Source organism: Delphinapterus leucas, chromosome 20 (genome assembly GCF_059928025.1).
Source record: "Delphinapterus leucas isolate spDelLeu-1000000601 "Yukka" chromosome 20, BTC_Dleu_Yukka2, whole genome shotgun sequence".
Lineage (NCBI taxonomy): Eukaryota > Metazoa > Chordata > Mammalia > Artiodactyla > Monodontidae > Delphinapterus > Delphinapterus leucas.
In genome coordinates, this window is record NC_143148.1 from 47,717,684 (window position 1) to 47,836,210 (window position 118,527).

Consider the following 118,527-nt stretch of genomic DNA (forward strand, 5'->3'; position numbering starts at 1 on the left):
CTGACTAAACTTTTAAAAGCCGTTTTATAAATTATAAATTAGGAGTTTGGGATCAACATATACACACTACTGTACATAAAATAGGTAAACAACAAGGACCTACTATGTAACACAGGGAACTATACTCAATATCTTGTAATAACCTATAATGGAAAAGAATCTGAAAAAGAATACATATATATCCATAACAGAATCACTTTGCTGTACAGTTGAAACTAACACAACACAGAACTGTGTACCTTGCTCTGGATCACACAGGCCATTAGGGTGGGAGCTGCCAAATGGGTCAAACAGAAAGCCAGGCAGGGAGGGAGCCAGCTCCACTTTGCACCTTGCTACTTAGTAGCTGTCTGCCTCCAAAGCCCGGTGCTCACACCCACCATGTTCACTTCCTGTTCCACTGCTTTCCTTGCTCTGGATGCTCACCAGCAAAGGTAGGCTTTTAAGAGAATGAGGCAAATTCAAGTGCTACCCGAGGGGTGATGTTCACCGGTGGCTGTGCGGCTGAGGCAGTTGGGAAGAACCTTGTGGAAGAAGGAAAACTCAAGGTAGACTTTGGAGAGTCAGGCAGAATTTGGATGGGTGGAGAGGATAGGAAAACACAACCGGCAAGGGAAAATGGGTAAAAACCGATATGACATCTAACTGGGAGGTAGTCAGGGTGATGATGGGGCTTCCTGTTGGAGTTGAGGGATAGAGAGGGTCTGTCTGTCTTGCCCATGAAAGGACATCTTAATTCTGCCTGGGTAATCTGCTAACAGAGCTTTGGGAGATGGATGTAAATTCAAAAAGGCTAATTACCTTCTGCCTGTGAGGGAATGTTGCCATTGCATGTGACTCCGGTACAGAGGCAAAGCCCTTACAGGAAGGGCCTGGCAGCTGGTTTTAGGGGCAGAGCATGGGGTTGCATGTGGATTACTTAGCCCCTCTACGGTCTGTGACGGGGAGACACACACACACACACACACACACACACACAGACACCAAAAAAAAAACAACAGAAAAGCATTCAAGGGTCAACATTAGTTAGGGCCCAATGCCTCTGGTGGCCTCTTGGCTACTTGCCCAAGGACCTAGCAATAACTTGCCCTTTGGCCCTTGGTGGATGGGAGGAAGGCTAGAGCCTGGGGCCCAAGAACTCATAGTGCATACCCACTTTGTCAAAGATAAACAAAGCCAGGTACTAGTTAAAGTAGTAAGGACAGATTTTAATCAATATACTATCGCAATAGTATATTGCAACTTCAATTTGCACAGAGGTGACTGGGCCTTTTAAAGGGAGAATGAGGGAGTATGGAGGGAGGCGAGCAGGGGCTCCGTTGAGTCAGGGTTGGTCAGTGTAAACGCTGATTAGGCCAGCTGCATTTGTTAGCTGGCAATAATTGAAGTCAGGACTCCACCCACCCACAGAGCCTGGGAGACAGAGGCCCTATCCGTCCCAATGATTACATTTCAAGGGAATGGCTTTCAGGTCCTTGAGAAAGACACATAATACATATACATCTGATATACACCTCAAAGGGACAGGAAGAAGTCACAGTTGTAAGCCCTTTTTAGTATAGGCTCTAAGAAAGGGGTGGTGGTGGGGAGCTTATTACAGGTGTTGTCTAGAACAAACAGTAAATTCTGGAGCTTTCTCTGGCAGGCAGTTTAAAGGGGGTTAGGGTCATCCTAGGGATGTGGCCTCGAGGTGTTAGAAACTATGTTATTGGGTTTAAGTCTTTTAATGTGGGCGGAGGAGGGTGGATAAAATTATTTGTGTTGAGAGTGTAGGTTTTGTTTGTGGGTTGTTTTTTGTTTGTTTTTTTTTTTGGCCGCCCCTCGCTTTATGCAGGATCTTATTTCCCCAACAGGGATTTAACCCATGCCCCCTGCAGTAGAAGCTCGGAGTCTTAACCACTGGACCACCAGGGAAGTACCAAGAGTGTAGTTTTTATAGGCCAAGGTTAAGACCTATTGGAGAAGAGGGCCCAGAGGAGCCTGGCTAGAGTTTGGTGGAGCAGAGAACATTTGTCATCTCACAGCTGAAAGAATCTGAGATCGTGCCTGAGGGTGAAGGTCACCAAGTTCCCCCTTCTGAGGTTTGTAGCTCCCAGAAAATCATGTGGTAAGTAGGGTCTACCTGGGTAGGTGTGAGAGTCACTCTCTGCTACCTGACAAGTCAGGAATCCACCTCCCCACCTCTCAATCCTCCAGCCTGTTATAGCTCATCATACACCCAGAAGCAAAGGATACCACTGAGCTGACCCTATCCTATAGGTTTGAGATTTCAACCCCTGGCTTGCACCCAGAGCTTGGGGAGTAGCACCAGGTATACCCCACCTGTCCCTCTTTGAAACAGAAAACTTTCCCAGCTTTGGAGAGAATGCTAAGGGCTAAGGTCTGGAACACCTTTCAGGCCCATGTAGTATTTTCCTTTTACTGCATGAACTGATTTACTTATTTAAATTAAAAAGAGCATTTCTGTGGTAAACTAGCCTGAGACCCCGCTTTCTATAGCCTGGTTCTTCAGAGGCTAATATTATTCCACAGCCGGCCCATCCTTGAAGGACAATGCCAGAACTCTAGCCAACAAACGCCAATAGCAGCAGTTCTCAAAGTGGTTCCCCAAACCAGCATCGCCTGGGAACTTTTTAGAAACGCAAACTCTCAGGTCCACCCTGGAGTTAAAGAAACAGCAACTGAGGGTATGGGTCAGCTGTGTTTGAACAAACTCTCCAGGAGAATCTGATAGACGCCAGTGAGAGAAACACTGGTTTACAGGCCTCCCCTCTGCCAGAGGGGATGAAACTTGGAGGGCAACCTGGAGCTTCACTAAGATTGAGGTAGGAGGGCTTCCCTGGTGGCGCAGTGGTTGAGAGTCCGCCTGCCGATGCAGGGGACACAGGTTCATGACCCGGTCCGGGAAGATCCCACATGCCGCGGAGTGGCTGGGCCCGTGAGCCATGGCCACTGAGCCTGTGCGTCCGGAGCCTGTGCTCCGCAACGGGAGAGGCCACAACAGTGAGAGGCCCGCGTATGGCAAAAAAAAAAAAAAGAAAAAGAAAAAAGATTGAGGTAGGTTTGGAAATTGGGGGAAGCTAAGAGAAGACATGGAAAAACGTGCTAAGAGAAGACATGGAAAAATATTTAAAATGTGTGCGCTTTGCCCTAAACAGTTGGGAGATAAGGGCCCCAACCAGAGAGTGAGACTGGAATGAGAAGGTGCCCCAGGGGGTGAGCGCTCCAGGAAACCCACAGACACTCGGCCCCTTTTTCCCAAGTCAGGAAAACCACACGCCCACGTGGCTCCTGGTGTTCTCTCTTCTCCCGCCTGTGTGCAGCGGCCCGACCGCAGCTGCAGCTTGCGAAGCCCGGGCACGAAGCCAAGCTAGCCTCAGGTCAAGGCTCTTTGCGAGCGCAAATGGAAACGGTACCCGGGGCGCGGTTCTCAGGTCGGAGGCTTCCCCTTTAGTCCCGCTCGGCTGCAGCTGACCACAGCCGTGTCTGAGGGGCATCCTCGGCTACTTTGCATCTCCCTTGAGATCCAGGTATTCAACCCGGGTCCGGGGCATCGCAGACGCCGCATCCTATTTCCACCATCGCGAGCCCGGCCTTCTGGGAGTGGAGATCTCCCATCCCCCTCTCCCCTCTTGCTCGGTAGAATCCCTGAGCCTTGGCGAAACTACAAAGCCCAGAAGCCCTAAGGCTCACGCGCTATCTTCTGGGAGTAGTAGTTCTGGATGCCGGACACTCCTAGCGGCCTGGCGCAGGCTGGACTCCATATCCCAGCATGCCCAGGGGCGTGAAGGAGGAGGTGGGAGGGGACAGACCAGGAGGATGTGAATGGGGAGGGGGCAGTTGCCCCCCTGCCCCCACCCTTCCCTTCCAGCCGGCCTGGGGTGGGGGGAGGGGCCGGGCTGAGGCGGCGGCGGCTCGGCTGCTCGCTTGGGGAGGGCACGGCGGGCAAGGGCGGGACTGGCCCGCTGCGGGAGGACTGGGGAGCCGCGGAGATAACGGGTCCAGACGCTGGCGGCGGCGGCGGCTTTCTCTGCACTGGCGGAGGCGGCAGCAGGAGCGGCGAGTATGGCCCGCGCGGCGCTCGGCGCTGAGTGAGGTGCGCGGGCGGGATGAGGGCGGGCGGGATGTGGGGCGCCCCGGGCCCCTCTCTGCCCTGAACCCCCTCTGCGCGGGCAGCTGGCTCTGCCAGCGGCCCACACCCGCCCGGTCCACCCCGGCAACTTCCCCTGGGTCGGGGCGCTGGGCTCCCCCGTGGGGGGCGGGGGTCCGCTTACATTGGCCTCAATCCCCTTTCCCCGCCTTCTGCTTCTGCACCTCCAGCCGCTCCCACGCGTGGCTGTTCCACTCCTTGGTGGCAGCCTCCAGCCCCAGCCCCAGCCCTGGGAAGCGCTCCGTGCCCCAGTCCCGACTTCAGTCCACTGCCTAGTTCGCGCCGCCAACCCCCGCGCGCGCTCCTGGCCTGTGCACTACAGAGAGACCCCTGCCCCGCTTCTGTTGGCCGAAGGATGCCTCTGCACCATCAGCACCTCTCTCCTCTTTCCCCTACCTGGCACTGCCCCCAAGCCACCCACAGTGGCCCAGTTCTCTCTGATGAGACCTAACTGCTTGACCTCCTTCCCACTTTGGAGAAACTGAGGCTTGGCATAAACCAGGAACTTGGCCAAGTCCATGCCCCAGTCCTGTGGGGCTGGTCTGAGCCCATGTCTTGGCATGGAAGAGTCATTTCCTCCCTCTAGTCGTTCCTAGGTGACGTGACCAAACTTTCCAGCTCCCTGCTGCAGCTCTGGGCTGAGCTCACTTTAGTCTCTCCTTTGGCTTTCTCCCACTTCTGTTTCCCCCTCCTCCTTCCTGTATTTCACTTCTGGCCTACTCTGCCTGTAGGGTCACCCACCTATTGCTCGTTTACTCAAGTTAGCCTTTTGATTTTTATTTGCCAACTGCATCCATCTCCCATTTATAAAGCACTGCAGAACAGAGTCTAAGGTGGTGTTGGGGGGAAAGGGGAGAGAGAGGGGCTTGGTGGTGGAAAGGGAGTGGCAGCCTCTTTCAACCAAAGCTGCCGAGGGGTGTTCAGGACACTCTGGGGTCCCTGGGTGAGTCAATCCTAGCCAGTAACGCACACTCCCATCTCGTCTTTGGGATAGTTGTCTGGAAGCTGGTTGGTCATCCCTTCCTCTTATTAGGCCTGATGGACTCCAGCGCCCCCCTGAGATGGAGGGAACCTCCTACATTGGTGGAGATGGCCGTGTAAGAGGAGTCTGGGAGACCACACCCCTCAGCCTCATCTTGCTTCTGCTGCTAACTTTGGAGGGGCTTGCCGGTTCAGGGAAGGATGCCTGATAGGTGCCCTGAGCTCTTTGTGGAAGAAGATGCAGTGACTGTAGGTGGTGATCTCAAGTTTAGTCGTGGTGTTCAGGATTTGAAAGAAAGAGGAAGCCAGGGATCAGAGAGGTGGCACAGACTTGCGTGTATAATTCAGTATTTTGTCTTCCTTCGGCAGATTTGCCTGTGGGTCACCCCTTCCTAGCCCAGTCTTCAGTTTCCCAGTGGGGAGTTGGGGGAGGGAGGGAAATCTATGAGCCATCAGGAAGGCAGGCTCTGGGAGTTCCGCTGAGATCCTGAATGAGCAATCTTGATCTGAACCAGATGGTTCTCTGCTTCAGCACCCCTCTCTCATCCCTCCCCCTTGGCTGTGAATAGGACGCCTTTAACCTTGTAACTTGAGAATGGAGGAAGGGAGGCCAGGGGGCCAACTGTCTGTGTGCGTGTTTATGTCTGCATCTGCGCTCACGTGCGAGCTTGCCAGGGACCTGAGGGAGTGACCCTGCATGGGAATGCGGTGTTGTGATGTGCTGTGGCATGCTCACAGCTCTCTAGGAACTTTCTGAGCCCAAACCCTAGGTAGTGCCAATTTCCAAGTTGCTAAGAACCACTGGGTATGGCCTCATGGGCTATTTCCCCATGAGCCAAACCTCTGGACCTGAAACATGCCTCAGGGTGAGGATCACTCTTCTTCAAAAAACTAACTGCAATTATGAGGAGTCCGAAGTAGAAGCATGGGGGGACCGGTTTCCCAGAACTGGAGTTATCTTTTTCCTCTGGCCATGGCAAGAGAAGATCTGAGGGGTGGAGTCTGGCGAGAGGGATGGGAAGCTGATTCCGTTGCTTTGTTCTATACCCCATCCTGCCTTGTGTATTTGTGTACTTGATTTTGACCACCATTAAACTACGGAAGTTCTTCAGACGTGTCCTCATTTATGAAATATCACCACCGGCTTGGTCCTTGGCGCATAGTAGGTGTTCAGTAATTTGAGTTAAAGTGGAGAGTCTTGCAGTTAAAGGGCAGGATCTCTCATACTTGATCAGACATCAGAATCCCCCTGGAGAGCTGTTTAAAGCACAGCTGGCTGGGCCCCACTCCCAGAGTTTTCTGGTTCAGGCAGTCTGGGTGGGGGCTAGGATTTGATTTGATTTCTGCCCAGTTTCTTGGCCATAACACTTGAGAACCACTGGTTTGGGGCCATGACGGTTGCTTGGGTGATTAATCCAGGCAGATGTAAAGTCTTTTTTTTTTCCTTTTTTAAAATTTATTTATTTATTTATTTGGCTGCGTTGGGTCTTCGTTGCTGCATGCGGGCTTTCTCTAGTTGAGGCGAGCAGGGGCAACTCTTCGTTGCAGTGCGCGGGCTTCTCATTGCGGTGGCTTCTCTTGTTGCAGAGCACGGGGTCTAGGCGCACCGGCTTCAGTAGTTGTGGTGCACGGGCTTCAGTAGTTGTGGCTCGCAGGCTCTAGAGCGCAGGCTCAGTAGTTGTGGTGCACGGGCTTAGTTGCCCCGCGGCATGTGGGATCTTCCCGGACCAGGGCTTGCACCCATGTCCCTTGCACTGGCAGGCGGGTTCTTAACCACTGTGCCACGAGGGAAGTCCCCAGATGTAAAGTCTTAAGAGAAATTTCCTCCTACCTTGCTTCCCCACTCAGGCTTGTCCTGGCAGCTGCCCTGGATTAGCCTTTTCCTTCCATTCTCATGCTGCCCAGTGTTGGCTAGGTTGATGGTAGGGGTGACTTGCGGGGCCTGAGCTCCCAGTCCCCCTGTAACTACATAGCAGACACTGCCCTATGGCTATTTGAAAGGAGGCCCCACAAAAGCAGGACATTTAGGCCCCAGGGCTTTGGAAAAGAGGTGGCTGCGTGGACATGGATAAGCAGACGCCAAACCCGGCACTCATCTGCCCTGTCCCTCAGAACGAGCAGGCTGGGGTGCTGGCCATGCTGCACACTTGACAGGATGCCTGGGAATCTGTGAAATTTAGAAAAACAGGAGGAACCCCTTGCATTGTGCTTTTACTTTGCCAAGCATTTTCCACCTGTTGTTCTTTAGGAAGTTGATAAGGCAGATGTAGACGCAGGCGGGGTTACTGAGAAACAGAGAGATGCACTGTGGGTCACACAGCAGGCCCAGGGCTCCTGATTCCAACCCTCTGATGGAGCATCTGCTAAACCAGTCGCTATGAATAGCTGGAATAACGACTGCTGTTCCCTGAGTGCTTATTCCTCACCAGTCACCGGGTTAGATGCTCTCACATGTCAGCTTGTTAGATCCTCACAGCAGTGTTGTGGAGTCGGCATTATTGTCACTCTTTCATAGATGAAGCACTGAGCCTTGCAGAACTTATGAGACTTGCCCAAGCTCAGACAGCTGGTAAGTGGAGGATACGGAAGTCAGACTCAGGCCTTACTGACAGCACACCCTGGTGCTTTCTGTCACTCACTGCCTGTCTTGCCCGGAAAACCTGTAATTGTCGTCCGGGTTGTCTGCCCCCAGAGCCTGGTGAATTTTACTGAGCCTGGAACTATGCTGGGTGTTGTGGAGGAGAGAATGACCAAGTCACTGTCCGCTGGGAGAGGGATAAGACAAGTACACTAGTGTCCACAGTGGAAGGCAGAAGGGGCAGCCAGTGGCTTGTGGGTTTAAAGGAGGCGGAAGTCATCCACGTAGAGGGTTCAGAAGAGGCCTTTGGGTTGGGCCCTGAAGGGGCAGGTAGAGTTGCAGCAGTGCCTACAGGCTGGAGAGTGTGCAGGCCAACAGGTGCAGAGAGAGGCCATCATGGCACTTATAGGGAGTTTTCCCTTTTGGTTGGAGCATAGGAGAGGTATTTCAAAAAGCAGTGAGAAGATCCTGTTTGGTTACAAGCAACAGCTTGCCTGATTTTGGCAGGAAAGGACTTCATTGGGGGGCTATGGGAACTCCTAGAATCTGAGGGATGACTCAGGACCCAAGTCCCCTCCAGGGTCTTGGAGTGGGTAAGTCAGGAGCCAAAGTCCAGCCTCTTCAGGGTACCACTGTCGCCAGGATAAATCTGTTCCAGCTGTGCTCTGTAATTTTGTCACCACAGCTTGGGAGTCATATCCCAGGGAGGATATGTCTCTTTGGCCCAGGCTGGGTCATGCTTCTTCCCTGGCCAGGGGAGGGCTGGTGGCATGGTAGGCAGTCCCCCCAGACTGTATCCAAAAGCTGAAGTCCCCAGAAGAAGTGGCAGTGGACACTGCAAGAGATCGGTCCAGCAAGGTGCGCAACGAGCACTCGAATCGGCAGACAGCAAAGGGAGGGCTTGGTTCTGAAAGGTTTCTGAGCAGGCAGAGGGCAGGCTGGCAGCAGGGTATAGCTGGGTCATAAGGGGACAAGAAAAGAAGGGAGGGAGGAAACGGAAAACTAGATAGGGTCCAGGTGAGATGTAATGAAGGCTGGAACTTGGCAGTAGAAATGGAAAAGAAGGGACTGATTCTAGAGTTGTGAAAGTAGATTTTTTCTGGAACAGACACTTGATTGGCTAGGGTTTGACACTTCATTGTTTGGGTGATGAGGTTGGTTCCTTTAGCTGAAGTGGGGCAGTCAGGAGGAGAAAGAGTTTGCAGGAGATGATGTGCCTTTGCTTTGGAGGAGCTGTACGCAGGGTGCTCACAGCACACACGGAACCCTGGTGAGCTCGTTACTCCTGACTCCATGCTGCCTGAGGTTTGGGGCCTCAGCCCTGAGGAGGTGGGGCCCCAAAGCTTCAGGGGCCCAGTACATCCTGAAAGCAGCTGGGGCTTTGTTGTCCACGCTCAACATGCCTACATCTCTTCTGTCTCCGCACTTCCACCTGCGTGGCCTTCTTCCTCCTCCTTCCCCTTCCCCACTCTCAGTTCCCATGCCCCAAATTCCCCCACCACATGTTCCCAATACCTGAGCCCTTACCAACTAAAGGACCTGGCCCAGCTCTCTGGGGACTTAGGTTTTAGATTTTCCTCCCTCTGTGCTCAGAATGGTTGTTAACAAGTCCTCACTAACTATTAGGGCAAACATCTCCAAATGACATTTTGCAGGGAGAGGGTCTGAACTTTGCCTGCCTGGGGACAACAGGCTTTTCCTCCAGTTAGGCCGGGCTCACCAGGGGCGCCTGTGTGTTTCCTTAAGCAGCCATTCTAGAGCACTTCTTGGTGCTTATTCATAAATCATTATACAGCATATTGTCAATCACGCTTTCATGTTGCCATTGCAGATCTCTCCTAAGGCCCCAGGGCATAGGCTGGGCTTTGGGCCACCCCAACTTTCTAGCTGAGAACTGGGCAAGTTTCCTCCTACAGGAACGGGAGGGAGGGGACAGGGTCCTCTCTGGGGTGGGGCAGGAGTGGCAGTGCTGAAGAGTACTTATCTCCACAGATTCTCAGAGAGAAGGTCATCTTCCTGGGTGAAGAGGACTGTTCCCCTCAGAGCTGTTAGCATTCAAATATATGTGATATTTTGTCACCTATGAATGCAGTGCATTCCACCATGGACAGTAAGGTGAACCAGGGGCAAGAGAAATCTAGAGAAAAATGTAACTTTTCTTTATTTTGATGTCTGTGCTAAATTTGTATTTGTGAAATAATAACATTTGTATTTGTGAATAATAATAACATTAAAATGAAACAAACAGCTCTGCTATCAGTTGTTGAAAAACATCCTCAAATGGCTTCTTCCTTCAAGGGGATGTGACTCTGCAAATGAGGAAGTCCAGAGAGGGAAAGAGGTTGACTGACATCACCCCACCGGCTGCTGACGTGGGAGGGGAGCCGGCAGCGCAGGGATCTCCTCCCTGGAGGGGCATTGTTCTCTGTCCTGTAGGCCTCTGTTTCTCATCTCTTGCTAGTTTATCACCTTTGCCCATTAGCATCCTTTTTCCTTTTTTCTCCTTCTCTTCCTCTCTAGGATCAGGGAGGGAAACATACCAGAGGGACACAGAAAGCAGCCCTGCTTCTGTGCAGTTGAGGCATGAGGCCCATCCTGTGCTCGAGGGAGGGCAGGAGACCCTGAGGTGTTGGGGCATGACCCAGGGACCCCAGAGAGCAGCCCTCACCCTTTCTCTCCACCCTTCCGCTGTAAAGTCCTAGCACAGCAGGCAGGCAACAGCCTCCCAGCTTGAGCAGGTCTGAAGCCTTCTGAGGAAGAAAATCGGCAACAAATGCGAATAGCTAATTGGTCTAGAGGGAACTGTTCTGGTGAGGAAGAATCAGCAAGTTGTTAGTGTGGCTGAAGGGAATTCAGAGGGGCTGGAGTGGGTAGTGAGAGGGGAGGTTGAGAGGTGGATTGTAGGAAGAGGTACAAGTGAGGGAACTGAGGGCGGGAGTGGGGATTGCCCCTCCCCACTCATGTCACCTCCCACAGCTCCACCCTGCTTCACTCCCACTCCTTCCTTTTTTTTTTTAATTGAAATGTAATTGACATATAACCTTATGTCAGTTTCCAGTATACAACATAACGATTCCATATTTGTATACACTGAAATGTCTACAAATTAGTTAACATCTGTCACCATGCATAGTTACCACCTCCTTCCTTCCTGGTGGGGAGGGTCCCTTTGGGTTTGCAAGGGACTCTCCCCTGACCTGTCAGTGGAGTGCTCTGCAACCCTCATTCTCTCCCAAGTTCAGTTGAAAACAAAATACCTCATTTGATACTGATGGTAAACTGGAACCAGAGTCAGGAGGAAACAAAAGTCTCTGGCCCGGTGCTGAGTCCTCTGGCCGAGCAAGTGGAACAGACAGCAGCCGGCGGGACTGAGGCTGTGCGGGAAGGCAGGGGAGGGGCGAGAGCCCCTGAGCTCCCAGTTCCTGTCTCTTGGGTTTTCTAGGGAACCATCTGAGTCCGAGGCAGCCACAAGGGAGTTTCCAGGGTTTGGCCTTCTCTCTGTTCCATCCTGTCCCAGAGGGCTTTGTATTTCCCTGAACCCACACCTCTGTAGCTTCTGGCTGATCCCTGGGGCCTCCATCATGGCTCAGGAGGAGACCCCAGGTACCACAGGTAGAGGGAGATGGGAAAGCCCGAAGGGGGTTTGGAGAGGCATGGGAACCCCGTTCAGGCTCTTCCAGTGTAGGGGAGCCAGTGCTGGCACTTCCTTAGAGAGGAAGGTGCTATGCAATGGGAGCAGGGTAAGCAGCTTATGTCAGGGAGGTCCAGCCCAAGGCCACAGTGGTAGCTGATGAATGAAGGGATTCCCTCAGTGCCTGAAAAGCAACTCACGCTGGACCCTAAAGCAGCAGTGGATAAATGTGAGCTCAGATCTCTCAAGTGGCGTTTCCTGGGATTAACACAGAAGATACTTCACCCCTCTTTACACCTGGTTGAGATATTTCACAAGGTGTCTTCTTCCACCTATGCTGCCCACCCACTATCCCAGCAGTTCCTGCCCATCCTGGATCTGTGGGCCTACCCTGCCATTCATCCCGTGCAAAACAGGAAGAGGAGCCAGCAGACCCTCTGTTGTCTGCCACTGTGGCCAGGGTGGGGCCTGGCCTGAATGAGAGCCTCAGGGCAGGGCTATTTGGCTCTTCCAAAGAGGAAGCAGTTTGTTTGGTCAGGGGGCCCCCGGTGATTTTCATAGTCCAGGGCCCAGTCTGGCCGGGTGTATACAGGATTCTCACTGTCTTACTTACCTGCAGGGGTTTGGTGCTGTGTGACCCAGGGCAAGTCTCTGCCTCTCTCTGGGCCCCAGAGTCCTCATCTGTAAATAAAGAATTTAAAGACCTGTTCAGGGATTTGCTCTCAAATCGTCTGGTAGACCTGACAGAGGAATGCCATATCCTGAGTGAGGAGATAGGAATCGTCCATGGGAATCGGTTTGACCTTTCTGCTAACCCGCTTGGATGTACTGAACAGCAGCCAGCCTGCTCCGGCATCTCTCTGGAGAACCTGGGCTCCTGCAGCCAAGGGAGCTGTCCCCGTGCCTCTCGTTGTCCTCATCCCCACCTCCCAACCCTCGCTCTGCCTCTGTCCTGGGTTCAGGCAGAAAAACCCAACTGGTCTCTCATTGCATTCTTCCCTTCCTATACTGGCCTATACTGGTTAGCCTTTGGGGTGACTGTTTATAGGCTTCCTGTTTCTTTCTGCTCCCAGTCCCCTCACCTCCTTATACCCTAACTCTGCTCTAGCAAGATTTTTTCCCCAAAGCCAGCATGGGAGGTTGGATGACAGGCTGATCATGGGAGACGCCAGTTCGGCAGCACAGACTCCTGGCGGGTCTGCAAGGAGTTGAGAACATGCCTGGAAGGGGGCTGGGTAGAGTTTCTTAGTAGAGGAGAGAAGGAAGATGGTGAGGCAAAGGCCACACATAACATGATGCAAAGACCTGAAATGAATGGGCAGGGACCACTGGCCCCGAGGAGACCAGTTTGAGCAGAGCATAACATTTCATTGCTCAAGAAGGAGAAGCAGGATGGAGAGGTCTGGCCAAGAGATGGGCCCCAAGAACCACCCTGGCAGGGGGGAAGGCCTGGGTTTTCCCAGGGCTGGGCTGGTTGTACAGGATTGTGCTGGAAGTATGGGATGGGTTGTTAATGACTGTTTGTTCTCCACAGGCTGTGAGGCTGCCAAGGGTCAGTCTGATAAGAGGGAAGAGATAGACTTCTTGAGTTTTATCCTCCCGACAGCTGCCTTCTCTCAGCCTGCGCCACAGATACTGACAGGCTATTGTGGCCCTGCTCTATCTTCTCTCCTTTCTGATATACACAGCCCCTGGCTTCAGCCCAGCTGGGCTTCCCCTGCTTGGCCTCTAGCTCCCGTTCCCATCTGTGGTTAGATGAAGTCTGTACTGGGGGAGGGTCAGTCCTGGCAAGACTGAGCTGTTCTGAGCCTGACCTGGGAGTGGGATGTACTCCAGAGTGCGGCCAGGGTTCTGGGCTGAGCAATGACTCCCAGACCTGCCTGGTCCATTTTGGTCTCAGGGTTAACCTGCCACTCAGCCAGCCAGACCTGGGACCATGGGGTCTTAAGGGAGTCCCACCTTTGCCCCAGAGCTTTGGGAGGGCTGGGTGTTTTGCTGGGAGGAGTGGAAGTGGGGATCTGATGGAACTTGCATTTGGAAAGATAACTTTGGCCTTTCTCTGGAGAGTGAATTAGAGGGGGGTCCGTTGAGTAGATCTGGGGCTTTAGCAGTTAAGGGGCTACTATTGGTGGAGGGTGACAGTTCCTGGGATAGAGTGATGGTGGCAGATGTGGAGGAAGGTAGAAAGCTGAGAGATTTAGGTGGTAAACAAGTGGACTTGATAAGAGGTTGGCTGCAGGAGGTTGAAGGAAGGAAGGGACATAGATGACTCCCAGGTTTCAGGGTTGGCTGGATGATGTCCCTTTCCAGATACTGGGAATACAGAAGGGAGTCCAGTTTGGGGGGCTTAGAGAGTGCGTGAGTTTGATTTGGAGCAGGGTGAGTCTGAGGTAATTTTGGGTGCCTCTAAGGTATGTCATCAAAGGGGCGGCTTCCAGAAATGAGTGGGATAGATGTGTCTGGAGTTCAGGGGAGTGTCTGACATCATTTGAAAAGCCAGACATGACTCTTAACAGGCTGAGAAACCGGTTTGGAAAGGGTTCCTCCCAGAATCCATTGCCAGATAAGGAATGGAACCTAGGGTCCTGACTTCCTGTTGCGTTCCATGTCCAGGGTCATCTTCTCTTTCCCTGACCACTTCAGCCGGTTCAGGGCCCAGCCAGGGCCCTCCAGTCTTGCTTGTGGCGAGGGGACTCTGGCTATGGGCATTCCTGACCCCACCCAGGCCACCCAGAAAGGCCATGCATGTCAGTGGCTCTCTCACCATCTGTACATCTGGGCAGTGTCCGCAGCTGGAGAAGGGTGTGGGTCCTGGCCAGGAATGAGTCACTGATGGGAATCCCAGAATCACTTCTGTTCCTGTGGGCCCATGGGCCTCTGAGTTGGGTTGACCTATCAAGGACAGGGTTTTAGGGCCAGGTTCAGGGCAACCCTTCTGCACCAGATGGCAAGCGATACTGTAGTGGCTTTTTTAAATTCCTTTAAATGGAATGGAAAATGGTTGTACATGTGTGCAAGATTGTATCAGTTGGACTTCTTCAATTACAACAGCCAAGAATCCAACTCAAAGTGCTTTGATAAAAGGGAATCCGTTGACTCATACCTGAGGGAATGGCTGGCCACATACAGGGAAGATGAGGGACTCAAACAACTCCATCTCACCCCACCCTTCTCCATAGTGACAGCATTCTCAGTTCCCATGTGGTAGAAGGTGCCTGTCAGCAGTGCAGGCTGACTGTACCTGTCAGCAGTCCTGGGTTCACTTGGAATCAGGGTCCTTGCCCAACCTTGGATCAAGTACATGGCTGGCTGCATTTGGTGCTCTGATTGGCCAGGCACAGGGATGGAAATTTGGGGAGAGATGACTTCCCAAAGGAAAATGGGGTTGTCATGCATTCTAAAGACTTTGTGTATTGAGGCAGTAAGCAGAGCTAGGTGTGCATGTCAGAATCACCACTGTAGACAAACTTATAAGGATTTATTGCCATGTATTCATTTACCTTGTTAAAAACTGAATGCTAGCATGTAGAATGGGACTTAGAATCATTGAGTCATTCCATTTACATATCAGGAAGTGGGGTTGAGAAATATGCCTGATCTCCTCAAACCAGTAGGTAGAAGAACTGAGTCCAGAACCCAGGTCATCTGACTTGCAGGCTGAGGCTCTTTCCAGTAGTAAGTGGTGTCTTTTAGGGAGGAGCCCCCGTACCCCGGTTGCCCATCGACAAAGTCATTGATCCCCTGGACTGCAAGACAAAGAATAGACACAGGCAGGTTATGGAAAATAGCCCCTTCCTCGTGGTGGCCCGGGGCCATCTGTCTGAGATGAGGGAGACATTCACTCAGTGTGCGTTCAACCAGGTCCCAGTAAACAGAGGAGGCATTGGCCCAAGTCTGCCCGCTTCTGCCCTGGTGCTGCTTCCATCCCCTCCCCGTCTCCCCTGTCATCTCAACTTCCTAGATGCTCACCCTCCTCTGTGCAGCTTCCTGCTGGGGCCTAGATAAGAATGTAGCTCTAGGGCTGCTGTGCTTTCTGGATTACGTTGTATTTCCTGCTGGGGAGGGTTGTGCCCCTGTGTCTTCTCCCTTGGAAGAGAATGCCCAGGATGGTGGTGCCAGTTTCAGGTACAGAGAGATGAATAGCACAATTTTGGCCTCAGTTCGCGCATCACCTCCAATTTGTAAAGGGTACAGATGTTTGACTCAGCTTGGCAGAGCCAAGAATGGGGTGTTGTAGAAAGAGCTCTGAGGGAATTTCCTGGCGGTCCAGTGGTTAGGGCTCCGCGCTTTCACTGCCAAGGGCCTGGGTTCAGTCCCTGGTCGGGGAACTAAGATCCTGCAAGCTGGGCGGTGCAGCAAAAAAAAAAAAAAAAAAAGTGCTTGGGGCTTCGAGCCTCACCTTAGCAGGAGGAGACCTCAAGTTCAGTTTGACACAGGTGTCTTGCCCAGAGTGGGTCACTCCCCTGGGGCCCCTGGTCAGAAAGGGAAGGCTGCCCCCTGAGTGTGACATGTATGTTAATAAGATGCTGGAGGTCCTGGGAGCTTGGGGGTGCTTCTCCCCAGCCCCAAGGTGCTCAGTGAGCAAGGCGGGGCTCTTCTGAGTTTGGGACTGAATTCCTTTTTCATTCTGACCATCTCCTCATGCATCTTTCCTCCTGCCCTTCATATGCGTGTTGACAACCAGTCTTCTCTCCTGAACTGTTTGCCAACCCAGACTGACCAGAGCGCTGTGTCTGCCCTGCATGCTTGGCTCCCGCAGGCTCCCTGGTCCACCTGTTTCTGTCTGGGTTCATGTTCCCAGAGATTGGCCAGCTTGGGTCCGGCCTCCTGTTCCCTCAGGCTTAGCCACAGTGCCTACTCTTGTCCCCGACTCCCTCTTCTCGGTGAGGCTGAAATTCACTGGTACCTCGGGTACATAGTGCCTTGAAGCTTATAGTCATTACTTATTTCATCTTGATGGGGACTGTGAGGTAAGCAGGGCAGCAGGCATCATCATGCCCATTTTACAGATGGAGGACCTGAGGCCCAGAGCGGTAAGATTTGCCCAGACATGCAGCTGTCGAATAGCAAAGCCAGTCCTGGAATTGAGGTCATCTGGGTTTAGTCCAGAGTTCACTGTAAAATGTTAACTCATAGACACGTGTTGAGGTGGGGCTGCCCCAGTCTCACCAGGCAAGGGGCTTGAAAGGAGGCCCTGGGCCCCACCTCTTGGTGGCCCCCAGGTCACCCTGTACAGCCCAAGCCCCAAATAAGCACCATTATGTTGGCCATCCCCTTGTAACCCCAGGATACATAATAAAGTTAGCCAAAAGATACCGCTCCCTGGGGACCATGGTGATGGACCCCAGTTGGTGTATTCCTCCCCTCCATGTTCCCCCAAAGTTGACAACAGTAATAGATGTCATGACAGATATTATCTTAGCAGGGAACATATAATGTAGGCCAGGTCCAGGAGGATGAATCGCTCTTTGAGGATGGGACTGGGGAGGGCTCCCTGCTGCCCCCCCGGCTCCGCTCACCCAGGGGCGAGGGGCAGAGGCAGGGCAAGGGGGAGGCTGCCTTTGCTCTACGCATAGCAGCTGATATTGCCACTTTCCTGAAGGGAAGCGGATGACCGGCCTAGCAACCTTGGGGATGTTCTTTCCTCCCAGGGGTCCTGCCTGAGTCAGTCACAGCATGTTATCAGCTCCTCGGTGACGAGGAAGACGGCTTAGCCAGAGCAAGGGATGAATGAAAGCAGGTGTGCACTGGCCTCTACAGTTTACCAGCCACCTGCTCTCTGCCTCCTGGAGCTGAATATTAGTGACACAGGGATTCGCGGGGGCACAGGGCAGGGGTGCTTCCTGTGGGATTGGTGCTGGCAGTTGCCCTGTGGCACCAGGCTGGGCACTAGCTCAGGGCCTCTAACTGCAATTCCCAAGGTTTCTGTGGGAAAGATGACTCCAGAGGACACAGGCTGAGCAAAGGGCCCACCTCTGGGCTTCTCTCCACCTCCACTCCCGAGGGAGAGAGGGGACATTGCTCCCTTTAATCTCCTGGTCCAGGCATGGATGCAAACACCTCCTTTGTGTTTTCATTAGCATAGCTGCCACAGTCTGACCTTTCCCAAAGACAAAAGACGTTACTAAGTATAAAAGGAGAACAAAGGAAAGCTAAAGATAGGGTGTATGAAGAGTAAAAACAGTCTGGCTCACAGAGGACAGGTTACTGGTTTGTTTCCAGGGTTTTCGGGGTACTCTCCCCACTGGAGATACCCACCCCTAGGGCCAGCGCACCTCTGTATGCCTTTCTGCCAGAGTCTCTGGTCTCCTAGCGCTGACCTGTCTCCCTAAGGACCCCTGGGACCCATCCTGTCATGAGTCCTCTTTAGGGCAGGTGGGCCACCTCCTCTCTACTCAGGGCTGATTGGCTGTGAGGGAATGTAGCTCCTTCCCGAGGTCCCCCAGGGAATTGGCACCTACATGACTGTACCTATAACAGTGTCACCTTATTTATTATAAGTAAGCCTTGTAACAGGGCCCCATCTCTTTTTTTTTTGCGGTACGCAGGCCTCTCACTGTTGTGGTCTCTCCCGTTGTGGAGCACGGGCACCGGATGCGCAGGCTCAGCGGCCATGGCTCACGGGCCCAGCCACTCCGTGGCATGTGAGATCTTCCCAGACTGCGGCACGAACCCATGTCCCCTGCATCGGCAGGCGGACTCTCAACCACTGCACCACCAGGGAAGCCCGCCCCATCTCTTGACACAGCACTCAGGCCCCAGCTTAGCCCACAAGTTGCCGTAAAGGGTTGGTGGTTCTCCAGCAACTGATCTTGGCAGGAATTATACAAGTCTCACCACCAGCCTCCCTCTTCCCACTGGGCCACAAGAATAGAAACTGATAAGTTGGCCTGGTTGATGGAAGTTTTCGGGTGGGTTGGGGGGAAAGAGTGTTCTGGTTTAAAAAAAAAAAAAGTAAAAAGAACACTTTGAAGTCATCTAATCTTGATGAAAGAAGGAGATAAGCGCCTGACCACAAAGTGGAGTTTCCAGCCTGCAGCCCCAATTCTGCATCCTGCCTGGCATGTAAGTGGTGCCCAGGACGGTGTCCACGCCCCAAACGGCTGCCTGCTGGCACGCAAGGTGCTCCCATTTCATAACCAGTGTTCAGATGAAGCAGCAAAAAAATCAGAAGAACCGCCGCCTGATAAGGAAATGTGGGGGCAGGGTGGATAGAGTAAGGGAGGTTGTCTGCCGACAGTTACAGCCCACTGTTGCTACCCTGCCGAGGTTGGAGCCCTTTAGAGAAATTCGCCCCAGACAAAGTAGGCCTCCGTGCCTGCAGCCTGGACTGTCACCTTCATGATATTGCCTGGTCCCAGAGGCTCTGGCAGACTTCCCACCTGGGTGGCTTGGCTGGGCCATGAGGATTGAAGAGTTCCAGCCATAGGTTATACCAGCCCAGGGGAAGAGGTTTGCACAGTCCTGGCACTGAGGACACACAACCCTGTTCTCACTTGCACCTTCAAGTGTGACGCTGGCCCTAGTGGAGTGAGTGTGCGCCCCTGACTTCCGCCGTGGGCTGGGGGACGGAAGAACCCCAGAACGGGGGCTGCTGTGCTCCCAGAAGCACTGTTTCTGGACCTTCACATCCCAGGAGCTCTGCCAGCCTTGTCAGGGGCCAGAGCTTGCCCTGTGTATCAGAGCTTTGGGCCAGGTCCATCCCAGTATGCCCCCCAGGAAGGGCTGGTGTCTGCCCCCTGGTTGCTGAGGGCCTGGAGTCCTACCGGGTCGTGCACATACAATGACTACACAGACACGGGTCCTGCAGCCTTCCTTTCCAGCGAAGCATCAGTCACCCTGCTTCCCGGGCCCCTTTCCTGCAGGGTCACAGTGCTGGCCACTTAGGTTATGACCTCTTCCCCGGCATTCTCTGCCCCACCCCCCCATCCCACAGAGGATATGGGGATAGATGCCAGAGTTTTAAGTTGAATCCTTCAACTCTGGGCCTGGGCCAAGGCCTGGCTGGAGTTGTGAGCCACAGAGACTGTGGCCTGGAAGATTCTAGAAGCACAGCTTCTCCCTTCCCTAGGTGTGTCCTGGCAGGACTTGTATAGACCCTAGCTCAGCCCTTCCCCATCAGCTTTCTTCAGGTGGCCAACCTTCCAGTGCTTACAGTATAGGGAGGAGGACCCTGTCCAGAGCCCCGTGCCACAGTGCAGTGCAGGCTTGGGAAGGGGCGAGCCAGGGCAGTGGTGGAAAACAGAAGCACCAGTCCTGCCGCTTCCCCAGTGGTGAGGGCGAGAGTTATCAGATTCAGGATTTCTTGGGGTTGCTGTCTAAGAGGGCTGGTTGGGAGTTAGAAAGGGAATGCCCTGCCTCTCTCTGCCATGTGTATGAATCTGCTCTTTTAGGAGAACATTTGCCCTTTGCCCTCAGCCCCTGGAGCTTCCTTCTCAGTCTGCATACCCTTGCCTGGGAGTATTCCAGGAAGCTGTCTGGGTGTATGGAACAGGTTTTCACAGGCTTGTCCCCTGCCACGTGGGTGTGTGGGTTGGGGAGAAGGGGGTTGAAGGTTACCCGGAGAAACCATTTACTCCTTTCTTTTCACCCATTTCTGGCAGGGACAATGGAATGCAGTGAGACTCTCTTTTAAACCTTCTATCTATCAAACCTACACTAGTCCTCCCACCCCAGGGTAGAGTGTGTGTGCATTTGGGGGAGCCAACATTGTGGAGGATTGGAGTAACCCGTGTTTCTGAGGAAGGAGGACTCCCATTGATAAGCGTGAGTTGGACAGGAAGCATGATCCTTCTCCCCAAGGGGTCTGTAAGTTGAGGATTGACTCACCTTGTCCTTCTTGAAGCCCTCGGCTCTGCCCTCCACCCGTGTTCTAGCTGGTGGGTATTGCTCTGGTTATGCCCCTCTGAAGGCCTCTGGGATATGCTGTCACCAGCTCCCTCCTCTTTAGAGGGAGAGGCTGACAGCTGGGACCTGGGTTGCTGGTCTCTGGAGTCAGCTGCCCTTGGCATACCCCTGGAAGGGCAGCTCTCCTAGGGGAAGCCTGGCCGGCAAAACCAAGGAGCCCTGGGTGGCGGACAGACTAGAGGGGCTGGTGGGGCGTCCTCAAAACAGAGGAGTCCCATTGCTCTGCTCCTCAACAGAGCAGGAACTGCAAGGCTGGAGAGAGAAGAGCTTTGCTAAGGGGTCAGTGATGCGGCTGTACAAGGAGGGAGAGGCCTGGGGCTCTTCCCATGCTGTCTGCCACTCCCCTGTGCAATAAATATTTGCTGAATGAACACATCCTTTGCTTTTCTCTTTGCTTTTCTCTTAAGATTCGAAGCATCCCCTAGGCATCCTGACAAGGTGCAGAAGGAAAAGGAGGGCCCAGCAGCTTTTCTGTGGTTCTTCATTACATCTCTGTTGTGACTGAGATCTGAATCTTAAACCATGAAGAATAGCCAAGCCTCCCACGCTTTGAACCTTATCTTTAGAGGAAATCAGAGCAGACTGTAAGCATCATGGTCTCCTGACCCTGGGTGTGGGTGGGCTAGTCAAGTTTAATTGCTTTGGAAGGGAGAGTTGGGCAATAAGGTCTAGACCTCAGCTTCTCCAGACTCCTCTCTGACTTGCCCTAGGCCACCATTTAATTCATCCTGCTCCCTGCTTCCTCCAGAAGTCCTCAAAGAAGCTTAGATTTCTTTCCCAGTCTCCGGCCTCTCTCTCTCTCTCTCTCTCTTTTTTTTTGGGCTCGAGCTCGGAATCTTAAGCCCTGGACTGCCAGAGAGGTCCATCTCCTGCTTCTCTTAATGTCAGAGGCTTTCAGCCCTGTAGAGGAACCCCCTTATAAACTTTGTCTCTTCTAGAATCTTTTTTTTTTTCAGGACCAAGAACAGGTTTATTCAGATCCATGGTCGGTTACAAGTTTGGTCTGATTACTGGTCACAGGCCCCAAATGCCACTATTCTGAGTTTTCATCAAAATACAAAGCCCAATACTTAGAGTTTGAAAACTTAAAAAAAGACACCAAAGACTAAGGCTTTTAAAAATCTCGGTTGAAAAGTTCTCCCGGGTGCGTTATCTGTAGAATGAAATGCGTGTGAGATGCTGTGTGTCTCTTCTAGAATCTTGCTGCCAACTTGTGTCTAGAGAGCCACAGAGGTGGCCAAGTATGGGATGGACCTCAGTGAGCTGTTTAGAACCAGCTCAGGGCAGGCCTCTGTTCTGTGTAGTGTGATGAAGCCAGGGAACACGTGAGACAGGCTCCGTGACCCACAAGCTCTGCCACAGGATGGACACAGCATTGCTCGCTGTGCAGCCTGGGGGTGGGGGTCATTGGGGCAGAGCTGGCTCTGAGACTTCAGGTCTACGCTGCCCACTCCACCTCCCTGGAAGCTGCCACAGTGGGGGGTCGATGGGGTGGGCAGGCAGTGCCTGTGGTTAGGCAGGGAAGGAAGCTCTGGAGCAAGACCCTGGCGGTGCTGGCCTGGGGAATCCGGAGCTGGAGTGGGGCTGAGGGTGCTGAGGAACCTGTGTTGCCTATTCGGGGTCACAGACCTGCAGCCCAGAAAGCTGGCCAGGCTGGGTCTTGGACTAACCAAACCGTGGCCCTCCACCTGCCCACCCCAGGAGCACAGGCACTGAGGCTGGGAGCTTTCTGGCTCTTGTCCTTCCAGAAACCCTCCAAAGTAGATGGTACTCCCATTTTACAGATCAGGGGGGCTAAATGGTTGATAGCTGACAAGCGGCAAAGCCAAAATGTGAAGCCAAGTGTTTCTAGGTGCCTTCTTCATTTTGGGAGGCTTGACTGGAAAGGGACTTTGAGCTGTGGTGGATGGTTGTGAGATCTGACAAGTCCTAGCTAAGGAGGACTTAGCCAGCAGCCTGCGGTGCTTAGGGGAGCCACCAGAGAGAGTACTGTCCCTAGCAGCCCTGGTGTGTCTCTGCTGACAGAAGCTTAAGAGCAGTCCAACTGTTCCCACCGTCCCGGCAGCTTCTCTAGCTTTTACACACTCACTCTTCTCATTGCCTCCGATTTGTGAAACCTGGTTTGTACCTGAGGCCTCGTGTGTCTTGGTGGTCCACGAGAAGTTAGAGAAAGCTTTCACTTCTAGAACGTCAAAGCTGAAAGAGTGGGGGCTGGTTATAATGATCACTTCCATCTGCATATTTATACAGTGATTTATGAAAGTGGCTTCAAAACATTTTTTCATTACCATTTATTTCTTCTGCTTATTTTTTATTATTGTTTACTTTTTAAAATTTATATGTATTTTTTATTCTGGCCATGCCGTGCGGCTTGAGGGATCTCAGTTCCCCAACCAGGGATTGAGCCCGGGCCACGGCAGTGAAAGCTCCGAATCCTAACCAGTGGACCACCAGGGAACTCCCCTCTTCTGCTTCTTATAACCCTGGGGTTATGTAGAGAGGTGATATTCAGTTGGACAAAATTTTTTTAAATTTTTATTTTATATTGGAATGTAGTTGATTTACAGTGCTGTGTTAGTTTCAGGTATAGAGCAAAGTGATTCAGTTATACATATACATGTATCTATTCTTTTTCAGATTCTTTTCCCATATTATCACGTAGTATTGAGTAGAGTTCCCTGTGCTATACAGTAGGTCCTTGTTGATTATCTGTTTTATATATAGTAGTGTGTATATGTTAATCCCAACCTCCTAAATTATCCCTCCCCGCCATGGACAAATATTTTTTGATGCCTACTATATGAAGGCCAGTGCTAGATAGTGAATTAAATAACATGGTGTCTGTACACTTAGAGCTTAAGTGAAGGAGATAAACATGTCTGTGTCTTTTTAGGTTTCGTGTAGGATATTAATAAATATGGGCCAGATTTGGCCTGTGGTCCAAATTAGCTCATAACCCCTGGAGGGTAGGACACGGTGAGAGATGAGGCTTTGGAGGGTGGCCTGGTTTGGGGATCTCTGGATGCTGTGTGAAGGAGCCTGACCTTGGCCCCAGGACTGAGAGAGCTGCATCTCCATCTCGTAAGCTTTTGAACGCAGGAAGGTGATGAGTTTGTTAAGTCCGAAATGCCACATGGCTAAAGAGGCAATGGAGAATATAATCTAGAATCTAGGGTAGAAGGGCAGGCTCTTGATTTGGAGGGGGATGGGGCACCATAGAGAGGCAAAGGAGAAAAAGGGCTGAGGGCCAAACCTTCAGAATCCATTAGCAGCTGAAAGAAACAAGCAAGGAAGGGTCTGAGCCAAGAAAGCTGATTGCGATGGCTTGGAAGTCAAAGTGGTGGTCAGCAGGAACAAGCAGGAGATAATCAGAGAGGAAGAGGCTGGAGGTGGGGTAGCCTTCCTCTGATGGTCCAAGAACCTTGGCCTGGAAAGAAAAAGTGGCTAGCTGCCTGGTGGTAGCCTGGACTCGAATGTGGCTCCTGAGTTCACTGCTGTTCTGATGTAATTGAAACTAAAGGCTGGGCCTGCTGCAGGTGGGCTGGGGACTTGAAGAGAGTCAGATGGACCTTTTATCAAGAGTGTCCATGTGGCCAGTATGCATGTTTCCCCAGCCAGGTGCAACACTGGGAAATGCTCAAGTGGTGTGGAAGAGGGGCTGAAGGCAGGGCTGGCCTTCCTCAGCGAAGGCCTGGTCAGACCACATCTGAAAGATCCTATTTGCATGTCTGCCTGCCCCTGCCTCCATCCCATGGTGGACTGGAATGAAGATGGGGTGGGGATGGGAGAGCAGTTTTAATTGGAACTTTTGATCAGCTTACCCCAGGCTCAGTCGGCTTCGCTCAGTGTATTGGCTGGAGTTCTGTGAATCTCGTTAGAGATGGTTTGATATACCTTCTCAGGAGACTGGTATTGGCAGTGATTCCCAGTTCCTTGGTATAAATAGTTTAATCCAACTCATCCAGTCAAGATGGCACTGTAAATTTATACTCTAAACACATGGCAGTAATACATAAAAAGACAAAATGGGGCTTCCCTGGTGGCACAGTGGTTGGGAATCTGCCTGCTAATGCAAGGGACACGGGTTCGAGCCCTGGTCTGGGAGGACCCCACATTGCCACGGAGCAAATAGGCCCGTGAGCCACAACTACTGAGGCTGCGCGTCTGGAGCCTGTGCTCCGCAACAAGAGAGGCCGTGATAGTGAGAGGCCCGCGCACTGCGATGAAGAGTGGCCCCCGCTTGCCCCAACGTCTAAAAAATAAATAAATAAATAAAAGAAAAAATGCTGAAAACATAGCCATGTACTCCCCCTCCCTCCCCACACAAAATGATAAACATCCCTGTGATGAGAAATAGAGCAAGAACACACAGGGGAGAGCAGGGCAGAAGCTGCAGGCCTGCTGGTCTCTGAGACTGGATGCAAGAAGAAGTGGCTAGAAATCTGGGGTAACAGAGCTATGGAGTGCTCAACACAAAGCATGGAATTAGAGCTGGTCTACTGCTCGAACCCAGGGGCTGGGAAAACAGTTGCTGTCACCCATTCCCTGGGGCTATGGCTTATCATGAAGATGCTTACCTAGGGGGACAGAACATTAGAGCCTGGACCTAAGCTGAGCTGGTACTACAAGATATAATTCTAGACCAGGAGACCCAAAGGACCTGGGGAGGCAAAGGTGAAAACCCCCAGATAGGGGAGGGATGAGCTTACATATTCAGAAACATGTGAGGAAAACTAATACGAAGAAAGAACAAAAGCAAAGAAAAAGTTACCCCAGAAGAAATGAAAATAACAGAGTAATCAGAAAATATCTTTAGTAGAAATAGGTTAAGGATCCTGAAAGAGATTAGGGAAACAGGAGATTCGTTAAAGAAAAGAAAGGGAAGTTGTAAAAGAAACAAGAATATGTGAATATGAAAATTTTAAATTAAAAATTCTAGCAGCAAAAAATAGTGTAATTAGAATTTGAAACAATGGATAGCTGTAGCCTGGACATATAGAACTCATGAACTGGAAGCTAATGCTGAGGAATTAATCTAGAATGCAGCACAGACATGGAGGACATGTGACAGGCTTTAGCACAAGTCTAGTAGGAATTCCAGATATGAGTCAAGGAAATGGCAAAAAAATATTTGAAGTGATAATGGCTGAGAATTCCAGAATTGAAGAAACAGCACGAATACCAAACAAAATAAGTAACTAGATATAGTGAAACTGCAGATAAGAATAAAGGGAAAATATGGGACTTCCCTGGTGGTCCAGTGGTTAGGACTCTGTGCTTCCACTAGAGGGGGCACGGGTTTGATCCCTGGTCAGGGAACTAAGATCCTATATGCCACGTGGCGCAGCCAAAAGAAAAGAAAAGAATAAAGGGAAAATATTTAAAACTACCAGAGAAATAACAGAATTCAGAGAAACAACAATGAGACCGACAGACAACATTTCATCAACATTAGATGCCAGAGATGATAGAGGACTGTCTTAGGGAAACTAGAATTCTATATCCAGTTATCATTCAAGAATGAGGTGAAATAAAGATATTTTTGGATATGCTAAGACAGTTTTATCTATAGATCCTGGCTGAAAGAACTACTAAAGGTATGCTTCAGTAAGAAGAAATCTCGGGGGAAGGAGGAGGTTGCTAGCACCAGCATTGAGTGCAGAAATTGAAATAGTATGTTGGTAAGTTTAACTATAGACAGTATATCTGGATGCTTAAGTCACTCAAAGTGACTTAAACTCTAGAAAATATTTAATTAGCTTATAATGAGAAGTGTGGAGGTAGGGAGTGCCAGGGTTGGGGCAGTGGTCTAATATTGACATGAAGAACCCTGGATCATTCCATTGTTCTGCTGTGCCATCTTAAGGGTATAAGATCTTTCTTCTCATGGTTGTGAGATGGCTGCTGCTGCTCTAGGTAACATATCATCACCCTATAGCTTCCCAAGCAGGAAGGCAGGGAGATGCTAAGAGAAAGGAAGCTTTCTAATGTGCCTCTTTTTTGGGAAGGAGAATCTGTCCAAGAAGCCCCCAGCAGACATCTCCTTATGTCTCATTGGCCCGAGCTGGTTCGTTCTTACACCAATTCCTGGTAAAAGGGAACAGGCTTACTGTGGTTGGCTTTGACCAGGCTTGCCTCATCTCCTGGGACTGGGTTCTTTGCTACCTGAGCAAAATCAGGATTCTGTTGGCAGGAAAGAAGGGGGAGTGGCTGCTGGTAGGCAACCAACAGTGTCTGCCACAGATAGCAAAACACACAAACAGAAATCCAGTGTCTAGTTTGTTTTTTAATTTTACAAAAGGAAAACTAAAATTGTTCACCACATTATCAAGGAAGAATAAGGTAAAGTAAGGAAGGGAATTTCATTGTTAAATCACGTCAAGTTTCTGCCTTGTTAAACAGAATAGTACTGCTGAAAACGGTAGACCTCATTAGGACAATGTATATATGCTAACAATTTAAGATAACCACTAAAAGAAGAGGAATATAATTTCCAAGCCAGGAGGAAAAAAAGTGGTGGGAGTAGGGGTAGTGTGTCAGTCCAACAAGTCAGGAAAAGAAAAAAGAACTAAAGGAAAACTAGTGAAGAGAAAACAAAGGTAGTAACATGAGTCCAAATACCTAAGGGTAAAGGGTTATACTCATGTGTTAAAGAGAAAAAAAACTACCAGACTGGATAAAATGCAAATAAGAAGTGGTCTGGAGCCTGGAGAGAATGGTCAGTGGACACAGGGGCTTAACAGGAACCGCCCTGGCCTTCATCATACAGGTGGTTCTGTTCTTTTTTCTTTTTTTTTTCTTTTTTTGCGGTACGCGGGCCTCTCACAGCCGTGGCCTGTCCCGCTGAGGAGCACAGGCTCCGGACGCGCAGGCTCAGCGGCCACGGCCCACGAGCCCAGCCGCTCTGCGGCATGCGGGACCCTCCCGGACCAGGGCACGAACCCGTGTCCCCCGCATCGGCAGGCGGACTCCCAACCACCGTGCCGCCAGGGAAGCCCGGTTCTGTTCTTTAAATAACTTTCTATTTATTCCTCGCCCCATCTCCCTGCCTCTTCTCAACAGTTTCTGTCTGGCTTTGCCTTGCTACTGAGACGGTCGGTATTGTTTTCTGGATCGCTCCCTGCCTACTGTAGATATGTATAACAAATTCCTGGACTCCTCCCCTGCGCCCAACACCAACAAATCACACTGGGACTCCTTTAAGGGGCAGGTGTGGTGCAGAGCTGGGACCCCACATCCCAGCTGTCCCCCTGCCCCACCCTCTCCCCGTGCCTTAGAGCCCAGCATTCCTCCCCTTAGAGCCTGTTTCTTAGGGTGCAACATCGATCCGCTTGCGATGAAGACTGATGGTTTATTTCGCTGGGACTTATTTGAAAGTTAGCCAGAGTGATGATCATAGGCTGGAAGAAATGTTAGTTCTTGCTTTCTGGTTTCCTGGCTGCCAACTCAGGACAGCGTCAGAAGTTCTGGAGCTGAGATTTCGGACTCGACATCAAGGCAAAGTGAGGTGTCCTGCAGGAAGACACTGCCAGAGGGGTTGTAACTGGGGAGCGAGGAGGCCTGAGTCAGTAGGATAACTGAGGGGTGTGTGCCGGAGGGTGGTGCCAGCATTTTGCAATGTGATGACTTCAGTCAGCCAAGCATGCAGAGGTGAAGCAACCAGTTCTCAGACACATCAAGGATGTGCCTCTCTGGGCTTCAGTTGAGTGTGAGGGAGGGGTTGTCAGGTCTCTTCTTCCAGATAATGACTGACACCCCAGGGCGTCTTCTGGTGTCAGCTGTTGCCACACCAGCAAGCAGGGAGTTTGCTGGGTTACTAGGTTGGCAAGGTTCTGGGACACAGGGAACCCTTTGATGGTTGTGCCCCAGTTAGTGGGAAAAGCCTCTCTGGAAGGCAGTGGGAGCTTTTGGAAGGAGCACTGGCCTTGGAGCCATCAGACCTGGAATGATATTAAAGCTCTGTCACTTATCGCCTGGCTGACCTGTTTCAGCTGTCTTGGGACTTTTGTGAATACCAGATGAGAGGCTATGCCTGCAAATGCTTAGAAACTCATAAAACACCATGCAGTGTGAGTACTAATCTGTGGTTTGATGCCTTTACATTGAGGCTCTGGGACACGTCCTTAGGCTTTGTGTCAGTGGGAGGAAAGAGGGTGCTTATCAGCGTCTTGGGCTGGGATTTTTTTCTTTCTCTCCACCCCCTCCAGATTCAAGCAGTCTCCCTCCCCCCATCCTCTGCTCTTTATTTTGACGTTTCTTTTCTCTGCCTGCCAAGAAGACTGTGTTCAGCTGCGCTGGTCTGAGGCTGTGCTATGTCCTGTGCTTCATTAGGTTAAGTTGATGGGTTGTCTCCTGGGAACTGACCAGAGACTGGTTCTAAAACCATGCTAGCCTCCAAAACCCGGTTCCGTCCATTCTCCTTTGGGGCAAGCTTTGCTGCTCAATCCCATACGCCTGCTTTTCCTTTCTTCCACCTGCAGGCTGGCCAGGGCCTCCTTCGGTTTCCCTTGTTTCCTTGTATTAGCATAGTTGTTCAAGCATGCATCCCCTGATTGGTAGAAGGCTCTAGGGAAGACCATCTGTTCTCCAAGGCTGCCCCTGACCTTCTGGATTCTGCTCTCCAGTTCCTCTGTTCAGCCTCAGCATTTTGAGCTCGGCCAGCCATTCAGGGGGTATTTATCGTTAAGTGGTCTCACCAAATTTGCTAAATTTGTAACCACAAACCTCTCAGAAGACACTAGTATTGCCTTGCCTCCCACTAAATTTACCTCGTTACTCTCCTTCTCTCTTAGAGGACTGTTTCACATCTGATCTCTGTAAATCTCCAACCCCAGCAATAAAGATGCATCCCTCCCTGTGCCTGTGCCCATTCTCTGCTTCACCTCCTGCTAGGCAGGTCTACCCTTTCCATTAGGGCACTGGCTCCCCCCACCCTCTGCCCTGTTCTTGCTGCTCAGGAACTCTGCTGCTGTTTCTTTTTTATTTATCTATTTATTTATTTTGGCTGCGTTGGGTCTTTGTTGCTGTGCTTTCTCTAGTTGTGGCTTTCTATAGTTGCGGCGAGCGGGGGCTGCTTTTCCTTGCGATGCACAGGCTGCTCATTGTGGTGGCTTCTCTTGTTGCAGAGCATGGGCTCTAGGCTCGTGGGCTTCAGTAGTTGCGGCACACGGGCTCAGTAGTTGTGGCTCGCGGGCTCTAGAGCGCAGGCTCAGTAGCTGTGGCGCACGGGCTTAGCTGCTCCACGGCATGTGGGATCCTCCCGGACCAGGGCTTGAACCCGTGTCCCCTGCATTGGCAGGTGGATTCTTAACCACTGCGCCACCAGGGAAGTCCCAAGGACTCTGCTTCTTAATTATCCTTTCACCTGCAGCGTTAACTTCTCCCTCTACTGAACCATCCCCACCAGTATACAAACATTCTGTAATATCTCCCATTCTATTTTATCTCATTCCCTTTATTTAGTAACACTTTTATTGAGATATAACTCACATACCATACGGTTCAGCCACTTCAAGTGTACAAGTGAGTTGGTTTTAGTCTAGTCACATGGTTATGCAATTAGACCACAAACAATTTTAGAACATTTCATCATCCCAGAAGGAAACGCCATACCCATTCTCAGTCGCTCCCCATCTCCTCCAACCCCCAGCCCTAGGCAATCACTAACCTACTTTATGGATTTGCCTATTCTGGATATTTCATATAAATGGAATCACATCATATGTAGTCTTTTGTGTCTGGCTTCTTTCACTTAGCACCATGTTTTCAAGGTTCATCCATGTAGCACGTATCAGTGCTTCCTTTTTATGGCTGAATAAGATTCCATTGTATGGATATTTGACATTTTGTTTATTTATCAGTTGATGGAACTTTGAGTCCTTTCCACTTTGGAGCTGATATGAATAATGCTCCTATAATCGTTTGTGTACGTGTTTTTATGTGGATATATATTTTCCTTTCTCTTGGGTATAGACCTAGGATTAGAATTGCTGAGTCATACGGTAACTCTTTGTTTAACCTTTTAACTGCCAGACTGTTTTCCAAAGTAGCTGCACCATTTCACATTCTCACCAGCAATGTATGAGAGTTACAGTTTCTCCATATCTTCACTAATAATTGTTATTATCTGTCTTTTTGATTATAGCCATCCTAGTGAGCAGGATGTGGTGTCTGATTGTGGTTTTGATATGTATTTCCCTGATAACTCACGGTCCTGAGCACCTTTTCACCTGCCTGTTGGCCACTTCTCATCCAGTCAGGTGTTCACCCCCTCCAAACCTCTGGATCAGCCATTGTGAAGGTTACTGCTGACAGCCTTCTCTTATCTATGCCAGGCCCTCCGTCAATAATTTCTTCTGGTCCTGTAGTTTTAAGAATGAACTGTGCTCTGATGACTCTGAGATGTACCCCTCCAGCTCTGACCTCATCCATGAGCTTCAGACATCTGTGTCCTGCTGCCTATTGCCATTTCCACCTGGACATTTAAAGGGCATCTCAAATTTAACATGTTGTAAACAGAACTCTTGTTTTTTTTTTTCTTACCCAAACCCATTTCTTTCCTGACTTTTCTGTATGAAAGAATGGCACCCCACACACACACACCACAAGGCCCTGTGCCCCGGGTTCAGTCTTCCTCTCCTACCCACCACCCTCCATCTCACCCATCAGTTAAACCCTTCAGAATACATGCAGCTGCTTCTCACCACCTCCACTGCCTGCGATATTGAAGTAGCTTCTCTGTGGTCCCCTGCTAGTGTTACACAGCAGCCAGAGTAGTCCCTTAGCAAAAAATGTTTTAACCTAAAAAAAAAAAATTAGAATTTATAATGAAATGCATCACACATTCAGAATAGTATATATCATATAAATTCCTTAAAGACTGGGCTTCCCTGGTGGCGTAGTGGTTGAGAGTCCACCTGCCGATGCAGGGGACACGGGTTTGTGCCCCGGTCCGGGAAGATCCCACATGCTGCAGAGCGGCTGGGCCCGTGAGCCATGGCCACTGAGCCTGCGCGTCCGGAGCCTGTGCTCCGCAATGGAGAGGCCACAACAGTGAGAGGCCTGCGTACTGCAAAAAAAAAAAAAAATTCCTTAAAGAATAAAAATTTTAAATACTCTGTTTCTACTATCTGGATTAAGGAGTAATACATTCCCCAGTACTTCTGAAGCTCCTATAGACCCTTCTTCTTGTCTCATCTACCTTCTTCCCATCCAGGGGAATTTCCTGGATTTTACAGTGTTTCCCTGATTTTATCTGTTGTTTTATCATCTATGTGTATAGAGGCCTTAAAACAATTTCTTGCTTAGCTTTGCATACTTTTGAACTTTTCATGAACTCATACTGTAAGTATTCACCCCTGACTTATTCTTTTTCTTCAACATATAGTTTTTTGGTCATATTCATCCCTGTTTATGTCTGAAACTGGAGTTCATTCATTTTTACTGTATTACGTGAATGGACCACAATTTATCCATCCTATTCTGATGGACATTTGAGTTGTTTGCAGTTTTCAGCTATTACCCGGTGCTGCCTTGAGCATTCTCATATGTCTTTTGGTACACGTGTTCACATGTATCTGCTTGTAGAAATACTAGAGTTTACTACATACCCACCAGGATGCCTAAAATTAAAAAGATAGCAGATATCCAGGACATGGAACAAATGGCACTCTCCTATGTTACTGGTGGAAACATAAAATGCTACAGGCACTTTGGACAACTATTGGGTAATTTCTGGTAAAGTTAAACATACTGGTGTATGTACCCTATGGTCCTGTAATTCCACTCCCAGGTATCTACCCCAGAGAAATGAGAGTATGTGTCCACAAGGTGAGTTGTACAGAAAGGTCAGGGCAGTTTTACTCATAACAACCAAAAACTAAAAACAACTCAACTGTCCAAACGTGGAAAAGAATAAACTACTGATACACACAACATGGACGAATCTCCAAAACATTGTGCTGAGCAAAAGAAGCCAGCCAGGCAGGAGTGTTTATATGAAGTTCAAGAACAAGTAAACCTAATCTATGGTGACCGGACTCAGCAAAGTAGTATAGCAGTGAACGATGACCGGGAAGGAGCACAAGGGAACTTCTGGGGTTGTGGGGTGGTGGTGGAAATGCTCTGTATTTTATACTGGGTGCTTACACACGTGGGTAAACATGCATCACGCTCTACATTGAAAGACTTTTGCATCCTATTATATGTGAATTAAACCTCAATGAGAAAAACAGATTGTCCCAAGTAGCAGCACGATTTTGGGGGAAAATGAAACAGTGTATTCAACTAGTTGTCAGGGTTCAACTTAAGCTTTAAATCTGCTTAATAGGAGAAGCAGGCTGAACTCACCAGCTTTATAATTCATTGATTCTAAATATTCAACCTTTGGGTGAGAAACCATTCATTCCTACCCAAACTAGGAGGACTACATTTTCTGAGGATGTCTTCTCACATGGGACATCACAAAATAAATTAGCTCAGGACAAATGGGGGAACTTTCTAATCTCTCATTGTGTCCCCAGTGTTCCATCTTTTTCTGTGAGAAAGATGTTTTTTTAATTTTTCTTTAAAAAGAAATACTGCTGGGATATACTTATGTCCATATTTTTTAAGTAATGCCAAATTAGCCTCCCAAGCATTGTACCAATTTATTTTCTCACCAATGGTGAGTGAGTGTTCTTGATACTCTGCATCCTCTCTAAACTCTTAGTACTGTTAGTTTTAAAAAATTTGCTCCAAGGGTCCATTTTAAAATATAAATCAGGTCATGACACATCCCCCCCCCAAAACCCTCCCATCAGATTAATAATAAATCCTAATCCCTTCAAAGGCCTCTGTGTCCGGGCCCCTTGTACCTACCTCTCCGACACCCTCCCCAGTTTTGCTGGCCTTCTTGCCATGCTTTTTTTTTTTTTTTTTTTTTTAATTTATTTATTTATTTTGGCTGCGTTGGGTCTTCGTTGCTGCGTGCGGGCTTTCTCTAGTTGCAGCGAGCGGGAGCTACTCTTTGTTGCGGCGCGCAGGCTTCTCATTGCAGTGGCTTCTCTTGTTGCGGAGCATGGGCTCTAAGCGCGCAGGCTTCAGTAGTTGTGGCTCGCGGGCTCTAGAACACAGGCTCAGTAGTTGCGGCTCACGGGCTTAATTGCTTCGCAGCATGTGTGATCTTCCCGGACCAGGGCTCGAACCCGTGTCCCCTGCATGGGCAGGCGGATTCTTAACCACTGCACCACCAGGGAAGCCCCTCTTGCCATGTTTTTCACAGGTCAGGCTGTTTCCTCCTTGTGTACTCTGTTCCCTCTCACAGCACCCTGTAACTTCCCTGTCATGGCACTTTGTAATCCCCTGTGCCTTGCCTTTGTATTTGCCACTAGACCAGAAGCTCCATTAGGACAGGACGCGTGTTTACTGTCCCACACTAGCACCCCCAGCCCTCGCCGGCCCATTAAGTATCTGTCGAATGAATAAATAAGCCAGCACCAGCCAGGTGGCCCTGGAAGACTGGCCTGCTTCCCTCTGTGGGCACCAGAGGTGGGAGCTGATGCCCAAATGTGTGCCCTTCCCCCGACTCTTTTACATTGGGGTTTGCATGGGCTTAAAGTGAAAGATCAGAGCAGCTGTGAAAGGGAGAAATGAGAATTAGGCATTGGCAACTGGAGGGCACGGGGAGTACCCCAGAGCAAATGACGTGCATAAAAGCTCTTAACCAGGTGACTTCTGGGATTCGGGGTGCATGTCTGGGGCCTCTGACCGTTCTTGCTGCGTTCTGCCCTGTGCCCTCAGTTGCCCTCAGCAAACGTTCCCAGAAGCAGCCCAGCCTTGGGATTTCCAGAGCAAAGGCTTTTGCCGGTGACCCTTGTTTGGGAAGACCCTCTCTGCTCTTCCCAAACACAGTGACGAAACTGGGGCTTTTCCTCCCCTGACAAGGCAGCCGGTTACGTCAGATGCCCCCTTTGTTGAGACTGCAAGGAGTTACAGTCTTCCCCAACGTGAGAGATGTTTCCTTCAGAGCCTCCTGTGCCGGTTTCTGCCCAAGTCCGCCTTCGGGGGCCACAGTGGGCCACGCACCAGAAACCAGGTCTCCCCAGCCAGGCTCCTTGCAGCATCCCTTGCTCAGCCTGGAAGGTCACCACCTCCTGGGCCGCTTGCCTCATGGCTGGCTCTCCTCAGGTCACAGGATGCTGGGAGCAAGACCCTGCAAAACGGAGTTCTTTTCCTTAGATGTTGGTCATGGATATGAGCAAAGGGAGGCCTAGAAGAGACAGTGACCTGGCTTCTACTTACAGACAGTGCCACCAAAGGCTGTGCATGGAGTCCGGCATGCCAAAGGGTGCAGTAGAACCTTTGGAAGGAGCACACTGGACCAGTGCCACTGGGTCTGTGGGTTAGAGCTGGGAGCCCCGGTGAGGCCTGTGGACGAAGCTTCACTCTTGACCCTGGGAAGCCGGCTTCTGTGTCTCTTTGCCTCTTACCCTGGAGCCTCTGGGTAGTTGAAGGAGCCCATGGGCTTCTTTCTACGCCCTGGCCAGTCACAGGCTTTGGAACTGGATAGACCTGGACTCAAATCTCAGCTACACTCAGGAGGTTTTGACTAGGCAAGTTCCTTCACGTCTGTGAGCATTGTTTCCCCACCCAGAATAATGTCTCCTTATTGGAACGTGTTAGTTCTGTTCCCTGATGGCTTTGTGGTTTGGCTTGGCCCCAGAAATTGGAGCTGCCATAAATGGAGGGGGCGGCAGAGGTTCTTGAACATAGAGCCTGAGATGCCTACTGTGCAGCTGGTGGCAGCAGCCAGAGTTGCTGGAGGAGCTGGCTGGAGCTGGAGCTTTCCGAGCGCAGCTGTGAGGCCCAGGGGCTGGGTCAGAGCCAGGGCTGGCTGGACTTGGAGAGGAGCTGGTGGGGACACGCAGGCCTCTAGGATTAAGTGCTCCCCATGACATGGAGCCAGGGCCCGGGGGCTCCACTCTCAGCTTTGTCCCTGACTCTCACCCTGGCTCCCTAGCACATGGCATGGATTCAGGCTCCTTTCCTTAGGGTAGATCCCCACAGCACCCTGCTGCCTCTTCTCCCTGCTCTTGCCCAGGGCAGCACAGGGGCTCAGGCTGTCAGTAGCCCATGGCATTTATTTGGTAATCTGCAGAGGAAGGCAACTGTCCAGAGGGCTGAGTGGTGGTGGTGCTGAGCGTCCTGACACGGTCAGGTTCTCTCCCTGACACCAGAGCTGGAAGGATTGTTAATGAATCACGCAGCTAACCCAGGAATGCTTCATCTGTAGCCCACACTACAGAGGGGAGAGGGCAAATCCCAGGGCTCAGGTTAACCGCCCCCCTCACTTTGGGGGGGCTTCTCTACCTCTTCTCAGGGGTAGAGAACGCCCGGGCAGGGGCTCATATCTGCAGCCCCCTACGATCTTTTCTCTGGGCCATTTTCTCTTAAGTTTCCTGAAATTAACCTCATATCGCTGGAATAGGAACTTCCTAAACCTGGCTTTTCCAGTGACTTGCCCTGTGGCTCTAGGGAAATCACTTTCTGTCCTTGTTTACCTTCTGGCTAATGAGTGAGGGTGGCCAGCTAATCTGGTCTTTAGAGGCCCGAGTTAAGGAGAGCAGAGTGATACTCTCTGCAGTTAGAGGGAAGAGCCCTTTCTCTTGTCCACCCTTCAGTTAAGTGGGCATCTCCTCTACTGCCAGCTCTGTCCCCTCTGGGACTTGGGGGCAGGGCTGGGGGAGAGCACGTGTGCATGTGCGATCTGTCTGCACATTATTTTTCCTTTCTGCAATTTCAGAGTCATGCTGCGGCAGCCTGGCGCCTGACGAGTGAGGGGAACCTGCCAGGGGATTACTGCTAGCTCAAGGCAGGACAGAGGTCTCAGGGGAGCGGAGATGGGCAGAGCAGCCTCCAAGCCTGGGCCAGCAGCACCAAGACGGAGGCCTGGGCCCTGGCCTAGAGCTCGGCTCACACTTGCTCAGCTGACCCTGATGGCGTTCGAAGCAACACCCTGCTGAGAAGCGGCTGTTCCCAGGCCCCAGAGGACCTCAGAGCAGGAGCTGGAGTTTGACCACCCCTACACAACTGCAGTTGGGGCTGCGACCGTCGGGGGAAGGGGCTGGCGCCTCGGATGGGAAGTAGAAGGGCAGAACCTAACGCCAGGAGGATCTTGGTCTCTGAAGAGTTTTCTGGAACCCACGGAGCTTCCTGGGTTTCTTCTCTTTGGATTGGGGCTTGGTTCCCTCTCCTCCCCTGGCAGAGGGGTTGGGCCCTGAGGGCCAACTGAGAGAGGGAAGACTCTTAAATGAAATTCAGGCTGCCTGAAGCCCACGTGCTCTCTGCTATGATTGGGGTTCAAGGGCTTCCCTGCTGCAGGGGACGAGGGGCCACCTCGGCATCTGCTCATGAGCCACAAGGACCCCGAATGCTCCAGACTGGATCGTTTCAAGCCGCCAAAGAGGGGGACCCCCACAGCTGGCAGCCAGCAACCCCAAGGGACTAGAGGGCTGGGATGGACTGACCTCCCCCTTGCCAGGGCTCTGGGAGAAGCAGAGCCTCTGTGGCCCAGCTAGTGACGGAGAGACCCAATGAAGCCATAAGCAGGGCCAGGCGGCTCAGGGACAGGGGAGCCACTGTTGCCGACGTGCTTTCTCCTGACGCTGAGGGAGGGCGTGGTGTGGGACCTCTGCCCCTGTCCCCTCCCTGGCACTTGCCCATATGCCCTTTGCGTGTGGTGCCAGAGCAAGCAGGCTACGCTGGCCCATCAGCGGGCTGGGAAAGGAGTGGCCACGGTGACACCTGCCTGACTGCCGGGCTGAGGCCCCAGCTCCCCGGGGCACCGAACCATGAAGTGCTCACTGCGGGTGTGGTTCCTCTCCGTGGCCTTCCTGCTGGTGTTCATCATGTCACTGCTGTTCACCTACTCCCACCACAGCATGGCCACCCTGCCCTACCTGGACTCGGGCACCCTAGACGGGACCCACCGGGTGAAGCTGGTGCCTGGCTACACCGGCCTTCAGCGCCTCAGCAAGGAGGAGCCTGCCGGCAAGAGCTGTGCCTGTCGCCGCTGCATGGGCGACGCCGGCGCCTCTGAGTGGTTTGATAGCCACTTCAACAGCAACATTTCCCCGGTCTGGACCCGAGAGAACATGGACCTGCCCCCAGAGGTCCAGCGGTGGTGGATGGTGAGAAAGCTGTGGCCCTTCCTGCCTCCCCTTTGCTGCCTCCTCTCCGGGGATCTGTCCCCCCATTTGGGAGTCACCCTTAGAGCCCCCTCTTGGATTGGGGGTGTCTGTCTTCTGGCCCCCAGAGCCTTGACAAAGTGTGAGGTTCACTGGACCAGAGCCAGCTCCTAGGATCACAGATTGTGAAGGGGGAGCGAGCTTTGGCCTGGAAAGAAAGAGAACTAATATTTTCTAGTGCCTGTAGAGGCCAAACATAGACCAGAGATGCCTTGCTGGGCCAGGGAGGTGAAATAGACAGGAGAAACAGGTTCCCCAGGGAGAAGATGGTGAGAAGTGAGCATGGTAACAGGAAGAAGGCCTGCCCTTTATAAAGGAGGCAGCGGCTCAGCTCCAGTGATTGTTGCTATGCAGGCAGTATCCTAATTTGTAAATGTTTGCTCAAAATAATTTGAAACACCATGCCACTCACTTGGTTCCTTCCAATTGCTGGAAAAGCCTTTCTTCTGGGTTGGGATAGGAAAGCATCAGCAACTCCTCTGGGGGCTAAGGGAGGTGAAGGGGAGGGGATGGGGGGACAGGTGTACCCAAGCCTCCCCATTCTTCCGGATCCTGTCACCTTGCTGCTGCTTTAGCTCCCTTCACCTTGTCCCTGTCATCTCTGGAGCGTCACTCCCTAGGCTTTGCCAGGGCCATCTGGTTGCCACACATGTCAGAGGTGGAGCAGCGTCAGTACTTGACCCGGGGGGGGCCTGCAGGCTGCAGGCATTTCCTGCTGGGGGACTTGGGAGGCAGCTCATGGTCCCTGGTTTCCCCAGCTGGCAAATGGGGAGGGTGATGACTCTCCCTTTTTCTCACAGTTAGGACAGCTGTGAGGATGAGCTCCTGCAATCAGGCTTATCAGAGCAGCTCAGAGATCCTGCTTCCCAGCCCGGACTCTCAGAGTCCCTAAGGATGGGGAGTCTACAGAGCAGGAGTCACCAGGAGCCACACATGCCCTTCGCATGACAGCCTGGAGCCCTTGAAGGGTCCTGCCCGTTGCTCATAGTCACACCCTTCATTTTACAGGGAAGATAGAGGTTCAGAGAGTGCCCTGAGCTTGCCTTGGTCATAGGTCTCAGTGGTGGCCACGAAGAGCCAGAACAGGCCTCTGGACAGGGGTGGACCGAGAGGCAGGCCAGGCCCCCCGCTCACGGGGGTGGAACTCAGGGCTGTTTAAGCCCCGGAAGCCACCTCTCTGCTGCTCCCCACAGCCACCCTCTTTTGCTGTGAACTTAGAAATTCTTGTCTCAGGGCTAAGCTGCTTCTCCACACTGAGTTCATGTTCTTGTGCTCAGGGGCCCTTCCTGTGCTCAGAGAAGAGGCAGAGAAGCAGGCCCACCCATCCCCTCCATGCATTCTGTCCCCTGAGCAGCTCCTGCTTAGCCGCAAACCTGCAGCATTGCCGCTAGGATCATAGAGCATTTTAAAGCCCTTACAGATGGTGGCCCAGGGGCCGAATCCAGCTCACTCAGTGTTCTTAAACTATTTGCATGAGTTACCATCATTTAGGACCTCTGTTTTTTCAGCTTCTCTTGAGAAACCAGAAAATCTGGTCCTTCTGGGCTGACAATCCCACAAGGCGACAATTGGTTGGAGCCACCCCTTTTCGATGGGAGCTCCTGTTGGCTGTAGGCCCCACCTGCCTCTTCACTCCTGCACGTTACCTGCCTGGCACTATAGGCGTTTAAGTGCTGCCCTGGCCTCATTTCATGGTCTCTTGCATCACTGGTGGTGGGAGGTGCAGGGGACCGGTTTCATTCCAGCTGTTCTGACTTTGAAAGAATATCTATGCCTCTTTGCCTTTTCCCCAGGGCTCAGGGCTCCGGATATCCTGTGGATCTTGCCTGGAGTTTCAGGCTGAGTCCCAGGGGCGCCCCCTGCAGGCTGCTTGGGAATAAGCCCCTGAAGCTCCCCGGGGCTTTCCACATTAACTGCACCTCAAAATGACTATGAGACTAAGAGCTGCCCCGAGAGGACAGCAGAGCAGGGGCCTCTCTGCTTCGCGGCACAGGCCTGCAGACCCCTGGAGAAGGTGTTGAATAGCACCTTGACCCCCCGAGCCCAACCAGTACTGCAGAGCTACTCCCGAAAGCAGGGCCCTCCCTGGTCTGGTCTCAGTAGGGAGACTTCGCTATTGTTGAACAAGGTCCTTACTGCTCAGGGAGGATTTCCGCCCCCTGACAGCCCGGGGAGGAGGCCTGCGCCGGTTGGACACTGGAGGGTGAGGGCAGGGAGAGAGCAGGCGGGAGTCCCCTCCCCATCACACCCCTCCTGCTTTCTCCCCTCCGCTCCCCTCCCCTCCCCAGATGTTGCAGCCTCAGTTCAAGTCACACAACACCAACGAGGTGCTGGAGAAGCTGTTCCAGATAGTACCAGGCGAGAACCCCTACCGTTTCCGGGACCCCCGCCGGTGCCGGCGCTGTGCTGTGGTGGGGAACTCGGGCAACCTGCGGGGCTCTGGCTACGGGCCGGATGTGGACGGGCACAACTTCATCATGAGGTAAGTCCCAGGGATCTCAAAGCTGGACCCAGGACCGGCCTCCAGGAGGGGGCCCTGGCCTCCTTGGCCTTGTGCGGCCGCGTAGGAGCGGCCAGCTGCGGGGGGTGCTGTGACGGAGGCTCAAGTCTCTCGCTTGTGTTTGTCGGGGTGGATGAGGAGGCAGAACTGTCACTCTGAACTTTGCTTGAGGCCCGCGCTCAGCTTCCAACTCTGAATGCCTCTGCAAAGAGCTGAAACTAGGCTCCTGGCTGATGTCTTGTGAAAACTCCCCCCAGAGGCCCTTTCACCTACCTGCCTGGTCCCTTTTAGCAGTTGGGCCAGGAGTGTGGGCCCCAAAATAGTGTCTTGCTTAATAGCCACAGGTGATGCCTCTGGCAGACTCGCAGAGGAGGGACATCCTGGGCAGAAAAAGGAGCTGTCGGTGCCTGCTTTGGGCTCCCATCCCTTAACCTTTACCTCATAGCATTTCGATTGTGCAGGGGCTCATTCATTCTACAGACGTCTGTGCCCAGCGTTGAGGAACAGAGAAGGGCTGGGAGGGCACTCATTCCAGACGAAGACAGGAGCAGGGAGCCCGAGCGTGAGCAGGGACTAGAGGTAGATTTGTGACCCGGACATGGGCTGCTCATTCTGCTTCTGAACTTCCGTGTTTTCAGACTTATCTCCCTAGACTTGCAGCAGGAAATGCCACAGTAGGGATCCTTCCATCCCACTCCTTGGTGGAGGAAGAGCCCTAAGAGTAAAGATACTGAAAATGCCCAGTTTTCACTAAGCATCTCTTAGGATGAGCACTGCAGAAAGACCAGGTTTCCCAGGAGGCTGGGGGAAGGGCTTTGTCTTAGAAACTGTTGCTGTCTCCATAGCAACACCAAGGCAGCAATATGTCTCTGAGGCTTTTAACATTCCTTGCAGAACCTTTCTCATGTTGAGAATGGTTGGGGGGTGGGGGGAGAGGGGGATGCTAGGCCAAATCCAGGCATCCACAGCCACCAGCTGAGAAACACCATCCCCATTAAGGCTTCCTCTCCAACTGCTCTGTTCCTGCTCTGTTCCTCACAGACCCCAGGGCTGTCATGGCAGAGGCAGATCCAGACTGTGGCTTTGATGACAATAGGACCAATACTGTGTGTGGAGCTGTAGCAGTCCCAGCAAACTGTTATTAATGAATGGGAAAAATACTTCTCATCCCCTCTAGGAGACAGTATTTCTGAACCCTAAAGACCAAGACATCAGAGGGGTACCCAGATGGTAGGCAGACTGGCAGTTCTAAAGAAATGGATTTGGGAGAAGAGAGGCAGGATCTTAATCCCTGTGCCAGAGCACAGTTGGTGCTGTAGGAAAGATTCTAGGCTTCAGACTGGAACTGAAGTGGCTGAGAACACAGACTCACTCTCTAGTTCCAAATCAGGCCACTCCTGGTTTCCCAGCCCAAAGTACCCTCCAGTCCCTCAAGGGAAGGGAACCAGAGAGGCATGAGGTACAGCACAGCGACCAGTGGGGGGGGAGGGGGGAGGGGCAGGCATCCTGGACACACTGTCACCACATCATGCCATCAATGGGAGAGGGGCAGGAGGGAGCCAGTAGGGGAACCCCTGTGACACAGGGCCCAGCTAGGGGGTGCTGGCCACTCTATGGACAGGGAACGTTCGAACGGGTGTAAAAAAGCTGGGAGCATGTGGAGGAGACTTTGCTCCCTCTCTCCCAGATCCCTGTGTCCCCAGTGGAGGCCCAGGTTACAGTCACACACCTAGGTGGTATGATTCTGAATTGTGATCCACACAAGATAGGAATATTCTCACAATGCATCACAACGGAAAAGGCCAACAGTTTTGTGTTTAAAGCTGGATCACTTGTTTTTAAGATGCTCACCAAAAAAAGGGAGCTTTGATCCTGTGTTTTGCACCACTTGAAAGGAGTTAGAAGTTGTGTGTCACAGCCTGGGGGATGGGCAGGGGGGAGATTGCTCTGGGGTTCCAGGTTCTTCTAAGACAGCAGAGGAGAGACAGCCCCACATTGCACGTCAGCCCGGGACAGCTGAGGGTGGGCTCTGTCAGAACGCGGGCATCCCTCTTGGCCTTGGAGTGGAAAGGGAGACAAGAACTTAAAGTGCAGGGACAGGGTGGCTGGGACGGGCAGAATTGAGCCATCTGCCCAGGGGCCGAAGGGGTGCTTCAGCTTCTTGTCTTGGTTCCATGTCTTCTAGGAAAGAGGACAGAACAGCCAGGTGAGCTGTAAGCTGTGAAAGGCTGTCTTTTCTTTTTAAAAAAAAAAAAAATTATAAAAGTAATATGTGGGGCTTCCCTGGTGGCGCAGTGGTTGAGAGTCCACCTGCCGATGCAGGGGACACAGGTTCGTGCCCCGGTCCGGGAAGATCCCACATGCTGCGGAACAGCTGGGCCCGTGAGCCATGGCCACTGAGCCTGCGTGTCCGGAGCGTGTGGTCCGCAACGGGAGAGGCCACAACAGTGAGAGACCCGCGTACCGCAAAAAAAAAAAGTAATATGTGCTTGTTATTGGGAAAAAAAACCCCAGAAATGTACACACTAAAAAGTGAATTATCCAGGACTTCCCTGGTGGCACAGTTGTTAAGAATCCGCCTGCCCATGCAGGGGACACGGGTTCGAGCCCTAGTCTGGGAAGATCCCACATGCCACGGAGCAACTAAGCCCGTGAGCCACAACTACTGAGCCCACATGCCACAACTACTGAAGCCCGCGCACCTAGAGCACATGCTCCACAACAAGAGAAGCCACCGCAGTGAGAAGCCAGCGCACCGCAGCAAAGAGTAGCCCCCGCTCACCACAACTAGAGAAAGCCTGCACGCAGCAACAAAGACCCAATGCAGCTAAAAATAAAACATATTTAAAAAAAAAAGTGAATTATCCCATTCCCTAAGAGTAACCATTGTTAAAATTTTAATACTCTTCCAGATTTTTTTCTATTCTTATACAAAAGTTAGTTTTTATTCTTCCTCCCTTCCCTCCTTACTTCATTGCTTCCTTTCTTCCTTCCCTTCTCTCTCTCTCTCCCCCCTCCTTCTATCCTTTTTTTTTTTTCTTTCACAAAAAATGGAATCACACTATCTAATTTTCAGTTTTCCTTTTCTGTGTTGTAATTTCCTCTGACTGCACAGGTATTCAAAAGATATGTGTTAAAAGGAAAGAAGTGAGATTCCTCACGCCACTTGGTTTTTTAAACTCAGTAGCTCTTGGACGTATTTCTTACCAGCACATGTAAATCTACTTTGTTCATTCTGATGACTACATGCTATCCTGTTACATGAATGTACCAAAATGTATTAACCAGTTCTCTATTGTTTGATTGGTTTTCCTTTTCATTATTGTAAATAATACTGCAGTGGATATCCTTTGCACACTTATGCAACCATTTTTATAGGATAAATTTTAAGCATGGAATTGCTGGATAAGTGCACACCTATTTACGTGTTTGATGGCCAGCAACAAACTGTCCTCTAAAACTCTTGTATCAGTTTCCACAGTGGTGTCTTCTCACGCCACCCTCTTGTCCCTGCAGGATGAATCAGGCGCCAACCGTGGGCTTTGAGCAGGATGTTGGCAGCCGAACCACCCACCATTTCATGTACCCCGAGAGTGCCAAGAACCTGCCCGCCAACGTCAGCTTCGTGCTGGTGCCCTTCAAAGCCCTGGACCTGCTGTGGATCGCCAGCGCCCTGTCCACGGGGCAGATCCGATTGTGAGCTCCTCTGCTGGCTGGAAGTGGGATATGGGTGACAGGCCCACCTTGGGAGGAGTTGTCCAGGGAACGGATCTTAGAATTCCTTTAATTGAATATTTTGGCCAAGAGGGGCAGGTGAGGAGAGAAGCAGTGGTAGGGAGGGCCCAAAACGGTGGTTAGCTGAGGCCACAGCTTGTTTTGGGTCACTCCCTGCATGGTGGCAGCCAGCACACTGGTGGTAGAAAGGTGGAGAAGGACACTTTTCCAGGTCTCCTGTCTAGGAGGTAGCTCCTACTGTGGGAGCTCTGCCTTCTGAGAACTTTCTTTGGAGGCAGTTGCCCAATCACAGCTGGGAACCTCAGGAAATTCAATTCACCAAGTAGTTTTTTTTTAACAGCTTTATTGAGATATAATTCACATACCATACAATTCACACATTGAAAATGTACAGTTCAGGGGCTTTTAGTATGTCTACAGAGTTGTGTAACCATCACCACAATTAATTTTAGAATACATGCATGTTCTAAAGATGAAGATAACCTGAAGATACTCCTATACCCCTTGGCCATCTCCCCCACTCCCTCCACCCCTCCTCCCCCCCAGCCCTAGGCAACCACTAATGTACTCTCTGTCTCACCAAGGTTTGTGTGTGTGTGTAAAAATGTATGCGTGTAACAAAATATACTATTTTAACCACACAGTTCATTAGCATTAAGTATATTCACATGGCTGCGCAAACTTTACCACAGCCCATCTCCAGAACTTTTTCATCATCTCAAATGAAAACTCTGTACCCACTAAACAGTAACTCCCCATTCCCCCCTCCTGCCAGCCTCTGATAACCACTATTCTTTCTGTTTCTATGATTTGACTATTCTAGGTACTTCATACAAGTGGAATCATATAGTGTTTGTCCTTTTGCGTCTGGCTTATTTCAGTAGCATAATGTTTTCAGGGTTCATTCACGTTGTCGCCTGTGTCAGGATTTCATCCCTTTTAAAGGCTGCATAGTATTCTAGTGTATGGATATACCAGATTTGTTTATCCATTCATCTGTCGATGGACAATTGGATTGTTGCCACCTTTTGCCTGTTGTCACCACGTATTTTTTAAACACGGAAGTATAAGTTACAGTTTTCTGACTTTATCTTACGTTTGGGAGTCATAAGGGCTAAAATAAGTGCTGTAGAGTTTAAGTCCCATGAATACTCAGAAATGGGAGTGTAGGTTACAGGCACCATGGCTGACTAATAGGGAAGGAGGGATTTGTGCCAAATATGAGGAGAGTAGCAAGAGGGCTATTGTGGGCAGAGGTAAGAGCACAAACATGGTGGGTGTGAGATGATCACAGCAGAGCCTTGTGGGAAGAAAAGTTGGGGCTGGGTTATGGAAGGCCCCAGTGCTTGTCTAAAACATCCTTATTTCATCTTGAAGGACATAGGGAGCCACTGAAGGTTTCTGTGCAAGGAACTGCAGTGATGTGCTATGGGACAGCAGTCTGGAAGCAGGGGAGCCTGTCGTGAGGCTGGCATCACTTGGGCCTCAGTGGGAGACAAGGCATCCCTGGGTCCATGGAGCCACCTCAGTGTTATTTTTCTTTCTGCTTTCAGCACCTATGCCCCAGTGAAGTCCTTCCTTCGAGTGGACAAAGAAAAGGTAAGTTTCCTCCTCCCCCTTCTTCATCCCCACCCCAGAGGAAACAGTGCAGACCTGACTTGTGCTGTGCCTGGTCTTGTGGTTCAGATACCCCCCAGACCCTTCTAGAAGCTTCAGAGTGCCCATCTGCTGGTATGCCTGACCCCACACAGAGGCTGCAGGAACCAGAGAACCCTGATGAACAGGTCCACTGGCAAGCATGGAGGAACTGGCAGAAGCTGCTCAGAGCCTGGCCTGAGCCTCCAGGCCCCCAGAAGCCCTCACGTGCTCATTACACCTTCTCCTCCCAGGTCCAGATCTACAACCCAGCCTTCTTCAAGTACATCCACGACAGGTGGACAGAGCATCATGGGCGGTACCCTTCCACGGGGATGCTGGTACTCTTCTTTGCTCTGCATGTGTGTGATGAGGTGGGTAGTTGATAAAATAGCGGGACCCATAGACGAGAGGGAGTCCACCCTTGTTGGGACTTAGCAGTGCCTCAAGAGGAATGTGTTTTTACAGGAAGAAACAAAGTGGCTTTCATTCCCCCAATTTCTAGGTTGTAAGGTATAGATCTGCATTTCCCAGACTTAACTACTTTCATGATTTTACCAAATCTGAAATCATTTCATTGAAACGTTAAATTTATTTAAAAAGGAAATTGAATACTACTACCATAATTGATATTACTTGCCATAAACAATAAGCATAAACGTAAATGGAATGGAAATGACGTAGTTAAGTAGTTAAGTTTCAGCAGGATGGTGTCTCCCACAGCTGTGGGCCCCAGGCCTACTCTGTGTTAAAAATGGAGGTTAGTCATTCAAGGAGCCCATCTCTCTAGCAGGGGGAGCTACTGTGCCATACACGGTAGTGCTCATGCCCAGCACGCCCACTTTTGCCAGTAAACTCTTCAGTGTATGGTACTGGGTACTTGACCAGCTTTCAATAAAAGTACTCCATTAAAAAAAAAATTTAGCAAGGGTTGGAGAGCTGTCACAGAATAGCTCCAAACTGAGGTGTTCTTGATGTAATCAGAGGGTGGTTGGAAGGAGAACCGGAAGGGAGCAGAAGTCTCCCTCTGGGACTGTGTCCTTAGCGTCAGGGCTGGGTGTCCCCGGTCTAACTGCGCGCTGTAAATTGATGAGCTGCCGCCGGCCTCTGGCTGGGGTCGGCTCGTCGCGGCTCCCCTCTCCTTCCGCACCACGACCCGAGGCTCTTCCGCGCCCTCTGCTCCCTGGTCCCCGACTTGGGGTGACCCGCGCCGCCCTCCCCCGCAGGTGAACGTGTACGGGTTCGGGGCCGACAGCCGGGGCAACTGGCACCACTACTGGGAGAATAACCGGTACGCGGGCGAGTTCCGGAAGACGGGCGTGCATGACGCCGACTTCGAGGCCCACATCATCGACATGCTGGCCAAGGCCAGCAAGATCGAGGTCTACCGAGGGAACTGAGCCCGACTCAGCCGTGACTCTTTCGGCCCTACCGCGAAGCGCCGGCAAGCGCTCCAGCCGGGACTCAGGGTCAGCCCGGGGGTGGTGGCCTAAGCGCGGGCGCGGCACTCTATTGGGCGTCAGCAGGCAATCGGGAGCGACGCCGCCGCAGTCTGGACCAATCATGCTTCAGTCTAGCGAGCGCCGGCTATCCTCCGCCAATCACGAGACTCTGGGCGGTGGCTGGGCCTAGCATCAATCAGCGCTGCCGACGGCCGGAGCCTCTGTTTCTCACAGCCAATCATGCGACTCAAGGAGAACTTCCGGCGCTGGGGCCCGTCTCCTCCAATCAATGGCCTTCGGAGGCGGGCCGGCGGCCGATCAATCCCCACTCCCGTATGCTTTTGGGTAGGATTTTATCGATATTTCACGCTTTCAAAGGAGCAGAAGTTTGTTCCGGCCCCGAGAAGTACTTTCCTCAGGCTCGGGCGGAGGCGGCTTAGTCGCCGGCCGGCCTGACCCCGCAGGGGGCGCGGAGGAGGAAACGGTGGGAAAGTGCGGAACAGTAGCGGCCCGGTCTCCCCTTCCCGGTGGTCCCTCGTGGCGGAGGGGCGTTCGCGGAGGCTTTCGGGAGGTCGGCGGGTGGTCAGGTGGTTTCCAAGGAGCGCGTTTTTCCCCAGGGGAAAAGTTAGAGCCTTCCCAAACCGCTCTGGACCTCCGAGAGAACTAGACCTCACATTTCCTTTTTCGGTCAGGCGCAGATGGGTGAGTGCAAACCACCAAAGAAATGCGGTGAGAATCCAGAGGGTACGGGGGTCCCCTCCTCCTGCCTCCTCCCCTCCCGCCTTTGGCCACCCTATGGAATGGCCTTTCTGACCATGGCATTTAGTGTCTCACCAGAAAACTAGAATTGTTTTCACGTCTTGCTGGGGGCGGAATTCACCTAGGGCTTAACTGGAACACAGGTGAAAGAATAGGGCAGGAAACAAGGAAGCCCCGTCACATCAGATGTAAGGTACACTCACGTGTACCCCCTGCCCCTGTTGTTCGCCCACAACCTTTTTTAAGTGTCTCTCCCTAGGTCCTGGGCCTCCTCCCCAGCCTACTTGTTGCTCTGGGAAAAAAAAAAATCAAAACTTGCCCTGTGATTGGGGCACTGCTGCTCCCCGCCCTTCCCCCTTTGGCTCTAGGGAAAGGGAGCAACACGTAGGAAAGAAGGCTGGAGATGCTTTGGGCTCATGATTTAGCTAACCTGAAGTTACTAGGGGTGGCTGACCAACAGATTCTTTGCAAATAGTAAGCTGGCCATGCAAATAGCTGGGGAGGAGTAGACTTGCCCCCTGCATGCCTCCTCCCCTGCCCACACATCCCTTCCCCCTTGCTCACCTGCTGCCCTTTCCCTCTAACCCACTATCCATTTCCAGCTCTAGAAGGGCTGCGAAGCTAACAACCAGAGGTTACAGCTGGACGCTACTTGCATGACTGAACCCAGCTTAAGTCCCTAGAGGAAGCTGCTGAGGGTGTTCTCACCGTTCAAGGTTGGGGAAGTGTAAGAGGCGTGAAAGGGCTTCTGTGAAGCTTCCAAACCACTAAAAGGATCCCCCTTCCCAACAGTGACGAACACAAAAACCACCCTTTTTTCTTGGTGAGTTGATACCACCCGGCAGCCTCCTGGCCATTGGTGTAGTTCCTGCAGCTGGCTGGGGGAACAGTAGCCAGCAGGGGAGTGTATTAGAGGGTTAGGGCAGGGCAGTGGGCACCCCTAAAAGTTAATATATTGAGAACTTAGGTTGAGTCTGTCCCTTCCCAGTTCCAGAAGTAGGAGGAGTAAAGAATGTGGGTGGGTTAGGGGAGCCTTTAGTGGAACGCCTCTCTCGCCACCTCCTGTTGTCATTTTAGAGAGTCAAGGTACCAGTTATTCTTGCCAGTCTCATCTCAGTGCTTCCTGAAGCGGCTCTTTTGAGTGTTTAAAAGATGAAAAAACAATGCAATATGCCAAACAGTATTGAGCAGAATAATTTATTTCTTTTCTGTTCCTTTTTCTTCTTTTGTTTGGATTTTGTTTTGTTTAAAACATTAATAAATCCCCATTCTGGAAGAGGTAGGTCCCAGCATCCGGCCCAGATCTTTTCTACAACAATTATTTAAACAAATGTTGTTTTATTTTCTTCCCTTTTTCTCTGAATTAAAAAGAGCAAAGAAACTATATAGTCGTTTGTTTGTTCTGAAATGTGTTTGCTGGTGAAAAGAAGGTGTATCTGTCAGTGGGAAGTTGTGACCACGTAATGGCTAAGACTGTTGTGGGTGGATGTGAAGAGGGGAGGGCACGACTCCCACCCTTTCCTTATACGTGAGGCTTCCCAACCCCCAACTGCCAGCTATGCCTTCTGGGAGGGTGGCCTTCACCACTGTCCTTCAGGGCAGACACTGTCCACTGCAAGGCGCCAGCACAGCATGCAGATCCAGCAGGCACCAGGATGGGGCTTTTCCCCCCTCCTTTTCCAGGTTCTGTGGAACTTTCCATGATGCCATAGGTGTGGGTTGGCAGGGAATTGGCACAATGGTAGGAGCTGGTGCCACAGGGGTCTGCGGTAACTGCCTGTGCTGTTAACTGGGCTGTCTGGACCCACTCAAGCCTACCTCCATCATGCAATGGAATACCACTGAATGTACAATTTTATAGTCTGGTGGATCAGATAATGTGAGCCTCAACGATGGAACTGTCTTAGAGTCTGTAGTCACTTGGTGTCCTGCAATCCAGTTTCTGTCAATGCTCAAGAGCAAGCCTAGAGTTGCTTTTCAAATGGAGAATACTTTTTGGTGGAGGAGGGCATTGGTCTTTTTCTAAAACCCTAGGACTCTGGGCTGTAATTCTCTTATTTGGAGTTGCCATAGGTTCAATATGACATCTCTCTTTGCCACAGACACTCTCCAATAGCATTTGGTTGGCTGAGTGATAAGGTCCAGCGTCCGGATGACGTACACATAGCCTGGGCTTCCAAGAATTGTTTCTTATCTGGGCCCCAGTCGTATGGGTTGTGGGTCACCACACTTTGTGGGACCAGCACTCCAGATGTTGTACCTGTTACCTCCAGAATCAGGAGTCTCACCAAATCATGTGTCTTTTTTTTTTTTTTAATGTTGGCCAAGGACTGTGTTGTTTTGATTCAGCAAAGATATCACATCTGGAACCACAGGTTAGCATTGCCACTTGTTTACCTTTGCAATAAACTACTATCATTCTCCATGATTCAGATGGTGAGTGAATGAAACGAGGAAGAAGTCACCCACCCTTCCATAACTCAATTTGGATGGCAGCACCAGTCTCTGCAAATCCTGCTGGAATGTGGTATTGAGTTTGACTTACCATGTTGGAGATAGTTCCAGGGACTTCTATTAGGCCTATCCCATCATAATCACCTTCCCTCCACGGGTCTGGTTGCCAATATGGTGATTTTGCCAGGTAGTAAATATCTCTCTTTCCTTTTGGAACTAAGGAAATTACCTTAAAATGGGTCTGTGGTCTCATTGGACCCACCATTAAATGGACTTGGACCAGAGCTCCATCTATCATTAGCCATAGTAAGCTCCAACTCTCATAATAAGGTGGACTGCATTGGCATTTGGGTCTCAGAGCCAGTGTCTGATGACTCCTGATGGTCTGGGTATTTCCCTTTCCCCAGTGCACTGTCACTCCAGGAAATAGGTTCCTCGGGAAAAGCTTGGTGGAAGAGCCACACTACATACCTGCTACATCAGAGAATAGTTCCTCAAAGGACCCTGAGATCGCCTTGAAAAAGTCTCCAGGCGTGTGACCTGATTAGGTCTGGGAACTGGGTAAGAAGCCAAAAATTCCCATCATTGTGACTCAGGTTTCTTCTCGGCACTCCTAGAATGTTCCTTCCCATACACATCAAGCAGTACCTTAGAGGGCTGCCCAGCATCTGTTTTACTTCTGGGGACCTTAATGGTCGATTAACTGTTGTCCCAAATGCTTATAGGTCAGAACTCTAATTGACAAATGGGGTTGTTGTAAATGTGCCTCCCTGTGTCACGTAGGGAGGCACGGCTTGCTCATCTTTGTCAGGCTGAGATCCATTCTTTTCTGACCCTCACATAACAGCCACCAGAATTCTTTAAAGATGGTGCCCCAATCACTACTACATTAAAAAAAATTTTTATTGAAGTATAGTTGATTTACAATATTGTGTTAATTTCTGCTATACAGCAAAGTGATTCAGTTATACATATATATTCTTTTTTTAATTAAATTTTTTTTTTTGGCTGCTTTTGGGTCTTTGTTGCTGTGCGTGGGCTTTCTCTAGTTGCAGTGAGCGAGGGCTACTCTTCATTGCGGTGTGCGGGCTTCTTGTTGCGGAGCGTGGGCTCTAGGCATGTGGGCTCAGTAGTTGTGGCATACGGGATTAGTTGCTCCGCGGCATGTGGGATCTTCCCAGACCAGGGCTCGAACCTGTGTCCCCTGTATTGGCAGGTGGATTCTCAACCACTACGCCACCAGGGAAGCCCTACATATATATTCTTGTTCGTATTCTTTTCCATTACGATTTATCACAGGATATTGAATATGGTCCCTGTACTATACAGTAGGACCTTGTTGTTTATCCATTCTATACATATAATAGTTTGTATCCGCTAATCCCAAACTCCCAATCCGTCCTTTCTCCCACCCCACCTCCTCCTTGGCAACCACAAGTCTGTTCTCTACGTCTATGAGTCTGTTTCTGTTTCGTAGATATGTTCATTTGTGTCACATTGTAGATTCCACATATAAGTGATATCATACAGTATATGTCTTGCTCTTTCTGATTTACTTCACTTACTATGATAATCTCTAGTTGCATCCATGTTGCTGCAAATGACATTATTTCATTCTTTTGCATGGCTAAGTAATATTCCACTGTATATATGTACCACATCTTCTTTATCCATTCATCTGTCGATGGATATTTAGGTTGTTTCCAGGTCTTGGCTATTGTAAATAGTGCTGCTCTGAAGCATAGGGGTACATGACTAATACATTTTTTTTTTTTTAAAGACATTGTTTTGAAATGATGGATTTTTTTAATTTTTGTTTTTTGGCTGCATTGGGTCTTCGTTGCTGCGCGTGGGTTTTCTCTAGTTGTGGCAAGTGGGCGCTACTCTTCGTTGCAGTGCACAACCTTCTCATTGCAGTGGCTTCTTGTTGCAGAGCATGGGCTCTAGAGCGTGTGGGCTTCAGTAGGTGCGACATGTGGGCTCAGTAGTTGCAGCATGCGGGCTCTAGAGTGCAGGCTCAGTAGTTGTGGCTCACGGGCTGTAGAGCACAGGCTTAGTAGTTGTGACGCACGGGCTTAGTTGGTCCACCACATGTGGGATCTTCCCGGACCAGGGATCAAACCCGTGTACCCTGCATTGGCAGGTGGATTCTTAACCACTGAGCCACCAGGGAAGTCCCGACTAATACATTTTTTTAATATAAATTTATTTATTTATTTTTGGCTGTGTTGGGTCTTCGCTGCTGCGCATGGTTTCTCTCTAGTTGCTGTGAGTGGGGGCAACTCTTCGTTGCAGTGCGTGGGCTTCTCATTGCGGTGGCTTCTCATTGCGGAGCATGGGCTTTTGGCGTGCGGGCTTTGCACGCGGGCTCAGTAGTTGTGGCTCACGGGCTCTAGAGCACAGGCTCAGTAGTTGTAGCGCACGGGCTTAGTTGCTCCGCGGCATGTGGGATCTTCCCGGACCAGGTATTGAACCTGTGTCCCCTGCACTGGCAGGTGGATTCTCAACCACTGCGCCACCAGGGAAGCCCCCCAACTAATACATTTTTAAATTAATTTTTTAAAACTATTTTTGTTGTGGGATATAATGCATAAACAGAAAAGAGCATAAGAATAAATGTACAAAAATATATAGCTTCATGAATTATTATTTTTTAAAAGCTCCATAATGGACATTTATTTCATAAAGCAAAGATGGAATACTATATAATACAGATAGATTATAGATTATAAATAGAATTATATAATTCCTGTGGTAAAGGAAAAGCAATTTCCACTGCCATTTGGATATCAAAATGGACTGAAGAAAAAAGAGGTAATTGAACATGTTATATGGAAGAACTGGAAAAGCTAGAATTTTATTTTTCCAGCTTTATTGAGATACAATTGACATAGAAAGTTATATATGTATGTAAGGTATAGTGATTTTATGTGTGTGTATATTGCAAAATGATTACCACAATAAGATTAGTTAACACATCACATCATATAGTTAAAATATTTGTGTGTGTGATGAGAACTTTCAAAATCTACTTTCTTAGCAACTTTCAAACATACAGTAAAATATTGTTAACTATAATTACCACGCTGTACATTACATCCCCAGAGCTTATTTATCTTGTAACTAGAAGTTTATACCTTTGGACCACCTTAACCCATTCCCCCACCCTGGCAAGCACCAATCTGCTCTCCGTTTCTGTGAATTTAGTTTTTTTAGGTTCCATGTAAAAGTGAGACCATACAGTATTTGTCTTTCTCCATCTGACTTATTTCAGTTAGCATAATGCCCTCAATGTCCATCCATGTTGTTGCAAAAGGCAGGATTTCCTTTTTTATGGCTGAATAATATTCCATTGTGTATATATGCACAACATTTTCTTTATTCATTCATCTGTTGATGGACATTTAGATTATTTCCATGTCTTGGCTATTGTAAATAATGCTGCAGTGAACATGGGGTGCAGATGTCTCTTCAAGACAGTGATTTTATTCTTTTGGATGTGTACCCAGAAGTGGAATTGTTGGATCATATGGTAGTTCTGTATGCACATGCAAAAGAATGAAACTGGACCCCTATCTCACACCACTCAAAAAAATTAACTCCAAATGGATTAGACTTAAATGTAAAACCTGAAACCAAAATATATAAAGAGCTCACATAACTCAATAGCAAAAAACCCAATCTGATTAAAAAATGGGCAGATATGAATAGACATTTCTCCAATGAAGACATACAGATGGTCAGCAGGTACATGAAAAGATATGCAACATCATTAATCATCAGGGAAATGCAAATCAAAGCCATAATGAGATATCACCACACTCCTGTTAGAGCACCTGTTATCAGAACGACAAGAGATAACAAGCGCTGGTGAAGATGTGGAACAAAGGGAACCCTTGTGCCCTGTTGGGGGAAATTGAAATTGATGCAGCCACTATGAAAAACAGTATGGCGGTTCCTTAATGAATTATTTTAAGATGAACACTCATGTAGCCACCACTCGGGTTGTGCAAGCACCCCAGAGGCCTCCCTGTTCCATCTTCCTTGCCAAGCACAGCCCCCTTCCTTCCCCTGAAGGTGACCACCGCCCTGACATTCCATATTCACTTGAGTATTTCTGGATACTCAATTCTCTTTCATTAGTCTGATTACCTAGACCCAAGTCCACATGGAAATTTGGTTTATAATAGAGATGGCCTCTCAAATCACTTAGGAAAAGATGGATATTTAAATAAATTTTATTGGGATAACTAGATAACCATCTGGAAAAAGATAAAATTAGATCCATAGCCTAAACCATTCACCAAAATGCCAAGTGAATCAGAGCTAAATGTTAAAAATAAAACCCTAAAAGTAGTAGTTCTTTGATATATTCAAACAGAATATTATCAGCTTTGTAGCTGGTTTTTGGATTGGAATTTTTTTCATGCTCTATATAGTTCCCTGTATTACTAAAAATTGGAGCTTTTTCATTCATTTTTCTGTGTGTTCCAAACATTTTGTTAAATTCCCTCTTCCAATGTAACTGCTTCCATTTTATTTGTCCATGTGAGTTTATACCTTTTTCTTTCCTTCCCGATAAATTCAGTGAGCTCTTGGAAAGGAAAATTAGGTAAGTGTGGTGTTTAATCACATACTAGCAGACACCTTTTTCTTCGTCTGTTTTCCTCTGTCTCCACAGAGCTGATTTCTTGTGGTTGTTTATTTAACCCCTCTCTGTCATGATGGAGGCTTTTTAAATAATTGGGAATTGGAAATTTTTCTCTCCTCTGTATTAAGTGGATCAAGAAGCTGCTTGGGAATTTTGTGTACCTAGATGGAGCATATCTATGATCTGGATTGACCTTAGGGTGACTGGACAGGGAACTAGCCGTTCCAAGGCAGGGAGGGTGGTCAGGATAAGCTAGGTTGTGCTACAGTAACAAACACCCTTCAAACTCGCAGTGGCTTAAAACAACAAAGTTTGTTTCTCACTCAAGCCACTTTTCCATCACGGGCTGTGCTCATCACGGTCACTCAGGGACCCAGACAGAAAGGAGTGCCGTCTGTGGTGGATCTGTTGTTTCAGGGCCAGGAAACGAGTGTCTGGTGAGCCACAGGCTGGCTCTGAATGCTTCTGTCAAGAAGTTCACATTTCCTTGATGTCAAAGAAGTCCCATGCCCATGCCTCAGTCTAGCAGGGATGTGTGTTCCTCTGGGAGAGGCACCATGTTTGAGTGAGCAGTAATACAGTCTGAACACAGAGGGCTCTTTGGAGAGAAACATTACGATTTATGGCCTGACAAGGGGTGGTGGATACACACTTGGCTGGCACTCTGGCTGGATGCTAGAGGAAGGGCAGGAAGCGATTAAATATTTTACCCATCAGAGGAGTGAACGGCTGAGGGCTGCCATTCAGCAGGCGAGGAACTGCTGCCTGTTACATATTTGGCAAAGTAGGAAAACATTCCTGGCTTGGTGAGGGGAAGGGTGAAATCCTGAAACCCTTTAAAAAATCAAATTATTCCTTTCTGAGTGAATTAGGAATCAATGCTCCTTCTCACTACCCTTCCAGAAAAATCACAGCTTCTGCGGTGAGTTTGTCTGTGTGACAACTAACGCACAAAAATGCAAGATGGCCCCTCCCCTTACACTTGCCGAACTGTGGGTATCAGGACCAGCCTGCTCCCCGAGAATATAGAAACAACACCTTTCATCTAACAACTGTTTCTGCTGAGAATAATACAGGCTCTTTCTGGCAACATGGCTTCTCTCCAGGGAGAAGGCTTGGTGAAGTAGAAAGAACATATGGTGTCTGCATTCAGAAGGATCTGAGTTCAATCCTTCTTTTGCTATGAGGTAACTTTGCCTTTTCTTTCTATACACTTAAAACTGTTCTAAAAAAATCAATTCTATTAAAAAAAAAAACAACAACCCACTCTTTTCAATGGAAAGAGTCAGGGGAAAGTGTCCAGAAGAGCCAACCAATCAGGAACATCCAGTTTAGAGCTTATGGGAGCAAGAAATAGTTTTATTGTAAATGTAATCATTTCGCTTTCTCTTTCTCTACTGAAATTCGGTTGTGTTATTTTTGTCCTTAAAATGAGAGTATAATTAGGATTTAAAATCTAGGATTCCCATTTATTGAGTTTATTTCAATGACTTTCTCATTACTAAAATTTCTAATCTACCAATGGTATGCTGGTAAACTGCCTCTGAAAACAAACTAAAACCCCTGATTTATAGTGTTGCTGATTTCTGTGGTATAAATATTCCCAGCACAGCCAGTTTCAATCTGCCAGTGATTTACCAGCCAGCTTGTGTGAGTTTCAGCACACCACTGCTCTTGTCCAAATTTACTTCATAGTTTCTTGCTCTTTTCAGTGAAATGTAATCATTTCACTTTCTCTTTGAGCATCCAAACATACTGTAAGCCTTTTATGAGGCCATTCCATAAAATAAATTTTATCTGGGGTGAATTTGGTACCTTTTTTTTTGAAGTATAGTTGATTTACAATATTAGTTTCAGGTGTACAACACAGTGATTCAATGTTTTTATAGATCATGCTCCATTTAAAGTTATTAAAAAATAATGGCTGTATTTCCCTGTGCTGTACGATATATCCTGGCTGCTTATTTATGTTATACTTAGTAGTTTGTATCTCTTAATCCCATACCCCATCTTGCCCCTCCCCACCTTCCCTCTATTGTTTGCGTCTTTCTTTGCATTCAATTTCTTCTCTCCCCACAATCCACAGGTGGGTTTGCTTTTTAAAAATTTTTTTTAAATTTATTTTTGGCTGCATTGGGTCTTCGTTGCTGCGTGCGGGCTTTCTCTAGTTGCAGCGAGGGGGGTGCTACTCTTGGTTGCGGTGAGCAGGTTTCTCATTGCAGTGGCTTCTCTTGTTGCAGAACACGGGCTCTAGGCGCGCAGGCTCAGTAGTTGTGGCTCGCGGGCTCTAGACCACAGGCTCGGTCACGGGCTTAGTTGCTCCGCGGTATGTGGGATCCTCCCGGACAAGGGCTCGAACCCGTGTACCCTGCATTGGCAGGCGGATTCTTAACCACCGCGCCACCAGGGAAGCCCCACAGGTGGATTTAGCAATTGGCTCCATCCAGCTCCCCGCCCCTCTCGCCCTTATTCTAGAGCCAGGTGCGCTGATTCAGTGAGATCAGAGGATATCAGACCAGGCAGGCAGTTGACAGGATGGTGTGGCTTACCGGTTGCAGCGGGGATCCGCATCCTTCTGTCTCCTTTCTGGGCCTGCGTCTTGATGAAAGTCTCTGTCCAGCTGGCGTGCAGGCGAAGCTCCAATCCAGCGCCCTCCAAGCGGCGAGGTTGCCTTGAGTTCTGGTCTTGTGTGCAGCGCTTCGCTTCCCGGCCCCTGTGCTGAGCGGGACCTAACAGCCTGCAGCTGCTCGGTCCCCGGACGGGAGCCCAGCAAGCTTTGGCTTCAGCCCTGCTCGCAGCTTTGCATGTTTCCCCATTACTGGTCCATAGAAGTATTCATCTCGTTTTTCGGGTCAGGCGGTGTTTTGTTTTCTAGTTTTACCTTTTCTGTATCACTGTTGTGTTTTGGGGTCAAAGCGGGTGTCACTTATCTGGAATGCTGGCGCTGCACACGACCTCCTCTCCCTCTTTGCCTGTCTCCCTTCTGAGCACCCTGAGCACTGCTTCCTCTCTACCCCACCTCGCCTTGTCCCCGGCCTTTCTGGAAACTTGCTCCACTTCTCGCTCCCACTTTTCTTCTCAGAACCCCTTCCCGCACCAGTGGCTTGCATGCGCCCCTGACACACCTGCAGTCACCGTAGCTGCTGCATCCCCAGGACACTCAGTCTCACTTTCTCTCACACGTGATCCCAGCTGGACCCTGTCGCTCAGTCTCAGCTCCAGCCCACACACCCACTCACCTGGAGGTAACTGCCCGTAATCGCTCACAGCAAATCAGGCAGGCAAAACTACACTTCAAAACCTACAAAAACATGAGTAAATAATTTATAATACTGGGCTTCCCTGGTGGCGCAGTGGTTGAGAGTCCGCCTGCCAATGCAGGGAATACGGGTTCGTGCCCCGGTCTAGGAAGATCCCACATACCGCGGAGCGGCTGGGCCCATGAGTCATGGCTGCTGGGCCTGCGCGTCCGGAGCCTGTGCTCCGCGGCGGGAGAGGCCACAGCAGTGAGAGGCCCGCGTACCGCAAAAAAATATATAAATAAATAAAAATAAAAAGTAATAATAATAATAATTTATAATACTGAGATGAGGAAAGGTTTTCTAGCCATGACATGAAATCCAGATTTCTTAATAATGAAGTCTGAGCAATATTAAATTTTTTGTTTTTGTTTAACATCTTTATTGGAGTCTAATTGCTTTACAATGGTTAGTTTCTGCTGTATAACAAAGTGAATCAGCTATACATATGCATATATCCCCATATCTCCTCCCTCTTGCGTCTCCCTCCCACCCTCCCTATCCCACTCCTATAGGTGGTCACATAGCATCGAGCTGATCTCCCTGAGCTATGCGGCTGCTTCCCACTAGCTGTTTTACATTTGGTAATGTATGTATGTCCATGCCACTCTCTCATTTCGTCCCAGCTTACCGTTCTCCCTCCCCGTGTCCTCAAGTCCATTCTCTACGTCTGCGTCTTTATTCCTGTCCTGCCGCTAGGTTCTTCAGAATCAATTTTTTTTTGTTTAGATTCCATATATATGTTAGCATATGGTATTTGTTTTTCTCTTTCTGACTTCACTCAGTATGACAGACTCTAGGTCCATCCACCTCACTGCAAATAACTCAATTTCGTTTCTTTTTATGGCTGAGTAATATTCCATTGTATATATGTGCCACATCTTCTTTATCCATTCATCTGTCGATGGACACTTAGGTTGCTTTCGTGTCCTGCCTATTGTAAATAGTGCTGCAGTGAACATTGTGGTACATGACTCTTTGAATTATGGTTTTCTCCGGGCATATGCCCAATAATGCGATTGCTGGGTCGTATGGTAGTTCTTTTTTTTAGTTTTTTTAAGGAACCTCCATACTGTTCTCCATAGTGGCTGTATCAGTTTACATTCCCACCAACAGTGCAAGAGGGTTCCCTTTTCTCCACACCCTCTCCAGCATTTATTGTTTTTTGGGTTTTTTTTCGGTACGCGGGCCTCTCACTGCTGTGGCCTCTCCCGTTGCGGACCACAGGCTCCAGACACACAGGCTCAGCAGCCATGGCTCACGGGCCCAGCCGCTCCACGGCATGTGGGATCTTCCCAGACAGGGGCACGAACCCGTGTCCCCTGCATCAGCAGGCGGACTCTCAACCACTGTGTCAGCAGGGAAGCCCTAACATTTATTGTTTATAGACTTTTTAATGATGGCCATTCTGACTAATATTAAACTTTTGTGCAGTATTAAGAAAAAATGATTTTGTAAAGACAAAAAGGAAAACGTCCACCACTCAAGACAGTCTAATTTCCCTAAAATAGAAAGGTGGCTAAAATTCAATGAAGACTAACAAGCCAGTAGCAAAATGGTGAGATAGGAATGGGCAACACACCAAAACAGAAAAGTCAAATACCAATAAACTGAAAATTTGCCAAACATCACTAAATTTAAAAAAATGAAGCAGTTATATAATCTATTTTTACTACTCAGACTGGCAGTTTTAAAAATTGATAATAGAGGGAGTTGGTAAGCACATAATAGGTATCTTTGTTATCACTGCAATAACATAAATTGGTAAAAACTTTTCAGCAGGCTATATTAACAATGTGTTAAAATGTTAAGGGTCCCCACTCTGACCCAACAACTCTACTTCCAGGTATACATCCTGAGTGAGTCTCAGCTGGGCTCAGAGAGGAGCGGGACTGGTATTTTCACCGTGGGCAGCAACACAGTGGAAGCCCCCATGTGCCTATCACTAGGAGCCATGATGTAATGCTGGGGCAGCTACACGCTGGAATGATGCTTGTTGAGAGTGAGGCACATCCCTGTCACATGTCCAAGATACACGGGTAAGTGAAAAGGCAGGTTGCACAAAAGCGTGAGTAGAATGTTCACATTTTTGTAAGAGAAAAGTGGGTTGATATATGCAAACAGAAGGCAATATACTGAATGTTCACCAAGCTGCTAGCAATGGTGATCCCAGAGAGGTGGGGATGAGCACTTATACTTTATATATATATACACACACACATTTTTTAATGAGCATATATTAGTCTAATAAGCAGAAAAATACAAGTAAAAACAAATCGTGATTAGTAAAGCATTTCATAATTATTTTTAAATTTCTTAACATAATGAATGATGGGTATAGCTCTAATTTATCCATCCTTATTCATACAGACAATGTATGAATTAAAGTTCATCTACGTTACGGATGAACAGCATAATCAGAGTTTTCACTTGGTCATAACTTCCTTTCCAAACTCTGCTGCTCGACTCCAGGCACAGTGTGACATCCATGGGTGAGAATCAACTCACTTGGCCAGGCATGTGTCAGAAAACCACCCGGTGTCCCCTGGCTGCTGTGACACCAGGTACCTGAGCAGACAGAACTGCGGGAGGAGAAGGCAGCCCTAGATCATCCACTCTTGCCAGAGCATTCCCTCTGAAGATTCACTGACTTCCGTGGTTCTCCCTAAATCTGAGGTTTACAAAGTAGCCAAGATGCTCACACAGGGAGAGAGAAGGATACACTCTACACAGAAAACAGAGGTAAAAGGGATCAGCTGGGACATCTCTGGATTTGAGGAGAAGGAAGGTGGCCAAGGGCAAGAGACATTCATGACAAGTCCCAGTCAGGGATGGGGGTGCTGCTCTCAGGCCTCTCTGCTGCTGCCCGCACGCTCCACCCACGCACAGGAGCTCACACGGCTGAGTTGCCCAGGCCTTTCCTGTCCTCTGCCTATACCTCTATCATTTCTTCAGCGGCTAGAGGCTGGTCTCAACACCCCTAGCCAGAAAACAGGCAGGGGATCCTGGGGCCAGCGATTACCAATAGTGAGCACGTTATTATAAAGATGGAGGAAACCGTGGCTTTGAAAAGGGATGGGAGGAAAAGGACTAAATTTTCCAAAATGCAAATTTTTTCTTCTACCTTCCCCCATCATTTGCACAATTTTTGTCAAGTCCAAACGTAATTTAAAATGAGGTAGGTAGTTTCTCTCTACTCGTGCCTTCATCTTTGTGTTGACTGTTGAGGCCTGTGCCATGAAAGCACTAGTGTCCCGTGCAGGGGGAGCACCAAGGGTGGCACCAGTGACTGCAGCAGCTTCTCAGTTGGCTATTTTCTCAATCTCGTCCAAGTCATCTGTGTCCAGTCTTTCTATTTTCTTATCTGGGGGAAAGAAAAGAGAATTCAAAGAGAGACAAACATGGGGTTACAGAGACACACACTCAGGCAAGGGACAGCACAGCAGGGAGGGAGGAAGCACAGGTCTCTGCTACCTAGGAACGTGCTGTGCCTCTGGCCACAGAGATCCTTCACTGAACCCCAAAGGCTTTCAGTGACTGAGCAAGGGACACGGACAGCACAGCCAGAGCCCCAGGCCCCTCAGCCTGGCCGGGGGGACTGTCATTCAAGTCCCTGAGCCCTGAGTTCTCCAGGTGTGCTCTTTGAGACCTTCCACATTGTAGGGAAGGAGGGGAATGGGACAGAGACAAAGGCCTCTCTCGGGGCCACAGGAAAACCTACCCGTCACCCTCCCCTCCCGCCCTGGACTTGCCCCTGTAAGGTAAGGGCCCAGCAGGGGACACTCCCAGGGACTCACTGAAATGCTCCTGGATTCTGTTCAGGATGTTCATGCTGTGCTTGCTGTCCACCATGTTCACGGCCAGGCCCCTCTTGCCAAAGCGGCCGGTGCGCCCGATCCGGTGCAGGTAGGTCTCGTTGTCCGGGTTCCCATCCTTGTCCACGGGAAGGTCAAAGTTGATGACGACAGACACCTGTTCCACATCGATACCTGCATGAAGGAGAGTTGGAGAGGAGTAAGGGTGGGAGACAGAAATCACTGTCGTCCACAGTCAGGCCTACACACACCTCAGGTGGAAGGAACAGTCTGGGATGGGCCAGCTCTGGGATTCAGACAAAGGGGCAGGTAGCAGAACCCAGAGGGAGAAAACAGAACTGTGGCAGGTGCTGACTAAATTATGCAATCAGCCATCAGGCTCCAGAGAGCCTCTGCTGGATACCAGTATCTGGAGAAGCAGCTAAAGCCTCACTGGGGGCCCCAAGAAGAGCAGGTGCCGTTCTAAGCCACCAAGTCAGGACTCCTGGCTTCTGTGAAAGTTCTCCTCTGCTGAGGGAATACAAACAGGCTCTTCTAGAAAACAGGATCTCCCGCAAACCACCGGAGTGTCCCGCAGACGAGGATCTCTCCCGCTACCCCGAGCCTGCAGACCAGGACACAATCTCTGCTCACCGCGGGCACACACGTTGGTGGTGACCAGAACCTTCTCTTTGCCCTCTCGGAAGCGCTCAATCACTGCAGCCCTCTGCTCCACCACCATTTCACCACTCAGCAGAGCCACCTGGTGGCCTTCTTTTGAAAGCTCTGCTGCCAGCCAACTAGCTGTTTTGCGGGTCTGGAAGGAAGAAAACATCTCAGAAATATAAGTACCTTAAGAGAATATTTTTGATCTGGAAGACTACTAAAACTTAGCAGTTAAGCATTTTGTGCCTTAAAATTGTTAACGTGCTGTGGTATAAAGAAGTAACCATGTCACCTGGGTGCTAATCTTAGAAAAATATTTAACCTTAATATAATCACAAGGAGGGGGGAAATCAGAGACATTCTGAAGACTACTTACTAGTCTGAACTCTTTTTTTAAAATTTTTTTATTTTTAAGATTTTTTGATGTGGACCATTTCCAAAGTCTCGATTGAACCCGTTACAACATTGCTTCTGTTCCATGCCCTGGCCCCTTGGACCCAAGGCATGTCGGATCCCAGCTCCCTGACCAGGGATCGAACCGGCACCCCCTACACTGGAAGGCAAAGTCTCAACCACTGGACTGCCAGGGAAGTCCCTAGCCTGGACTCTTCAAGATGTCCATGTCATGAAAGGTAGAGAAACTGTTATAGATTAAGGGAGTCTCAAGACTTGAGACTAAATGCAACAGACATTCTCTGATTGGCTCTTAGGTTTAACAGCAGCAGCCAAAAGCAATAAAGGCCATTTTGGTACACATGGGGAAAGTGGCATATGATGGACTACAGAGAGGACACTCGCTGCATCGCTGTGAAAGGTGTGACAATGGTCCTGTGCTCGTGCAGGAGCACATCTCATCCTTAGGAAGCATTTAGGTGGGAAATGTCCTGATATCTACAACTGACTTTAAAATGATTCAGCAAGGGACTTCCCTGGTGGCGCAGTGGTTAAGAATCCACCTGCCAGAAACTAACACACCATTGTAAAGCAATTATACTCCAATAAAGATGTTGAAAAAATAATAATAATAAAATGAGCAAAAACCCTTACCCTAGAAAGGGACACAACAAATTTAAAATAATTACATTAGGCAAGATTTGTTTATATTGAATTTCTAATTCTTACTGTTTAAAACTGTCAGGTGCTTTATTAATTGATACTTTCACAAAATGAGAAATAAGTAATTTCTTTGATGGAAAATCATTAGTGCTATATGGTGCAAATCACCTGATAATTTAATTAAGGTGGCATGGCTTCTATCAAGTTACATTTCAGTAGAGGAATAACATGTTTACAAAAGGTTTTTTTTTATAATAAGTATTTATATACACACGTACTTTCTAAATATACTGAGTTACATTATGTCTGGAATAAAACAGTGAATCAAAAGGATCTATACTGCAGTTTTCTACCATATATGGCATTAGATATATATCCCAAAGCAAAATGACTGAAAGTATTTTATTAAATAAAAAAAAAGAATCTGCCTGCCAATGCAGGGGACATGGGTTCGAGCCCTGGTCCAGGAAGATCCCACATGCTGCAGAGCAACTAAGCCCGTGTGCCACAACTACTGAGCCTGCGCTCTAAAGCCCACGTGCCACAACTACTGAGCCCACGTGCCGCAACTACTGAGCCCATGCACCGAGAGCCTGTGCTCTGCAACAAGAGAAGCCACTGCAATAAGAAGCCTGCGCACCAAAATGAAGAGTACCCCCACTTGCCACAACTAGAGAAAGCCAGCGTGCAGCAACGAAGACCCAACGCAGCCAAAAAAAAAAAAAAAAAAAAATTTAGGGAAAAGTACAGATATCCCCCACACAAAAGCTTATGGATAAAGCAAATGTTGACAATAGGTGAAGGGCATGAAAGTGCTCATTTTGTATTTTTTTTCATCTTTTCTGTAGGTTTGAAAGTTTCAATTTGAGTTTGGGAAAACAATGCCACTGTAAAAAAAAATTTTTTTTAATCTACAAGTATTCCACTAATAGAGTAAGAGTTCTCTTATTCTTACATCACTTAACAGAATTTTGATGTTTTCTTCAGTGATCTTAACTATTCCTGAAAAATTATTTTGGCTATTATAAATGGGGTCTGGGCTTCCCTGGTGGCGCAGTGGTTGAGAGTCCGCCTGCCGATGCAGGGGACATGGGTTCGTGCCCCGGTCCGGGAAGATCCCACATGCCGCGGAGCGGCTGGGCCCGTGAGCCATGGCCGCTGAGCCTGCGCGTCCGGAGCCTGTGCTCCGCAACGGGAGAGGCCACAACAGTGAGAGGCCCGCGTACCGCAAAAATAAATAAATAAATAAATATATATATATATATAAAAATAAATAAATAATAAATGGGGTCTACCTTCCATTTTCTGGGGTCTATCCTTCCATTTTCTAAGTGTTTGTGTTTGACACTGGTAAACTACTTATTTTCTAGTAATTTTCTAACCAACCGTCCTGTTTAGTTTCTTATTTTTCTTCCAAATATCGTTGATTTACTTGGGTTTTCTAATGTATCACCTACAAATGATATAAAGTTCAGGAGACTCTATGCTTAGACTATATATATGCCTCAGGATACTAAGAAGAAATTGTTTTTTACATCTTCACAAACCACTTCCTTTCCAGCCACAGGGAAGGAACCTGGTCCCCCAGCACGAAGTGGAGCTGGCTGAGAGGGAGGGCGCAGGGCCACACCCTCCAGTGAAGCTCCTCCCCCCAGGCCTCCTCCTGCTGCCGCTGCTACTCACATGGCAGAAGATCATGGCTTGAGCAATGGTGATGGCCCCGTAGATATTACACAAGGCCTGGAACTTCTCATCTCTGCTATTGCACAGGACGTAATACTGCTTGATGGTGTCCAGTGTCTCCTCCTCGCGCTTCAGTTTGATGATGTTTGGGTCTGGGACCACTTTCTGGGCAAATTTCCAGACAGAGTCTTCGAAGGTGGCAGAGAAAAGCAGCATCTGGCAGTTCCTGGGAAGCATCCTGCAAGGGAAGGCCCAGGTGTTCGACATGACCCCGACCGAGTGTTTCACTGGAAGGAACAGAAGCACAGCCTCCCCAGGCTTGGATGACCTGCGTCCCCAGGAAGGTGGCAAAGCAGGGAGGAGCACTGCAGGGAGGAGGGAGGAGCAGACGTGGAGCAGGGACGGCTGGTGGTAGAGTCCCTAAGTCTCCTTCCTCAACCCAGGCTGGGGGTATGGTCAGTGTGACATGGAAATGGCCCACCAAACAAATGCCTCTGAAAGCTGCAGAGTAAAGAACCTGGCAGGGGCGAGAAGAGGAGGGTGAAGTAAAAGGAGATGATGCTGCAGATCAGGAGGCCGAGAAGTTCCTCCTGGCTCATGAGTTCCTACCTCTGGATGCGGATGCTCTGATCTTGGTGGCCCTGAGTAGCTATCATCACGTCAGCCTCATCCAGAACAAACACCTTGATCTTCTTGGGGTCAATGAACTTGAGCTTGGAGCACCAGTCCAGAACGGTCCCAGGGGTGCCAATGACAATGTGCTCACTGATCTTCTGACCTCTTTCCACTGTGGAGACAAGATGTGTTCTGTGGGTACTTCCATGACTAAACCCGCTTTCAAAATGAAAGCCTCCTTGCCCATCCTTCCAGAGCTAGAACAAGTTAATTCCAGATTTCAAACCACAGGGGTGTTACCCAAAAGTTTTGTGTTCTTCTACTATAAAATGGGCATAATGACACCCATCTCACTGCACTGTGGTCAGGATTAAATCCTACACAGTCAACCGTCCATGAGTGTTAGTTTCCCTTTTTCTACTTTCTCCTGTAATTCCCCATCACCCAATTCTTTCTCTTTAGCATAACACTTATTCTTTTTATACCATCCCTTCACTCATGGTTCATTGATTTCCTTATAAATTGGTAGTTTTGAGTCCTAGCATCCTGGCCCAGTGATTTTTTGCTTTGTTAGATATTCTAATTGTGTAGACAGTTCTCCTAAATACAAATTCTCTTTGATTGAAAAAAACACATTACTGGTGGGAGTTGAAACTGATATAACCATCTATCAAAATTACTAATGCATGTAGCCTTTGACCAGTGCTTCCACTATTACGAATCCATCCTGTATGTACATGAATATGTGTGAAATAACATATATGCAAGGATATGCATTCGTTAAAACATAACTAAGCAAAATATGACGCACCGAATGGATGACACCAACAAAAGTATAAAACCGTTTAGGAACTGATGTGGAACAATCTCCAAAATACATGATTAAATGTGAAAAAGAGGTTGCAGAGCAATTTGTATACCAATAGGGGCAAAAAAGAATACATGTAATATATGTACATGCGTGTGTGAGTGTTCTATCTATCTATCTCATCTATCTCTATTGCCGTGCCATGAGGGATGCAGGATCTTAGTTCCCCGACCAGGGATTGAACCCGTGCCCCCTGCAATGGAAGCGCTGAGTCTTAACCACTGGACTGTCAGGGAAGTCCCTACACGTTATCACATTATCACTTGCCTGTAGCCACACAGACTATCTCTGGTAGGACATGTGAGGAACGGGTTAGTACTGGGTGCCTTTAGGCAGGCAGAACCAGGTGTTTGAAGGGTATGGGAAAAGAAAAGTTTCTACCATATATCCTTTTCAATTTTGAAACATGTGAATGTCACCTATTTTCAAAAAAAATTTAAAGTTCGAGGAGAAAGGGACTTCAGTCAGGAATTCATTAACTCCACTGGAAAAGTTTTAAATGAACTCTTCAATACCTTGTGGTTCTCACTGTCCACTGCCCATCAGTCTAAACTGAACTTTAAAAAAAATGATACATTAAATAGTTAATATACTAATCCTTCACACAGTGAAGTCCCCTGTTATTATATAACAATCTAGAGAAGATCCATGTTGTCTCAAGATTCTGGTACAGTACACTTAGCTGCACCTATCAGTGTAAGACATCAAACACACACAAAAATACTAATAATTTCTGGTTAAAGTACTCTTTCTGCATGCTGAAACATGATGGTTTCCTCCAGGAAAAGCCCTTGTGTGATTATTTGTATGGTAACTGTACTAGCCGTTTTTGTTTGTTGAATGACAGACAAACTACAGAAAATCAAACGAGGAATTCCCTGGCGGTCCACTGGTTAGGACTCCGTGCTCTCACTGCCGAGGGCCCAAATTTGACCCCTGGTCGGGGAACTAAAGTCCCACAAGCCGCACAGTGCGGCCAAAAAAAAAAAGAAGAAGAAAGAAAATCAAGTAGGGAATTTGATATACACTTTCTTGAAAATGAACAGAGAGCCTATCACTTAAATGAAAACAACTGACTGTTATTTGTTGTCATGATAATGTTTCAGCTTAAGAGAAAATTAGAATTTTGGAACACTTCTATGTGCTGCTGTAGGTTTGAGAGTTTCTCCATGTATAAACTCCTCTGGGTTGGCGGTGATATTAATGCATTTTAAATGCTATTTAAAATTTTATATTATGAAATATGTCAACATTTGGAAGATCAGCATAACTCAATAAAACAGTATTTTCCAAATGACCAAGATATGATGTTAGAAAACCACAGTTGGGCAAAAGATGCATTCAAAGTGCAAGGGAGACCAAGGAATTTTAATGTAACAGTACGAAGAATTCATTAATATGATTTCAGATATCACATGGCAACTAACTTTTAAGTAATTACCACTTGTTAATAAGTTTTGGTATGGCATCCAAAAAAACAATATCTAAAATTATAAGAAAGGCTAGATTTTCTTCATATTCTTCCAAAGTAAGTACTTGGGGTCCTCAATAATGTTTAAGAGTGTAAGAGAGCAAAAAGTTTAAGAACCGCTGCTCTAGGCGATTATAAACTGCTGGGTTGAAGGGATGTCTCTCTTCCATTTTTCTAGGTAATGCCCACTGCTTCTGGACGTCAGTGTGCCAATGTATACTCCCCACTGGAGCACGTGAGCCTTCCAGTTCTTCTCCATCTTGGTCAACACTTGCTTTGCCAGACTTCCTCATTTCTACCATCTGAGAGGCATACAGTGGTTTCAGTTGACGTTTCCCTGATGACTAATGAAGCTTATCATCTTTTCACGTTTACTGGCCATCTGAATTCCTTCTTTTGCGAAGCGTCTGTTCAACCGGGCCTCTCTCGTCCATTTTCCTATTGGAATGCTTACTTTTTTCTAATTGATTTGTAGTTTTATATATTCTGATAACTTCTCCATTACCCATTTTCTACCTGCCCCTCCTCCCATCTTAACCCATATTTTCTACATTCTACAGAACACATGAAAAAAGAAGTGGTGGAAGGATTTCTGATTTGGTAAGAGCAAGTGAACTGTACGTGCTCTTAGATTACTCTTACTAAAGGTGTGCTTTGCTTTTAAAGAAAGGGAACTGACCCAACCTACCATCTTCAGTGCTCATCCCTCCCTCGTAAGCAGCTTCCAGAACTCTGGGTGCTGAATTCAAACCCTGGCTCCTCAGTGAAATACTCCACACTGGAAGAACCCCATGACTCATGCAGGGATTTTTTTTTTAACAACTAAAAATCTTATTTTAGGAGTGGAGAGAATTTTTAACAAATCAGCAAGTATTTAAGTGATTTGCTAAAGGCAACACTGGGCTCCAAGGTCAGACTGAACTAGAAAGTTGAATCTCATCACCTCATCTTCAAAATTCATATACCCAACCACCCACCCCAACTCACGGCCTAGGTCTTGCCCCTTTATACTCACATTTATTGCCTCGAACAGCATAAGCAAGCTTTAGTTCTGGATGAAATCTGCCCATCTGCTCAATCACTTTTCCTGTCTGAAGCGCCAGCTCATATGTTGGGGAGAGGCACAGACACTAACGGGCAGATCATAGATCAGTTTAGGAGAGCCTTGTAGTAACAGACAACAGGCTCTAAAGCAACAAGTACACCAATGTCATTACCACTTGAACAGTGTAGGAAACCACATCCTTGTCAGCCAGGCCCACATTTCAGCTGTAGACAGAAGCCTTCAATAGGGAGCCCTGGCTTGGCAGATGCCTTCAGAAGCCACTGTTTAAGGCTGCTGCTTCCGAATCAATTCTACCCAGGTAAGGGCCTGGTGCACCATTGGGCTTTGCCTGAGCAACAGTCTGAGGCATCAGACGCATTCAGACTGTACCAGGGGCACCCTTGTTAGACAAACCCCCCCAGATAGCGCAGCCATTCCCAGGACGAGCAAGCCAGGGCCCCCAGGATTCCACCCCCTCACCTGGGGGTATCTCTCTGCTGGTTCCACTCGGCTGAGCATGGCCAGGACGAAGGCAGCTGTTTTACCAGTACCAGACTGAGACTGGGCAATCAGGTTCTGTGGGCTGGATGAAGGAAGAACAGAGATGAAAATAATATTGGTTAATAACAGTCAAGTGTCGGGACTTCCCTGGTGGCGTAGTGGTTAAGAATCTGCCTGCCAATGCAGGGGACACCGGTTCGAGTCCTGGTCTGGGAAGATCCCACATGCCGCGGTGCAATTAAGCCAGTGTGCCACAACTACTGAGCCTGCGTTCTAGAGCCCATGCTCCGCAACAAGAGAAGCCATGGCAATGAGAAGGCTGTGCACCACAACAAAGAGTAGCCCCCACTCGCTGCAACTAGAGAAAGCCTGTGCACAGCAACGAAGACCCAATACAGCCAAAAATAAATAAACAAATTTATTAAAAACAAAAAACAACCAAGTGTCCAAATGTTCTTTCTGGGTGGTAGGAATAGGGATTTTCCCCCTTCATGCTTCTATTATCCAGGTTTTCTGCACTGAGTACAATGATAAACTTTTTATATGATGTTAAAAAAAAACTGCTTAAATATTAAGTGAAATGATTATTTTAGATGGGCTCACACTAAGAAATCCTCATTCTAGACTCTAGCACAGCTAGAGTGCCCCAGTTTTATACCCCAAGGGGCCTATGGAAATTAAGACTGCAGAGTAACATCTGTGCCCAGACAAATCCCTGAGCCATAATGTGTCTTCAGGACTTGGCTCCTACTATGTGCTCCCTTTTCTCATCTTTATGGAAAATTTAAGAGAACAAGTCAGATGCTTTAGAAGGAACTTTCACATTTCACTTCAGGTAACCCAATGTCATGGGAATAGGTGGCATTTTTTTTTTTAATTTATTTATTTTTGGTTGCGTTGGGTCTTTGTTGCTGCGTGTGGGCTTTCTCTAGTTGCGGTGAGCAGGGGCTACTCTTTGTTGTGGTGCATGGGCTTCTCATTGCAGTGGCGTCTCTTGTTGCGCAGCACGGGATCTAGGCGTGTGGGCTTCAGTAGTCGTGGCACGCGGACTCAGTAGTTGTGGCTCATGGGCTCTAGAGCTCAGGCTGAGTAGTTGTGGCGCACGGGCTTAGTTGCTCCACGGCATGTGGGATCTTCCCAGACCAGGGCTCGAACCCGTGTCCCCTGCATTGGCAGGCGGATTCTTAACCACTAAGCCACCAGGGAAGTCCTAGGTGGCATTTTTATCATTAAAAAAGAGGGACTTCTCTGGTGGTCCAGTGGTTAATACTCTGAGCTTCCACTGCAGGGGGCACAGGTTTGATCCCTGGTCGGGGAACTAAAATCCCACATGCTGTGTAGTGCAGCCAAAATATAAACAAACAAACAAATAATACAGTTGAATGAAAAAAGTTGCTACCTAAGTATGATACCATTTATGTAACGTTTAAAAATATGCAAACTTGGAATTCCCTGGCAGTCCAGTGGTTAGGACTCGGCGCTTTCACTACCGAGGGCCAGGGCCCGGGTTCAATCCCTGGTCAGGGAACTAAGATCCCACAAGCCACGCAGCGTGGCCAAAAAAACCCAAACAATGAAAGCAAACTACGTAGTAAAAGGATAAAAAAACATGAGAGAAGGCTTCCCTGGTGGCGCAGTGGTTGAGAGTCCGCCCGCCTATGCAGGGGTGCGGGTTCATGCCCCGGTCCGGGAAGATCCCACATGCCGCAGAGCGGTTAGGCCCGTAAGCCATGGCCACTGAGCCTGTGCGTCCGGAGCCTGTGCTCTGCAACGGGAGAGGCCACAACGGTGAGAGGCCCGCGTACCGCAAAAAAAAAAAAAAAAGAAACGAGAGAATAATGACCCATATCAGTGATGCTCACTTGGGAGGGGGAGGGGAGGGGGAGGGGAGGGAGGGGAGGGGAGGGGAGGGGGAGGGGGAGGGAGGGGAGGGGGAGGGGGAGGGAGGGGGAGGGGGAGGGAGGGGGAGGGGGAGGGGGAGGGAGGGGGAGGGGGAGGGGAGGGGGAGGGGGAGGGAGGGGAGGGGGAGGGGGAGGGAGGGGAGGGGGAGGGGAGGGGGAGGGGAGGGGGAGGGGAGGGGGAGGGGGAGGGGGAGGGGAGGGGAGGGGAGGGGAAGGAGGGGAGGGGGAGGGGAGGGGAGGGGAGGGGAGGGGAAGGAGGGGAGGGGGAGGGGAGGGGAGGGGAGGGGAGGGGGCTGTGAATGGAGGGAGTTACATGGGAGCTACAACTGCCGACTACATTAATGGCAGCTTTATTTCTTGGCAGGATGGGGTTACGGAGATGTTCCTGGTATTGCTCCTGATATTTTTCGCAGGTCTCAAAAATTTTTAAATTATTAAAAAACAATAGCAACGACAACAACAAAACAGTTTTTTAAACTGCATAGAATAACAGCACTAACTTTTTCTATCAGTTTTTATTAAGTGGAAAAGGCAGAAACTGTATTGAATTGCATCTGACTCTCTCTGCACCTGTCTAAGCTATTCCCCTGAAGAAGCACGTTGCTCTCAATGGCCCATCTTGTGCTCAGGAACACTACAGCTTTTGGTGGAAGACGTTTAACCCAGTTCTGAAGAGGTGTGCCAGGGTCCATATACTTACGGCTCAGCAAGCATCATGGGTAACGCATTCTCTTGTATCTTGGATGGTCGATTGAACCCCATGGCATAGACTCCCTGCAGAAGCTGTGGTTTCCTAGGAGGCCAGGGAGAGAAAGATGGATTCCTAGTTGTTGAAATTGTTTTAAAAGCCTAGAATTTTATTTTTCCCTATATCTAGCAAAGAATGATACTTCCTGTCAGACATATTTCCCTATGCCTTAAAAAATACTAACTAAAACAAAACAAAACCAAAATCTTTCCCTACTAAATCTTAATCTGAAACTACTACGCAATTTATAAAATCCGGGCTAGTTTCCTTTCTTGGAGAAATTCATCTTTCAGGAGACCCACAAATTTGGTTGGCCTTGGATGACAAACATTCCCAGGATACTGGAAGAATGGTACTTATTAATTCATAGTATAAAATAAATTATAAAAGACATATCTAAAAATAAACACTGCTTACTATGCTGCTAAGATACAGAAGTCCCTTTAGGGAATGACATTTCAGTTTTCATTTCTCAGTGCAGATGCTCCACTGAACCACAGTCATTTTGTGTTCCATGGGCCTTCCAAAGCCAGCTGTGCAAGAACTCGGGACAATTGAGAGGTAAGAAAATTGATTCAGCCAGTTTCTAGTAAATAGGTAAAGGGAGTTCAGTAATCATACTGAACTTTACGAGTGATTAGATTTACTTATTTTGTCTAGTCAAAATCAAAACTAGAAAAGCACCAACTTCTTACATAAGTAGCCACACAACAAATATCAAATAAAGCTGCTTTTGTAGTACATTTATAATAAGCTCTCTGCTACCTCTAAATTGACAGGGTGTTTAACAAAAATCCCACCACATTGTTTTTAAAGTAAAGTCAAACCAAGTCAAGAGTGTTCTCTAAGCCTTCCTTAGAGTTTAACAGGCTCTCTAAAAGGCAATTCTTCTGGCATATGGTGGTTCTCAGACACAAAGAACTTTGAAGAGTAACATCCATTTGGAAGAAAAGGTTGTGAAGTTTAGCAGATTCTGATTTGGTTGCCAAGGAAACAAAGTCACTACTGAAAGAGGACTCAAGTGATCCAAGAACTTTCAGTGGCTCATTATTTTTCTTTTATTTTGCAGATCTTTTCAGTAAAAAATAGACCAAGTATATTAGGTGACCTAGGTTTTATTCTTTGTTTCCTTTGGCTACTAACAATTAAATCGGAAAGAACTTGCCTTTTCAAAGAGGACAGTTCATCACTGGTTGACCTGAGAACTCCAGTCCTTTAAATGAAAGGAATTTAAAAAGACCACTGATACTTGGAAAAGCAAGCTGTCAGAGCACATCTAGCTGCTCGGACAGAATTTATGAATGGAAGCAGAGATGACAGATTTGCTGAAAAAAGCCTTTGACAGAGAAAATACACATAGAAAAGTATAATGTCCTGAAAATATTCAAAAAAAAAGGCCACACTTTAAAAACCTTGCTCTTAGCTATTGCTGCATTAACAACTTGATTTGGTTCTAGTTAGCTCTCTTATTTAAAGTGTCTCTTACTCTCAAGTGGTGGCAATAGTTGGCAGAAATGTGGCCCCTATTTGCCTACAGTGGGCATATGATAGATTTTGCTGAACAAAGGCAAAGAATCCATTCATTCCACCACTTTCTTATTCACTAGCTATTTTCTGTCTATGATTTGAGTCCTGGCAGGCAGCAAGAAGGGTAGCTATGTCTTGTGTTACTCATAACACCCAGCACAGTGTCATGTACATAAACCAACAACCCTAAATACCTCTTTACTAACTTACTGAAGGAAACGAAAAACTTGGCATAACATTACATAATTCTCTGCCTTTAAAACAAGGACATGTTAGAAGTCATTCTCACCACAGTGCAGAAATGTGCACACATAAGGCTTAATTCTGGGTTCTGGATTTTTAAAAAAATTCTGCAACACTGAAGGCTGATTTCCACTGCAGTTACTGGGAATCCTGCACAGGCTTCTTGGACACATTTTATAAAAGCAGATAAACTGTTCTTAACACTGTAAACCCTACAGTCTAACAAAAGGGCTTACCTAATAAGAAATGTTCCTGACATCCAGAAATCACCTGTCAGCCAATATTTTATTGAAAGTTCTAAGAGCATAAAAGAAAAAAGACTTTCAGCTATGATGAATAAATTTGTGGCATTTAAAAATCCCTAAAGAGAAGAACTGGGTAGCCAAGAGACAAGGGTGGAGGGAGACCATCACTTTTCCATACTTTTAAACTTTTGAATCATGTGAATTATTAACTAGTCAAAGAAAGTAAATATACTAAGATTTAAAAAAAAATAAAAGTAGAAAGTAAAATTCCCACAAGATCCCTGATATGCTAAGTCTTATAAAGGAGGGACTAGCAGGGAACAGTTGTTCAAAGGAACGGATACTCACAGCCGAAGCTCCTCGAAGGACTTCACCGAGTAGAGTGGGGAGTTTGGATCTCGCTGCAGGACTTCCACTTGGTTGGTGTTATCGACAAGGTTGCTTCTGATCAGCTTGTTGAGTAAGGACTGGGCGGCTCTGTCCTCTGTAGGAAACAACCAGTAGATCTTCCTCATACTCAGTGGGCAAACCCCACCCTTGTGAAACCTCTCTCCCCATGTCTGCACCCACACCTGAATGGCCCAGCAAGGTAGGAGAAAAACATAATCACACCAAAAGGTCTCACTTTAAACTCCTGACTGCTAGACTCAAGTGGGCTGAGCTACCCAGCAAGACTTTATGTTTCTATACGCCACTTATTCACTCTTCTTCTCTCTTCAACTTCTAACCTCTCCACATTCTCACTCATCTAATGACCCTGCTACTCACTTCCCTGAGAAGTGAACGTAATCAGAAGCACCTCCAAGCGCTGCCGTGACAACCCACACACCCACTTGCGTTTGTGAGCGTCCTTTCCACCTTCCCTGCTGTAACTGTGGATGGACCGCCATGCTCCTGAGGCTAGCCCCTCTACTTATACAATGGGTCCCATTCCGTCTTTCAGACAAGGATATTTCTCCCAGCAGTGACCTTCTCTCTTGCATGATCAGTTTCTCCCTCTGATGGATCATTCGCACCAGCATGTACACACATTGTAACACCTCTCATCATAAATGTGCTTCCTCCTTTATCCCACATCCCCATCCAGTTACTGTCCCAGTTCTCTGCTCCCTTTTATGGAACATTCCCTGACAGGGCTGTCTATACTTATGTCTTCACTTTCTCTTCACTGAAGAGGTTTTTTTAATTTAACCTCCCCACCTGACCTCAACAGCCCTTGTCAAGCTCACCAATGACGCTACACTCTAAATCAACTGAACAATTTTTAGTTCTCTTAACCAACTTATTACCTATATATGACTCCCTACTTTTGAAACACTTCCTTCTTTTGGTTTCCGGGATACCACTCTCTTTTGGTTCTCCTTCTATCTCACTGTTTTCAATTTCCTTGGCTGATTCCCCTCATCTCCTTGATCTTATAACTCAGAATGCCTCTGGCTCCAGAGAGGCACGTCCTAGGTGATACTATGTCTCTTGCTACAGGGTTTCAAAGATTAGTTACCTTTCTCTTCTTCATCTGTTTTCTCTGCAGTGGCATTAGTTTTGATAACACCTACACAAGAAAAGAGTTATCATAATCAGAAAGGCAAGTATCAAATCTACTCAAAAGGGGACCTCCCTGGTGGTGCAGTGGTTAAAAATCTGCCTGCCAATGCAGGGGACACGGGTTCAAGCCCCGGTCCAGGAAGATCACACATGTGGCAAAGCAATTAAAGCGGTGCGCCACAACTACTGAGCCTGCGCTCTACAGCCTACGAGCCACAACTATTGAAGCCTGCGCGCCTAGAGCCTGTGCTGCACAAGATGAGCCACCACAATGAGAAGCACGCACAATGCAACGAAGAGTAGCCCCCACTCGCCGCAACTAGAGAAAGGCCATGCACAGCAACCAAGACCCAACACAGCCAAAAATATATATAAATAAATTTATTTAAAAAAAAATCCACTCAAAAGGTGGGACAATATAAATATCAAACCTTATTTAAGTGATCAAAATTTAAATAGTTGGCATTTCTATACGTTTAATGGATTTTTATTCCTAGGAAGTTTAGTGCATAAGAAAATTTCAAATTTCTAGAAATGCTGGCTGACTTCAGAGTGATCAGATATGTCACCTCTGACTTACTTATTTAAAATATAGCATTATTATAACTATATTTAAAATATAGCATTATGTTAGCAGACACAATTAGACATGAGAAAGAAAATAAAGGTATTAAAAATTAAAAGAGGTAAAACGATCACTTTTTTTAGATTACAAAAGATTGTAGGGGCTTCCCTGGTGGCGCAGTGGTTGAGAGTCCGCCTGCCGATGCAGGGGACACAGGTTCGTGCCCCAGTCTGGGAAGATCCCACATGCCACAGAGCGGCTGGGCCCGTGAGCCATGGCCGCTAAGCCTGCGCATCTGGAGCCTGTGCTCCGCAACGGGAGAGGCCACAGCAGTGAGAGGCCCGCGTACCGCCAAAAAAAAAAAAAGATTTTAAACTTGCAGGACTAAGAGAATCAACTTAAAAATGACTACAAAATAAGATATCTCAGTAAAAAATAAAAGAGCTAGGTACAAAATAAATAAATAGAAAACAGTAGCTTTTATAAATAGAGATATTATTGAAAAGATCCTCTTTATAATAGCAACTAAAAAGATAAAATATTGCACCTAGAAATAAAATTAACAAAAAATATGTGAGACTTATATGAAGAAAACTTTAAAACACTCATAAACTAATGCAAAGAGATAAAGCTAAAAAGCTCATAAATAAATTAAAATGGAACTCTAAGATATTCAATTAACCCAAAAGAAAGCAGGAAAAGAGCCAGAGAAACAAAATATAAAGGGACAAACAAACAGTAAAATAGCTAACCTAAACCCAACCACATCAATAATTACATTAAATGCAAATGGATAAAATACTCCAGTTAAAAGACAGAGATTATTAGAATGGCTAAAAAAGCAAGATCCAACTGTCAGCTGTCTACAAGAGGCACACTTTATTTTTATTTATTTTTTTATTTTTTTGTGGTACGTGGGCCTCTCACTGTTGTGGCCTCTCCTGTTGCGGAGCACAGGCTCCGGACATGCAGGCTCAGCGGCCATGGCTCACGGGCCTAGCCACTCCACAGCATGTGGGATCTTCCCGGACTGGGGCACGAACCCGTGTCCCCTGCATCGGCAGGCAGACTCTCAACCACTGCGCCACCAGGGAAGCCCCACACTTTATTTTTTAATTTTTTAAAATTGAGGTATAGTTAATTTACCATATTGTATTAGTTTCAGGTGTACAACATAGTGATTCAAAATTTTTACAGATTATACTCCTACAAGAGACACACTTTAAATATAATAACACAAATAAGTTGAAAGTCAGTGGATGGAAAGAGATACATCACGCAACCAGTAAGCATACGAAAGCTGGAGTGGCTCAGGTAATGCAGATTTTAAGACCAAAATCACCACCAGAGATAAAGGAGGATATTTCTAATAAGAGGTCCATTCATCAGGAAGACATAAATGTGAATGTACCTGGCAACAGATCTGCAAAACACAGGAGGCCAAAACTGACAAAATTAAAGGGAGAAATAAGACTATTCCACAATTGTCGTTGGAAATTTTAACACTTCTCTTTCAACAACTGGAAGAACTAGACCAAAAAGCAAACAACAAAAAACAGTTAAGACATAGAAGATCTGAGTTAACACTATCAACAACGGTGGCCTAATTGACATTTAGAGGACACTATACCCAATAACCGCAGAATCATATTTAATGGTTTCTGATCAAAATGGAGTTAAATTAGAAATTAATAAGATATCTAGAAACCCCCCAAGTATCTGGAAATCAAACAACACACTTCTAAATTATCCATGGGCCAAAAAAGAAATCAAAAGGGAAACTGAAACTATTTGAAGTATATGATAAAAAAGAAGAGGAAAGTAAACCCAAAGTAAGTAGAAGGAAAAAAATACAGAGTAGAAATCGATGAAATAAAAGACAAATATTCAAGAAAATTAACATTGCCGAAGCCTAGCTCTTTGAAAAGATAAAAAAACCTGGTAAGTCTCTAGGCAGACTCATCAAAAAAGAACAAACACATACCGCCAGTAATAGAAATGAAAGAGGGGACATCACATATGCTACAGTCATTAAAACATTCCTAAAGGACACAAAAAGGGATGTGAAAAAAATGGAAAGACTTAATCATAGGTTTTATAAAAAGACTCAATAGCATATAGATGTTAAGTTATAAATGTAACATGGTCCTAGGGGAAATACTAAAAGATTCTTTGTCTTCTTAGAACTAGTCAAGTTGACTATAACAGAATACGTATGGAAAATAAGAATAGCCAGGAACACTCTAAAAAAAGATCAATGGGGACTTTCCTGGCAGTCCAGTGGTTAAGACTCTGCGCTTCCACTGCAGGGGGCATGGGTTTGATCCCTGGTCGGGGACCTAAAATCCCACATGCTGTGTGGCACAACCAAAAGAAAAAAAAAAAAAAAATCAGTGAATGGGGACCAGCAGTCACAGACATTAAAGCATGTCATAATGCTCCAGCAATCAGGAATATGATCCTGGTACATGAATATGCAAAATAAGCTTGATAGGATAGATGAGAAAATGCAGAATTTGGTATATGATACAGGTGGATCTCAAATTAGAGAGGAAGAATGGACTATTACAAAAGCGGCACTGAAACAAATCTGTAGCCATCTTGACATTAAAAAGGTGAAACACACTAGAGAAAACACTTTGGATCCATACCTCACAATCCACACCAGGAAAAATTCCAAAAGGATCAAAGACTGGGCTATGAAAACTGACTCAAATTCCAGAAATAATAATGTGAAAGACTGATACGTTTGACTATATAAAAATGTTTGCAGAGGGACTTCCCTGGTGGTCCAGTGGTTAAGATTCCATGCTCCCAATGCAGGGGGCCCAGGTTCCATCCCTGGTCAGGGAACTATGTCCCGAATGCAGCAACTAAAGATCCCGCGTGCTGCAACGAAGATCCTGCATGCCGAAACTAAGACCCGGCGCGGCCAAATAAATAATTTAAAAAAAAAAGTTTGCAGAGCAAAAATACACAAGAAAAAAGTCAAGAGACAAAACTGGCTGAAGTATTAGCAACTTCTATCACAATCTTAAAATATGAAGTTCTTCATATTTAGAAAAAAGACAAAAAGCTCGGTAGAAAAGGAAATAAATTCCTTTATACTTATGAAAATATTCAGCCTTATTAATGAAATACAAAATGTATTACACTGATCCACCATGTTTTACCTGTCAGATTAGCAAAATTTCAAGTTTTTGACTAAAAATTCTGTGGTGGGGCTATAGGGAAACACTTTCATGCTTTACTGATAGAAATATAAATTGGTATAATACTTATGGAGGGTACCTTGAAAAATACTGATAAAAAGTTCAAGTGCATATGCCTTTGACCATGGATATCCATTTTGGGGGAATTTATCCTACAAGCGTATTTGCATACATGTAAAAAGAATTAAGTTCATGGTTATTCCATGAAACACTTTATAACACCCAAAGAATGTGACCAACCCAAGTATCTATCAAAAGATGACTGGTTAAATAAATTATGGTCTATCAACACAATGTAATACTACGCAGTTACAAAACTGAGTGAGGAAACTCCATTTACTGGTAAGGAAAGCTTGCCAAGGTATGTTGTTGAATGAAAAAAAGTAAGTACACTGTGTGTACTCTGCCATCTTTTGGTGAGAGAGAGAGAGAGGGAGAGAGGGAGAAAAATCTGTATTTGTTTTGCATAAAGAAACATTGCAAGTGCAACTGAGATTATCATACTAAGTGAAGTAAGTCAGAAAGAGAAAGACAAATACCATATGAGATCACTTATATGTGGAATCTAAAATACGACACAAATGAACCTATCTATGAAACAGAAACAGAGTCACAGACATAGGGAACAGACTGGTGGTTGCCAAGGGGGAGGGGGTTGGGGGAAGGATGGAGTGGGAGGTTGAGGTTAGCAGATGTAAGCTATTATACATAGAATGGATAAACAACAAGGTCCTACTGTATAGCACAGAGAACTATATTCAATATCCTATGATAAACCATAATGGAAAAGAATATATAAAAAAAGAATGTGTATGTATGTATAACTGAATCACTTTGCTGTCCAGCAGACATGAACACAACATTGTAAATCAACTATACTTAAATTAAAAAAAAAGAAACTTTGGAAGAATATTAAAAATCCAATAACAGTGGTTACTTATGGCATAGGGTGGTATATGGGTTGAACTGTGTCCCCCCCAAAATTCGTATGATCAAGTCCTAACCCCCCAGTATCTCAGAATGTGATCTCCTTTTGAGATGGGTTCACTGCAGATGTAATTAGTTAAGATGAGGTTGTTAAGATGGGCCCTAATCCTGTATGACCAATGTTCTTATTAAAAAGGGAAATTCTGGATGTAGACATGCACAATACCATGAAGGCAGGGACTGGGGTGATGATGGAAGAAATGCCTATAAGCCAAGGAATGCCAAAGATAGCCAGCAAACCATCAGAAGCTAGGAAGAGACATGGAATAGATTCTTCCTCACAGCCTTTAGGAGGAACTAAACCAGCTGACACCTTGATCTCACATTTCTGGCCTCCAGATCTGAGACAATAAATTTCTGTTGTTAAACCACCTAGTTTGTGATACTTTGTTGTGGGAGCCCTAGCAAAGTAATATAGGTGGGGAGTGGGATCTGGGTAAATGGTGGTCCAGGATGGGAAGGAGGCCTTTCACTTACTTATACTTTCTGAATTTTGAACCCAGATTAACCTTCCAAAAAATTAAATTAAAAAAAACTTAAGGAAACATTATCAAGTGAACAGTGACTGTACAATCCAATAGTGATTCTTGATTTTAAGGAGTCAGAAGCTAAAATGTGGAAAACTAATCTATCTCCATCATTAATGAAACCGAATTTACTGGTTCTCAAATCCAGCGCTGACATTTGCCAAACGTGCTAAATGAAAGCTCCTTTCCACATCGCACCTATGAGTGCAAAGCAGAAGTGCACATGTAGCTTGTAGTTACTAGTGACTCACCATTGGTATCTGGTTTGACTTTCTCTTCCTTGATCTGCAAATTACTCATCTGAATGGGAATAAAAGGAAACACTTAAGAGTAGAGACACCTGATAACCAAATACCATGAATTACACAATTGACAGTTAAACACAGGTTTGAACTTCAAGGGTTCACTTATTCAAGGATAAATGCTACAGTATTACTCAACCCATGGTTGGTTGAATCCAGAGATGTGGAACCACATATACGGATGGACAATGTTAGTTATTTGGGGATTTTCAACTGCAGGGAGGGTTGGGGGCTCATAACCCCCAAGTTGTTCAATGGTTAACTACATTTATTAAGCTCATGTACACAAGTCTAAATGGTAAAACAAAAAAGGGGGGAGGGTCTTACCCAACTGTTAGAAAGCAATGTTTATTTACTTATTTTTAATTTTTATTTTATTTTTTTGGCCGTGCTGCACGGCATGTGGGATCTTAGTTCCCCAACCAGGGATCAAACCTGTGCCCCCTGCAGCTGAAGTGCGGAGTCCCAACCACTGGACCGCCAGGGAATTCCCAGGAAGCAACATTTTAAAACATTTACTTATATCAGCCACCCAATAAGCAGAGTGGTTGAAACCAGATACCAAGTATCTTTAGGTCTATATTTGTGTTATTCATAAGAACACAGCTAGATTAGGGTTGTAGGTTAAAAAAGATTTGAAACCAATTCTCAGTAACTGTCTTTTAGGGAATATCTGATGCTAAATACTAGATTTAAATTCTAGAGTACAGAATCATATCCTTTATAATACTTTTTGATTTATTTGTGGCTGTCAATTTTATACTTCTGACCTGATTCCTCCTGAACTCCAGTGCCACATTTGCAAATGCTTGATGGGCACTGTATAGAAAAGAGTTAACACAGCAGGTCTGACTGCTATCCTTAGGAAAGCCAGCTTGCAAAGTTGGCCCCTGGCTGACACCTGGAAACTTGGATTTGGAGAGAGTTCCCACCATTCCCAGAACCGCTGAGGGGTTCAGTAACTATCTTTCTAAAAACATGTGGTTTATGATAACACCTGGTTTCCTTCCAGGGGTCTGGAATTTTGGTACCTGCTAGGCAAAGAATGACGATGTGATAGACCCCTAATAAAAACCCTGAGCACTGAGTCTCCAACGAGCTTCTCTGACAACACTTCATATGTGTTGTTACAATCTGTGGCTAGAGGAATTAAGCAGGAATTAAGTGGAGCTTGTGACTCCTCTGGGAGAAGGTTCTTAGAAGCTTGTGCCTGGTTTCCTCCGGACTTTGCAACAGGGGCCTTTTCCTTTTGCTAATTTTGCTTTCCATTGTAATAAATCACAGCTGTGAGTACAATCACATGCTGAGTCCTATGAGTTCTCCCACGAAATCATTGAACCTGGACACCTCTCGGTGATTCCCAACACGGGTACTTACCAAGTTGTCCTCCTTACCTCAAATTCAGAACAGCCAAACATGAACTCATCACCCTACGTATCAAATCTGCTGTTCCTCCCACTCCCCTAATCCTGTTATTAGCACTATATTAATATCACCTTGTGGGATCCAGGTTGAAAACAGTAATCTTTGCCTTTATCTCCCTTCTCTTCTCTTTTTTAAATCTTCACACCTCCACAATTATCTCTTGAATCCATCCCCTCATCTTTACTTTCATCATTCAACATAGGCCCCCTATCTCTGGGCTATGAGAGTAACTTCCACATTGATCTCCTTTCCTTTAGACATCACTCCTAATATATCCTGTTCTCTGCAGTCCAATAAATCTTGCTAGCTCTCAGATCTAATCTTGTCAGTATCCTTCTTAAAAACCCCCAAACAAACAAACAAAAAACCCCAAACAAGCCAAATAAAGCCTTTCATCTTCAAGTTCTTTGTTAAGGGCCAAAGTACACTCCTACGATATTTTCAGTACTGCTCCTACTACAACCCGACAACCTTAAGCTGCAGCAAAAATGAGTTCTGATTCCTGTTCTCTAGGCAAGTCCAGCACTTCTCTGCATTCTATTCTAAAATGCTGTTCACCTTCATCTCTATCTTAAATGATTATTTTCTAATATCCAGCACAAATATAAACTTCTTCATGAGGAATTTCCTACTCATAAACATCCTCTCCCCATTCAAAGTTCATTTCTCACATTATTCTTACCATTTTCACAGCACCTCCCACATTCTAGGCTTCCTAACTAGATTGTAAAGCTTCTTCCTAAACTTCCCTGGATTTAGCCCATTTCAACAATCTGCTGAGAAACTGACAATCCTCCCAAGGCAATAAAGGGTGACCGGAGAAGAAATGTAATTTAGGCATTAAAAGGTTACATAAGACGTCAGACTACATGGGACTTCCCTCGCGGTCCAGTGGTTAAGACTCCACGCTTCCACTGCAGGGGGTACAGGTTCGATCCCTAGTAGGGGAACTAAGATTCCTCATGCCGCACTGAAGGGGGGTGGGGGGAAAGACTTCTGACTACAAAAAAACCCTATATTCTTAAAATCAATGGTCCATTACCACCAAACAAAGGTAACTTAGAGATAAGAACGGGGAGTCACAGTTTACACTATAGTTAACTTCCCACTGAATGGATCTTCATTAATCAAAGAACCAGTATATGAAATTAAATGTCTCTTTAAACACAGATGAAACAGTTTGTAGTGCCTCCCCCCGTTTGCAGTAGATTGAAACACTAAATATAAACCTGAATCTGTTATTCTGCAAATTGCTACAAACCGCCAACCATGTTAAGCACGCATCTAAAAAACGGTAAAATAAGAGTAGCAGACAATCACTCAGAAACCAGATGAAAAAGAGAATCAGCATTGCGCCTTTTCTTACAATCCCCACTGAGGAGGTGCAGTGCAGAAAAGACAGCATACATAGCACGGACAGATTTGCCACAGGATAAAAGTCTTTAACTGGCCCAGATCAAAGGAAAAGCCTCCATACTGGTCTCTTCTGCCTTAGCCGCAAATCAAGGCTAAGAGATTCCTCCCAGCAAACCTTTAGGGGTGTGTGGGCCACGGCCTGCCCAACCCAGGGAGCTCCCTGGACTCCAAGCAGGGTCGGCTTGGGCCCTCCAGTACGCTCGCCCCGCCTGGAGCTGAAGCCACTGACCGACTTGACAGCCGCTTCCTGCTTGTCCACTGCCAGGGCCCACGAATCGGTGGCCATGGTCCCGGAGGAGGAAGGCCGACTGGCGAAAAACACAACCGCACGCACAGCAGCACCAGCCCTGAACTCTGCAGGCGCAAGAACCACATTCACTCGGACCGGAAGCGGCGATGCGCGAAGGTGACGTCAGTTTCCGTCCGGGGCGAGACGTCACCGTCCGCGCGGCGCCACGCAGGGCCTAATATCGGGCTTCGCTTCCATTCGTCGTGCCCCGCTTCCTCTCGTCGTGCCCATACCCGGTTTTTCTGCGGACTTCCCCGGGAGCCACCTCATCGTGCCTGGAAATCCGTAAGTTCAATGGGGTGAAACTCGTAGACCTCACTTCTTTGCCTTACATCACTCTGAAGTAACCTAAATTTTATTTTTACGTCTGCCACTTCTCATAATAAATGTGTTAAGTTTCTGAGCTGTAAAGCCTTGCGCAAAGCAAAGTCCTAGGAGAAAACTATATGATGCCAGTTTCTGCTGTTAACGAACGAGATAACGTGTAAGACAGCAAAAAAGAAAGCGAAACCAAACGCCCTAAACCCCCATAATTCCACCACAAAAAACAAAACCAAAAAAGCCCCCAGCGTTTTCTTTACCTTCTGGGTCCTTCTAATTTCTGTACATATGCATCGTAGCACAGGTGTTTTACATAGTCCTAAACAAAGTACACATACAATTTTAAATTTGACTTTTTATACGGCTAAGTATTTTTTAAAGTCATTTGTCGATTTAATGTCATTGTAGTCCGTCAGTCTCATATCACGTAAATTACCTAAGTCCCCTTTCTCCCCGCCCGTTAGGGATATAGGTTTTTTCCATGTTTTATTATTAATTGATAACACTTAAGTGAACATTCCCACCCTGTCAAAAATCATCTTACTTGTTTGCTTCCAGTTTACTTTTTGTCTCTCCCCACTAAAATATTAACTCTTCAAACAAGAGCAAAGATCTTATCTGTCTTAATCACAGTTGATTGAAGAACCTAGAAAAGTGCATGGCACATGGTAGACACCCAATAAATATTTTTTAATGCATGGCTGAATAGACTAATGAAGATTTTAGTTCAGAATGTGTTACTCTAGGACACATTTCTAATCATTGCAACATTTATGTCAAAATGTATGAATGAGGGACTTCCCTGCTGGTCCAGTGGCTAAGACTCCGAGCTCCTAATGCAGGGGGCCAGGGTTTGATCCCTGGTCGGGGAACTAGATCCCACACGCATGCCGCAACTGAAAAAAAAAAAAAAAAAAAAAAAGATCCTGCATGCTGCAACAAAGATTCCACGTGCCACAACTAAAACCTGGCGCAGCTAAAATAAATAAGTAAATGAATATTTTTTAAAAAAGGATAAATTGTCAGTAAGCACAAGAAAAAGAGCTCATTAAAAATCATTAGTTATTAAGGAAATGCAAATCAAGGTCACAGTGAGATACCACTGCACACTGGATAGAATGGCTGAAATTAAAGATTGACCCACCATGTGTTGGTAAGGTTGTGGAATGTTAAAAAAAAAAATCAAAGGCACTTGTTAAAGATGATAATGCAAACTTTACTTAGGACCACCGCCATAAGTATAAGGACGACTGCAATGGGATTTTGCACCAGAGGAGAAAAATTTGGCTCAGTTCCAAATACAGCATGTGCAAGTGGAAATTTATAGCCAAGAAACAGGGGAGTGGATGGAAAATTACTAAGAGGAAACATCAAGGGTAAGGAGAGTTTTTGTTAAACTGATGTAACAGGATTCTTGCTGAAGACAGGCCAGGATGATCAGATGACACCTGGGAGATGGTGGAGGATGAAGAACCTGACCAGATATTGAGGGTGATCAGATATCAAGGGTGGGCGGTTCTTGTTAAAACTAGATTTTACAAGTGCACAGATGGTCCTAGGAGAAGTTTCAGGAGCCTGACTAAATGTTGGTCAAGCAAGGAAACTGTCAGGAGCAACTGGAACTCTCTTAAGCCTCTGGAGAGAAGGTAAAATGGTACAATGGTTTTGTATAACTGTTCTGCAGTTTCTCAAGAAGTTAAACCTATACTTACCCTGTGATCCAGCAGTTCTACTCCTAGTTACTATCCAAGAGAAATGAAACATAAAGACTTGTACACAAATGTTCACAGCAGATTTACTCATAATAGTCCTAAACTGGAAACAATACAAATGTTCATCAACAGGAGAATGGATAGGGGCTTCCCTGGTGGTGCAGTGGTTAAGAATCCGCCTGCCAACTCAGGGGACACGGGTTCGAGCCCTGGTCCGGGAAGATCCCACATGCTGCGGAGCAACTAAGCCCGTGCACCCCAACTACCGATCCTGCGCTCTAGAGCCCACGAGCCACAACTACTGAAGCCCGTGCGCCTAGAGCCCGTGCTCCGCAACAAGAGAAGCCACTGCAATGAGAAGCCTGTGCACCGCAATGAAGAGTAGCCCCCGCTCACCGCAGCTAGAGAAAGCCCATGCGCAGCAACGAAGACCCAACACAGCCAAAAATAAATAAAAGGAGAATGGATAAATAAATTTTGGTATATTTATTAAATGGAATACTTCTCAGCAATAAAAAGGAACAAACTACTGATACACATGATGAAATAGATGAATCTTACAGACATTATGTTGAAGGAAAGATGCCAGACACAAAAGATGCATACTGTATAATCCATTTGTATGAGTCAGTGTAAGCAGCTCTTTGCAGGAGACCGCCCTCAGCAGGAAGCCCCTTTTCTTGTCACTTTAGTAAAGCTGTATAGTAACTAACTTTTAAACCCAGCACCCCCATGCTCTACTCATCAACGGCCCAAGCACACCTTTCAAATCTTTTAGTCACAAAAAACCTTGCTTAACTTGTTGGTCCTTTCCACAGATCAAAGAAGTAGAAAAGAAGAATAAGTGATTAACAGATGACCAGATCTCTTCCCTAGCTTCCCCTTCAGTAATCTCCCAAATAAACTCTGTGACCAAACTGTGTGAACACGATCACATCTAGAGGAAGATCACAAGCTGAGGAGCCTGCACACAGTGGGGGATGGCGACGACCCATCTCAATGATTAACTGAGATTACTTCCCTCCTTCCCTTTAAAAGTTTCATGAGCAGAATCTTTGGAGGTGGTTTTTGGGATACGTTGAGTCCACCATCTCCCCAGATTGCTGGCATTCTGATTAAAGGCACTTTTCCTTTTTACCATTTGTTAGTATTGATTTTGTAAGCAGCAAGCAGCAGGACCCCCATTCGATAACAATGAAAATGTTCTGTTTTTTTTGTATAATGTTCTGTATCTTAATTGGAGTGATGGTTACACATGTGTGTACAATTGTCAAAACTCAGATTTATACACCTAATATTTGTGCATTGCACATCTATGTATAATGTCAGTTAAAAATAAAACAAAGCAATGTAATGAGAAAAAGTGTAAAAAATAGAGGTAGTAATAAATTTATTTTTACTTAAAAAAGTGGGGGGAGGGTAAGAATGTTTTCTCAGTTCTTAACTACTGATCAAAACAGAGGGCATGCACACATTATGCTTACAGAAGTAAGAATGCCAAACGCCATATTGTCTTCCCAAGTGACTAGTCTAATTTCCAGCACATCACCAATGGAGTTACTGCTTACAGACTACATTGTTTATTAGGAGACAGCGCCACAGTCTAACTCCACGTAAGGCAGCAACACTGAGGGAGACTGCTAGTTGGTTATCTAAGGGGAAAATGCTCCTTCTGTCTTACTATTATAACAATCACTTAAAAAAAAAAATCTAGATCTTGAGGCAACTATCCCTCTTACTCTTTTTTATCTCAAACACAGCAAAACTTTTCATGACAGTCAAAAGCAGCAATATCAAGACTCAATTTAAAGTTATTATGGAGGCAGAGTATCTTGCTTAGAACAAATATTGAAGTCTGGGTGCCCACTACCCTCTTTCCACTGCTGTTTCATTACGAAGTGCAGCTGCTCTAGCACTGAGAGGGTGATTCCTACATTGCTTCCACTGAAACAATTCCTAGAGATAAACGTGGTCTCTGGGGGAACTGAGGATAGGATTTTTCCTTGCATTTGATTTTAGGGTGCTTACTAAACAAATTTTTTAATTTATTTCACTGCCTGCACCTCTACTGGAAGGGTGAGTGGCATTTGTTTAATCCAGGTGAGTGTTCTCAGGGAGGTGCAGGCTGAGGCTCCAGCTGGGACAGTGAAACCAGCCAGCCTGTTTGGAGCAGCTCTGGGCAACAGGGAACCCTCTGCCAAGCCTGCCAATACCCTGGTCAGCTGAGGTTTTTATCCCTAAAGGACAGCATCCCGCTGGTAGCCACTGAGAATCCCATTCCTCTTCAGATCCGAGACCAACAAGAAGGGCACGTTCTCATGAAGCTGCGAACTAGACAGCCTATCCCGAGTCGTATTCAGTTAAACTGGGCAGATGACAACAAGAGCTAACATTTTAAAAATGCATCCTACATGATTTACTTGAATTTTCACAACAATCCTGTTTTCTCCATTTTACAAATAAGGAAATTGACGTTCAGAGAAGTTGACTTTCCAAGACCATATGGCTTAATAAGTGGCAAATCTGGGCAACCGAATTCCAGAAAACTCGGCGACAAAACCCAAAACCAAGGGCGGAGTGAGGGGCAGGCTTTCTTGGGACCTCTTTACTCAAGTTTCGAGCCGTGACGGTATCCGATTGGCCGAGGCCGGGCGCTCCAGCCAATCAGAGGTGGGCAATAGCCCTGCCCCGGGCACTTTCTAACTGGGCCTTTGGGCCCGAATCCCGGCTTAGATGCTGACTGGGTGAGCTTGCACTGCGCCTAGTTTGGAACTGCTGGGTCACATGATGACTTCGTCTATATCAGTGAATTGTATGTCCCGTTGGCAGGGACCTTACCTCTTGATCCCGAGCATTTCGCACATAGCAGAGACACAATAAACAACTGTTGAATTAGGGAGTGAACGTATCAGTAAGTCAATTAAGGGTCGGCAAAGAACATCTCACGATCGTGCCTGATTCTGTGGCGCCATCATGTGTTCTGAGCCGAGGCGTGCGGGCACTCGCATTGCTTACGCTTGCGGTGGGGGTGGGCACGATAGGATAGCGGCTCTGCTCTGGAATGACTGCTCTTTCTCCCTCGTGATGCCTCTGTGTACCGGAAGTGACGGGAAGGGGAAGAGGAATGCCGTTAAGATTCAGAAAATAATTTAGAAATAGTGGCAGGAGCCAGACCAAGTTTGTATTTGGCCCGCAAAATTCTAATGACTAATTTATAAAGATCAATTTGTAAAAATTGTATGAAAAAGTGATTGGGGATAATTTTTACAGAAAATTTGTAAAACATACTCCACTGTTAACACACATTAACAAAGCGGCAACACGCCTGCTGACAGCTAGGAATTCAGTGATGACTGACTACACACCTCCTACCCTTACTGGACTTCACCTCAGGGAAGACAGACGCTAAACAAGCAGTTCCAAACATACACATATTTGTATATGAGGCAAATACAGCCTAGCGGTTAAGAAGGTGGGTCCTGGAGCCAGACTGCCCAGGCGTGTAGCCTGCCTTGCTACTTCTGACCTGTATGTAGTGGGACACATGACTTACCCTCTCTGTGCCTCTGTCCTCATCTGTAGAATGGGAATCATAACACATTTGTTGTCAGGAGTAAATAAGCTATCTATATAGACCCTTTGAAAGTCACCTGACGCAGTAATGTCAATAAGGGAAGTGGGGACTCCCCTTGTGGTCCAGTGGTTAAGACTCCCGTGCTTCCAGTGCAGGGGGCACGGGTTTGATCCCTGATCGAGGAACTAAGATCCCACGTGCTGTGCAGTGTGGCCAAAAAAATAAATAATAATAAGGGAAGTACAGGCACCTGTACAGGGCACCCTGGAGCTGATGACAGGGGACTGAGGCACACGTTCCTGAAGAAGTGGGTTTTACCATTGAAAAAGGAAGGACTAGGAGGAGTGAGACAGGAGGAAGAACTGGGAGAAGAGTTCCAAGTAGAGGCAGTTGATGCACCCGGTCACTGGTTGTTTGGGGCCCACTTGGCAGAGGGGAGGGGTTCCGCCTCCAGGCTCCTCTCCCCACACGGAGTACCGAAATCTCTGGTGCTCTGCTGAGAGGGGGGACTTGAAAGAGACAAGGACTGTGGAACAGGAGGTTGGCCACGGGGGATGCCCTGGGGTGGCGTGAAGAAAGTATCCTCTGAACTTCTGCTCTGCTCCCTGACCACCTGCAGCCTCTGAGGACTCCCGTTTTGAGTTACCTTCTCTCTTTCCTCATGCCCATCTTAGCTAGAATCCTGGAGGTGAAACATTCTTTTTTTTTTTTTTTTTTGAAACATTCTTAACCTCATCCATACGTCCTGGCAGTTTCTTTGAATTTTTGTCCCTGCTTCAAAGTGGGCTGGCTGGGGGAGGAAATAACGATCTCAAAATGAGAAACTGGAGAGGGAAATGCACAGGATCACCAACCTCTCCGCGGCGTGGCCTAGCACAAAAGCAAATTTTGGCGAGGGTGGAATTGGAGCAGAGTACAAGGGGGGAAGTAAAGCAAGTGACGCTAGAGACCTGAGGTGCCTTATCTGGAATGCCTACTACATAGATGTGTCAGATGTATATACACAACAAGTTACACGGTTTGCACTTAAGGAAAATGGAAAGTAATGGGGGGCTTAAGCAGGAGAGTGGGAAAATCAGACTCAAATGTTACAAAGATCACACTGGCTGCTGTGTGACAAATGAACTAGAGGAAAACCCAAGTAGAGGCAGGAGCACCTGTTAGGAAGCCAGTGTAGTAGAACAGATGACAGTGGTGATCTAGACCAGGGTCTAAGCTAACTTAAGACTATTTGGCATTTCTCCAATTGCAGAATTCCAAGGATGCTGGAAGCCTATGGATGAGAATGTAACAGTTGTAAAGACTCAAAAAATGTGTACTAGTACTTCCAGGAGAGTTCCATTTAAACAGCCCCCCTCCCCAACCCTGCTTCCTCTGGAAGTAGCTAGCTGTAGTCCTGCATAAAAGAAATATCTGAAAAAAAAAAAAAAAAAGGAAGATCTGCCACCCAAGCACCTCTGCCTATGAGGTATGGAGAAAGCAGAGACTATAAGTGTCTCACCTGAGCAGCTGACATCCCGGACAGCGACCACTCTCAGGCTTCATCTAATATTTTTTCTCCACCTACTCCTATTCCCCATTTTACAATTAGGACTACTAAGGAGAAGCCCCTTGCTCTGCTGAATAATAATGCCAGAACAGTTTCTAAGCCAAAGCAGAAGCATCCAACAACAGGGGCTCGAGAAAGAGAGGACAGAAGGTAGGAGTGTGACAAATATCCTCCAAGCAGATCCCCACCTGCCCTCTTAACTTCCCACTAGGTGTTTGAAGCTCTTCCGGGAAAGCCCTGTTCCAGACTCAGGATTAGGAAAGCAGGAAAGCAGGGTACTGGAGCCTCCTAGCATCAGCCCTACAGGTTCCCTCACCTCCACTGTGTCATTTTTGGAAGATGCTGCAACCTGAGTCAGACAACAGAATAAAGAACATTTATTCTCAAGCAGAAAAGCAAAGTCAGATAAAACTGCAGGGGGTTCCTAAGAACCTGTTTTCTATGTTCAGGATCAAGAGAAACCTGAAGAGGGCCTCTGAAATTTACAATAGGTTAGGGGTGTTGGTGAAGAAGGGCCAGTCCCTTCTTGCAAAGGTGACAGGCCTGACATCATTCATGAGTCATTCATTCATGACTCAACCCTGATGTCATTTGTTCTTTCCAAACCTTCCCTTTGGATTTCTCCCCAGAATTATTTGTGTATAGTGTGTCTAAATTTTAAGAGCCACAGATTCTTTTTGGAATAACAACAGTAAGCAGGTATAAGTCTACCATTCCTCCTCTGCAGCACCCCTCCAGTCCATTTCTTCTTCTTTTTTTCTTTTTTTGGCCATGCCACCTGGCATGTGGGATCTTAGTTCCCTGACCAGGGATTGAACCCACGCCCGCTGCAGCAGGAGCGTCAAGTCTTAACCACTGGACTGCCAGGGAATTCTCCATTTCTTCTTTTGTGTTCTCAATACAACCAGTGACATCCTGGCACTTACTGTGTGATGGGACCGATGTAATAATCTTCTAACTGGTTTCTCAGATGCCAGCCTTTTCCAGCTCCAGTATATCCTGTATATCTCTGCTAGACCATTTTTCCCAAAACCCCATTTCTTCACTTCCTGTGATCCAAGAATCTATGACAATTCACTACTAAATCCAAATACTGTTCAAATAATCAAATCTCATTTTCTACCTAACAAGACTTTTCTCTGCCCATGTGGCAAGGCTGCTCCCTTCACTACCCTTCCAGTGTACTGCATTAATCCTAGTGAAGTTGCTTTGGTCTTAATAGGGCCTCATCTGCCTAGGCCACTCTTCTTGTCACTTGGAATCCCACCACTTTTCTCTCATAAGCAAACTCAACCCCTTCATGAAATCTTCTCTAACCTCAGAAATCCTTACCTTCTGAATACCAGACACTGTGAATGAAACAACCTTCACGTTAAATAATAAACAAGATGGGAACAAAAAAGGGAGAAGACCTGTTTCCAAGCCCTATTTGTATTCCTTTCCTAGGACTAGAAAATCGAATGTAAGGCCTTTGTAATGCAGGCATCTACCTTCTTTCTGATTAGTTAGCCAGCATACTCTGGTTTACCAGCAGGAAAAACAGGAATGTAAGGAGCCCTCTGGCAACTGAGTAGGGCCCTTGGCCTATGGTGACATCCCAGCTGCTTATGTTGAAGCAATGTCAACTCTGAAATGGAATAGTAGTATCAGGTGATGACTAGTCTATGGAATAATACATAAATCTTCACTAATACCAGCAACCAAAACCTGCTGTTTTCTTCTTATACTCAGAAATGATGTCTTAGTAACATGAACATGTCATAATTCAGTTAAACATCAATAAAGAATACATTAATGACTGATTAGTTCTTACGCATACAGCCAATGAACACTCCAAAAAAACAATAAAATCCATTGTTTATGGATAATGAACATATCCAGAATTTTCCACTGGGCCCAAATCTCCTTTTCTCAAGCAAGTTTCTTTTTGTAGGGCACAGTTTATCATTCCATACATAGGAACTTACTAAAATCAGCAGAAGAAACTCTGGGGACTGAAGCTCAAGGGCTCCATACATTTTTACATCACTGATGTCTCAAAATGGCACAAGGTCACAGAAGCAGCTATGGACCATTACGCCCTAGAGGCTAAGCACTGGCAGGAATGAACATGGGCTGCAGTGACACTGGGGGGACTTTCCAGAGCCATCCATACAGTGAGTCTTTCTTACCTTTTAAAAAGACACATACTCGTTTGGGAGTTTCTCCCCAGGAAAATACATTTAAACTCAAAACACTGCATAAACTTCATAAACTCCATAAAACCCATCCAGTGAGTTCTTAGGGGTCTAGCCCCAGATAAGGAACTGTTAATCTAGATTTCTACCAGATACCCATTTACTCCTACTATTGAAGAGTCTGAAGCACATCGCTTCCCATTTTCCTGCTTAGATTTAGGGCTACTCAGTAGATAGGTTATACATGTTGTGAGAAGGTGGGATGTACTCGGCCTGCAGCCTCAGGAGTCCACACTCCTTTAATTATTGCCTTTGTTTTAAGTTATTCCAGGGTTGGTCCACAGGACTTTGGGGGGGTTGGAGGGGGCATAAAATTTCTTCCCTTCTTACAAGACTCCCTAGGTGGGTCAGAGTTGGCCAAAAGTACAAACAAGACTCAACACAGTCAAGTGCCCCCAGGGGAATGTGGCAGGACTGACAGTCTGCGGTTCTCTCTGTAGCATCTGTAACGTCAGATTAGGGAAACCACCTGGGAGGCTGACATTGGCCCCTTCCCTTCCCAGGAGACAAATCTGGCCCTAAAACACAGAAATGTCTGCAAGGAAGGTCTGGGATTGGAATAGTTCTCATCACAGAAAATCCCTCTTTCAGGCCTGGTCCTAGATAAAGTGGCCCTTCCGTATCGAAGTCAAAGAGCTGAAGAGGACTCTCAGCTGGGGTTTCATATTGCTCTTGTAACTCAGTTTCATCTCATCTTTGCTCTGTCACTCTGTGGGTACCAACAGCTTTGGCCAGGTATGAGGAAGTGTCCATTACTATTATTTGCTCTGACTGCTCTGCACAAAGATGCCAAGTAAGGGTGGAGCAAAGGCCTTGGCAGTTGCTCTTGCCTTGGACAGATGAATGGCTGCAGTCCACCTTGTCCCTTAGTTGCACCTGTTTGTATTCCAAGCACTGTGAACGCAGATATTCAGAATCCCTTTATAATCAAGATGCCTAAATTCTGAAATCATTCCCCAGCTCTGATAAAAAACTTGCCTTCTGTGATCTGGAGGCAAAGCAAGGATTTCTGACTACTGCTGATCGCTTCTGGAGCCCTGAGACTGGCCATTAGCAACTTGAAACCACAATTTTCACTGAGGATCCAAACCTCAGAGCACCTTTTATTTGCTTAGGGCTACTAAACGGTCAAGGTGATGTTAGGGATGTAAAGAAGATGCTGCAAGTGCCCACAAGATCAGGTTTTGTGGCAAGCCAGGACCACCACTAATTCTCCACGATGACGTCTCCACAGGACTTGCTCAAGCACAAGCACAGTTATCAGATGTGCATTCTGCACAGATTGCACCCGCTGAGAAGAACAAGTCATGGTCTGCAACACAGACTTGTGTACACCAGAGATCCCAGGTTGGCATTGTGGTTCATGCTTAGCAAATCTTCCTGCTCTGGCCATCAGGACAGCGGGGACCGACAACACTCAGACGAGCTGTCCCAACCCAAATCCAAAGCAGCAGCTCGCAGGTCTCCTCTGCTGTTTCATGCCACACTCCAAACACGATGACTGGCTTACACACCTAAGCTACTCGGTCTCTCTCTGTGTTCCCTCTTCACCTCTACTCTGTCACTTTCACAAGGGCTGGAGGCTGGCCTGAACAATTCTAAGCAGAGAACAGGCCGGGGCTGCCACAAAGGCTCCTGAGCAAGTGATCAGCCACAACATCTAGGTTAGCGTAATGATGTGGGAAAACGCTGGCCAAAAAAAAGACGGAATTTCCAAAAGGTAAATTTCTATGTATTCATGCCTAATCTTCAAAAGTTGTGTAAACAATTTTTTTCTACCTTCCCCCATCACTTGTACAATTTTTGTCAAGTCCAAACGTAATTTAAAATGAGGTAGGTAGTTTCTCTCTACTCGTGCCTTCATCTTTGTGTTGACTGTTGAGGCCTGTGCCATGAAAGCACTAGTGTCCCGTGCAGGGGGAGCACCAAGGGTGGCACCAGTGACTGCAGCAGCTTCTCAGTTGGCTATTTTCTCAATCTCGTCCAAGTCATCTGTGTCCAGTCTTTCTATTTTCTTATCTGGGGGAAAGAAAAGAGAATTCAAAGAGAGACAAACATGGGGTTACAGAGACACACACTCAGGCAAGGGACAGCACAGCAGGGAGGGAGGAAACACAGGTCTCTGCTACCTAGGAACGTGCTGTGCCTCTGGCCACAGAGATCCTTCACTGAACCCCAAAGGCTTTCAGTGACTGAGCAAGGGACACGGACAGCACAGCCAGAGCCCCAGGCCCCTCAGCCTGGCCGGGGGGACTGTCATTCAAGTCCCTGAGCCCTGAGCTCTCCAGGTGTGCTCTTTGAGAACTTCCACATTGTAGGGAAGGAGGGGAATGGGACAGAGACAAAGGCCTCTCTCGGGGCCACAGGAAAACCTACCCGTCACCCTCCCCTCCCGCCCTGGACTTGCCCCTGTAAGGTAAGGGCCCAGCAGGGGACACTCCCAGGGACTCACTGAAATGCTCCTGGATTCTGTTCAGGATGTTCATGCTGTGCTTGCTGTCCACCATGTTCACGGCCAGGCCCCTCTTGCCAAAGCGGCCGGTGCGCCCGATCCGGTGCAGGTAGGTCTCGTTGTCCGGGTTCCCATCCTTGTCCACGGGAAGGTCAAAGTTGATGACGACAGACACCTGTTCCACATCGATACCTGCATGAAGGAGAGTTGGACAGGAGTAAGGATGGGAGACAGAAATCACTGTCGTCCACAGTCAGGCCTACACACACCAACCTCAGGTGGAAGGAACAGTCTGGGATGGGCCAGCTCTGGGATTCAGACAAAGGGGCAGGTAGCAGAACCCAGAGGGAGAAAACAGAACTGTGGCAGGTGCTGACCAAATTATGAAATCAGCCATCAGGCTCCAGAGAGCCTCTGCTGGATACCAGTATCTGGAGAAGCAGCTAAAGCCTCACTGGGGGCCCCAAGAAGAGCAGGTGCCGTTCTAAGCCACCAAGTCAGGACTCCTGGCTTCTGTGAAAGTTCTCCTCTGCTGAGGGAATACAAACAGGCTCTTCTAGAAAACAGGATCTCTCGCAAACCACCGGAGTGTCCCGCAGACGAGGATCTCTCCCGCTACCCCGAGCCTGCAGACCAGGACACAATCTCTGCTCACCGCGGGCACACACGTTGGTGGTGACCAGAACCTTCTCTTTGCCCTCTCGGAAGCGCTCAATCACTGCAGCCCTCTGCTCCACCACCATTTCACCACTCAGCAGAGCCACCTGGTGGCCTTCTTTTGAGAGCTCTGCTGCCAGCCAACTAGCTGTTTTGCGGGTCTGGAGTGAAAAGAATTGTTTTAAGGGAAGATACCTGTAAAAAAACAAATGAAGACACCTGCAGAAAAGTGGCTTGTTGCCATTAATATATATGAAGGCTCTACTGAGTTCAGTCAGCAGGTTAGGCATAAAGTTTCTGAATATTTTTTAGCCATGTGATTTTTTTTGGATAAATTCCTTCAATGATCTTAGTGTTTATCTATAAAGACTGGTTCGAGCCAAAGGTCTTCATTCCTAAATACTCTATATTATTAAAACTTTAAAATTATTTTCCTGGATGTTATTTGGAGGTCTTTTTCCCAAGTTATCTCTAAGAAGTGGGACCAAAGAAGGTTTAGCTCTTCAGTCTTCCCCTTACAACTCATTACAACCTGCGAGAATATGTCCTGGGGCAGATGGAGGTGATTCATTTCCTTTCCAGCCACAGGGAAGGAACCTGGTCCCCCAGCACGAAGTGGAGCTGGCTGAGAGGGAGGGCGCAGGGCCACACCCTCCAGTGGAGCTCCTCCCCCCAGGCCTCCTCCTGCTGCCGCGGCTACTCACATGGCAGAAGATCATGGCTTGAGCAATGGTGATGGCCCCGTAGATATTACACAAGGCCTGGAACTTCTCATCTCTGCTATTGCACAGGACGTAATACTGCTTGATGGTGTCCAGTGTCTCCTCCTCGCGCTTCAGTTTGATGATGTTTGGGTCTGGGACCACTTTCTGGGCAAATTTCCAGACAGAGTCTTCGAAGGTGGCAGAGAAAAGCAGCATCTGGCAGTTCCTGGGAAGCATCCTGCAAGGGAAGGCCCAGGTGTTCGACATGACCCCGACCGAGTGTTTCACTGGAAGGAACAGAAGCACAGCCTCCCCAGGCTTGGATGACCTGCGTCCCCAGGAAGGTGGCAAAGCAGGGAGGAGCACTGCAGGGAGGAGGGAGGAGCAGACGTGGAGCAGGGACGGCTGGTGGTAGAGTCCCTAAGTCTCCTTCCTCAACCCAGGCTGGGGGTATGGTCAGTGTGACATGGAAATGGCCCACCAAACAAATGCCTCTGAAAGCTGCAGAGTAAAGAACCTGGCAGGGGCGAGAAGAGGAGGGTGAAGTAAAAGGAGATGATGCTGCAGATCAGGAGGCCGAGAAGTTCCTCCTGGCTCATGAGTTCCTACCTCTGGATGCGGATGCTCTGATCTTGGTGGCCCTGAGTAGCTATCATCACGTCAGCCTCATCCAGAACAAACACCTTGATCTTCTTGGGGTCAATGAACTTGAGCTTGGAGCACCAGTCCAGAACGGTCCCAGGGGTGCCAATGACAATGTGCTCACTGATCTTCTGACCTCTTTCCACTGTGGAGACAAGATGTGTTCTGTGCGTACTTCCATGGCAAAGCCAGCTCTACTCTCTGAGTAATTCTAAAGCTACGATGTATTTTAAAGCAATTCTTTTGATGTTTGCATTCATATTTTAAGGAAAGGTTAGGATAGCACTACAGTATTTAATGGACATACATACACAAAACAGTAATGCTGAAAAGATTTGGTAAGAGTATAAACAATGAGATGAAAATGGTATTCTTTTACATTCTCTATAATCATCAATCCTCTTTCAAGGATTTCTTATCTTTATGTCTTCTCTGTCAACATCATTCTCCCTTGCCTGGGTTTGCATTTCTTCACAAGTAGACTTTTTCAAAGCTCTCACTCCAGTATACTCTGCCTCTCAGTTCTCCCAGCATCTATGTCAAATGAGTCAGTTGCCTTTACGTGCCCCTTTCCCAGGTCAGTAAATAAGATTCATTATGAAAGGTTTTGTCTTTTCCAAGAAACAAACTGCCTCTCTTAGAGTGCTTCCCCAGACTAGGCCTGGCACAGCATGGCACATTCTTGGCCCTGTGCAGCCTGCAATTGAGAATTTGGCTCATTTTGGGTTAGATGGTACTTACTGATTCAATTTTTAGTCCTTTAATTACAGTATAACCTTAACCAAATACATACAAGCTCCCATAAAAGTCACAGCCAAGGGACTTCCCTGATGGTGCAGTGGTTAAGACTCCACGCACCCAATGCAGGGGACCCAGGTTCAATCCCTGGTCGGGAAACTATATCCCACATGCATGCCGCAACTAAGAGTTCACATGCCACAACTAAGGATCCCATGTGCCGCAACTAAGGAGGCTGTGAGCCGTAACTAAGATCCAGTGCAACCAAATAAATATTAAAAAAAAAGTCACAGAGAAAATTTTGCCTTAACACGAATGTTGAGTCAATTTAAAGCTAACAAATGCTCCTCTTTACTTCAGTTAACAAACCAATTACTGCCCTCCACAAACAAATACTCAGAATCCTCTGTCTTTCTAACTCAGATACAAACTGCAATATTTTAGATGTCTTAAGACATCTAATCTAGACTTAGATTTTCTACTAAGCTTTATTGTCGTATTTACTTTTCTCTTCAGAACTGACATAAGAGGACTTCCCTGGTGGCGCAGTGGTTAAGAGTCTTCCTGCAAATGCAGGGGACATGGGTTTGAGCCCTGGTCTGGGAAGATCCCACATGCCACGGAGCAACTAAGCCCGTGCGCCACAACTACTGAGCCTGCGCTCTAGAGCCCACGAGCCACAACTACTGAAGCCCCCGTGCCTATAGCCTGTGCTCCGCAACAGAAGAAGCCACTGCAATGAGAAGCCCACACACTGCAACAAAGAGTAGCCGCTGCTCGCTGCAACTAGAGAAAGCCTGTGCGCAGCAACAAAGACCCAATGCAGCCAAAAACAAATAAATAAATAAACAAATTTTTAAAAAAAAGAAGTGACTTAAGTTGGCGTTAGGACATGTACAGCAAGTGGACTTCTGCCAGTCATCAAGTCACAGGTTTGTGTTAAAGATCCAGAGGACTCAACCAAGATTCCAACGAATTTATAATTACTTAAATATTGTAGTTTGTTGTAAAACAAGCAAAAGTAGAAAGAATGGATAAAGAAAAAAGAATAATAAAAGCATCTCCCAGGGTTAATTGCCATGAACATTCTAGAACACTTTTGCTCTTCCAATGAAGAAAAAAATCAGGCTATTTTTAAAGTAATTGGTCTGCTCAAAAAGTCAAATGTAACATAGTGGAGGGAATGTGAGGCGACTATTCTAGACTGAAAGAAAGAGATATAACAACCAAATGCAATGCATATACACTGACTCGGTCTTGGTTCAACAAAAAAGACATAAAGAAACACTTCTGGGACAATTAGGGGGAAATGAAATGGACTAGATGTTAGTTATTAAAAATGTGTTATTTTCTTGGCTGTGATAAGGGTATTGTGGATATGCTGCAGAATGTTCTTACTATGAAGTGCACACTGAAGTACTTAGGAATAAAAAGCCACAGTGTCTACAATTTACTTTCAAATGATTCAGCAAAAAAAAAAAAAATACGGACACATATACAGATAAAGCAAATATGGCAAAATGTTTACTTTTCGAATCTAGGTGGAAGGCACATGTGTTCATTGTATTATTTCAACTGCATACATTTTGAAATTTTTCAAAATAAAAAGTAATTAGCTTAATTAACAAGGATCACATATTCATACTCACATTTATTGCCACGAACAGCATAAGCTAGCTTCAGTTCAGGGTAAAATTTGCCCATCTGCTCAATCACTTTTCCCGTTTGAAGAGCGAGCTCGTAAGTTGGGGAGAGGCACAGACACTGGTAGGGAAAGAATGCAGAGAGAATTCTGACACTCACTATTATGCAACAGGGAATTACCATTAGAACTTAATGATTCCTCCAGCTGAGGCTGAAGCAAAGAATATATAAAGTGCCCACCATTTGACTCTTTAAGCTGCAGAGTCATAAGCTGTAATTCTCAGGGGTCAGAACTCTGGCTCGGTAAAGACACTTGAGAACAGCTATTGGCCACTGGAGTACCAAAAGCCCCATGTGAGTAGGGACCTGAAATTCCAATTGGAGATAAGCTTCCTTTTCTGTTACTCAGAAGGTTCTCAGAAGTTCCTAATGGATGATAGTTGTAGATTAAGGAGGTTTTTCTTGCAACTAAAGAAGCCAAGCCTATCAGCAGTATCCCAGGACTGGCAAATCATCAAAAGAGGAACAGGATTTTTGTTATTACTGGAAGATCAACCATGCTGTTTGTGGTCAACTTACGGGGTTCTAGTTTATGTGAAAAGTAATACAAAGCTCAGCTTTTAATCCATCAAATGGCATTTCCCTTCCAGCTATGAGTTAGAAAACCCAAATTCACCAAGCCCTTACCTGGGGGTATCTGTTTGCAGGTTCTACTTGGCTGAGCATGGCCAACACAAAGGCAGCTGTTTTACCAGTACCAGACTGAGACTGGGCTATTAAGTTCTGTGGGCTGCACAAGAAAACAAACTGTTTAGGAGTATAAATCTCATGCATTCTTTCAGTGAATAAAAATGAAGCATAAAGCTTAATTAAAGAATGAATATTCCAACTTAATTTACAGAAGGAGGCCTTGGATTCTGTAGTAAAGTTACATACGCTAGCTTCACAAATAGAAGATTTTATGCTTTTGATGTGAAGTACTCCTTCCTTATCTTTTATCTATTCTTGACATAGCAGTGAGTGATTCTTTTAAAATGTGAGTCAGCTCATGTCACTCTTCTGCTCAAAAACCTTCCAATCACTCCAGATTTCATTCACAGCAAAAGTTAAAATTCTTCTAATGCCATACAAGGTCGCACCTGATGTGGCTCCCCACTAGCTCTCTGTTCTACCACCTCACCACTGCCCTCCCCCTTCCTCACTCCACTCCACCACAATGGCCCTGGGGCTGCTCTGGAAACATGCCAGCCATGCTCTCGTCTGAGGGCTTCTGCACCGGCTATACAGTGCCTGGTACTACTGTCCCCAGATGATAACATGCCAACTCTCTCCTCTCCTTCAAGTCTTTGCTCAGATATCACCTATTTAATGAGATTCTACCCTAACTACTTGATTTAAAATTGCAACCTACTTTGAAAAGCCTTAAAAAAGATGTACTGGTAGATGGATACATGATAAGGCATAGTAAATAGTCACAGTAAAATGTCACTGAAAGAATCTAGGAGGTGGGTATATATAGATATTCACTATAAAATCTTTTCAACTTTTCCATAACAAAACGTTGAGAGTAAAACTGCAGTCAGGTCCTTGGTATTCCCAATCCCCCCATCATGCTCTATTTTTCTCCTTAGCACTTATCACCTTTTTAAAAAAGAACTTTATTGAGATATAATTCATATACCATACAATTCATCCATTTAAAGTATACAAGTCAATGCTTTTTGGTATATTACATTAATGAGTTTTTTAAATTGTGGTAAAATAGATAATATAAAATTTGCCATTTTAAAGTGTACAATTCAGGGGCATTAATTATATTTACAATCTATCACCTTTTAACAGACTATATATTTGATTTATTTTTAATAAAAATATATCATCTATACTCCAAACTAGAATGTAAGCTCCTTGTGAGCAAGGATTTTGGTCTGCTTTGTTCACTAATGTATCCAAGTGCCTAGAATAGTATCTGTTACAAACCAAGCCCTCAATAAATATGTTAGTGAAGAAAAAGTACTAGAAAATTCTCTCAGATCTCTTCTAACATTGACAATCTAACACTGAGCATCTATGAAAGCATCAAGATCCATAAATACAAGTGGCAAATGTGAAACAATCTAATAAACATTCAATTTATTCATTTTTAAGTATGCTCAAAAGACATTATCCATCTTGAAAAATACATTATGACACAGAACAAAAAAAAACTTTGAGAAAATACAGACCTAAAGTATCTATTTTCAGACAAATAGGGAAAGGGGGATTTAGGATTATATGCAGTACAAATTTAGATAATCATATGTGATGTAGGGATCAGTTTTTATAAAAAGTTCCTCATGCTCTAGAACCTTGTTGCTCAAAATGTGGTCTGACACCAGCAGCACCAGCAACACTGGGAAGCTTATTAGAAATGGTGAACCTCAGTCCCCACCTCAGACTTACTGAAATCTGCATTTTAATAAATTCCTATGAGATTCAAACACCTGTGAAAGAGTAAGAAGCACTGCACCAGAAAATGACCTTAGCAATTGTACTATTCTGGTCTCCTAGAACCCTGTTTGGTTTTTGTCTTCTACATTTGACACATATATTTTACTTATCCATATAATGAAATCATGGTGTATATAAATGATATAAATGTATTTACCAACATAGAAATATTATTATGTAATTATCGTATCAAAAAAACATTTAAACATTTTATATGGTTCCTTTAAGAAAAAAGTATACATATGCAAGTTTACATAGAAAAACATCTAGAAGTCTCTACTCCAAATATTAATAGTGTAGGGGAGAGGGAGATTACAAATTATTTCTTTTTTCTTATTTTTCACTGTTTTCCAACTTTTCTAAAATGAGCATGTATTACTACTAGTATAGTTTTTTAAAATAATAAAAGTTAAAAAAAAAAACATGGGAGGTTAAAAATGGGATAGAGTTGCATTAGGACACGTACGGCTCAGCAAGCATTAAAGGCAATGCGTTCTCCTGTATCTTCGATGGACGGTTGAAGCCCATGGCGTAGACTCCCTGGAGAAGCTGTGGTTTCCTAGAAAAACAGTTAAAGATGAAAGTCACAGTCTCTTTCGTTAAGGAAAGAAGCCACATATCTAGCTAACAGTACTAGAATTGTGAACTGGACACAATGTATGAGTGCAGCTAAAGCTTTTACAAATTACCTAGAAATTTTACTTACTAGCCCAAAGCAGCTAAATTCTTTTATTAAACTTGTGTTAACTAAAAATGTTCTGTAGTGATGAAAAAACACTTGTAACAGGCCTAGGATTTCTATCTAAACACAAAGGGGAGAGACAGAAAGTAGATACTCACAGCCGAAGCTCCTCGAAGGACTTCACTGAGTAGAGCGGGGAGTTTGGATCCCGCTGCAGAACTTCCACTTGGTTGGTGTTATCGACAAGGTTGCTTCTGATCAGCTTGTTGAGTAAGGACTGGGCGGCTCTGTCCTCTGTCAGGAAAAAAAGAGTGTGAAGATTTTAAAAAGTCCATGAAATCCAGCGTGATGATCTCATCTGAATTCAGCTGCCATTGGTATTTTAAGCAATAACATGCATTTGTACTGGGGCTCCTAATTCAAGGTATAGCTTAGTTTTGATTTATAAATGCATTTAAAATAGTTTTATTAAAGGGAAAAATTATGATACTCGTATCATCTGTTGGGGCCTCATATTCTTCTCCAGAACTCTATTCCTAACAACTATCCTTTCTTGAGGTTACTGATTTCTCCTATCCAAACCCAAATATTTACTCCCCAATTTACACTCAATATAAATTTAAAATTATGAGCTTAAGGGACTTCCCTGGTGGCGCAGTGGTTAAGCATCCGCCTGCCAATGCAGGGGACACAGGTTCGATCCTTTGTCAGGGAAGATCCCACATGCTGTGGAGCAACTAAGCCCGTGCGCCACAACTACTGAGCCCACGTGCCACAACTACTGAAGCTTGTGTGCCTAGAGCCCATGCTCTGCGACAAGAGAAGCCACCACAATGAGAAGCCCGCGCACCACAGCGAAGAGTAGCCCCCACTCGCTGCAACTAGAGCAAGCCCACGCACAGCAACAAAGACCCGATGTAGCCAAAAATAAATAAATAAAATAATAAAATAAAATTATGAGCTTAAAAAACACATCACAACAATGGAAAAAAAACCAAATTAACAAAGTCTGTATCTTGATGTTGGATAAGCTGTTCATTAAATGTGTCAAAATACCAACAAATATATATAATTTTATTAGGAAATGGTGACGCAAGTTAAAATTTCTTTTATAAAGACCAATACAAGATAATCATTCAGGGAATATTTCCTGCTGCTGCTGAAGTTTATCAGTTGTTCAAAGTAAAATTTCTCTAAAATGTAAAGAATTAGAATCCCTTTACCAATGACTATGTTGAACTTTTTATTAGCTCTGTGACTCCCATTAAAGTCCAGCCGAGTAAGGTGTAAAAATGAAACCTCGTAACATTCCATTCTCTTAGACTGTAGAACTTCATGTATATGTAACTCTAGGCTAAGTTACCTTTCTCTTCTTCATCTGCCTTCTCTGCATTAGCATTGGTCTTGACCACAGCACCTTTATCAGACACAAAGCGGCCGTCATTCAAAATCACATCCCATACCCAACAGCTGAGACAATTCAAATTCTATGAGACACTAGAAATGTAAAGGCCTGGGGAGCAAAAAAATAAATGAGGAAACCAAGCCACAGATAAAAACATTTTATTGTTCATATATAAACAAAGGTATGAAAACTGTCGCTTATATTTCAGTTCTTTCCAAGTTCTCTCACTTTACCTCAAAAACTAATATTAATCCCTCACAGCATCAATATTTCTCTCATGTTACAGAAAGATGGTTACAGCAATGACCAAAACCACCTTGATGCTCAACAGAGCATCTATGCAAATCATATTTCGTCAATATACAAACACCATAGTGCCATTAAGACTCTTTGTATATAAATTGTTGATTAATAGAAACATATATTCAATGTTGTAGTTCTGTAAAAACATACAGAAAAATAATTCAGAGTGAGGTGTTACAGTTTCTCCCCTATAATGTTAAATACATCAACAAAAATTCAATGGACATCTTAGGTTTTTGGTAGATACGATTTCAGAATAATTACAATAGGTTAACCCTCAGGTTGTTCATACTTTGTCTATCTCATCTCAAATTGAGGAATATTTTAAAAAACAAATAATCATTGGCAGTATATTTTCATGGTTAGTAATACACTTTATAATTTATAAGCCAATTAGGCATCCTCATGCTTATATGAAGCAGAACAGCAAACAATCCCGTTTGTTGATTCCCAAATCAAATGACTGCCACTATCTGCCCGCGCCCTGTCTGGAACACTTGTAATTTTTTTCCAGACAGTTGTTATGTTAAAACGTTAATACTAAAGGAAATTATTTTTGTTTTCAAACTAGCATTTAGTTACTCACCATTGGCATCTGGTTTGATTTTCTCTTCCTTAAGATGCAAGTTGCTGAACTAAATGGAGAACATGGGGGGGAAAGTGTCAGGAAAATCACTTAAAAGATTCTGCATCAATAGTGCCTCCCCCAGTGAAGCTGGGAAGAAATGAACCACTCTCATGACCTATTCGTTAGGACATATTCATTAGGTTATTCTGCTGGGCTCCTTTTGTTTACTAAATGTTAGAGTGAGAATAAACAAAATATCCCACAAAACCAGTGGAAAAAAACTGGTTACACAACAGCTCAAAATCCACACTTCCTAACTACAATCCTTAGAAAGAATTATAATAATTTGTGAGTTTGCTTAATGCCCGGATTACACAGATTCTCTCAATCTCTCAACAGAATACCATTTAAGTTGTCACTCTCATTTTTCAAACAAGAGGAAATTTAGAGACATACTGGAAAATGCAGTCATTCTTCAGAGAACACTGAGGTGGGAAGACTGCAATGAAAAGCATCTGTGGCTGGAAATCAGTCACGCTGCAGGCTATGTTGGAGTAACAGGGCCACAGCACGCCAGTATGCATCCTCACATTCGGGTTGCCTTGTGCTAGATGTCTGGTATTTAAAATTGGGAACAGCCTAGAGCATCATGGCACACTATGTAATCAAAATACCCAGCAGGATGAAGTGGGAATAGAAAGGAAGGGATAAAGGAAAGACATATCAAAGAAAGATTTATTAGGACTTTGATCAAACACTGTAAGTTAGGGATATCCTGGAAGGACTTATCTCCCCTATTAGTATGAAAAATTGTCAATTATACCTCAATAAAGCCAAAAAAAAAAAAAAGAAAAAAGAAAGAAAAGAACAGAACTTAAAGACAGGGGATATTTTTATTTTTAGTTGACGTTTGGATCTAGCCAAAGCAGGTGCTCTAATCATAAAATATTAAGTGGGGCTTAAGACGTCATGTAGAGAAGGGAAAAAGAATGAAAATCACCACCACAATCAAATGGCTATTGCTTAAAGCACCACTTGCACAGGTTTTCTATGTCTTGAGGTTCATTTCTGCTCTTCCTCTAAGTCCAAGAAGGGGGAAAGTGGAGGGAGGAATGAAAAAACTGTTTTAATGGGTAGTTAGCTGGGAATGGAGGAACCTCACTTCTATTGATGGAAACTGAAAAGGGAGTTTCTGGTGTCTGTCTACTTCGCTGTTGGGGTGGATGGAGGAGGAAGCAGGGGCCGGGGGAACACACTGGAGAGACTGGCAAGACAGGGAATTGGCAAAAAAAAAAAAAAAGGAAATCACTATGAAGCAGTAAAAATCCTTCATTAATTCTGAAGGACAGAGAGCACACTAACAGATAATGAATGAGGCAACCTGCACCATGTTATGATATATAGTAGGCGTTCAATATATTCTAGTCTTCACTAAAGCACTCCTCTTCCACATCCTGCCAATGAACATGGTTTAAGCCTAATATTCAAGGCTGTTAAAAACAGAGACAGACAGACTGACTTACTGGCAATATTTACAAGAGCAGGGTTAATAGTACTCACTCCTAGGGTGATAACTGCTACCTAAAATAAATGACAGGGTTGAGGTATAAGTGAGTTAGAAATATCCTTTACTGTAATAATCAGTGATAAAAGGACAACCTATTCTTTTGTTGGTATATTGTTAAAATTGAAGCTAACAGAGTAAATAAACAGTTAAAATAAAATGCAATGTACAGAAAAAGTTGATAGCAACAATGTAAATGAAACCAAGAAATGTTGTTTTGATTACAATGTATCAGAATTCTGGAGAGGTTCCAGCAGATTCTGAAAACATACTCAGCCCTCACTTTGCTGTAAGGATCTCAAAGCCTAAACAGCAAAAGCACCAGGACAGTGAAGTTCACATCACCTACTGCAGTGTCAGTGAACTGAACGCTGAAACGTACGTTGAAAGTCCAGTTAGTTCCGATTCCTTCCTTTGCTCCATTTACTTGGACCAAAAAGGAGAAACCAATTTCTCTTGCAGCTTCATTCAAAACTATTTTGCAATCCAAAAAATTAACCAAAAGGCAAAAAAGCCAAAACATCCACCTTATAATATCTACATTTTTTCAAGGCCTTTAGTTAATATTTTAGCTTTTAAGATGTGTTAAAATAATTGGAATCTATACAGTTACACACTGCATTTTATTCAAAAGCTACTTGAGAAAGGATTCTTGAGACAGAAGAAGGAAGATTAAATGGTTATTCAGTTATACTGAATAAGGAATGCCTTAGGCACAATGGTGAAGTAGGAGACTTAAGAGTCTTACTCATTAGAGTTTCCTACTCCCTTTGCCCTTCTCTAAATTGAAATTTCCTAAGGAACAAGGGGAACAAAGAGGAACCACAGGGGAATGAGGAAATAAACATAAATAGGATTTAATATTTTCTTTTCTAAAATGAATAAGAAATGGAGCTTGATGAATATTTAAAACACAGTAACCTTGCACTGCACATGTCAGAGTCACCTACATCACACAATTCCTGTGGAGATCCTCAGTGGGAGTTCCACAAGGCAGAAGGAAAGAGCTGTCTTTACTCATTTGTTCAGTTTTAGAATATTGGGACCTATTATAATTTACCTGTGCATGATTAAGTAAATTCACAAAACTTATCCAGGTTCAACTAATCTGTACAATATGGATAAGTAATTCAAGATTCCTGCAAAGAAAATGAATTACAGATAACAATAACTATAATAATAACAATCACTTATATAGCACTTATTTCAGGCATGTCCATAAATCAGTGAGGTAGGTACTATGATTATCCCCATTTAATAGATGTGGAAATTGAGGAACAGAGAAGTTAGGCAATTTGCCCAAGGTTATAAGTGTTGGGCCCAGAATACAAATCCAAGTCTGTCTGGCTACAAGGTCTTAGGTCTCAACTTCTACACAATAGTGCCTCTCATAGATGATACTAATCTCAAAAAAATAATAATAAACTTAAAGATGATACAATGATGCAGTCACTTTGGAAAACAGTATGGCAGTTCCTCAAAAGTTAAACACAGAGTTACTATATAATCCAGTGATACCACTTTTAGATAGATACCCAAGAGAACTGAAAATGTCCACACAAAAACTTGTACATGATCAAGTACATATGAATGATCACAGCAACATTATTCATAATAGTCAAAAAGTAGAAACAATTCAAATGCCCGTCAATGGACATCAATGAATAGATAAATAAAATGTGGTATCTATACAATGGAATATCATTTGGCAATAAAAGTGAATGAAGTACTGATAACGTGTCACCACATGGATGAACCATGAAAACATGCTAAGTGAAAGAAGCCAGCCACCAAAGAGCACATATTATATGATTCCATTTATAGGGAATGTCCTGAATAGGCATATCTAAGGGGACAGAAAATAGATTAGTGGTTACAAGGGGCTGGGCTGGGAGGTTGAAGAGAAATAGGGGCGACTGCTGACAGGTACAGGTTTCTCTCTGAGGTGATGAAAATGTTTTAAAATTGACTGTGGTAATGTTGATCTAATCTTCCTATTACATAAAAAAATTAACTCAAAATGGATCACAGACATAAATGTGACATTTAAAGCCATAAATCTTCTAGATGAAAATACAGGTGAAAAGCTTTGAGGCCTTGGGTAAGGTATATTTCTTAGACAGAACACAAAAAGAACTAATCATGAAAAAATTGACAAATTAGAATTAGCCAAAATTGAAAATGTCTCCTCTTCAAAAAAGTACTGTTAAGAAAATTTAAAGGCAAGCTCCAGCCAGGGAGAATATTTATGCAAATGACATATTTGATAAAGGACTTGTATCCAGAATACATAAAGAATTCTCCCAACTCAATAATAAGAAAACAATCAAAATTTTTAAGTGGGCAAAAGATTTGAAAAGCCACTTCAAATAAGTTATACAGGTGGCAAATAAGCACATGAAAAGACTCTCAACATCATTAGTCAATAGGGAAATGTAAATTAAAACCTCAGTGACGGGCTTCCCTGGTGGCGCAGTGGTTGAGAGTCTGCCTGCCGATGCAGGGGAAACGGGTTCGTGCCCCGGTCCGGGAAGATCCCACATGCCGCAGAGCGGCTGGGTCCCTGAGCCATGGCCGCTGGGCCTGTGCGTCCGGAGCCTGTGCTCTGCAACGGGAGAGGCCACAACAGTGACAGGCCCGCGTACCACAAAAAAAAAAACCCAAAAAACAAAAACAAAACCTCAGTGACATACTATACACCTATTAGAATGGAGGGAAAAAACTGGCCATGCTGTGCTGGTGAGGATGTGGAGCAACTAGAGCTCTTAGCCATTGCTGGTGGTATTACAAAATGGTACAGCCACTTTGGAAAACAGTTTGGTTTGTAACTTATAAAGTTAAACGTACACTTAACATATAACCCAGCAAATCTCACTATTAGGTATTTACCCAAGAAAAATGCAAACGTAAGTCCATACAAAAACCTGTATCCTAATGTATGTAATAGCTTTATTCATAAATGCCAAAAACTAGAAAATACACAAATGTTCATCAACAGAAGACTAAGCAAGCTGTGGTACACCCATGCATGGCATACTACCCAGCAATAAAAAAGAACAAACTACTGATCCACGCAACAACATGGTTGAATCCCAAACGCATTATGTTAAGTGAAAGCCAGATTTTTCAAAAGGCTACATATTATATAATTCCATTTATACCACATTTTGGAAAAGGTGGAACTAAAATGACACAAAACAAATCAGCAGCTGCCAGAGATGGGTGGGGAGAAGGAAGTGAATGCAAAAAGTTTGAGGGAACTTTTTGGAGTTGTAGAAACGTTCTATATATTGATTGTGATGGTAGCTACACAACTGTATGTCTCTGTCAAAATTCACAGAACTGTAGCACTAACAAGGGTGAATTTTACTTTATATAAACTATATCACAACAAACTTGACTTAAAAAAATTAAAAGGCAGTCCAAGAGATCCAACATTCAACTGATAAGAGTCTGGAAAGAGGAAATGAAGAAAAACCAAGGGGAAGAAATCAACAATGAAAATTTTCAAGAAAATTTCCCATAACACAAGGACAAGAGTTTTCCAGATTGAAGTTCCCACCCAGTGCCTAGTAAAATGAATGAAAATAGACCCATATCAAGAAACATCATCATGAATTTTCTGAATACTGGAGGCAAACAGAAGCGTCTTCAAGCTTAGAAAGGGAAAAAAGAGGTCACATCGGGAATCAGAATGGTCTCAGACATCTCAACAACAAATACAGAAATCTAGAAGGCAATACAACAATGTCTTTAAAATTTGGCAGGAAAATAATTTCCAACTAACAATTCTACACCCAGCAATACTATTGTTCAAATGATAGGGCAAAATAAGCTAATTTCGGAAAGGCAGTATCTTAAAAAATTTACTTCCCATACACCTTCAGAAAGCTGATAAATGGCTCCACCAAATCGTGAAAGATGAAGAGAGGGGATACAGAAAGGAAGGGATCCAATACAAGAGAAGAGGAGGAAGTCCCCAGATTGAGGGCAAAGGGAAATTTGCCCTGTTCCCCTCCAGCCCCCAAAATGAACTGGGGCAACTAGTACAGTTATTTTGTTTGTTTTTTGCGGTACGCGGGCCTCTCACTGTTGTGACCTCTCCCGTTGCGGAGCACACGCTCTGGACGCGCAGGCTCAGCGGCCATGGCTCACGGGCCCAGCCGCTCCGCGGCATGTGGGATCTTCCCGGACCGGGGCACGAACCCATGTCCCCTGCATCGCAGGGGGACTCAGAAATGGAATTGACAGATCACATGATGTGTGGGAACATCCTGAGATAAACTTAGACAATTAGCAAAGAGGCTGGGGTTGAATTGGCGATAAACAAAAAAAACGGCAGTTACAAATTCCAAGGGAAAAGTTGTATAGGAAATAAAGGTATTCCTGAGTTACTAATAATATAAGCACAGAATACTGATCTAACTAAAATCACAATATAATGGAAAGATGGGGAATGGGAAGGTGTGCTTTTGTGGTGGGGAAAGGAGGATGGAGTAAAGTGTCAAAATCAATAAACACCTAAACCGGAAAATTCAACAAGTAGCAAAGCAAGCATGTTATTCAGGGAACAAGGAGGTCAGTATCGTAAATCAATGTCAAGAGAAATAACAGTTTTCTTTGGGGAGGAAGAAACTGGTGGGAACCACTTTATGAAACTATTTGACTCTTTATCTATGTGCATATGAAACATTTTTATCAGTTATAAAAAATAAGACCAAGTCCTTGTTCTCGAGAAATTAACAGAAATAAGTACCAACAAAGCGGGTTCAAAGCACTATGAGAACTCGAGTGTTTAGGCGGGAAAAATGAATTCCACATAGTAACGTTTAACCCATATCTTGCTTACTGTGTGTCAGGCCCAGAACAAAGTTAAGCGGATCAGGAGAGGATTTACTGACTGCCAAGCCTACAGAGTCAATCATTCATCATCACTGAGCAAGCTGAGGAAGCACACAAATATGAATGAATAAGCCATGGTTCCTGAGCCCAAGCAGCTCAGAATCGGAAGGTGGAAAATGACACCTACATAGGTGATTATTACAATTCAGGGTCCTGACTCCAGGAAGACAGGCGGGCGCCTGGGCTCTTTAGCTATGGGAGCGCTCACCTGCGCTTACGTAATCTGTCGGGGGCTGGCGGGTGGGTAAACAAAGCCAGCTCAGGGTCCAGGCTCCATCCCTACGCGCACCCCATCCCGGCCCAGACCACCCTAGGGAGTGTCTTTTCCCAGGCATCTGATCCCGGCCAAAACGGCCCCCTGACCCTTTTACGGCTGAAGCCAACTCACCGACTCGGCTGCCGCTTCCTGCTCGTCCACCGCCAGGGCCCACGAGTCGGTGGCCATGGTCGCAGGCACGTCTGGGACGCAGGTGCCGGCAAACTAGCCGGCTGGCGCGGCGCGACCCGCGATCTGGATAGACTCCCGCCCCAAAGAGGGGGGAATTCTTTCGCTCAGGCGCTGGGGATCGGAAGCGGCGCGCCGCAGTGACGTCAGAATCCGCGCCGGACCGACCATCCCTCACCCGCTTTGGACTGGCGCTTTCGTCGCCTTCAGGCCCCCACCTCTTCATTGCTCTTGGTTTCTTATCGAACGTCCAAAACCACAGACTAAGGTAGTATCTTAAAGTGCCTAAGGTCAACCGGCTGTCCAACCAAAGAGCAAAACCATGTTTTGCTCGCCACCGTGCTGGGAGAGATGCCACATTCTCTCTCAGCACGGTGGCATAGAAGATGCTCATATAGATTGAATATACCAATACACAAAACCGTTACGGATAGTGAGCAAGATGAATTTGAAAGAGATTTTTAACTTCGCTTTTCAGGTTGGTAATTTTAAATGTCCAGGTGTTGGATAGGGTGTTGGGAATCAGCCCTCTCAAACACCGTTTGGTTAAAAATTTGTCCCACAGACTATGTGCCAACATCACTTACAGGAATTTGACCTTGAAAAATACTCAGAGTGGGTGCTAGGGAAATGTGTTCCAGGTAGAAAATCAGACAAAAAGCAAGCAGGTTTGTGGAACCAAACACAGTTTCTGGGATGATGACAAGAACCAGGGATGAAGTTGATAGGAGGTCCATGAAAAGGGCCGTGCAGAGCAGCTTATGAGCAAATGAGTTTATTCGAGGGATTGCCCCACTCTGGTGTAACATTTAGAGTTAGCCTTGCCTGGCTAGAATCCCAGCTCTCTTATGTAAGGGTTCTGTGACTGGGAGAATTAAAAATATGTGTGTGTGTGTGTGTATACATGGCTTTTAGAAGAGGTAAAATAAGGACTAAGTGTGACACTTTCCCTTAACTGGGATCAAACAAGCTTCTCTCTCCTTGCTACTTCACTAGAAAGAAGCTGGGCACTTCCCTGCAACCTGAGTGAGAAATGAATCCCCACTTCTTTCACTTTGCCAGTAATCCACTACAACAAATTAATTTCAAGTTAACAGTGGGGTCTATGGGGAATTTTACTTGTAGGCTGTAAGTAAAAATGTTTGGGAAAGGGTAAAGCAGTTCCTGCAATCCTCTTCTTGCCATGATTCTTTTTCTCCCGCACTCTTTACAGGGTTAATTTGGGGGAGATTTTTTTGGACCCTACAGGTGAGGATGTGCAAGAAGAAAAAGGTAAATATGCATTATGGCAGGCCATGACCTACATCTCCTCATGTGAGAAGCAACCCTGGGAATGTCTTGCCAAATTATATTGATCACAGGGCTAAAAGACGTTAAGGAACTTTTATGTTTAGTGAGGTTAAAAATAAGCCATTAAAGGTGCAGAACTGTATACAATAGGATCCACTTGTGCAAACAAAACAAACTCACATATATGCTTGTACATACTACAGAAAATGTATAAGATACCCACAAAACTGGTATCGGTGGCTGCTTCTAGTGAGGGGCTCTAGAAGTCTGGGGTGGGAGGAGACTTCCTTTTCATTGTGTACAGCTAATCCTTTGAAAATTTTTCCATGTGTGTGTTTTCCTTTTAAAATTGTATTTCAGACAAACAGGAAAGGGAATACTATAACAGACACCTAGATTCCCACCTCACGGCTTAAGAAATAAAACAATTAAGATTCAAATGAAGCCCCTGCATTGCCATCCCAAGAGACAGAAGCTCTCCTGAATTTTAGTGCTTATCTTTCCCATAAATGCTTTTAGTATGTATAGCTTTTCCTATTTAAAAAGAAAAAAAAACCTTAAAAATAAGCCCCAGGATTCTAGACTTTTCTGTGTCCACCCCCAACACCTGCACAATGTGAGACTCCTGGTAAGAAGGAAACTGGTTCCCAAAGTGGGGCGTGGAGAGAGGAATCAAGGGAATAAGAGCACCTGGATTTGAATTCAGCCTCCTGCATTTACTCCCACGTGACCTTAGGCAGCCCGTCTCCTCTGAAATCCTGGTAAGCACTCAACTCACGGTTCGAGGATTCGACGACATCACAAGGTTAAGGGCCATCAGCCCAGTGCCTGGCCCTTGGCGAAGGCTTGATTAAATATACGCTGTTATTATTATTCCTGTCCCTCCCTCCCGTCCCAGCCCGGGGTGGGGGCGGGGAAGAACCCTGAACGTGGAGAAAAAGGTCTTGTTTCTACCCTCAGAGATACTCACGTCGCCCACAGGCAGGGCGAGCGGAAAGCGCCCTACGGCGCGATCTCGGAACGGGCTAGCAGCCCCAGCCATCGCCCCTCAGCATTGCGGTTACCACCGCCAACGGCCGCTCACAGCCCGAGCCTCATTGGCTGAGGCCTAGAAGCCAGTCCCGCCAGCCAATCAGAGAAGGGGAACGGCAAGCCTGGCGCATGCGCACCAAAGTACCTGGGTGCAAAAGGTTAGGTCTAAGTTTCAAAAGGGGTAGCCTTTGGGTATTGAGCTTTTTTTCCCCCTCCCCCTGCCTTGAGTTTTTTAAACCGAGTTGTTTTTGCTGAATGTCAGGCTCCCGCCTTAGGTTGGAAACTCCATAAGGACAGGGCAGTGCTCTCCTTAATCTTGATCTCTAGGGTCTAGCGCATAATAGACACTCACTTGGTGAATAAATAGATGAGGAATGCACATCCTCCCTCCCTGACCCCCAGATCAAACATTTTTATTTTTAATTTATTTTTTAATGAATATTTTATTTAATTTTATTTATTTAATTTTATTTTTTGGCTGCACTGCAAGTGGGATCCCAGTTCGGCCAGGGATCGAACCCTTACCCCCCTGCATTGGAAGCGCGGAGACTTAACCATTGGATCACCAGGCAAGTTCCTATTTTAAATTTATTTTTAATCTTTTTTTTTTTTTTTTTTTGGGGGCCAGGCTATGCAACATATGGGATCTTAGTTCCCTGAACCCATTCTCCTTTCAGTGGAAGTGCAGTCTTAACCACTGTTCTGCCAAGGAAGTCCCTGTAGATCAAACTTTTTTTTTTTTTTTTTGTGGTACTTGGGCCTCTCACTGTTGTGGCCTCTCCCGTTGCGGAGCGCAGGCTCTGGACGCGCAGGCTCCGGACGCGCAGGCTAAGCGGCCATGGCTCACGGGCCCAGCCGCTCCGCGGCATGTGGGATCTTCCCGGACCGGGGCACGAACCCGTGTCCCCTGCATCGGCAGGCAGACTCTCAACCACTGCGCCACCAGGGAACCCCAGATCAAACTTTTTAATCTTTGCCTCTGAACAAATAGGTGAAGAAGCTCATTCTCTAGTTTAGTCCACTGCTACTCCAAGTGTGATCCCCCAGTAATAGCACAGATAACACGTGGGAGCTTATTAGAAATTCAGAATCTCAGGCTTCGCTCCAGACCTACTAAATTGGGATCTGCATTTTAAGATCCTAGTGAGGCAGTAGATAGATGGGCCCCAGGTTAGACATTTACAACTGGCCTCCTGTTTACGTTTCATGAGACAGAAAAAAGTGGGTCAGGCTGGATACTTAGAACTAGCCTCCTGTTTGCATTTCCTGAGACAGGAGATAGGTGGGCTGCAGGTTAGGCATTTACAATCAGTCTCCTGCTTGCTCTGAAATAGAAGCAATGACAGGGACAGGGTAAATAGCCAAGCTTTGTCTCTTGTGGATGCCTTAAGATAACAGTCATGGCAAGAGCAAAGAGGGGCAAAACCTTGTTTCAGTAAAGGACCAAGGGATCTCCGCTTCCCCTCACCTTGGGGCAAGGGAGACACTACACATGGGCAGAAAGGCTCCTTGGGGGTCAAAAGTCAGGGGACAACTCCAGGCCATGGTGACTCTTGCTTCTCCCAGACAGCTGTCGGGATCCATCTTGACTGAGAGGTGCATCCGCACCTAAGGGGAGGGTCCTGAGACAAATTAGCCAGGGGAGAACAAAACAAGATGATTGGCCGGAAGGAAGACAAAGACCCGGAAAATTGCCCCTTTATAAAGAATTTAAGAATTTCCCAAAGGCGCAACTCTTTCTCTGAGTTCGGCCATGTGTCTTTCTGCATGTACTTTGCTTTTCCAATAAACTTTTTCCTTTTCTCTTTACCTTCTGCCGCCTCGCCTGAATTCATTCTTGACAAGGCAGGCAAGAACTAGGGATCCAAGCCCTAGCCGCTGGCCCCTGTGGTCTAGTGGTTAGGAGTCCCGGTCCGGGAACTAAGATCTTGCTTCCAGCTACCACTCGCTGTTAATTGCTGCAAGCTACTGCTTACTGCTGCATGCATCCGAAATCACTAGGTGATTCCTATGGTACTTCATGGTCTGAAAACTCTTCAGTCACCCCCATTTGACCTAATAGCAAATAAATGAACATTCAAAGTTCATTTTATAGATGATAAAAGTAGCTTAGGTGCCATGGAAGAATTAGACTACATCCTTCCAAAACTAAGTATTTTAGCTGTACTATCTTGAGCCCCTCTATGTTCCTCATGCCCCCAGGTAAGTTTCAACCAGTATTCTACTGCAGAGCAAGCCATGTGTATAGCACTCACTGTTACCTACAGTCCTAAGCAATTAGCCCAGAATAAGTTAGTAGTTTCCTAAAATAGACAACTTGCATGTTGCATTAAGATAGTTTTCCTTCTATTATATAGTTGACACTATCTGCCAGGGAAAAATATTGTAACAGGGAAGAGCCAAATCTGACTACATGTTGGATCTGTTTCTTTTACTTTAACCTTTGCTTTCCGCTGCTTTGTTCACTAAAAGGATACCGTCTATACATAGTGGCCTGCCTCAGGGAACCCTGCCCCTGAATGTTAAACCAAAGCGCCTTTGTTCAGGGGAATATCCCGACCCTGTCCACCTGTGGATGGCTGCAAGAAATAAGAAATTAACACAGCCCTGAGGTTGGCCATTACAGGGGATATTTGCAAATTTTCCGGTCTTTTTACTTTGCTTCCTCATCTCCTCCCCCTCTCTACTATAAAAGAAGCTGGCATCCACACCCCAATAAGTGGTTATTTTGAGACTTTAGTCTGCCACCTTCTCGGTCTTCTGGCTTCCTGGATAAACTTGTATTCCTTGCCTCAACACTTTGTCTCTGATTTACTGGCCTGTTGTGTGGCGAGCAGAGGGAGCTTGGACTTGGTAACAGTATCATAGAGAACTGGGTAATTATCTGAATAATTCATGTAGAAAATTCATTTTTAGAAGAATGTGACTTTTGGACTTCAACAGTTTCTCTTCATGTGTACTGAACCAATCACTGGGGAATAAAAAACATTTTTTAATCTATCTTCAATTCTTTTGTTAGTGAAAGTGCTATATTAACA

General features: G+C 46.4%; 3 protein-coding genes and 1 long non-coding RNA gene across 17 annotated transcripts; 2 read left to right on the forward strand and 2 right to left on the reverse strand.

Moving 5' to 3' along the window:
• The first annotated feature begins 3,965 nt into the window (after window positions 1-3,965).
• ST3GAL2 (ST3 beta-galactoside alpha-2,3-sialyltransferase 2) lies at window positions 3,966-69,187 on the forward strand. 9 transcript variants are annotated; one of them, XR_016390883.1, is made up of 9 exons: window positions 3,966-4,096; window positions 36,029-37,415; window positions 39,761-39,954; window positions 42,158-42,178; window positions 43,489-43,668; window positions 45,261-45,306; window positions 45,597-45,716; window positions 59,794-59,986; window positions 68,279-68,474. XR_016390883.1 is itself a non-coding variant. In XM_089902441.1 (8 exons), the coding sequence occupies exons 2-8, from the start codon at window positions 37,077-37,079 to the stop codon at window positions 46,740-46,742; spliced, it is 1,074 nt and encodes a 357-aa protein (XP_089758567.1). In that variant the 5' UTR covers window positions 3,967-4,096; window positions 36,029-37,076; the 3' UTR covers window positions 46,743-48,927. The 9 variants fall into 9 exon arrangements, 6 of the variants coding, with proteins under 6 accessions (XP_089758566.1, XP_089758567.1, XP_089758564.1 ...); XR_016390882.1 differs by lacking the exon at window positions 68,279-68,474 and adding an exon at window positions 65,025-65,136; XR_016390881.1 differs by lacking the exons at window positions 42,158-42,178; window positions 59,794-59,986; window positions 68,279-68,474 and adding exons at window positions 46,569-48,366; window positions 49,977-50,183 and having other exon boundaries at window positions 3,967-4,096.
• LOC111171248 (ATP-dependent RNA helicase DDX19A) lies at window positions 58,303-84,681 on the reverse strand. 4 transcript variants are annotated; one of them, XM_089902432.1, is made up of 12 exons: window positions 84,519-84,670; window positions 81,398-81,446; window positions 75,812-75,862; window positions 74,659-74,794; window positions 72,248-72,340; window positions 69,626-69,728; window positions 69,116-69,230; window positions 65,756-65,933; window positions 65,147-65,384; window positions 62,396-62,558; window positions 61,745-61,936; window positions 58,303-61,311 (listed from the first exon to the last, which is right to left on the reverse strand). In XM_089902432.1, exons 1-12 carry the CDS (start codon window positions 84,573-84,575, stop codon window positions 61,250-61,252), a joined length of 1,437 nt encoding a protein of 478 aa, XP_089758558.1. In that variant the 5' UTR covers window positions 84,576-84,670; the 3' UTR covers window positions 58,303-61,249. The 4 variants fall into 4 exon arrangements, with proteins under 4 accessions (XP_089758558.1, XP_089758559.1, XP_089758561.1 ...); XM_089902433.1 differs by lacking the exon at window positions 84,519-84,670 and adding an exon at window positions 84,405-84,428; XM_089902435.1 differs by lacking the exon at window positions 81,398-81,446 and having other exon boundaries at window positions 84,519-84,681.
• On the forward strand, window positions 72,863-87,751 carry LOC111179531 (uncharacterized). The gene is made up of 2 exons (XR_002645944.3): window positions 72,863-84,863; window positions 87,430-87,751. It is a non-coding gene; the product is annotated as an uncharacterized LOC111179531 (long non-coding RNA).
• Window positions 87,752-92,094: 4,343 nt separating this feature from the next.
• Window positions 92,095-115,505, reverse strand: LOC111179527 (ATP-dependent RNA helicase DDX19B). Of its 3 annotated transcripts, none has more exons than XM_089902431.1 (12): window positions 115,428-115,505; window positions 106,275-106,323; window positions 105,344-105,397; window positions 104,139-104,274; window positions 103,765-103,857; window positions 101,496-101,598; window positions 100,814-100,928; window positions 98,394-98,571; window positions 97,785-98,022; window positions 97,079-97,241; window positions 96,424-96,615; window positions 92,095-95,990 (listed from the first exon to the last, which is right to left on the reverse strand). In XM_089902431.1, the coding sequence occupies exons 1-12, from the start codon at window positions 115,497-115,499 to the stop codon at window positions 95,929-95,931; spliced, it is 1,455 nt and encodes a 484-aa protein (XP_089758557.1). In that variant the 5' UTR covers window positions 115,500-115,505; the 3' UTR covers window positions 92,095-95,928. The 3 variants fall into 3 exon arrangements, with proteins under 3 accessions (XP_089758557.1, XP_022438923.1, XP_022438922.1); XM_022583215.2 differs by lacking the exon at window positions 115,428-115,505 and adding an exon at window positions 113,111-113,270; XM_022583214.3 differs by lacking the exons at window positions 105,344-105,397; window positions 106,275-106,323; window positions 115,428-115,505 and adding an exon at window positions 113,111-113,312.
• Between the last annotated feature and the right edge of the window lie 3,022 nt (window positions 115,506-118,527).

What these genes read in the sequence shown, in the direction of transcription:
- ST3GAL2 (XM_089902438.1), top strand. Translation starts at nt 37,077, where the DNA reads ATGAAGTGCTCACTGCGGGTGTGGTTCCTCTCCGTGGCCTTCCTGCTG. An exon ending in AAAGAGGACAGAACAGCCAG is followed by an intron (nt 42,179 to 43,488) that starts GTGAGCTGTAAG and finishes TTGTCCCTGCAG; the next exon opens with GATGAATCAGGCGCCAACCG. An exon ending in CTCTGCATGTGTGTGATGAG is followed by an intron (nt 45,717 to 68,278) that starts GTGGGTAGTTGA and finishes CCATTTTTCTAG; the next exon opens with GTAATGCCCACTGCTTCTGG.
- LOC111171248 (XM_089902432.1), bottom strand. Translation starts at nt 84,575, where the DNA reads ATGGCCACCGATTCGTGGGCCCTGGCAGTGGACAAGCAGGAAGCGGCT. An exon ending in CAGCAGAGAGATACCCCCAG is followed by an intron (nt 69,231 to 69,625) that starts GTGAGGGGGTGG and finishes TCTGCCCGTTAG; the next exon opens with TGTCTGTGCCTCTCCCCAAC. An exon ending in CAGAATCCAGGAGCATTTCA is followed by an intron (nt 61,312 to 61,744) that starts GTGAGTCCCTGG and finishes TCTTTCCCCCAG; the next exon opens with ATAAGAAAATAGAAAGACTG.
- LOC111179527 (XM_089902431.1), bottom strand. Translation starts at nt 115,499, where the DNA reads ATGGCTGGGGCTGCTAGCCCGTTCCGAGATCGCGCCGTAGGGCGCTTT. An exon ending in TGCTGTTCGTGGCAATAAAT is followed by an intron (nt 98,572 to 100,813) that starts GTGAGTATGAAT and finishes TTGTCTCCACAG; the next exon opens with TGGAAAGAGGTCAGAAGATC. An exon ending in CAGAATCCAGGAGCATTTCA is followed by an intron (nt 95,991 to 96,423) that starts GTGAGTCCCTGG and finishes TCTTTCCCCCAG; the next exon opens with ATAAGAAAATAGAAAGACTG.